The following is a 138137-nucleotide window of genomic DNA, read 5'->3' as shown; positions in this document are numbered from 1 at the left end:
GTCGGGGCTGCCGGCGCCCAGGCCGGCCCGGAGCCGGAGGCCCTGCAGAGCGAGCGTACGACCCGCAGGTAGCCAGCCATCCCGCCGAGCAGGCGAGCGAACCGACCGCGGCGGGCGAGATCCGAGCGCCGGTGCTGCTCCCGGCTGCCTGGCGGCGGGCTGCCAAGGCCCTCCAGGCGCCCGGGCGCGGGCAGGGGCGGGGCGGGGCTGCCGGGGGCCGCCACCCGATTGGGCCTCGCCGGGGAGGAGGAGGGGCCGGGGCCGAGCCGGACCCCTCGGGAGGCCCCCGCGCAGGCCCGACCCCGCCCCAGCGCGCAGCCCGCGCTGCCATTGGCGCCGCGCGCAGCCCAGCTGAACTGCCGGGGAGAGGCGGGGGAGACGCGCGCCGACCCGCGAGCGGGGGCCGGAGCTGGGGGCTTAGGGCGGCAGGTAGCGAGGCCGAGCCCCTCTCTCCGGGACGCCCTATTTAAGCCAGGGTGTCAGTTGCTGACGAATCAGCTTAAAACCCCCCAAAGTGAGCAAACTCCCGCGCCCTTGGCGTTTGCTGGGCGGAAACTCCTTCGCCTTAACCAAGCGCGGGTTCCGTGTTCCTGAACTGAGACCACGGGCACGTCGGCTCTTTTCAGGTGCGCTCTCAGATACTCCTGTCCCCTCCACGGGTTGCGTAGACTGTCCGCAGTCAAGAGCCGAACTCTCTCCTCTGCTTCTCCCCAGAAGGTCAAGCGGCTAATCCTCGAAGTCATCCGGCATAGCCAGAGTCTGTTTTTCCCCCCCGTCCGAAATGGCAATTGTAACAGCCACAGGGCTCCCAGGAGACGTGGGTGCAATAACGTAAGTAAAAAGGCTCCGAGCACACCCTGTGCTCAGCGGTTGTGGTTGATGGCTTATCACGATCCGGATGAGTCCTCGTGCAGCCTGGACTGAATGAGCGAGCTCAGCCCCCACCCTGGCAAACAGGTCCATGTTTGTCTGTTTACACGCACAAGACCATACTGATTGGTTCTGTCATCAGCGACTAAACTCTCCTCACCCATGTTCTTGAAATGGGACACCAGCCCGGGCTGGGTTTTATTTAGAAAAATCTGACCCCAGCCCCCACTGTCCCGGTCACACCATCTCACTCCGAACGTTAGCAACCACGTTCTGCCCTGTGTCCCCAGCTCTCCCGTAACATTGCCTCAACGGTCAACATTGCCAGATGGGGCTGGGCCAGGAAAGCGACCTTGAATTACCGACTTTAGTGCTGCTTCTCCCTGTCCCAGCCAGACAGAGCTACTGCTTTGGCCCTGAGATCCAGCAGACTGGGTCCAAGGGGAGGTTGCTTTTGGACCCCCTCAAAGTCTGAGGTCTCAGTCAGAGGCCTGATCTTGGGCCAGCGTGTCCCAGAATGACTCCTAATCCCTTTCACTCCGTTCCCAATTCTCTTGCTCAAAACACCATCAAAGACCTTGGAGGCCTCTGGTATTTGGATTTATGCCATCCTGATATTATCAGGCACCTGGGCCTCAGTGTCCATACCTGTCAACAGGGAGAATGGACCCCCTGAGAATCCTTCTGGCCCAAACAATGAGATTCAGTTAATGTATGTCAACTACCCATACTACCACTTCTGAAAAGGTCAGGAAGAATTTGCAGCCTGTCCCCAGGGGCTCATCTGTTCCTTTACCTGGTAGACCAGGGTGTCAGAGGCCCCAGTGAGAGGCAGCACGGAAGCCTCGGTATGTTCCAGAGTCCAGCCCTCACCTGCACAGGGATCAGGGTGGGGGCACATGTGTTTTTCGCAAACACAGTAGCAGCCCAGGGCAGTTGAGGCAAAGCCTCGAGATTAAACTGCTTCTTACTCCCTGCCTCCCAGGGCTCCAGCACCATGCCAGCCTTCCCCATACAGTGCCTGTTTGGCGAGGCAGCTGGTGTCAACTCCTTTGGCTCAGAGAGGTTAGGACACTTACTCAAAGTCACAGAGCCAGGAAGTAGCAGAACTCTAGTTCCTACCCATGTATGTGGCTCCTAGTCTGTCGCTCTTTTAAGAAAAAAGGAGAAAACAAAATCCCTATTAACTACACTTCATAGAAAGATAGTGTTTTTTTTTTAATTTTTTTTTAACGTTTTTATTCATTTTTGAGACAGAGAGAGACAGAGCATGAATGGGGGAGGGTCAGAGAGAGGGAGACACAGAATCTGAAACAGGCTCCGGGCTCTGAGCTGTCAGCACAGGGGCCCGATGCGGGGCTCGAACTCACGGACCGCGAGATCGTGACCTGAGCCGAAGTCGGCGCTCAACCGACTGAGCCACCCAGGCGCCCCGAAAGATAGTGTTTAAAGGAAAAATGCTCAGATCCTCCAGTATGGGGTCAGCAGAAGTGAAACTCCACCCTTCCATGTTTTTTTAAAATTTTTTTTAAATTGTATTTTAGAGAGGGGTAGGCAGAGGGAGAAAGAGAATCCCAAGAAGGCTCCACGTTTAGCATGGAGCCCAACTGGAGACTCAATCCCAAGACCCTGGGATCATGATCCGAGCGGAAATCAGGAGTTAGATGCTCAACTGACTGAGCCACCCAGGCACCCCATACCCTTCCATATTTTTAATCAAACCACAATTAGTTATTGAGACTAGGTCATACGCAAGTTTCCTGTGGGGGGCACAAAAATGCTCATCGCTCAATCCCTTTGGGAGCCAGACACACATGTGTGCAATCACCACAAACCAGGCACAAGAGGCAAGTGTCCCAAGAGCTTAGATGACAGTGAGGCATCTCTCAAAGCCAAAATTATTTCTGATGAGGGAGAGCCTGGTGAGCATAGGGTCAGAGCATCCAGCAAGCTGGCCCTTAAGGATATTTAAGGTCTGGGAACACCTGGGTGGCTCAGTCGGTTAAGCGTCTGACTTCCGCTCAGGTCACGATCTCACAGTCTGTGAGTCCGAGCCCCGTGTCGGGCTCTGTGCTGACAGCTCAGAGCCTGGAGCCCGCTTCGGATTCTGTGTCTCCCTCTCTCTGCCCCTCCCCCACTCATGCTTTGTCTGTCTGTCTCTCTCTCTCTCTCTCTCTGTCAAAAATAAAACATTAAAAAAAATTTTTTTTAATAAAAAAAGATTTAAGATCTGGGAGAAGGCTGGACAAGAAGGCTGGGAGAGGTGAGGGGCTTGTACTTCACCCAGGTGGACACCCCAGGGCATTAGTTTCCTGGTATGTTTGCAGGCGGGGCGTAAAGTCTGACAGTAGCCGTGAGGGGTTGTTGGGGGATAGAGGATCAGGACTGGGCAAGGGAGGCCAAGAGTCCCTGAACCGGGCGCAGGCCTGACATAACGTCCTGGCAGGACCCTTAAGACTCCAGAGACCGGGTAGAGATAGAATCAGCAGAAATTGCAGCTGGCAGGACTTGGGCAGGGAGAGGAGTCAGAGTGACTCAGACTTCCATCCCTGGGTCCCTGGGGCTAGAAGAATAGGAATGCCATTATTAGAAATGCGAAAAGAGGAGAAGGCAGGGTAAGTGTATGTGTGGGGGGGGAGGGGAGGGTGTTGATAGCAGAGCTATTTATGGTCATTTCTAAACTGATTTCCCTGCCAGCAGTCTGTTCCCTCCCCTTCCCAGTCACCTGACCACTGCTCCCACCATGCCACCCTGAAGCACAGCCCCGAGAGCTTTACCCCACAGCCAGATACCTGCACTGGCTCCCCACGCCTGATACAGTCGAGTCTGAATTAGCTTATAACATTTCCTGGCCTTTACTTTCCTCACCGTCTTTCTCTTCTACTGTTTCCTCTCCCCAAGAACCCTCAATTTAGCCATTCCCCCAAACAGTCCCTGACTCGATGCACTGCCCCTTCCTCCCATCAGGTAGACTCTTTGCACTCCCAGGTGGCCAAGCCCACCTTTTCAAGCCTGCACTGGGGGCAGGGGGCACACAGCATTCGTTTCCACCTAAGTCATCATGCAGGGTAGACAACTCCCCAGACCCCCTCCCAATAAAAGAGCACACTATGCTACTCTGATTGTAACTTTGTAAAACAAATCTATGGATAATAACAGGCAGGGTCCGGACGACACAAATTTGGAAGATGTCAGAATACTATTTAATACTTTTTTAAGTTTATTTATTTATTTACTTTGAGAAGTGGGGGGGCAGAGAGAAGAGAGAGAGAGAATCCCCAGCAGGCTCCACACCCTCAGCGCAGAGCCCGACATGGGGCTCGAACTCACAAACGGTGAGATCATGACCTGAGCTGAAGTCAGGAGTCAGATGCTTAGCCAATGGAGCCACCCACACACCCCAGAATACTATTTACCTTTATGAAATATTCTCTCAGGTTGCTTCAGTTAATCCCTAAGAAAACTGGAGATCCAAAAGATGGGGCAAAGAGAAATGATTAAAAGGGCATTAAAAAGGAACCGGAGGCATCATTACTGGAGGGTAATCATTCCTGGAGGGTAAAGGTTTCTGCCTGTTTGCGGAAGTCGACTGGCTCATTGCCTGGGCAAGCCACTCAAGTTCCCAGCCTCAGTTTCTTCATCTACCAATGGGGATAATAACAGCACCCACTCCTAGTAGTTATGAGGATTAAAGAAATTTGTGCAGATTGAATGCTTAAACTGGTGCCTGACGCACAGGCAAGAAACCTGTTGGCGGTCTTGACATTCACCTGAGTAAAATTTAAAGGTTGTATTGGCTTTATTCAGCATTTCATGAACTGGGCAGCATCCTGTCTAGCAGATAGAAAGGAGCTCCAAAGACCTGTACAAAATGAAAGGCTTTTGGAGCGCCCGGATGGCTCAGTCAGTTGGTCATCCAACTCTCAGTTTCAGCTCAGGTCACGATCCCAGGGTCGTGGGATTGAGCCCAGTGCCAGGCTCTCTCTCTCCCTCTCTTTCTGCCCCTCTCCCCCACTTCCTCTCTCCAAAATATAGTAATCATATCATATCATATCATATCATATCATATCATATCATATCATGTCATAATGGCTTTTATAGGGGACGCCTGGGGGGCTCAGTCATTTAAGCACCGACTTTGGCTCAGGTCATGAACTCACAGTTCATGAGTTTGAACCCCGTGTCAGGCTCTGTGCTGACAGCTCAGAGCCTGGAGCCTGCTTTGGATTCTGTGTTTCCCTCTCTCTCTGTTCCTCCCCTGCTCACACTCTGGCTCGTGCTCGCTCTCTCTCCCTCTCTCTCTCTCAAAAATAAATAAAGATTAAAAAAAAAAAGTAAAAAGCAAAGAAATAAAATGGCTTTAATAGGCAGAAGAGAGCAGGACAAGGAAGTTGCTAGCAAAGAGTGGATTATTTCCAGACAAGGTTACCTTCCTATGGAGGACACAAGGGGTCTATCAGGTGGATTACCTTACCAGTGCTGAACAGGTAATTCCAGATTGACTGGTTAAAGTTCACATCCCTGGGAGACGCTGAAACAGCCATTAGGTTAGGTATTAAGTGTTGGTTTACTGACACCGGATTTAGCACAAGTAACTCCATTTTTGGCATTTGGGGGGCCTGTTGTCTTTTTTCTTTTCTTTCCTTTTTTTTTTTTTTTTTTTTTTGAGAGAGAGCACAAGTGGGGGAGAAGGAGAGAGAGAGAGAGAGAGAGGGAGAGAGAGAATCTTAAGCAGGCTGCACACTCAGCATGGAGCCACATACAGCTCCATCCCAGGATCCTGGGATTATGGCCTGAACCAAAATCAAGAGTCAGACATTCAACCAACTGAGCCACATGGGTGCCCCTGTTGTCTCTCTCTCTCTCTCTCTCTCTTTTTTTTTTTTAACAGTGGTGTTGTTCATATTGTCCATTCATTCATTCACATCCATTCATTCACATGAATGAGCTCCTGTGACATGACAGTTGTGACCCAGGGATAGAAAAGAGGGCACATTCCAATTCCTGAAGGGACCTCAGCTCACTGGGGGTGAGGGTGAGGGTGTCAGGGAAATGGATGTATAAAGAGGTCATTTCAAAATACAGTGGATGTAGTTGGAGGGAGTGTTAGCTAGTATAATCCCTTTGGAGGGCAGTTGGGTAGCACACATCCTTTTATAAAACGGGCATACCCTTTCATCCAGAAATTTCACTTTGAGTGACTGGATGCCATAGAAATACTCACCGTAAGATGCTCAGGGGTATAAGAGGAGGTTTTCACTGCAGCACTGTTTATAGTCTCTTGGGGCACCAAGGTGGCTCGGTTAAGTGTCCAACTCTTGATTTTGGCTCGGGTCATGATCTCACGTGGGATCGAACCCTGCATAGGGCACCTCACTGACCACAGAACCTGCTTAGGATTCTCTCTCCCTCTCTCTCTGCTCCCCCCCCACCAAGATTAAGTAAAATAAACTTTAAAAAAATGAAGTAGATCTTTAATTTGCTGATTTTTTATTTATTATTATTTATTTGTTATTGCTGTATTACAATACATTAAGTGAACATAGAAAGTTGCAGAGAAATATCCCATTGTCATATACATACATATGTATGAAAAATACATATATGTGAAAATTTGAAGGTTCCTAAACCAGAGAGAGCATGGGGGGAGGGGGATTAGGGGAGACTCTCAATTTCTACTGTATACAATTCTGGGTGGTTTGAATATTACGCAACAAGCATCTATTACTTTTATAACCAGAAAAAGAACAATCAAGATATATACTTTTTTCATTTCTAAAAGAAACTGCCACAGTAACGTGGGTGGTCTACAGTGTCCCAAGTCCTGGCACGACTCACTCTGGCTGTGTCCTTCAATATTGAGGCTTTTCCTCTGGCTTCCTTTCCACCCTGGGGGGAGGGGGGGGAAGTGAAGGGTTAATGAGCCTGGGGGAGGGGAAGAGGGAGTGAGGTGAGGAAAGAAGGGTGAGGGGCTCTCAGGCAATCCCCACCAAGGGCAGCTGGCCACTCCCCAGTGCTGAAAGCAGCCACCTGCTGGAGCAGAGTGAGTGAGCAGGGAAGGGAAGGGGGGGCGGGGGGGGGGAAGGAAGTGGGAAGGGTGGGGGTGGAGCTGCCCTGTTCCTGGGAGCAAGAAGCACGAAAGGTAAGAACTTAATGTAAAGTCCGGTGGAGAGGAGAGGAGGATGTGGTTCGGTTTTCAAAGTGTGGCCCTCAGACCCAGAAGGGGGAAGGATGGGGTTATCCCGGAGGGCAAAACTGTTATCGTAACAATACTGAGAAGTTACTTTCTCGGTGTTAATGTTTGCGCACCTGGGGAAAACTGCTGGCAGTTGACCAGGAATCGCGACACAGGCACCAAACTCTGGTAGCAGTGATTTGACTGCACACCGCACGCATTCTTTGGGTTTAAGAGACAGTATGAAGGTATCCTTAATAAAGCAGTAAAAATTAATACCTATATTAAATATTTACTCATGGGTATACCTCTTTCAAATAGCCTAGATAATAAAAGTGGGAAGTGCGTAGAAAGTGCTGCTGGTGGAGACCCAGGTAAGATGGCTGTCTCCTGGAAAGGCATTTAAAGGCTTATTTGAGTTGCTTTTTTCATAGAACACCATTTTTTAAAAATATTTATTTATTTTTGAAAGGAGGAAGGGGCAAAGGGAGAGAGGGAGAGAGAGAATGCCAAGCAAGCTCTACAATGTCAGCACAGAGCCCCATATGGGGCTCAATCTCACGAAGCGTGAGATTATGACCTGAGCCAAAATCGAAAGTCGGAAGCTTGATGACTGAGCCACCCAGGCACCCCCATAGATCACTATTTTATTTTATTTTATTTTATTTTAAAAAATTTTTTTTTAATGTTTATTTATTTTTGAAACAGAGAGACAGAACATGAAGAGGGGAGGGTCAGAGAGAGGGAGACACAGAATCCGAAACAGGCTCCAGGCTCTGAGCTGTCAGCACAGAGCCCGACGCGGGGCTCGAACTCACGGACCGCGAGATCATGACCTGAGCCTAAGTCGGCCGCCTAACCAACTAAGCCACCCAGGCGCCCCTAGATCACTATTTTAACTGGAAAGAACAACTGATAGAGAAACTATAGTTTTTCAGACTTGAATATCTGGTAGATATTATCTCAAAAATGAATGAAATTAGTCATTTCAAGGAAGTAATGGACAGTATTTGTTGTCAATGATAACATATGAGCTTTTTTTTTTTTTTTTTTTTTTTGAGAGAGAGACAGAGCGTTAGCAGGGGAGGAGCAGAGAGAGAGAGAGACACAGAATCCAAAGCAGGCTCCAGGCTCCGAGCTGTCAGCACAGAGCCCAATGTGGGGCTCGAACCCACAACCAGCGAGATCATGACCTGAGCTGAAGTGGGGTGCTCAACTAACTGAGCCACCCAGGTGCCCAACATTTAAGCTTTCGAGGGAAACTAAAATTTTGTCAAACTTGTACATATCCCCTGAACTTGAGAGCTTCCCAGTTCTTAAGGATGTTGCTAATGAGATTGGTGGCATTTCCAAATGTGATTTTTTTCATATTGCGTAGTGAAATGTATCAGTTTTTAGAAGATTTGTATAACTCAGCAATCCAGTATTTTCCAGGTGACCAGTACTGATGTTAAAATGTTATGCACGGGTTAAAAAATCTGTCCAAGAATAAATTTGAGGGGCACCTAGGTGGCTCAGTCAGTTAAGCGCCCGACTCTTGGTTTCTGCTCAGGTCATGATCTCACGGTTCGTGAGTTCCAGCCCCACATCGGGCTCCACTCTGATAGCGCAAAGCGTGCTTGGGATTGTCTCTCTCCCTGTCTCTCTGCCCCTCCCCTGCTCGCTCTTTTTCTCTCTCTCAAAATAAATAAATAAGCTTTAAAATCTTTTTTGAATGAATGCATTTGAATGTAACAGATACGAACGTAACAGAGTAGGAGAGGCACATTGACGTTGTTCTGGAGTCTACATTACAGTTAACCTTTAAGAAACTATCACTTGTACGTTTTGTTACAATAAAAGAATCCCCAGGTGGGGTCTCACCCAGTCTCAGGAACCAGGAAACGCAGGAAACCAAGGCTGGGCAGTGGAGCGCCCAGATACGCAAAGCAGAAAGGCCACCTGGGCCTTTCTGGATCAAGGAGCCGGGTTGGCCATGCAAGTTGGGGTGACCCTGATGCTTGCCGTACCCACCCCCGGGGAAGGACCGTGGTGCAGGCCTCGCACAGAGGTGAGTCCCAGGATGACCCAGGGTGGCCTCACCGCCCAAGAGCCCGGCTGCCGGGTCAGTCTGGAGCTGCCACGCCAGCTCCGCGTCCTTTACTGGAAAGCTGCCAAATGTGTGCGTGACCCAGAATGAGAAAGGGTCCAATAAGAGAAACTACTCTTGGATGCACGTGATAACCATACGCAAAGATAAACTGGAAGAAACAAAAGATGAAGGCACGTGGTAAGGAGCCGTTGGGCTTGGGTGGAAGATTCACCGCCCCTCTGCTGTCAGTGGATACTTTGATGTAAGAGGTAAAGAGGACGAGGGGATCCAGGCTTTCATAGAAAATGACGACACTCCAGTAACTCCTCCTGCAGGAATCTATCACTGCTTCACACCGGATGAAAACAGGCATGTGACAGTCACGAGGCTCTTGGTGGGAGGACCAGTGCGGACTCTATACAACCGGCCAGTTGACTGTTTTTCACGCTCAAGGACAGTACATAAAATTTTTGGCACAGACAACATAGCGGTGCTTCTGGGAACACTTCTTAAAAAGATCCTAAACCTGATAACTGGGCAGAAAATCTATCATTTTCTCTCTGCTTTCACGTCACAGCCTTGAAGCTAGGTTATCTTTCCTCTGCAAGATTATTTGATCAGAATGTGTTCTGGGGCACCTGGATGGCTCAGGCCGCTTCGACTGAGGTCACGATCTCACAGTTCATGAGTTCGAGCCCTACATCTGGCTCTGTGCTGACGGCTCAGAGCCTGGAGCCTGCTTCAAATTCTGTGTCTCCCTCTCTCTCTGCCCCTCCCCTGCTTGCGTTCTCTCTCTCTCTCTCTCTCAAGAATAAATAAACATTTAAAAAAAAACATGTTTTAACGAAAGAAGCTATAAAGCTGATTTTTGGCACAGAAGCAACTGGAAATTTGGAAAATCGCAATCATTTTTCTCTAACCCAGTCAAAGATCAGCGGTTGAGACACGCATTCAACTTTAACTCAAGTGAAAGTCTTATGTCCTGAAATGTAACTTCTTAGATGTTCTGTTCATGATTCTTCAACTCTAAGCCAGATGTATCCATCAATGCCTTGCCTGTCTTATAAGAAAGTTGTGGTATAGAAATATTTTTGGTCTTTGTCCCCAGTCCCTGGCACAGAACTCCTAAACCCCTTGGAATTTGCTGAGTGACAGGAGTGTCCTTCATTATTTATAAACTGGGACAGAATCTCCTTTGCTCAGGACCTTCTGGACCTCACTCTAATGTACCTCTTCATCTGACTGTCCATCGGAATCCTTTAGATATCGCGTATAATAAGTCGATACATGTGAATCGATATTTCCCTGAGATTTGTGGGCTATTCCAGCAGATGATGGGACCCGAGGAGAGGGTCCTGGGAATCCCCAACTTATAGCCGATTGGTCCAAAGTGCAAGTGTCCCAGATCTGCAGCTGGCATCAGTCTGACGGGAAGGAGCCCTTCCCCTGTGGGATCTGATGCTGTCTCCAGGCAGGTGGTGTCAGAATTGAGTTAAATTGTAGGACATTCAGTCCTGCGAGGATTGGAGAATTGCTTGTGTGAAAACCAACTAGAAAGGTGTACTAGTAGATACCATAACTAACTAGGTATAGCACACTTTTTTTTTCTCCCCAAATTGTACCTTCCGGTATGGAGCGACAAGGGGGGAAGAGCTGTCATATTAGAGGCACGCTCTCGGCTGCTGATGCCTCTTGCTGCTTTCTTGTTCAATATCAAGGACCTGCAACTGACTTAATTTAAAAAAAAAAAAAAAAAAAAAAGCCACCTGTGTCTGGTCTCCTTCCTGGTGCAGGGAAACCTGGGGAGCCTCAGACGGCATGCTGGCTCCTCTGACCTGTGTGTGCATGGCCCTGCTGTCTCATCTGTTAATTTTTTCAAACTCATGTTTTGCTTTCTTCCACTCCATTGTCTGCTTTTGGTATTGCGGATCCTTAAAAATTGAATAGTTGGGGGGCACCCGGGTGGCTCAGCCGGTTGAGCGTCCGACTTCGGCTCAGGTCATGATCTCTCAGCTCCATGAGTTCGAGCCCCGCATCAGACTCTGTGCTGACAGCTGAGAGCCTGGAGCCTGCTTCAGATTCTGTGTCTCCCTCTCTCTCTGCCCCAACCCACTCACATTCTGTCTCTGCCTCTCTCAGAAATAAATAAACATTAAAAAAAAATTAAACGGTTGGGGGATAAGTCACTGGAATCTACTCCTGAAATCATTGTTGCACTATATGCTAACTAACTTGGATGTAAATTTAAAAATAAATAAAATTAATTTTTAAAAAATTAAAAATTAAATTAAAAATTAAACATTTGGGGTGCCTGGCTGGCTCAGTCGGAAGAGCGTGTGATTCTTGATCTCTCGGTCATGAGTTCAAGACCCGTGTTGGGTGCAGTTTACTTAAAAAAGTAAAATGATTTTTTAAAAATAAAGTAAGTTTAAAAAATAAAAATTAAGTGGTCTTTGATAATCGGAGGGGAGAGATTATCTGCAACGTTCGAAAGCTGTTAAAATCCTCCTTCGTGGCGTGCCTGGGTGGCTCAGTCGGTTAAGCAGGCAACTTCGGCTCAGGATATAATCTCAGGTTCATTATAATCTCAGGGCCCTGCATAGGGCTCTGTGCTGACAGCTCAGAGCCTGGAGCCTCCTTTGGATTCTGTGTCTCCCTCTCTCTCTGCCCCTCCCCTGCTGGTGCTCTTTCTCTCCAAAATAAGTAAACATTAAAAAAAAATTTTTTTAATCCTCCTTCATTTTCCTTTTTCCAAATATAAATCTGTGTGTGGCCGGATCTCCTTCGTATTCCTCAGGCAAAACAACATGCACAACAGACTGAATGCAGAAGCAGAGATGAGAATCCAGCTATTTCCATCAACTCAGCCAGGAAGAGATTTGCAAAAATGAAAACAAACAACCCTCCCCACTAAGTTTTTTTTTTTTTTTGGGGGGGGGAATGTAGTGTTTTGTTTTTGTTTTTGTTTTTTTAGGGAGAGAGCATGAGCAGGGGAGAGGGGGAGAGGAAGAGAGAGAGAGAATCTCAGACAGACTCTATGCCCAGTGTGCAGAGTCTGACACAGGGCTCAATCCCACGACCCTGAGATTATGACCTGAGCTGAAATCCAGAGTCGGACACCCAACCGGCAGCCACCCAGGTGCCCCTGAATAAATAAACCTAAAAAAAAAAAAAAAATCTGCTTTAACTTTTAACTCCGTAAATGTAGTTTTGTATAACTCCTATAAACAAAGCTTTTTGGGGTCCTCAACAACTCCCAAGAGTGTACAGGGGTCCTAAATCCCAAAAGTTTGAGAATTATGCTAGAGGAAAGCACCAGTGAGCCAGCAAAAACGGGCACCACATCATCATACACAAAAAATTTAACATTGATGCAATAATGCTATGTAACAGGTAGTCCATATTCCTTGTTCCAAGTTGTCTCAATTTCGTGAAATTTAGGGAGCAAGTCAGGGGTCCAGAATCCAATAAAGATCATGCCTTGCTGTGGTTATCATGCCTCATTAGTTTTCTCTAACCCAAAGCACTACCCTGTCCTTTTGTGTGTGGATGGGTGGGAGGTGTTTATAACCTTGCTATTTTTGAAAAAGCCATGTCAGCTGTTTGGTAGAATATCCTAACAGTTACATTGTTTCTTTTGTCTGATGGTTTCCTTATCGCTGGATTCAAGTTAAACACCTTTAACAGGAATTTTACCTAAATTGTGTCACTCCCAATGCACCCCATCAGGAAGCCCGATGTTCATGCGTCCTATTTTAGTTATGACTAACTCTATGTTTGAGAATTTTTTGATTGTGATTTTATATATTTACTTTAACAGTTAATTTTTTTGAGGTTTATTTATTTTGAGAGGAAGATCATTGGGGGAGGGGCAGAGAGAGAGCCCCAAGCAGGTTCCACACTGTCAGCACAGAGCCCAATGTGGGGCTCGAACTCACAAACCATGAGATCATGACCCTAGCTGAAGTTGGGCGCCTAGCTAACTGAGCCACCCAGGTGCCCCTTCAGATTTTATTTTTGAGAGAGAGAGTGAGAAGGGGAGAGGCAGAGAGAGAATCCCAAGCAGGCTCCACACTCAGTGCAAAGCCGGACATGGGGCTCAAACTGATGAACCATGAGATCAAGACCTAAACTGAAATCAAGAGTTGGACGCTTAACCGATTGAGCCACCCAGGTGCCCCTAAAAATTAAATTCTTTTTTTTTTAAGTTTATTATTTATTTTTGAGAGAGAGAGCATGAGCATGAGCAGGGGAGGGGCAGAGAGAGAGGGAGACACACAGAATCCGAACCAGGCTCCAGGCTCTGAGCTGTCAGCACAGAGCCCGATGTGGGGCTTGAACTCATGAACTGTGAGATCATGAACTGAGCCGTAGTCGGACGCTCAACCGACTGAGCCACCCAGACGCCCCTAGAAATTAAATTCTTAACTTGACTTTACAAAGTTTAAAACTGATAATTTTTCTTTCTGGGTCTTACAAATACGAGAAACTTCTATGATGTCTCTCCAATTTCTTCTCTGCTCTATTCCATGTTGTTATTCCCTAGTATTTTAGTTCCAGTGAGTTTTCTAAGTTCCCTCATGTTTTTCCAGTAGATTCGTCAGCATGTTTTGCCAGTTTCTTAGCTCGGGGTAGTGTCTTGTATTCCATCGTTGGACAGGCATCATTGAACGGGTCTTTCAACAAAGGTCTGTGAGTAATTAATATCACAACTCTCTCTCTATCCTCCCTCCTTTTTTTTTTTTTTTTAACTTTTTACCGGAGCATAATATATGTATTCACATATGCAGAAAAGTACACAAACTACTGATGTATAACTTATGAATGTTCCCCCAGTCACTGCCCAGCTCAGGAAACAACATCACCAGCACCCCAAAAACCCTCCTCATGCACCTCCTGGCACCGTTTGTCCCAACTTCTCCCAAAGTAACTTCCATCCTCAATCCTACTAAAATGGACTGGTTTTTGCCCATTTTTGTTTTGATGGAAATGGAATCAGACGCATGTATTCTGCTGTGTCTTACTTCTCAACATTGCGTCTGTGAAATTCATCCATGCTTTTGCTTAAAATAGTTATAATTTATTCTGTTGCTGTCTGACACTCCATTTTATGAATCTGCCACAATTTATGGATCTCTTCTACTGGGTTTTTTTAAAATTTTTTTTAATGTTTTATTTTTCACAGAGAGAGAGAGAGAGAGAGAGAGAGAGAGACAGAGCATAAGTGGGGGAGGGGCAGAGAGCGAGGGAGACACAGAATCCGAAGCAGGCTCCAGGCTCTGAGCTGTCCGCACAGAGCCCGACACGGGGCTCAAACTCACAAACCGTGAGATCGTGACCTGAGCTGAAGTCGGTTGCTCAACCGACTGAGCCACCCAGGCGCCCCGGATCTGTTCTACTGTTGATGGACATTAGGGGTTTTTCTGGTTTGGGGCTATTGTTAATGAGGCATGGTGAATGTTCTAGCCCTTGTCTTTTGCTCCATGTATGTATGAAATTCCGTTGGACGACACTTAGGAGTGAATTAATGGCTCACAAGTTACTGTGTAAGTGTTCATCTTTCACGAACACTGCCAAATGGTCTTCTAAGGGATTGGTTAATTTCTTTTCCACCAGCAGCCTATGGGACCTTCAGTCTCTCATGTCAGTCTCGCCACATTTTCGCTAACCCTCAGCACTGTCGTTCTTTTCGATTTTGGTCATTCTTCTGGGTGTGCAGTGGTAACTTATGGAAGTTTTACCTTATTTTTTTTTTTAATGTTTATTTATTTATTTTTGAGAGAGAGAGAGAGAGAGCATGAGCAGGGGAGGGACACAGAGAGACAGAATCTCGAGCAGGCCCCACACTGTCAGCACAGAGCCCCATGCAGGACTCGAACCCACAAACTGTGAGATCATGACCCGAGTCAAAATCAGGAGTTGACATTTAACAGCCTGAGTCACCCAGGCGCCCCTTGTGGTGGTTGTACATTTCATTTCCCTGGAAACTGAGGGGACTGCGCTCCTTTTCATATGCTTAATATTCATTTGATTATTCTCTTTTATGAAGTGCCTGTCTCAAGTCTTGTGCATTTTTTTTTCCCATTGGATTCTGCCCGTTTGTGACTTGTAGGAGTTTGATATATATTCTGGTATGAGTTCCCTTTTTTGGATACATACGCTGTAAAAGTTTTCTCCTATTCAGTGGCTTTACTTTAATATTTATTTATTTATTTATTTATTTACTTACTTACTTACTTACTTACTTACTTACTTATTTATTAATAGGCTTCATGCCCAGTGTGGAGTCCAGTTCAAGGCTTGAACTCTGGAACCTGAGATCAAAACCTGAGCTGAGATCAAGATATGGATGCTTAACTGAGTGAGCCACCCACATGCCCCAGGGGCTTACCTTCTTATTTTCTTAATACGCCTTTTGATGCACAAAAATTCCTTAATTTTAATGTAGTCCAACTTACTGGCCTTTTATGGGTATGCTTTGTTTCCTGTTTCATTAATCTTTTCTTACCCCAAGACTATGAAGATATTCTCCTATAGTATCTTCTAGAAGCTTTATTGTTTCACCTTTCACATGAATATCTATAATTCACCTGGAATTGGTTTTTGATGCACCCTGTTTCAGATGTTAAGAGGTGAAAAGCAACACGTATCCAAAACTGATAAAATACAGTAATGTGTTCACCTCCATTTTTTAACCAAATCCTTTATGGGCGTTTTTCTCTGTGATTAAGTATTCTTCTATAAGAATTTATTTATTTCTTTCTTTTGAGGGGCAGGGAGAGAAGGAGAGATTGAATCCCAATCAGGCTGTGCACCATCAGCACAGAGACCAGTGTGGGGCTCGATCCCATAAACCGTGAGATCATGACCTAAGCCAAAATCAAGAATCAGACACTAAACTGACCAGCCACCCAGGAGCCCCTACAAGAGTTTGCTGTGTGTGTGTGTGTGTGTGTGTTGGTTTGTGGGGTTTTTTGCCCTTTATTTATTTCTTTTTAAATTTTTTTTTAATTTATATCCAAGTTAGTTATAGTTGTTGCATATAGTGCAACAATGATTTCAGGAATAGATTTCTTGATGCCCCTTCCCCATTTAGCCCATCGGCCCTCCCACAACCCCTCCAGCAACCCTCTGTTTGTTCTCCATATTTATGAGTCTATGTTTGTCCCCCTCCCTGTTTTTATATTATTTTTGCTTCCCTTCCCTTATGTTCATCTGTTTTGTCTCTTAAAGTCCTCCTATGAGTGAAGTCCTATGATATTTGTCTTTCTCTGACTAATTTCGCTTAGCACGATACCCTCCGGTTCCATCCACGTAGTTGCAAATGGCAAGATTTCATTCTTTTCGATTGCCGAGTAATACTCCATTGTATAAATATACCACATCTTCTTTAGCCATTCATCCCTCGATGGGCATTTGGGCTCTTTCCATACTTTGGCTATTGTGGATAGTGCTGCTATAAACATTGGGGTGCGTGTGCTCCTTCGAAAAACATGCCTATATCCCGTGGATAAATGCCTAGTAGTACAATTCCTGGGTCGTAGGGTAGTTCTATTCTTAGTTTTTTGAGGAACCTCCATCCTGTTTTCCAGAGTGGCTGCGCCAGCTTGCATTCCCACCAACAATGCAAAAGAGATCTTCTTTCTCCGCATCCTCGCCAACACCTGTTGTTGCCTGAGTTGTTAATGTTATGTGTTTTTTTAATGTTTATTTATTTATTTTTGGGAGAGAGATAGAGCGTGAGTGGAGGAGGGGCAGAGAGAGAGACGGAGAGAATCCCAAGCAGGCCCCGAGCCATCAGCTCAGAGCCCGACGTGGGGCTCCAACTCATGAACCATGAAGTCATGACCTGAGCTGAAATCAAGGCTGCTTAACCCACTGAGCCACCCAGGCGCCCCAAGAGGTGTTTTTAAATAGCTGCTGAATACTCATCACATGGCTCTCCCTGGCACAGGAGCTCTGGAATCAGACAAGCGTGGTGAATATCCTGTCCTAATCTCTTCCAAACTGTGTAACTTTCAACAAGCTATTTACACGCTCTGGGCTTTAGCTCTCATGGGAAGCGTCCAGATCTTGAACTGAGTTGGATATGTAGTCAGATCTAATTAATTAATTCCTAAGTAATAATTGATTGACTTAGAAGCACACCATCAACCGAAACAATGGATCATTAACTCTAGAACAGTCTTATTTACTCATTAAAGTCTCCTAAAGACCTGGGATGGGCCGAATTTTGTAAGTCCACTGTTTTATTGGATGTGACTAAGGACAGTACAAGTACATCAGAATCAATGCCCCGTGGTAGCTGGAAACTAAAGCCAGCATTGGCAGCTGAGAAGGACTAGTAACTGAGCCACTTAATCGCATCCCCTTATCGGCTCATCGGATTATTGTTCTTTATCTGTAGAGCTAGTGGTTGTGAGAGGGTTCCAACTTTTCTTGGCTGACGGCCTCAGGAGAGAGTTGCTTAACTTCTCTGTGGCTCACTTTGTCATCTATAAAATGGGTCAAGTCAAAGTTCAATACCAACCCGGCAGTGTTGTCAGAGTCAAGTGAGCGCTTAGCTGAGGGAGGACGCAGCGAGGGCCAGGGTCCAGAGTAGAGCCACCAATGGTCACACCCCTGGTGGGGGATGGGTGAGACGCGGCCCTCTGGGGCGGCTGCCTCCAAACCTGGAGTCCGGAAACCCAAAAGGCTGGACTGTGTTTATCTGGCGCAGATCGAGAATGTTGGAACTGATGAGAAGACAGAATCCCTGACCCCGGTTTGTCCGGCGAGGTGCTGGCAGATGTTACGACCAGCGCTATGGCGGGGGCAGTGTGTGTACGTGCCCTGATTTCCTGACGTAAATACTTCAGCCCCGGCCAATTTCAAATTCTAGATATGACAGCACTGATCAGAGTCGAATAGTGTTTCTGTTACATGGTGTTTCTATCCTACAGATGCAACAGGTGTGAATGTCCTCAAGGGAATGGATACTAGTAAAATATAGGAAATTAAATAAGAAGCTATGAGTTTTGGTTTTTTTAACATAATTTTTTAAATCTTTTATGTTTATTTTTTGAGAGAGAGAGTGAGAGAGAGAGAGAGAGTGTGAGCTAGGGAGGGGCAGAGAGAGGGAGAGAGAAATCCCAAGCAGGCTTCGTGCTGTCAGCGCAGAGCCCTGATGCGGGGCTCAAACGCACAAACTGTGAGACCGTGACCGAAGCCCCAACCAAGCGTCGGACGTTTAACTGACTAAGCCACCCAGGCGCTCCCTAAATACAATTTATTTAATTATAAGTTTATATAACTTCTTTTTTTTTAATGAAGTTCTTTTTTTTTTTTTTTTTTTTGAGAGAGAGAGAAAGCACGAGTGAGCACAGGCAGAGAGAGAGAGAGAATCTCACGAAGGGCAAAGAGAGAGAGAAGGAAAGAGAGAGAATCCCACTCTGAAAGCATGGAGCCTGAATCGGGGCTCGAGCTCACCCTATGTGGGCTCAAACTCATGAACCTTGAAGTTGTCACCTAGGCTGAAGTTGGTTGCTTAACTAACTGAACCACCCAGGCACACCTATAACTTAATTTTATTTAAGTTTATTTGAGGAATCTCTACACCCAACATGGGACTCGAACCCATGACCCTGAGATCAAGAGTCTCTCACTCCTCCGACTGAACCAGCCAGGTGCCCCTGTGTAACTTAGTTTTTAACAATGGCTGTGTTTAACAACTGGCTTGCAAAATTCCTGCACATTTAATAATTGACTCTCACGGGTCCGTGTAGACTGGGTCCAGCCACCACTGAATTAGTCCCCAGGGCTGGAGCCTATAATTATGGACAAAAAACATTCATGTTTAGTTCAGAACCTGGCCCTGGACAAGTGCTGAGAACAGGCTCAGTGTACTTCTTAAATACCAGTGTTCGTTCCCCTGGGAAATGTGTTCCCTCCCCCACGACACAGCCCAGTAGGTGACCTTTTCCTTCCCTGGCTCTAAGCTGTTTATCATCCCAAACCACCAGCAGCCCCCACACACACTTCAGGACAGACCGTCTCAGGAATGCCTGGGACGTGCACATAGGGCGCGATGGCCAGCCATTCACCGAAGCCAGGTCAGGTGCTCACAAGGTCATCCGGACGGCCGGAAGGAAAACAACAGCCTGCCCCTCGGCTCTCAGCCCATGACGTGGGTTAGGAATGCCCTCGACAAATAGACCTCACCAGTCCACTGCCCTTGTACGTCCCCAAACCTGGATCTAAACTACCATTTCTCATTTGACTCCTCTTCTCTCCGTGGTGCCTCTACCCCTGCAACTCACAGAGCCCGTTGCAATGTTGACAAGTATGTGCTCTGGGCGCGTGCTCTTGAATTATCCCACGTAAGCCTCATAGCAACGCTATGAAGTAGGTACTATTCTTGTCCCAAGTCCTGTGGATGAGAAGTCAGAGCTTGGGGTGGTGTGCTAACTTGCCCACGGTAGTCTGGAAAGGACCCGGTATTTTTCCTTTCTGCCTCAAATGTCTTCCTTCACATGGTATCCTCCTCAGTTCACGCACGATTATTTTACGTTCTTTCACATATTGCTTACTACTAAGGATTCTCAGGCGTAGAGACAGTAGTAGGCGCCATGGGTCTGAAAAGATTGCTCAGGAGAGAGTGAGCTGCGGAATGGGGTGGGGGTGGGGCCGTGATGAGACCCTGGGGGCCACCAACACTTAAGAGCCTCTGAGGAAGAGAGGACCCAGAAGGGCTGTCACAGATGTCCAGGCGATGGTCCGCGGTGGGGACCTACAAAGCGGAGGAGTAAATAGGCACCAAAATTCTGGATTTAGCGATCCAGAAACCATCGCTGATCTTGGCAGGGGACTTTTCTGTATTTCCATACCAGACGGTGAAGAGGCGGGACCAGGACAAGCAAGAACCCAATCACACTGGGTTGAAGAAAGGCTGGGAGGTAGCAGTGAGGTCAGCCAGTATAGACCTCTCTTCCAGCAAGAACGCACGAGAGAGATGCTAGATGGAAGGAGGGCTTTTGGGGTGTGGCTTTTAGTTTGTTGTTTTTTAATGTTTATTTATTTTTGAGAGCAAGAGAGAACAGGGGAGGGGCAGAGAATCCCAAGCAGGTTCTGCACTGTCAGCGCAGGACCCGACACGGGGCTCAAACCCACAAACTGCGAGATCATGACCTGAGCCCAAGTCAGACGCTTAACCGACTGAGCCACCCAGGCGCCCCTGTTGTTGTTGTTGTTGTTGTTGTTGTTGTTGTTGTTGTTGTTCTAAACTGGGAATATCCTTAGCAAATTTATATGCTGAAGAAAAGGAGCTGTCAGAGGCGAGGCCGAAGATGCCAGCGAGAGAAGAGGGTGATGGCGGGAGATAGCTGAGACCTTGCACTGCGGGGTCCAGGCTGCAGATGGGGGAACATCCACCCTGGCGCCTGGGGAGGAGCAAGCTGCAGTGGGTGCTGCCTGGTGGCCTCTAGTCCTTCTGATAAGTGAGGGGGATGAATAGTTGGGGGCATCGAGGGGAGTGTTGGGGAGCATGGCGCAGGGAGGCTGCCGGGAGAGGCAGCTGAAGTAGGAAGTAATGCACATATGCAGCAGGACAGTCCCCCTAAGTGTCATCGCCCAGCAGCCCTATACCTGGACTTCCTTCTGGATGCTGTGTATGTCTATGGTCTGTAAGCTCATCAAACTCATTCTTCGCCTCCTTTCTGACTGTTTTCGCCCCCAGGAGGCGACATTTTCTCCAGGTTCTAAGGACAGCTCACCACAGCCCCTCTGCAAGAATTCTTGGGGCGCCTGGGTGGCTCAGTCAGTTGAGCATCCAACTTGCGACTTCTGCTCACGTCACGATCTCCCGGTTCATGAGTTCGAGCCCCGCGTGGGGCTCTGGGCTGTCAGCGCAAAGCCTGCTTCGGATCCTCTGTCTCCCTCTCTCTCTCTCTCTCTCTCTCTCTGCCTCTCGCCACTCATGCTCTCTCTCTCTCAAAAGTAAATAAACATTACAAAAAGTTAAAGAAGAAGTGAGGATTTCTTTCCACCATGTGAGGTTACAAGAAGTCGGTGGGAGCTACCAGTGTGCGGCCTGGAAAAGGGCCCTCACTAGACACAGGATCCGTCTGTGGACCTCCCTGCCTTCAGAACTGTGAGAAATCAGTCTGTTGTTGCCGTCACCCAGTCTACGGTGACCGGCTGCAGCAGCCTGACCTGTAGCCCCGTGTGCACAATGAGGAAGTCAGTCGTTTTGCCCAGAACAGGGCAGGACTTCCAGCTCAAGGTCAGTGATTTTTCCACTGTGTCACGGGATGGACCACAAGGTGGTACTTGATCAAACAGAAAATACGTCCTTGGAACTGGCCTCCTGGTCTCAACCTAGATTCGGGACTTCACTTCATGGCAAGCACCGGCCCTTTTCCTCTGGAACAGATTTACCGCTTCGATAATTTAGACCTGACTTTCAGGAAGAGGCCAAATAGGTTTCCCCCCCCCGATCTGTGGGGAGTGGCTACACAGGGGCCCATCTGGAAAGAGTTCTGGGATCAATTAGCCAGGTCTGCCAAGGGCAAGGCAGGGGGAGAGTTAATCCTATATGCTAAATATTTGCCCAAACTAGTAAAGAGGTGGGGTAGGTGACAAACTGTAAAGATTAGCTTTGCAGAAAAGCTTGGGAGGGGAAGAGATTCCAGAGAAGTCTGGTTTCTGTCTCCTGGCTGAGCAGTCTGGAGGAGTGTGACTGCCGATTGAGAATAGTTATGCCTATTCAGGGAGTCAAGACGGGGGTGGGGGTGGGGGGGGTCCAGAAGGGAGAAGGACATTCGGCAGCAGCTCTTGGGGTTTTATATCCCCCACCCTGTTGAGCCCAGGGCCCAGTGAGCAGGGCAGTTACCAAGATTTCTGGGCAAGGCTTACTCTTGGCACCCAGGCCTGAGGAGATCGGGGGGGGGGGGGGGGGGGCGCAAGGGTTTGTCAAAATAGCTTGGCAGGAGGAATGCTGAGTTTGTCTTCCAGCCAGAGGTAGGCACAGGGCGTCCCCAGTGCAGCCTAGTCCTTCGCTCTGGCTACAAAACGGATTTAGATTCCGTGAGACCTGAAGCTCACACAGTTGGGTCAGCCAGGCAGAGGGCTCCTTTTAAGAAAAGAATACAAAATTAGGTACTGACCCTTGGAGGGGGCCCTGAAGCTTAAGCTTCAAAAAGGGGTGTGCGTGGAAAAGAGAAAAAAATGGGATGTGGCGGGGCAGCGGGGGTGGGGGTGGGATCCCTGGGCGGCTCAGTCGGTTGAACGTCCAGTTCTTGAGTTCAGGCTCAAGTCATGATCTCACGGTTCGTGAGTTCGAGCCCCGCATCTGGCTCGGTGCTGACAGCTCGGAGCCTGGAGCCTGCTTCAGATTCTGTGTCTCCCTCTTTCTCTGCCTCTCCCCCGCTCATGCTCTCTCTCTCTCTCTCTCTCTCTCTCAAAAATAAATATTTTAAAATTTTAATAAATCAATAAACTTGAAAGAAAAAACTAGAATGAGGGGATAGAGCACAAGGGAAAGGAGAGTGCTCTAGACGGGGGTTGTCAGGGAAAGTGGACAAGCGACCAGCCATGGGGAGATCCGTGTGAAGAGCCTGCTGAGCTGAAGGAACAGCAGTGCACGGGCCTCAGAGGCTGAGACAGGCTTGGGATGCGTCCGGCGCGGGAAGGTCAGTGCACCTGGAGTGCAGTGAAGCCAGAGGAAAGGGAGACGTGGTGCCTCCGGCGGAATGGGCAGGGTTCACGCTGGGCCTCGAAGACCAGGTAAGGACACCATTACTCCAGGATCTGTAGGAAGCCCTCAAGGGCTTTTCCGTGAGGCTAACTATGAAAAGAGCAGTATGGTGGTATCTGGAGAATGGCTTGCACAAACTTCCAGAAAGAGCGGCAGGCGGAGGTGGGGGTGTGTCGGCAGAACGTGGTCCTGGATGAAGGACAGTCATCAGGGAAGGGCGGTGTCCTCCCGTGTCCCACAGAGCCTCCCTCGCATAAGCCTCCCGGCGTCACCCGCGCTCACCCCCCAGAGCACTTTGGGAACTAAAGGGCCAGTCCCTACTTGCGTCGCTGGACCCCACGCGTCTGGGCAGCTTCAGGAGCCCCAGGTCACCGGGGCGCCTGCGTGGCTCAGTTGGTTATCAGCTAAGTGTCCAATTTCGGTTCGGGTCATGATCTCATGGTTCGTGAGTTCGAGCCCCGCATCGGGCTCTCTGCTGTCAGCGCAGAGTCCCCTTTGGGTCCTAGGTCCCCCTCTCTCTGCCCCTCCCCCACCCTTGTGCGTGCCTGCTCTCTTTCTCACTCTCAAAAATAAACATTAAAAGAAGGAGGAGGAGGAGTCTTCCCAGATCAAACCAACGTAGAGGATGTAGGGAACAAAGGCAGGAGGAAATGTAGATAAAATTAAATTTCTTTACAACCTGCAGCCCATTGACAAATACTTGAGGCAGGCAGAGTAGGATTTTCCTCCAGGAACTGCCAGCTGTCTTAATGTTAATGCTTGGCCGGAGGGAAAAACCACCTCAGCTGGACCAGAGCTAGGCCTCCAGGATCCTCTTTGTCTTCTTAACATGTGGAACCTTTTGTCCCTTGTCTTGCCTCCCCAACTCCAAAGTGGATAACCAGTGTCTCTTCACAGCCCCAGGGCAGCTTGTGCCCAGGGTCCTGTCCCTGTGCTACAATAAAAACACCTTGGGGCGTGGGCATCTGGGTGCCTCAGTCCATTAAGTATCTGGCTCAGATCATGATCTCACCTTTCTGTTCCTGAGATTGAGCCCTGCGTCTCCTTGGGATTCTCTCTCTCCCTCTCTGTCTGCCTCTCCCCTGCTTGTGCATGTGCTCTCTCTCAAAACAAAACGAAACACCTGCCTTTTTGCCCCATAAACATCTCAAGAACATTTTCTTCCTTCCTTCCTTCCTTCCTTCCTTCCTTCCTTCCTTCCTTCCTTCCTTCCTTGAGAGAGTGTGTGAAGGTGAGCGGAGCAGGGTCAGAGAGAGAGGGAGAGAGAGAATCCCAAGCAGACTTCACGCCCAGCATGGAGCCCAACTTGGGGCTCGATCTCATGACCGTGACAACCGTGACCTGAGCCAAAATCAAGAGTCGGATGCTTAACCTGATGTGGGAAACAGAGGCAGAAGGAAGTGGCAGATAAGATTCCATTTCCTTATAACCTGCCGCCCATTAACAACTACTTGAGGCAGGCAGAGTAGAACGTCCCTACTGTCCCTACTGTCCAGGTTAATGCTTCGCTAGAGGGAAAAACAACCTTAGCTTGACAATAGCTGGGCCTCCAGGATCCTGGGAGTCCTCTTCAGTGTATGAAAATCTCTTTGGAAACTTCTTGCCTTTACTTCCCCCACCTCCCGAGTGTATAACCGGTCACCCCTCACAGCCCCAGCGCAGCTCTTTCTGCCCACGGGTCCTGTCCCCGTGCTTTCATAAACTCACTTTCCTGCACCAAGAATTCTTTCGTGGCCGTCAGCTCCAAACCCCCATCACCCCCCAAAAAACTCATCATTTGTGGCACCCCAGCGTGAGGCGATGAGTCTTTTCATCTGGACTCTGAGCTTCGGTGCAAACTTGGTGAGTACTTTCTCTTTTCTTCCTTAACTCTCATTTCAGGGGCCTTCTGAGAAGTATGGTCTTACAGGAACACTTTCGTGTCTATCGCTCAGGCTGCAATCCTCTAGCCCGTGCCTCCTCTTCTGGGGAGGAGAAAGCCTGCCTTTTGGCTGGAAGGTAGGACCCTGGCCAGACCGGTAATAGGACCCAGAAACTTGATGCCCTCTCTTTGTTCTGTCCTTACACCAAGCTGTCTGTCTTGGGCCTGGTAGCGGCACGGCTGCCAAATCTGACTCCCGTGTGAGGGGCGCCCAGGTGGCTCGCTCGGTTAGGGGTCACACTTGGGCTCAGGTCATGGCCTCGCGGTTCATGGGTTCAAGCCCCATGTGGCGCCTGCTTGGGGTTCTGTGTCTCCCTCTCTCTCTGTCCCTCCCCTGCTTGTGCTCTGTCTCTCTCTCAAAAATAAATAAACATTTGAAAGAAAGGAAGGAAGGAAGGAAGGAAGGAAGGAAGGAAGGAAGGAAGGAAGGAAGGAAGAGAAAGAAAGAAAGAAAGAAAGAAAGAAAGAAAGAAAGAAAGAAAGAAAGAGAAAGAAAGACAGACAGACTTGTGAGGTTTCTTCCTGATTCGTCTGCCGCGATCCCCTCCACATCTCTGGTCTAGCCACTTGTGGCCGCTCAGAGCCGCCCAAGACCAGTACCAGATTGAATTAAAACTCAACTGGGGACCGTTTCCTAGGAAGGCAGCTGTAAGGACTACATGTGTTGGAATGTTGCTTAGATCATGATGGATTTCTAGCTTTACTGTTTTCTGTCCTTGTCCTCAACTGCAGAATTGGGTAATTTTGTAAAACGTCTCCAGTGTTTTCCATGGATTAAAAACAATGGATTTTTCGTGGCCTTCTCCGCAAGGCAAGCCACGGTGTGGCACAGCGTGGCCGCCAATGGCACAGCACAGCTTCGAACCCCACCATCACCCCAAAACTTCACACCTGCTGAGCCACCCCGGGGCCCCTCAAGAATTCTTTCTTGGCCATTGGCTCCGAACCCCAACACTTCAAACCACATCAAAACCCATGGAATAGAGACAAACTCAAGATGCCCTAGCAACCCATAGGGACCTCAGGAATGAGCACTCTTGTTTCCAGAATAGCTGACAGCCACACCTGGAGTGGAAAGAAAGGTGAGTCCTCTCTGCGCCTCTCTGTGGTGTCCTTCCTCCTCAGGCTGTTAAGTCCTGGGCATCCGGAAGGCTGATCTCCGTGGGAACCTTGGAGGTGCCCAGTGAATAGGTCCGCCCTGTGAGGAAGGGGGGCAGGGCGGAGGGAGGTATGGAATGGTTAAGAGGGTCTTCAAGCCCAGGGAAAGGGGAGGAGGTGGGGGCCTGTGAGGGATGAGCCCCTCCACCACTCCCCACTCCCTATCCCCCCATCTCTTGCTGAATCTGAGGGAACTAAGGGCCTTCCCCGGGACAAGGCCAGGACAATAACTCTGTAGCCCCCTGGGATCCTGTCTAAGGCAAGAAACCAATCAATACGGTGACCCACGTTCACTTCCCTGTCTGGGACCAGGGAATGGGAAGCCGGCAGATCCAGAGCTGGGTCTCCCGACAGTGCCTCCTGGTGGAGAGTTTGAGCTTTAGCACTGAATTTGAGACATCAAAACAAAGGGCTTTGGGCCAAGTCATAGAAATTCTCAGGGAGGGGGAGGGGCAGGAGGAAAGAGCCCACAGTTGAGGTAAGAGAGAGAGAGAGGGAGGTAACGAACTGTAGAAGGGGAGGGAGAAAAACACCTTGACAAACTCCAGAGCCTGGTTAACTGGTCACGGGGATCCCAGCAAGCCTGCCTAGGAAGGAACAATAGTTGGGAGGTGCTGGGGATTTCTAGCAAAAACAACCCACCATCCAACAGAGAAACAATGGAGAAGGGCCTCAGCAGTGTTGTGACCCGGATGCCTCCCAGCCCAGCGGTCCCAGCCCCCCCACAGTGAGGCCCTGCCCCTGATCAACTGAAAATTAAGGCAGATAAACCATCTGTGGAGAGGTAGTGAGGATTGTGTTAAGCCACCGATGGGAAGAGACCAAGGGATGACGCTTGAGACCAGCCAGACTCTAACGCAGGTGACCTGGGTGCGGCCCCAGGAGAAAAGGATTGTTAGCAGGTGAAGGCAACCTCGGTCCATCTTTTGTTTCTTGTTCAGGAGAAAGCTCTTCTTGGGATGGGGTGGGGCAGTGGGTCAACAAAGAGCCAGAAGGTGGCAGTGTCTGCTCAGGGAGGGGCATGGGGGCGGGTGTACCTCACCCAACTGCAGCCAGACTCACCCGGGTACGCAGCCTCATGTGGCCTCTTGCCAAGATCCACGCTGCCCTGCCTTCCTCCCTGGGCCCGGGCCCATGTGGTAAGGCCAGCTGGGGTGGCCCTGGCCTTTTGAGATCTAAATAGAATCTCCTCCCACTCCTGTCCCACGGGCAGTGGGACTCCCAGCTTCCTCCTTGCTGTTCCCAGGGTTCAGGAGGCCTTGTTTTCCAGTACCTCTGGCCAGAGCCGTGCGCCCCTGACCCCCTAAGACCCTGCCTCTCGCGTCCAGGTCCCTTCTCCTCCTTTCGCTGTGCACCATCCGAGATTCGGCGTGAGTCTCAAGTTTGAGATCCCTCCTCACGCAAGATACAGCTTGGGGCAATAAAGGAGTACACCTAGTGGTACCAGTACAACCCGTTCGAAATGGAACCTTACAGACCCTGGCCTAAAAGTCCTGGAGTGCGGGTGCCTGGGCCCCTCAGTTGGTTAAGCATCCAACTCTTGATTTTGGCTCAGGTCATGATCTCACGGTTCATGAGCTTGAGCCTGAGGCCCACATTGGGCTCTGTGCTGACAGCATGGAACCTGCTTGGAATTCTCTCTCTCTCTCTCTCTCTCTCTCTCTCTCTCTCTCTTTCCCTTTCCCCCGCTGGCGCATGAGCTCACTCTTGCTCTCTCTCTCTCTCTCTCAAAATAAATAAACATTAAAAAAAGAAAGAAAAAAAAAGCTCATCCTGGGGGGCACCTGGCTGGCTCAGTTAGTAGAGCATGTGACTCTTGATCTCAGAGTTGTAAGTTTGAGCCCTACAATGGGTATAAAGTTTACTTAAAAAAAAATATTAAAAAAAAAGTAAATAAAAGGGCTGCCTGGGTGGTTAAGTCGGTTAAGTGTCTGACTTTTTTTTTTAATGTTTATTTATTTTGGGGGCACCTGGGTGGCTCAGTTGGTTAAGTGTCAACTTCGGTCATGGTCTCACAGTTCATGGGTTCGAGCCCCACGTCGAACAGCTGACAGCTGTTCTGTGCTGACAGCTCGGAGCCTGGAGCCTCCTTCGGATTCTGTGCCAACCTCTCTCTCTGCCCCTCCCCTGCTCATGCTCTGTCTCCCTCTCTCTCAAAAATAAGTGAACATTAAAAAAAAATAATAAATAAATAAATAAATAAATAAATGTTTATTTTTGTGAGAGAGAGAGCACACACACGTGCATGCTCAAGAGCAGGGGAGGGGCAGAGAGAGAGGGGGACGGAGGATCCAAAGTGGGCTCCATCAACTCATGAATCAGGAGATCATGACCTGAGCTGATGTTGGTAAGCATCTGACTCTTGATTTTGGCTCAGCGTTCGTGAGAATGGTTCTTTCTCTCCCTCTTTCTGTCCCTTTCCTGCTCATGCTCTCTCTCTCAGAATAAATAAAAACACTTTTAAAAAAGTAAAGAAAAGAAAAATCCATCCTAAAATTCATATGAATTCTCAAAGGACACTGCATAACCAAAATAATCTTGACAAAGAACAAAGTTGGAGTCTCACACTTCCTGATTTCAAAGTTACTACAAAGCTATAGTAATCAAAACAACGTGTTACTGGCATAAAGACAGACATGTAGGCCGATGGATTAGAATAGAAAGCCTACAAATAACCCCTTGTGTGTGTGGTCAAATGATCTTCAGCAGGGGTGCCAAGACCATGCAATGGGGAAAGGACTGGATTTTCAACAAATGGTGTCAGGAAAACTGGATATCCACATGCAAAAGAATGAAGTTGGACCCTTACCTCACACCATATACATAAATTAACTCAAAATGGATCAAAGACCTAAACATGAGAAGTAAAACTAAAAAACTCTTTTTTTTTATTTTAATGTGTATTTACTTTTTGAGAGAGAGAGAGACAGAGTGCAAGCAAGAGTGGGGCAGAGAGAGGGAGACACAGAATCCAAAGCAGGCTCCAGGCTCTGAGCTGTCAGCACAGAGCCCGATGGGGGGCTCGAACCCACGAACCCTGAGATCATGACCGGAGCCGAAGTTAGACACTTAACCAACTGAGCCGCCCAGGCACCCAAAACTACTATAAAACTCGTAAAACAAACATAGCAGAGAAGGTTCATGACATTGGATTTGGTAGTGATTTCTTGGACATGACAGGACACAAAAGGAGAAATAGATAAATCAGATCACATCACAATTAAAATCTGTGCACTAAAGGAAACAATTAACAGAATGAAAAGGCACCTCACAGAATGGAATAAAATATTTAGAGATCAGAGATCTGATATGGGGTTAATAACCAGGGAACAGAAATAACTTCTACAATTCAACAGTGGGACAACAAACAACCGGTTAAAAAATGGGCAAAGGACTTGAATAGACAGTTCTCCAAAGACGATTTTTGTTCTTTGTTGAAATTGAAGTATAGACACACAACGTAACAATATTACATTAGTTTCAGGTGTACGACATAGTGATTCAGTGGCTCCGTACATGATGTCGTGCTCACCACAAGTGTAGCTGTCGCCCGTCCCCACACAGCACTGCTACAATCCTACTGACAGTATTCCCTGTGCTGTATCTTCCCTCCCGTGACCAGCTCATCCTGTAAGTGGAAGCCTGTACCTCCCGCTCCCCTTCACCCTTTAAAGATGATCTATAAGTGGCTAATAAGCAAAGAAAAAGTTGATCAACGTAAGTAGTCCCTGGGGAAATGCCACCGTGAGATAGCACTTCACAGTCATTAGAGTGGCTGCAATTAGAAGAAGAAGACAGGGGCCCCTGGGGGGGCTCAGTCGGTTAATCGTCCAGCTCTTGATTTCAGCTCAGGTCATGATCTCAAGGTTCATGAGTTCAAGTGCCACGTCGGGCTCTGCACTGACGGTGCCTTCTTGGGATTCCCTCTCATTCTCTCTCTCTCTGCCCCTCCCCTGCCCCTGCTCACACTTGCTCTTTCTCTCTCTCTCTCTCTCTCTCTCTCAAAATAAGTAAACTTAAAAAAAAAAAGAAAATTACCAAAAAAAAAAGGAAGACAAAAAACAGAAAATAACAAAGGTTGGCAAGGATGTACAGAAACTAGAGTCTTCGTGTCCTGTTGGTGGGAATGTAAAACGGTGAATTATCAAATGATTGAGCAGTTGCACTTTTGGCTGAATACCTAAAAGAGTTGAAGCAGGGTTTCAAAGAGATGTTCGGACACTGTTCACGGTAGCATTGTTCCCAATAGCCGAAAGGTGGAAGCATCCAGTGTCTACCAACGGATGAACGGATAAACAGAAGGTGGTATAAACATACAATGGAATATTATTCAGCCTTAAAAAGGAAGGCAACGTGGGCATCTGCTACGATATAGATGAACCTTCAGGACGTTATGCTAAGTGAAATGAACCAGATACCAAGGGACAAATACCGTATGATTCCACTTACATGACGTGCCCAGAGTTGTCAAATTCATAGAGACAGAAAGTAGACAGAAAGTAGTTGTCAGCAGCTGGGGTGGGGCGGGGGGGGGGGGGGGGAATGAGGAGTTAGTGTTTAATGCATACAGAGTTTCAATTTGGGAGATGAAGAAAGTTCTAGAGAAGGATGGTGGTAATGGATGCACAATAAGGAGAATGTATCTAATGTCCCTGAAGTACACACCTAGAAATTTTTAAGATGGTAAATTTTGTTTTGTGTATTTTACCACAATTTTTTGAAGTTTATTTAGGAGAGGGAGAGAGAGAGAGCCTGAGCAGGGGAGGGATAGAGAGAGAGAAAGAGAGAGAGAGCATCCCCAGCCAACTTGGGGCTCGAACCTATGAACCATGAGATCACGACCTGAGTGGAAACTAAGAGCCAGATGCTTAACCGATTGAGCCACCCAGGTACCCCTACCACAATTAAAAAAAAAAAAAAATCCTTTGGGGATTCCCAGCTGGCTCGGTCGATGAGCATGTGACTCTTGAGCTCAGCGTCCTGAGCTCGGTCTCCACATTGGGTGTGGAACCTGCTGAAAAATAAACAAATAAGGAAGTCCATCTGTCCTTTGGTGTCCCTGCCACTGGAAATTTCTCACTGGAATTCATGCCAGGCTGTGGCTCCTGCCATCTTGTTTTGTGCCCCCACCCACTTCATTTCATTTCTCTGACCTTCCCTGTCTTCTCTCTTCTTGGGGTCCCTTTTCCCTAAGCTCCCATTATGACGCTGGTAAAGCCGTTGAGTCCCTCATGTATTTATTTAACCACGTCCCTTCAACCATGTCCCGGGCACCGCCCTCCCCTTCCTCGACCAAAGGGGCTCATCAGGATGTTTTCCTAAACAAAACTGTTCTCACCCTGCTAAATGCATTGAAAACATGCCATCTGCTGTATACGCTGGTCCCCTGAGAAATTGAGGAGTCCAAGCCCGCAGCTGAGACTCAGAGCTCCTCTCCACCAGCTGCCAGGCTGAGGCTAGACCCCGGGGTCCCAGGAGTGAATTTGTCAGAGTAAAGGCCGCTTTGGGCAGCCTCTTGGCAGCCTGCCGACAGCCCCTTCCCTCGCCACTCCGTCTGCCTGAGCATCACGTAGATCAAGCCTCAGATGTGCGGGCCCGAGGAGAAAACGGAGGATGACAGCAAGGACCGCTCGCCAAGCCGAGGTATGGTGACCTCGGTGGAACGGAGGTGCTTGGGGTCCAGAGCCACCGGGAGACAGGAGGGGATGGAGGACTGGATGTTGAGAAACTTTGCCTCTGCACAGAAACCCTGCGTGTGTGTGTGTGCACGCGTGCGTGTACGCGTAGGTGTACATGCGTGTGATGCCTCTAGAGAGGTCTCAGAGCTGGGGAAGATGAAAGGCAAGGCCAGGAGCTCTTACTGTGGGTGAATAAGAATGACAAGGCAGGCGGGGAAACAGACGGTGCTTTCTAGGCATAGATCTGCGTGCAGAGCCCAGAGAGGGCACAGCCAGGAGCCTTCGGGACAAAAACTGCCACCAGATAAGCACTTCCCGTGTGCCAGGCACTCGATGCTGATAGTAGTTAGTTACTCTTCCTACATGCCAGCACCCTCTAGTAAACACACAGTGCCAGCCACATATATAATTGTGAATGTTCTAGGAACTGCGCTGTATTTTATTTGCTTATTAAAATACAGAATATTTATTAAAATACAGATATTAACAAACCGAATGGTGCCTGGGCGCTCAGTTGGTCGACTGTCCAACTCTTGATTTCGGCTCAGGTCATGATCCCAGAGTGGTGGGATTCAGCCCCACCTCGGGCTCCGTGCTAAGCACTGAGCATGGAACCTGCTTGAGATCCTGTCTCTCTCTCTCTCTCTCTCTCTCTCTGCTCCCAACCCCACACCACACACACTCGTGTATGCTCTCTCCCAAATTAACGATGGAGGGGGAGGAGGAGGAGGAGGAGAAGAGAAAGAAGAAGGAAATAAGATACCAACAAACACAAGTACATTACATGTATACCTCATGTAACATGGGAGATAGTCCAGGGAGAAATGAGTAACTCCTGCATTTTAAAAAGTAAAAAAAATAGGGCCACCTGGGTGGCTCAGTCGGTTGAGCGTCTGACTCTTGACTTCGGTTCAGGTCATGACCTCGGGGTTCGTGAGTTCAAGCCCCGCGTCGGGCTCTGTGCTGACAGTGCAGAGCCTGCTTGGGATTTTCTGTCGCGAAATAAATAAATAAAATAAAAACCTATTAAGTAAAGTAAAAAATATACCTATGTAGTGAAATGAATTATAAAATATATTCTATTTAACCTAACAGATGCAAATTTTTATTTCAACATGTAACCCATATAATTATTGGTGAGATACTTTACATTCTCCTTCCATATTAAGACTTCACAATCTGCCGTGAATTTACCCTTAATGCACACCTCAGTTTGGATGAGCCACATTTCAGATGCACACTAGGTACATGTGCCTGATGGCAATTCTATTAGAGTAGTTTAGACACATTAATTCTACATGTAAGCACTTTAGGGGAGCCTGGGTGGTTCAGTCAGTTGAGCGTCTGACTTCAGCTCAGGTCATGATCTCACGGTCTGTGAGTTCCAGCCCCGCATCGGGCTCTCTGCCGTCAGCACAGAACCCGCTTCCGATCTTCTGTCCCCCTCTCTCTGCCCCTCCTCCACTTGTTCTCTCTCTCTCCCTCAAATATAAACATTGAAGAAAAAGGACTGAAAACAATGTTGCACTGTATGTTAACTAGAATTTGAATAAAAAATTAAAAAATAAGGTAAATATAAGCACTTTAGATATATTAATTCAATATGCTTTGGGGGTTTTTTTAATGTTTATTTTGAGAGAGAGAGAGAGAGAGCTTGTTTGCCCATGCTTCAGCAGGGGAGGGACAGAGAGAGAGAGAGAGAGAGAGAGAGAGAGAGAGAATCCCAAGCAGGGTCAGCACAACACGGGACTCAAACCCACAAACTGTAAGATCATGACCCGAGCTGAAATCAAGAGTCAGACGCCTAACCGACTGAGCCCCGCCCCACCCCCCCGGGCGCCCCATAACCATGCTTTTGTTATCCTCATTTTACAGGTGAGAAAAATTAAACACGGAAAGAAAACGTCTGAGCTGGGGTCTGAACCACCGAGCGCAGCCAAGCGTGGGTCCGGAATCTGGTCTCCTAACCACCACTCCATGCTGCCACCACTATAGGGCTCCGCTCCCTTGAAAAATTCCACCTGCTATAGCTAACCTCTGTTTGACACAAGAGACACTCAAGGTAAGAGAAGCTGAAAAGAACTTGCCCGGTAGATGGTCCCGCTGGGATTTGAACCCACGTGGAGTGAAAACTGGGTGGCCATCTCATACTTCAGTGAGTGCCAGGAAGGGCTGGGCACGGCTACCTGCATCCCACACTCAAGCTTAGGTCCCCTTTGAAGAGTTCAAAGGAACAATGACCCCAAAGCTCGAACTGGGAGGGGAAAGAGGTGTTTACACCATCTTCTACAACCAGCATCTTATTTTATTATTATTATTATTTTTTAAGTAGACTCTATGCCCAACGTGAGGCTTGAACTCACAACCCTGAGATCAAGAGTTGTGTGCTTTACCGGCTGAGCCAGCCCGGAGCCTCTATAGTCTCTGAAACAACACACCGTAATTCATTTCAGCAGTCCCAATGCAGGGACAATGTTTCGCTATTATAAATAGCCCCGCAGTGACCATTCTTGCAAATTATTGTTTCCAGTAATTCGATGTACAGCCAAGAAGTTTTCATTCTCTGCCACTTTATTGTCTGGTGTTCAAAGAGTGCAGGAGAGGGGCGCCTGGGTGGCTCAGTCGGTTGAGCGTCCGACTTCGGCTCAGGTCATGATCTCACAGTTCGTGAGTTCCAGCCCCATGTCGGCTGTGTGCTGACAGCTCGGAGCCTGGAGGCTGCTTCGGATTCTGTGTCTCCCTCTCTCTCTGCCCCTTCCCTGCTCCTTCTCTCTCTCTCTCAATAAATAAATAAACATAAAAAAAAAAAAAAAAAAAAAAAAAAAAAAAAAAAAAAAAAAAAAAAAAAAAAACCAGAGTGTAGGAGAGAGCGGGCAAATACCCCAAGCTTGACATGTTGCTATTACAACTGCAGAGAAGGGTCCCTAAACGGGTCCCCCTAAACCCTGGTGCTTTAGGTTCATATGTTCACTTTCTTGTCATACGGGCCAAGTTCATCGGCACCCAACACTCGGTTCCACCTGTCTTTCTGCCCTCTGATGAGCCTCTGCTCAGGAAGAAACACTTCTGGGGCCACACCAATTGGTTGGGGCTGACCCTCCTGGGCACGATTATGCAACAAGATTTTTTTTTTAAGTTTATTTATCTATTTGGAGAGAGAGAAGAGAGCACAGGAGGGATAGAGGGAGAGAGAGAGAGAATCCCAAGCAGCCTCAGCACTGTCAGCACAGAGCCCGATGAGGGGCTTGAACTCAAACCCTGAGGTCATGACCCGAGCCTAAACCAAGAGTCAGGTGCCCAACCGACTGAGCCACCCAGTCGCCCCAACGAGATGCTTCAGCTCCTCCGTCTGGCCTCTGCTCTCAGCAAAGTCCCGTTTATTGCCCCGTGGAGCCTTCACCCTTCTGCTTCGTGGAAATGCTTGTGCAGGTTCCTGGCTTCTTCCCAGGTTATATCTGACTGTCCTTTACCTTCCGTTCGGTCTTCTCTCTTACTGGGGGCGCCGTGTTTGCCCTGCAAGAGTCCTACCGACACAGTCCCGTAAATTAATTTTTTACGTTTTCAACTGGAGCAGAGGTTTCTAATTTAGGGTCCACAAATGTTGGGAGTGGCGAGGACACAAAGCCCCGAAGGAGCGTGCGAAACCTATGCGTGTGCATCTTTGCAGGGAGAGGTTGCTTATTTTCATTCCGTTTGCAAAAGGGCCAGGGACCCACCTAGAGCATGTGCTGGGCCCGCATGGCCACCCGATTGGACACTGCACTGTCTGCTCCCTTGCAGACGTTTCTGGCCAAGAACCACCCCTTCTGACTCCTCCCCTCGTTCTTCCCTCGTGTAAGCGGTGGCTGGTGGCAGCCTAGGGCAGAGAGGCCTGGCCTTGGCTCGTATCCTCTGCTCACCCCCTGCCCCACAGGCTGGCGCTCAAGTTCTAGCTGCAAAGAGCAGGGGGGGGGGGGTTACAAATTCCTTCCCGAACCCCTGGGTTTCTCGTGGCCAGCAAAAAGTTTCAGTGTGAAAACTTGAAATACCAAGAGCTTGTATCTGCTTGCCTTGTGTCTTTTTAATTACATGGTGTTTTAGTTTGCCAGGCTGCCTAACAAAGAACCGTAGATTGGGTGGTTTAAACAGCAGGCATTTATCTCCTTACAGTTCTGGGCTCCGGAAGTCCAAGATCAAGGTGTCCACAGGGTCCTTCTTAGCTTGCACATGGTTGTCTTCTTTCTGGGTGTCTGTGTGTCCTAATCTCCTCTTATAAGGACATCAGACATACTGGATTAGCACAGACCCTAATGTCCTCAGGGTAATCGAATCACCTCTTTAAAAACCCCATCTCCAAATACAGTCACATTGAGGTATTGGAGGTTAGAATTTCAACATATGAATTTTGGGGGCACACAGTTTATCCCATAACACATATGTTAACATTTTTGTGATTATAAAAGTAACACACGAGGGGCACCTGGGTGGCTCAGGCTGTTGAGCGACCGACTTGAGCTCGGGTCACGATCTCGCGGTTTGTGGGTTCAAGCCCCGCGTCGGGCTCTGTGCTGATGGCTCAGAGCCTGGAGTCTGCCTCGGATTCTGTGTCTCCCTCTCTCTCTGCCCCTCTGCTGTTCATGCTCTGTCTCTCTCTTTCTCTCAAAAATAAATAAACGTTAAAAAAATTTTAATAACACATTTCCTGTAGAAAATGTAGAAACTTCAGAAATGGAGAAATTAATGAACGAATCTCTGTAAAAATCATTCTCTTTCTCTAAGTGTGTACAGTAAAAAAAAAAGTGAAAACTTTCCTCTCTTTCTGCACTTCCATTGCCTCCTCCCCAAAGAACACCTGTAATGATGTTTCATAATAATAGGGTCATGTCCATTCAAACCTTTTCTGTGCTTGCACAAGCTGCTTCCGGGAACGTCCTTGTCCCCACACCCCTCTACCTGTTCATGCTGGCTTCCTAGGGAGCACACCTCTTGTGCTGTGAATTAAGTCCTTGTGCACCTTCGCACTGACTCAATTGTTTTCTTGAAGGCTCCACAAAATGTGAACAATTAGAGCTCAGATTTAAGAGGAAATTCTAGGGACGCCTGGTAGGCTTAGTCGGTTAAGCGTCCGACTTCGGCTCAGGTCATGATCTCGCGGTCCGTGAGTTCAAGCCCCGCGTCGGGCTCTGTGCTGACAGCTCTGTGCTGACTTCCGATTCTGTGTCTCCCCCTCTCTCTGCCCCTCCCCGACTTGCACTCTGTCTCTCTCTCAAAAATAGACATTAGAAAAATTTTTTTAAATAAGAGGAAATTCTATAGTGATGTATTTAATGCCATTTTGTTACTTGTTTTATGGGTGTTTTGCAGTTCTCCGTTTTTCTCTTCTTTTGCTCTCTTCTCGCACCCTTAGTTGTGTTAGGAAATTCTAAAAAGGAGGCGCTTTTAAGTAAACGAGACCCATCATTGTGGCTTCTGACACGTTAACCAGGCTTGAGCGTAGGCAATGGGGCAGAAAGTTATTTTTCTCACTTCATCTTCTTACTTAGTTGGATTTTCTACATTTTCTCTAATGAGCTTATATTACTTTTTAGAACGGGGGAAATAAAGAACTGTAATAGAACACTGCCAAAGGGGACGATCAAAAGGAACCTTGAGCTCCTTTCAGACCCAGAGGAGGAAAGAAAGAGGGAGCCAGCTGCCACAGGAGCTGAGGGAGGGACGCTGGCGGGGGCCACAGGGGAAGACAGAAGCGCTCCGGGTCTCTGGCCCTGTGCCTCTCGGACGTGGCAGAGAAGAGTGCACGCGTGACAGGGAGAAGCCAGCTCTGAGCCCGTGCAAGGTGGCTTGCGAGTGTGCAAATGAGCTCCTGGCTACTGAAAATAAAGTCCTTTGGTCTGGACTAATTATATCCCAGCTGCTGAGAAGTAGATGCTGAGTCACTGCCCGTGGTCTTTGGAAACTTGCGGTGGAAACAAGCTGGAAGGTGGACGAGGGTCAAAAGGCCATTCTCGTGTTTTTGAAGGGGAAGGACGTGGAGACTTCAGACATTGGGCCAGAGAGCTGAACAAGGATGAAGGCACGGGGGCGGGTGGTGGTGGCGGGGAGGACTGGGGACGCCCTGGAAAGAAAGTGATGACTCCTGGGAATCAGAATGGGTTCACCGGCTCCAGATGAGGGTCGGCTGTGACCCTGGAGTCGAGATGGGGAAATATGGAGCCGCCGTTAGCACAATTAGGTCAGATGGTAGCAGACTGAGTTATCGTGACCACACAGCCAGGGGATCAGTGTCAAACGGGAGGCAGGTCCGTAGGTCTGCGTGGAAAGTTTCTGTCCTGTTCAAGGTTCCTTATCAATCGCTAAGGATTAGGGATGAAGTGGAAAGCAAGAAAAATATACGCCTGCCCTCATGGAGTTGATACTCTAGTGTCATCTATTCACTCATTAAAGCAAGTTTATTTCTATCTTAAAGGGAAAAAAAAACCTATCCCCTGGACCTGATCGAGAGAGGAGTAGCTCTTGTCACCGTCCATTAGTGGTTTTGATGACCTTGTTGGCCCACAGGGTGGGCACTCGGTCACTGCGGGGCTCCCTGCTGGCTGTCTCCCCAGCAGCCATTTCTCACCTCGTCCTTTCTTTATTTTATTTTGTTATTAGTTTATTTTATCGTTTCATTAGTTTTTTAATGTTTATTTATTTGTTTTTGAGACAGAGAGATAGAGTGTGAGCAGGGGAGAGGAAGAGACAGAGGGAGACAGAGACTCCCAAGCAGGATCCGCACTGTTAGCACGGAGCCCTACGCAGGGCTGGGACTCACGATTTGTGAGATCCTGACCTGAGCCAAAATCCAGAGTTGGACGCTCAACCGACTGAGCCACCCAGGCGCCCCCCACCTTTTAAAATGTTATATAGAGAGAGAGTGCGAGTGGGGGAGAGGGGCTCTTAAGCAGGTTTCATGCACAGTGTGGAGCCCGATGTGGGGCTCAATCCCTGGGATCATGACCTGAGCCTAATTCAAGAGTCAGATGCTCAACCAACGGAGCCACTCAGGCGCCCCTCACCTCTTCCTTTCTGCACGTACCACGTCTCCCCCCTACACCGAGCACTTTTCTTCCTTGCATCCATTTGTCTCAGGGAAAGTTGACCCCCATACCTCAAGAGTCACCCCATTGGCCTGAGGGGAATTCTGTTCCCCTTGAGGGCAGTTGGTTCAGGCAAAGGCATATGACCCAGTCTGACAAATACCCTGAGAAGTCCAGGGAGGACTGGGGAGTTTTCTCCCTCCTAAGAGAAAGCCATAGTATATCAGTTAGAAATGTTTTTATCAGCAAGTAACGGAACCACCCCCATACACACACGCACGCGCATGCACACACACACACACACACACACACACACTGACAAATAACGGTTTAAGAGTGAAGATATTTAACGAGCTCAGTATAAAAGTCTGGAGGTAGGTGGTTCCTGGCATTGGTGTCTCAAATAATATTAGGATCAACATCTCTGTGATTCTCTTTTTCTTTCATTAATGGTGTTTAAAAGGCTGCCACTCCGGCCGTTATGTCCATGTTGAGGCCTGGGAAGAAAGGAACTTTGTCAGGGACTGAAACCTGTCCCTTTTCTAATCAACGATTTCCCAGAAATGCCCTGGCTTTCTTTCACTTTCATCTCATTGGACAGGACTGTCGCCTGGCCACTTCTAGCTGCAAGGCAGACTGGGAAGGTGAGTTTTTGGCTCTTCTTGTCTATAGAAGAAACGGGAAATGAAGAAGACGTTGGGTTGGGAAGTGGGACTAGGTTAGCTACACCCAGGAAGCAAGCCTCCGGTGTCTGGGACCACTGCTGCCATCTTGGTTCTGGCCGGAGCAGAGAGATAGAAGGAACCTACCTACAGCCCAGATGAAAAGTGAGAAAAGTAGATGAAGATACCATTCACGGAGAAAGGAAAAAGTAACCCTCAAGCATGTGAAAAAATGCCCAACTTCACTCATAAGAGCAATTAAAATCGAAATAACACCACGATACTACCTTTTTACCTATCAGATTGGCAAAAATCCAAATGTTTGACAACACATTCTGTTCATAAGGTTGTGGGGAAACAGGCGTTCTCCTGCGTGAAGGGCAAAATAGCACAATCTCCTGTGGTGGCGAAAGAGTGGATAAAGGAACGCATGAACTAGGGTCTTGATGTCCTCACCAAGATGCCACATCAACTGACCTGGGGCCCAGCCTCCTGTGGGACTTCCTGGTAAGTGACACAATCAGTGTCCTCACTGATTAAGCCCGTTTGAGGAGAGTTTTTGTTACCCAGAACGCACGATATCCCAAATGATGCCCCTGCCTCCCACCTGAAGCCCAGGAGCAAAGGTATTCTGGCCAGAAGCCAGATCATGGAATCTCATTGGGTCACCCGGTGACTAGCCAAACCCAAGCAGGTACGGATCCAAAAGCTGAGCTCATTGCTGACAGAAGAATTCCTCCCAGAGAATGGGCCGTGAGCCTATTCCCAAATCAGTGGGTGGGTAACTGCCTAAGGTGATATCTAACCCGTGTGGTCATGAGAGGGGGCTGCGTCTTGAGTGGTTGAAAGTCCTGTTGGAATCCAAATTGTAGGGACCGCCCTAAGGAGTTAGACCTTGAGGTGGTGAGAGGGCTGCCTCGGTCTTGCTTGACCCGATGTCCTAGCTTGCTATTTGGTTTCTTGGATTGCCTTTATTTGCATTTCTTATTCACGGGGCAACCTCCTGGTTCCTGAGTATTTCCAAATTGTGTGGCAAGTGAAGAAATTAGGCTTCTGTTTGTCTTTTGAAAAATTGCTCGTGAAGAATGGACAGGCCCAGTGGAATCCCTTCATCCTCCCATCCAACATTCCTCACTAATGACCTTCCTAGTCTGAGATGCGGTTAAAGACGGATGGCTCGTGCCCTCGGGCTACACCGCTTCATATGCTGCATTTCAAAATCCATGCCCTCTGTACTGAACACCAATGACTGGGACAAACTTCCAGGATATTCAGAGTAGCTGGTAGCCACTCGTGAAACCCTATCCATGTGTAGGCCTGCACCAATTCTGCCCAGGTGTCAGGCAGGCGAGAGCCAGGATACCTGGCTTCTGAGGATGGGAGCCTTCATGGCCCTGGGGATCCAAAGGACTTGGTTTGTTCCCTTCTAAGGCGGAGTCGAGGCCAGAACAAAGGCATAAGCAAGAAAACCTCATTGAGGTCATACTGCCAACGGACATTCTGATGCCCACAGCTAGGGGCAGTAAGAGGTGTGTAAGTGGGCCAGTGTGATCCCTGGTGGGGTTCCTGTGTGATCACGTGGCAGCCCGACAGGAGCAGGGAGGTGGGTGGGAATGCAGGGTCTTCCGCAAGGACAGAACAGAAAGCAGGTGCCAAGAGCGCCACCGTACCTTGGGGGCGTGATGGCTGTATCTCCAAAGTGGGTAGATGCTGGCCTCTTCCTTGGCATCCTTCTAGCCCCCAGAAGGGCTCAGTCTGTGGGCGTGGCAATCGTCCAGACTCCCCTCCAGCCGTATTTCGGGCAACCGTCCCGCCACCAGCGTCATACGCACTCTGATCACTGCTCTGGGCACATGTATATTTAGTTTGTCCCCTGCTGTTCATTTGTGATTGTTTGCAGGTTGTGTCATGTGTGTATGTTATGTCTACGCTGGATACAGGCCCCTGAGGCCAAGGTCTGTCTTCTAGTTTTTGTGAATCACCATCCCCCTCCTCCACAAACCACACCACCCCCCCCCCACCAGGAAGAACTAGCACCTACTACGGGGCATTGCATAACACAGACAAAAATGCTTGTAAATAAGTTACCATTACTGACAGTCCGAGGTTCACCCCCACTGTGAACCAACACTGTGGAGGGAAAAGCTGAGGTTCAGAGCCGAGGAACACGTAGAGAGGGGCTCTTTGTTAAGAACAGACCAGGCATCTATTTGCCCGAGAGGGCTGTCAGAATTACCAAAAAAAATTGGGAGGCGTGTCCCATAGCCTCATGGGACACATGCACCTGGGAAGATTCTTCACAGACCTGGCAGATAGCGGGAACGACAATTGCCAGCCATCACATCACCCTGCCATAGCAGATCAGTGCACAAGAAATTAGAATCCGAACATTTTGCTATGGCTTGGCGAAATCTAAGACAGCTTTTTTCCAGAAGTCTTTTACTATGAGATTCCTTGACGTGGCGACCCGTCCAACTTAAAGGATTTATTCGTGTTGTCAGCTTTTCAGAAAGGTATTTCTTGAAACAAAACAACGAAAAACACCGACTTCGAAGGGAGGGCGCACATTGTAGAGGTCGCGGGAAGACCAAGGTGCGGGGTGGCTCCTGGCCACCAGGGGGCGTGGTCTCCCCGGTCCTCGGCTGCAAAGCCAACCGTGGCGACCGCAGCCCATCCCCGCACTGTCACACGGCCCGCAGCCCCCTCCGCGAAGCCCGGGCCCGGGGATCCAGGTGGGCACCAGGCCTCTTCTCCCACTTGGGCATTTCCTGCAGCGGGTATGTCTGGGGTGCAGAAGGCCGGGAGCGGCCAGGCCGGGAGGAGGTCAGGTTAAATTACAGGCTGGGCGGGAGTGCTGTGCTGGCGGCTTCGCCCAGGAGCCAGGAAGGCGGTGGTGTCTGGGGCATGACCTCGGGTGGCTGTGGTGCTGGATGGGCCGCTGGGCAGAGTCCCACCGGCGAGGCCACGGAGAGCGTGGGTGTGGCAACCACAACAGAGACGCGGGGGTGGGGGTGGGGGGCATCGTGTGGTGCGACCCGGGCGAAGTCCATGCTTTGCGGCGAGGTCCGCCCTGGTCTGGTCTGGTCTCCCTTCCTCAGCATTACCTTCTCTGGGAGGAGCTCTTCTCCCCGCCCGGTGACCCGCTCCTCCCCCGGGGGACTTCCTTCCCTCTCCCATCCACGCACCCAACACTGGTGAGCGCCCGCTGTAGCCGCTAGTCTTGCGCCTCCGTGGCTTTACTCGTGCTTTTCTCCCCGCCCTTCTCAGCCCGTCCAGGTTTCACCATGCCTCAGTGAGGCCCTGGAGCCTCACCAGCTCCAGGAAGCCCCCTCTGATTACTCCAGAGTGAGGAAAAGGGTCTAGTCGGCCCCATATACGGTTATATCCCCAGCGCCTAAAACTATGCCCGGCACAAGTGGGGGCTCGGTAAGTATGTATTCGCTTGAAGGAATGAGGCGATCTTGTGTGACTTCACAGCTTTTTTTAAAAGATTTTATTTTTTTAAGTTTATTTATTTATTTTGAGAGAGAGAGAGAGAGAGAGAGAGAGAGAGAATGCATGTGCACGAGCAGGGGAGGGGCAGAGAGAGAGGAGGACACAGAAACCGAAACAGGCTCCAGGCTCTGAGCCGTCAGCACAGAGCCTGATGAGGGGCTCCAATCCATGAACCACGAGATCATGACCTGAGCCAAAGTCAGACACTTAACCGACTGAGCCACCCAGGCGCCCCATTTTATTGTTTTTTTACGTTTATTTATTTTGAGAGAGAGAGAAAGAGAGCACAAGCAGGGGAGGGGCAGAGAGAGAGGGAGAGAGAAGATCCCAAGCAGGCTCCACGACGAGAAGACTCAGGGCTCCGTCCCACAAACTGCAAAACTGTGACCTGAGCCAAAATCACGAGTCCCACACTCCACCAACTGAGCTAGCCAGGCACCCCTGATTTGACAGCTACGATTGCCCAAAACTTTCACTTGGCACATCGTCAAGTCCCGCCTGTGACATCTGTCCTACTGAACTGTTGTGTTTATTACCACTGGATGCTTGCTGGTTGGATTAGGCAGGGCTCTCGAGCTGGAAGGGCCAGAAAGGAATTTATTGGCTCATTGAACCACACCATCAGGGGATAGGCAGGAAGGGTTGAGCCTGCTTCAGGGACAACAGGAACCTGGGATTATGTCAGGACGCCCTGCCGCTCATCATGGCTTCTCTCTTTGATGTCTTTATCCCTGCTTCTGCAAACTGGCTTTCTCCACCCAAAAAATGACTGTCAGCTAGCCCAGATTCACATCCTTTGCGCTCGCCCGTCCAAGAGGAATAGGATTTTCCTCCCTGGCTCCTATTTTATTTTATTTTATTTTATTTCTTTTGTTAATGTTTGTTCATTTTTGAGACAGAGCATGAGCAGGGGAGGGGCAGAGAGAGAGGGAGACACAGAATCTGAAGCAGGCTCCGGGCTCCGCGCTGTCAGCGCAGAGCCTGACCCGGGGCTTGAACTCACGAACCGTGAGATCATGACCAGAGCCGAAGTCGGACGCTCAACTCACTGAGCCACCCAGGCACCCCTCCAGCTCCGATTTTAAAATCCTGACAAAAACTTCAATAGGGCTTGGTTTTTCTGGATCTCATGCCTTTTTCTTGCACCAACCACCGTGGCCCGAGGCAGACACGGCGAATAATCGGCAGCTCGTACCTGAATGGCAGAGTTGGACGAGAGAAGGAGCAGTTGAGCCCCAAAATGTGGATGAGAGAAACAGACGTGGCCACTCAGAAGAGCTGGGGCCACCACCCTGATGTGTGTTGATGACAGTGGCTGCACATACGTTTTGTGATTATTCCCTGTTATTGAGGACAAGGACGGTACCTGCCCATGGTGCCCTTGCTGAAGACAAGAACTCGATGAATACAGGCTGATTTATAGGAGAGGAAGGTGTGTGTGTGTGTGTGTGTGTGTGTGTGTGTGTGTGTGTGTGTCTGGGTGGTGGAATCTCGGGTGGATCTCCCCTGCACTTTGCATGAACCTGCAACTGTCCTTCTTGTCCCGGCTGCTGTGGGTGAGGCCGTCTGTTCAGGGTGTGGATCTAGAGAGAATTATGGCTTAAGCTGTCGCTTCTGGATTTCCTCCTGAGAAAATCTTCTGAGCCTAGCAGCGTAATACTGGCTTTTTGTTTCACAGGGGGAATGGCTCTATGGCTGGTTTTTCTATTTGTGTTGTTGTTGTTTATTTCGGTAGAGAGCAAGAGGGAAGTTTTGGACGATGGCGTCTTCCTCGGACGGTCCCAGGAGTGTGGCTGTTTTGAAAAATCAGGCGTTCCTGCCAGAGGCGCTTCAGGCTTTCAACAGCCCTCTTAGGTAACACTATTCACCTAGTTTCTCTGATGAGGAAACTGAGGCTCAGCAGTACACGCCCAGGTCACGGAGCTATAGGAAGTAGGGAGGACAGAAAGACGAGTCTGGATTAGGAAGCGTGCACCAGCGGCTTTGCCTGCCTCCGATCACTTCATCTACACAGCAGGTGATAGGCTTGCTGAAGTGTAAATGCCTTGCTCAAGGTCATAGAGGCCAGTGAGCCCTGGGATTTGTTGATTCCAAGTCCCTACTATTTTTTTTTTTTTTTTTTTAGTGTTTATTTATATTTGAGAGAGAGAGGGAGACAGAGTGTGAGCAGGGGAGGGGCAGAGAGAGACAGAGACACGGAATCCTAAACGGGCTCCAGGCTCCGAGCTGTTAGCGCAGCGCCCGACTCGGGGCTCGAACTCACAAGCCGTGAGATCGTGACCTGAGCTGAAGCCGGACGCTCAACTGACTGAGCCACCCCAGCGTCCCTCTACTATTTTCACTTCCTTACACTTGTGGCTTTGGTCTCTGTCGTGCCTCCATTGGCGAATCTGTAAAATGGGGGTGATGACAGTCCGTACCTCATGGTGTTGGGGGGGGGGTGGGTAAGTAAAATGACACCCGGCCTGCAGTAAGAGCTCTGTAAGTGGACGCTATTGTCACTGTTTTTGTTATCGCACTGCAAGACCTCCCTCAGGATCACGAGTCGGACCACTCCCTGTGGCGGGAGAACCAGATCCCGTGGGAGCCCCCTCCGGGCCCAGGTGCTCCTGAGGCCCAGCCGCAGGTGCCTGGGAAAGTCTGCGACAGGAATAAAGGGAACAAAGGCTCCAGGTGCTCGGCTGAAGCTTTGTCTGGCTCAAGGCCTGTTTCCTGCTCGATCAGGTTGCTCTTGGCTGGCTGGGCTCCGGGAGCTGACCCCTCCCCCCTGCCCCTGCCCCTGCCGCTGCCCCTGCCAGCCGAGGGCTGAGGGCCGGGCCTGGTGATGCGGGACGGGGCCCAGCTGGGCAAAGCACTTCCTTTTTAGAGCCCAGCCTTGGAGTTTGGCTGGCTGAAGCAGGAAGCCTTGAGACACCAGGCCCTCCCTCCAGCTCTGTGGTTTCAGTGAGCCCCCCTCCCATCCTCCTTAGGTGGGGTGGCCCTGGGGGGTAGAGCCCGGGGCTTGAATGCCAGCCCAAGAATGGAGCCGCAACCCGAGGCAAACTGTCTTTCTCTCTGCCTCTCGGTTTTCCTGGCAAGGATGTTCAGAAGGTTGTGCTGGTTCATGGAGAAAGCCCTTGCAAGCCCTAACGATTCCCTGGGGCCCCCAACACTGCCTGTAGGAGACGGAGCTTCAGACGCGGTGGAGGGTGATCCTAGTATAACACAAACTGGGGCCTGTCTCCCTCTGCTTCACCCCTACAGCAACCCCGGGCTGCCCACCCCCCTCCCTGCGCGGCAGCTCTCGGTCAGGACCTTAAAGAAAGGTCCTTGACCGGGAGTTTATTCCTGCCTCAGGGCTTTTGCACTTGCTGTCCTGTTGCCCCGGAACACAGTGTGCTCCGTGTGGCTGTCCTTGTCGCTCAGGTTTGAGCCCTTAGATGTTGCCTCCTTAGAGAGGCCTTCTTTGTCACCCTCTGAACTAGCCCCTGCCTTGTCCCTCACTTTCAACCTCATCCTGTTTTCTAACCCTCAGAGGACTCACCTCCGTCCCTCAGAGTTTCTTTTTTCTTTTTTTAATGTTTATTTATTTGAGAGAGAGAGAGCACACGATGAGAGAGGGGCAGAGAGAGAGGGAGACACAGAATCTGAAGCAGGTTCCAGGCTCTGAGCTGTCAGCTCAGAGCCCGACGCGAGGCTCGAGCCCATGAACCATGAGATCATGACCTGAGCCAAAGTGAGACGCTCAACTGACTGAGCCACCCAAGCGCCCTTCTCAAAGTTTCTTGTTCTGATTTATCTCCCTTTTTTTTTTTTTGTATTTTCTTTAACTTATTTTTTTAATTTACATCCAAGTTAGTTAGCATATAGTGCAACGATGATTTTAGGAGTAGATTCCTTGGTGCCCCTTTACCCATTTAGCCCATCCCCCCTCCCACAACCCCTCCAGTAACCCTCTGTTTGTTCTCTGTATTTAAAAATCTCTCATGTTTTGTCCCACTCCCTGTTTTTATATGATTTTTGCTTCCCTTCCCTTATGTTCATCTGTTTTGTCTCTTAAAGTCCTCATATGAGTGAAGTCATATGACACTTGTCTTTCTCTGACTAATGTCACTTAGCATAATACCCTCCAGTTCCATCCACGTAGTTGCAAATGGCCTCTTTTTTTTTTTTTAATTTTTTAATGTTTGTTTTATTTTTGAGAGAGAGAACGTGTGTGCACAAGCAGGGGAGGGGCAGAGAAAGGGAGACAGGATCCGAAGCAGGCTCCGTGCTGACAGCAGAGGAGCCCAACACAGGGCTCGAACTCATGGACCGCGAGATCATGACCTGAGCCCAAGCTGGGTGCTTAACCCCGACTGAGCCACCCGGGCGCCCCAATCTCCCTTTTTCTCGTCTGCCTCTCCGCTGGAATCTACGCCCCCTGAGGGGAGGGCCTCTCTGTCTTTCCTTCCACCGTCTCCCCAGCCCCAGAGCTGGGCCTAGCACTGGACAGTCGGGTACTCCCTGTAGCTGTCACCAACCGTGAGGCCCGCCTCGGGATGAAGGTCTTGGTGTCTGTTCCCGTCCGCACTTCTCTGGAGGCAGCTTTGCGGGTATGAGCGCACTTCAGATTCCCAAAGCACTTTCAAATAAATGCACTGCCTCGTTGGTACCTCATCTCACAACTCAAACCCATTGTTCCACTGGGTCATGTTACAGATGTGCGTATATTCAGACTCACTGCATTGGGGTGTGGGGCGGTAGCACTCTAATCTCCGAGACTCTCGTAGGCTCTGGGTTGTTCTAGGACTCTGTTGATGCAGGTGTTACCTTTAGGTCTCAGCCAGGGAAACTCTAAAACGCCTGCTCTCTTCCATGGCTGGGACATCCCACTTTGTCTTCTGCTCTCGGGCCTTGGAATTAGAGCAGGACCTCTAAATAGCACAGAGTACTTAGTACTTAGCATTCTGCCCTCTCAGGTGCACAGAGCACTTAGTACTTAGCATTCTGCCCTCTCAGGTGCACAGAGTACTTAGTACTTAGCATTCTGCCCTCTCAGGTTCACGGATATTCGGCGGCAAGTGAGGCTTGGAGGCGAAGGGACCCAGCCTCCAGGAGAGTGGCGAAGGCGGGTCTAGAACTCCACTGCAGAACCCTCCGGTCGGACTCCAAGCCGAGGGCCCGGCTCACCACGCGCATCTGTATGCGGATTCACTTCCAGCTGCCTGGGGGGTGGAGCTCTTCATGGTCTAAATTGTTAAAATCGTAATGGCATCTTTAGGTGCCTTTATTAAGCTCATTAAGGGCTTATGAGGTCTTGCCCTGGCTTTCCGCTGGATCCTGCAGCGGGAGAGGGAGGCGAGGCTCCCAGCTGTGCCCATGTGATGGCGTGCATGGAAACTCCTCAAAGGACAGCAGAGATCCATACTGACTGGGAACTCGGCAAAGATAAGCCCGCGTGGGTGTGCAGGGACACATAGGCACCGTCTGGAAGGATGTGCTTCAGAATGCCAGCAGGGCCATGGGGCGCCTGGGTGGCTCAGGAGGTTAAGCATCTGACCCTTGGTTTCGGCTCGGGTCATGATCTCACGGCTTCGTGGGTTCGAGCCCCACATCGGGTTCCTCCGCGCTGAGGGTGCAGAGCCTGCCCGGGAGTCTCTGCCTCCTTCTCTCTCTGCCCCTCCCCCACTCACATTGTCTCTGTCTCTCTCAAAATAAATAAATAAACTTAAAAAAAAAAAGAAGAAGCATGCCAACAGTGGCGTCCCTGGGGATGGCCTTCTGAGTGATCTTTCAGTCTCTTCTTTATGTTTTTTGGAACTGTCTGATTTTTTTTTTTTTTTTTATAATGAGCAAGCATTTCCTTTATAATCAGAAAAAGAAATAAATAGAGTCATTTTCATCTTGAAAAGGAATTGAAGACAGCCCCTGAATAGAAATAAAGGAAGGGGAAGAGTGCTTATGAAGTGCGTGATCGGTGTTTTCAGTCGGATCACTCAGGGGGACGTCCCGCAGGTACAATCGGAGTCAGCAGCTCTGGGCGGGGGCGGGGGGGGGGGGGGTGCGTTCAAAATATTAACGTAACAAGGGCTGATTGGACTTCTTCTATGAATGAGGCCCATCATTATCATCCCCTCGGCCCCCTCTCTCTGGGCAGCGCTCCTCTTTCTCAGGATCCCGGTGATTAACGTCACAAGCCCTTCCCGGAGACGGTGCAGCGAGACGCTGGAGGAGAACCGAGAAGTGAGACGTCAGTGAGTCAGAACTCATTCAAAGCCCCGGAGTTTCCCGGCCGTTACCTTCCACGCCTGGGCCTATGAGTCAGGGTCATCTCGCCCCCGTGGTGTGTGGTGCCTACATGCTTCCCTGCCCTGCTCTTCCGGGGGCCCCATGCCAGCCTTCACGCGTGCACACACACCGGCCCCGGCCGGCCCTGCGTCCCCTGCCGCGTGTCCCGGCGAGGGTGCGGGTGCAGGCGCGCCCGGCTTATTCACTCACCCCCGGGGGGTGTGCACGGGCCCCTTGGGTGCTGAGCTCAGGCTCCGCACGGCCAGAGACGAACCGAAAAAAGAAAAATAAATATCAGTACTTCCTTTCCCATAAATGTTGCAACAGTCTAGCTGTAGCTTAGAGCGTATATTTTTTTAAGTCCATTTATTTATTTGGGGGGTGGGAGGGGCAGAGCAGGAGAGAGGAAGAATCCTAAGCAGGCTCCATGCTCAGTGTGGAGCCCGAGGGGGGGCTCCTATCCCACCACCCTGGGATCGTGACCTGGGCCCGAAGCAAGAGTTGGACACTCAACTGACTGAGCCACCCAAGTGCCCCTTATGGCAGGTATTTTGTGAATAATCAGAATTAACCCACATGTCTGGCGTTAGTGGTCTGTATCCAGAGAACAGAATACTATGGAGGTACTAAAAAGAGTGAAGTAGATTATGTAAAGTGACATAGAAAATGGGCATTTTGGGGGTGTCTGGCTGGCTCAGTCGGGAGAGCATGCGACTCTTGATCTCGGGGTTGTGAGTTTGAGCCTCATGTTGGGTGGAGAGATTAGAGATTACTTAAAAGTAAAATTAGACATTCTTTTTTTTTTTTTTTTTTTTTTTTAATGTTCTTATTTATCTTTGAGAGAGCCCAAGCAGAAGAGGGGCAGAGAGAGGACAGAGGATCCAAAGCGGGCTCCACACCGACAGCAGCAAGTCCGATGGGCTCGAACTCATGAAGCGTGAGATCAGAACCTGAGCCAAAGTCTGATGCTCAACCGACTGAGCCACCCAGGCACCCCTCACAAGTGTTTTTAAAGAAATACATAGTCATTTCACAAAAATGAAATGTCATATATGGTAGGACAAAATTAAATATTATAAACCAGAAAAATTGTTTATGGTTCTGCATAGATATAAAAATATTATCAAAACATTCATATTATCCCTTCAAATAAAAAAATAAAATTAAACATTCTTTAAAAAATAATTTAAGAAAAAGAAAATGGTCAGTTTAATGGTCAGTTTTAAGAACATCATGTGTACATGACGTTCTTGTTCATGTGAATCTGTATTATGACTTTTTAAAAAAAAAATTGTAAATGTTTTTATTTATTTTTGAGACAGAGAGAGAAAGAGCATGAGCGGGGGAGGGGCAGAGAGAGAGGGAGGCACAGAATCCAAAGCAGGCTCCAGGCTCCGAACTGTCAGTGCAGAGCCTGACGCGGGGCTCGAACTCACAGACCATGAGATCATGACCTGAACTGAAGTCAGACGCTTCACCGACTGAGCCACCCAGGCGCCCCGTATTATGACTCATTTTAAAAAGTGGATATCTGGGGCACCTGGGTGGCTCAGTCGGTTGGGCGTCCGACTTCACCTCAGGTCACGATCTTGCGGTCCGCGAGTTCGAGCCCCGAATCGGGCTCTGGGCTGATGTCTCAGAGCCTGGAGCCTGCTTCCGATTCTGTGTCTCCCTCTCTCTCTGACCCTCCCCCGTTCATGCTGTGTCTCTCTCTGTCTCAAAAATAAATAAAATTAAAAAAATAAAATAAAATAAAAAAGTGGATATCTTCCCATTGTAAAAAGATAAAACCTCCAGAAAAATTTAGGCAAAGACCTGAAATTTAGACAAAGACCTGAAAAGCCCCCATCAGGACCCGCATCCATCAGGACAGGCCAGGTTATGCTCTAGTAACGAATACCTCTGAACATCTCAGTGACTTAAAATAACAAAGATTTATTTCTTGCCCACGCTTCATTCCCAGCAAGGCTCTCAAAGGCTCGTCTCTTTGTAGTCATCAGAGCCCCACTGTCATTGTATGATGTCACTGTCCCCATGTGAGACTTCAGGGTTCACCACTGCAGGGGAAGAAAGCCTAAGAACCACACACGGGTTCTCCAATGCCTCCCCCAGAAGGGGCACATGTCACCCTTCCTCACATTTCATTGGCCAAAGCAAGTCACATGGCCACCTAACTTCCGGAGGAAGTATGATCCTCGGAAGTATACTCGGAAGGGAAGAGAGCTGGCGGAGTCCGTGAGCCCTGGTGACGTCTACCGCCCATGCCAAACCAACTGCACCCTTCCAGGCCTTGTTCACACTGATACACAGAGTAGTTTTGCAATAATTTCAAAATATAACCCAGATTCTGTAGTCAGACAGACCTAGGTTTGAATCCTAAGTAAGCTATCTACCTGCTGTGTTCCCTGAGATAAGATGCTTGATCCACCCAAAACTCAGGTTTCTCATTGGCACCTGCTTCCTGGATGAATGTAGCAATGAAATGCCCTAGTGTGAATCAAACCCTTAATCAGCGGTGGCTTACAAAAGTAGTCATGTCTAACGAAGCACTAAGGAGTGCTGCAGGGTGGTTGTTTAGAAGACTGGAGATATCAATATGCACAAATCAATATGGAAAAAAAAAAAAAAAGCCCTTATCCCTCCATCAGAGTTTTCTAGGGCGGTATCTGGAGGTTCTCTTGTATCCACAGCCCCAGCTGTGGATATGAGTAGTAGTTATTAACTCTAGGGAATGCAGACTGAGGGGGGGGGGGGGGGCATCTTTATAGCCGGGCAGAGGCTGCCAGTGAGAGAGCCGTGGGTCAGGTGCAAAACAGCCGCCCTGCGTCAACTGATCTGGGCTCTGCTCCTTTCTACTCTGTCTTTCCGAGCTGAGTGTCCTGTTAAAGAGAACGGTTTTCTTTTCTTTTCTTTTTTTAAATTTTTTAAATTTATGTTTATTTATTTTTGAGAGACAGAGAGAGACAGAGCGTGAGCGAGGGAGGTGCAGAGAGAAAAGGAGACACAGAATCCGAAGCAGGCTCCAGGCTCTGAGCTGTCAGCACAGAGCCTGACGTGGGGCTCGAACCCATGAACCGTGAGATCATGACCTGAGCTGAAGTCGAATGCTTAACTGACTGAGCCGCCCAGGCCCCCTAAAGAGAACAGTTTTCTAGTGAAAAGAGCAGTCTTCATATATAAATATGTTGTTTTAAGATAGAACAATCGTGACATTTCTAGAGGACAATCTGGCAGCAATGCATCAGAAGCCTTAAAAATAGGGGCGCCTGGTGGCTCACTGGGTTAAGCGTCCGACTTTGGCTCAGATCACAATCTCGTGGTCTGTGAGTCTGAGCCCCGCGTCAGGTTCTGTGCTGACAGCTCGGAGCCTGGAGCCTGCTTTGGATTCTGTGTCTCCCTCTCTCTCTGCCTCTCCCCTGTTTGCACTCTCTCGCTCTAAAAATAAAAACATTAAAAAAATTTTTTTAAAGAAACAAAAAAGAAAATCTTGGGGCACCTGGGTGGCTCAGTCAGTTAAGCATCCGATTTCAGCACAGTCATGATCTCACGGTTCGTGGGTTCGAGCCCCATCAGGCTCTGTGCTGACAGCTCAGAGCCTGGAGCCTGCTTTGGATTCTGTGCCTCCCTCTATCTCTGCTCCTCCCCTGCTCATGCTCTGTCTCTCTTTCAAAAATAAATAAACATTAAAAAAATAAAAATATATAGATCTTTCAGGGGCACCTGGCCAGCTCAGTTGGAGGTGCATGGGGCTCATGATGTTGGGGTCTTGAGTTCAAGCCCCACACTGGGGGTAGAGATTACTTTTTTTTTAAGTTTATTTATTTATTGGGGGGAGGGGCAGAGAGAGAGAGAGGGAGGGAGAGAGAATTTCCAGCAGGCTTTGCACTGTCAGCAGAGCCTGACTCAGGGCTCAAATCCACAAACCGTGAGATCATGACCTGAGCCCAAATCAAGAGTCAGACACTTAACCAACTGAGCCACCCAGGTGTCCCAGGGGTGGAGATGACTTAAAGAAAAAAAAAAAAAAATAGACCTTTTGATTCCACTGTCCACTGAGACGAATTTATCTTGAGAAAATAAAACAAGTGAATAAAGGTAGAATTTTGTTGCTCATGACGAAAAATTAAAAACAGCCTACATGTCTAGCTAGAGGGAATTAAACAAATCATAGAATGCTTTGTTTATCTCACTATGTCTAGACAAAAGATGGTATAAATTGTCCAATGAAATGTTGTATAGAAAAGAGCGATGCGTATATAAAAATCTATATATTCTATGATCTTGTTGTTGGAAAAAGCCTGAAAGTATATACTCTATACATTGAAAATATGAACAAACAAATGCCAGAATATGAGTAGTAGTCATTAACTCTAGGGAATGGAGATATGAATTTTTGTATGCTAATTTTTCTACAAAGGATATGATTAAGTAACAAAAGCCAAAGGTTATTTAGATGTGTCTTTAGCTACTTTTTATGTTCTATCAATGCTCAAAGTAATCTGCTCAACTCTAGAGGGACCTGGGACCGGTGGCCAGGAGTCAGGAAACCTTTGTTGTATTGTGTGTGACCTTTAGCAAGCTATCAGGAGTGAGAGGGTATTTGTACCCACTTTTTACTAATGGACACAGACACATAGAAGGGACCCACTCTGTGTCCAAGAGACCACAGCTCATGGTCCCAGAACTGGATTGGGATTTTGAACACAGATTTCATTCCTTCCTTCTTTCCCTCCTCCCTCCCTCCCTCTCTCCCTCTTCCTTCCTTCCTTCCTTCCTTCCTTCCTTCCTTCCTTCCTTCATCCCTCCCCTTCCCCTCTCTCTTTCTTTTTAAGTAGGCTTCATGCCCTACTTGGAGACAAATACAGGGCTTGAACCCACAAACCGTGAGATTATGACCTGAGCCAAAACTGAGTTGGATGCTTAACCAACTGAGCCATCCAGGCGCCCATAAAGTATTTTTAAGCAATCTCTACACCCATTGTGGGGGCTTGAACTCCTGACCCCGAGATCAAGAGTCGCATGCTCCACGGACTGAGCCAGCCAGGCTCCCCTGAACACAGGTTTTCTGATTCCCGGTCCAGGATCTTCTATACTACGTGACAGCCACCACTGCCCGAGCCTCGTCGCTAAATGACAGGGTCAGAATACAGTCCTTCCCACCGAAAATATTCAATGTCCACAGGAAATTGCCTCCCTGCCCCCATCATGCCCGATGCATCACAGGCCCAAGCAGTTGGTGTGTGTGCCCTGTTGGTCGGATGCCAGCCTTCGGCAGGCTGGCGGGACTCCAGGCCGGGGTTTGGAGAACTCTGGTCTGCCCATGGCCATCTCGAGGGGGAGGAAGGGCTTTCTGGCTGGCTGCCTTGCAGAACCGGGCAAGAACTGCCCGCGAAGGCTGGCGGAGGGCCGGGAACTCGTTGTCTTCCCTTTAAACAGACACAGGCTGTCTGTTGAGATGCTGGAAACATCTGACCTTTTGCAGAGCATCTCAAGAGTTGTCAGGGAGGGCCAGAGGGAGGTCCCTCCCTTTCTGTAAATGCTTTAACCCTTTGAACACGGCACTGAACAACAACAGAGAAACAGAGGAACTAGAAGGGTTTGTTGCACCTGTTTTCCTTTTGGGGGGTCAGTAATGGGCAGATCACCCCTGGAGACGTAGACATGTAGCCCATTTTCTCTGGGCTCGGGGACAAGAGGCCCAGAGGGAGGAGAGGTGTTGAAAGGGGGAACAGGCAGCCCCACAAGCTCAGGGCAAAAAGCCCCCTGGAGGCTCCCACACCCCACGTGAGAACAGGAGCAGTTCTGCACTTTTTTTTTTTAATTAAAAAAAAATTTTTTAACGTTTATTTATTTTTGTGGGGGGGGGGGGAAGGGCAGAGAGAGAGGGCTGAGCCGTTTGCACAGAGCCCGACATGGGGCTTGAATGCACGAACCGTGAGATCATGACCTGAGCCAAAGTCGGATGCTTAACCAACTGAGACACCCAGGCACCCCAGTTCTGTCCCCCCTTTGACTGACTGGTTAATGTATTCCTTCACTCATCCTACAGAGGTTTGTAGGGGGCCCGCCATGTGCCAGGCACTGTATGAGGCTCTGGTGACACCAGCATACCCAGATCGGTATGTCCCATGCTCGTTTCATGGGGGAGTAGACTGTGAACAAACAATGCCAAGCACAATTACCAAACGCAGTAGGTAAGTGCTGGGAGAAACAGATCAGCAGAGGGGGACGGGGGAGGGGGGCGGGGGGGAGCGGATTTAATCCCATCTGATGGGCAGATTTAATTTAGGGAGGTCTGGGGAGCTTTTCCGGAGGAGAAGTTGTGAGCAGGGGTCGAAGCTTTGCCACTTGAAGTTGAGCACAATGAAGAGCCTTCCCACCCCAGACCTGCAGTACCTAAACCCGCGTTTTAACATGAATTCTCCCACATGATCTGTGCACACACTAAAGCAGTGCTAAGGGTTGAACGAGGAGTTACCAGTCTAGGTCCAGCTGGAGACCAGAAGAGAACCTTCTAGGTAAGAGCCCTGGGGTGGGAAGGGGCTCACAGCGCAATGTGGAAGTCAAGGAGTATTTTTGTGTGTGTGTGTGTGTGTGTGTGTGTGTGTAATTTATTTTTTTTAATGGGAGAGATTTGAGCATATTGAAAAGCTTTTAGGAACAAACCAGTGGAGAGAGTGGGCGTGGGACACAAAGAACAGGGGAGGGGATGCCGGGAGGAGGAGTATTTCCTATAGGGCAGCTTGTCAATCTCAGCTGTCAGCTGGGGTCACCCAGGAGCTTGAGACAAGACTGATGTGGGCCTGCCCCCAAGGAGTCATATTTAAATGGTCTGCAGGTGGGGTGCCTGGCTGGCTCAGTGGGTAAAGCATATGACTCTTGATCTTGGGGTCTTGAGTTTAAGCTCTTATGTTGCCCATAAAGCTTACTTCAGATAGATAGATAGATAATAGAAATATAGATAGATGATAGACAAACACACAGACAGATAGATAGATAGATAGATAGAAGGATAGATGAAAGAAAGAAAGAAAGAAAGAAAGAAAGAAAGAAAGAAAGAAAGAAAGGTTATAGATAGATAGATAGATAGCAGATAGATAGGCAGACTGCAGGTGTAGCCAGCTTTCCAATGATGGCAAAGTGCAGCCAAGGTAGAGCTCCTCCGCAGTGGTGGGGTAAAGGCCAGGAGAGAAAGTCCTGAAGAAGGTTGGAGGAAGAGGGAGCCTACCCAGCGTCCAGGAGGGCCCTTCAGCTGGTTCTCCCATTCAGGAAGGGCCTCAGCTTTAGACTTTGGATATTACGGTCGAGTGTATCTGTACCTATAGCCATTGGATTTGCGTGGTCGTGTTGAAAAGCACTGACTGTTGTGCCTGAACATTTAAAATAGCTGCAGTTTTCGTAACCTGGCTTTGGCATGCTCTCTGTCCCAAGACCATCACCCTCTTCGTGAAAGTGGTCTGGGTCTCGCTCTCTGCAAATAGGAAAGAGATAAGGGAGACCCCCTCTGCTGACTTCTGTTTTGCACGTTGGAAGCAGGGGGAGGAGGGGGAGGTGTCGTTGTAGATGGCGGCACAGAGAAGTGAGCAGAGAACCCAGTAGGACAGCGGGCAGCGTGCACTTGCCCCTGGACTGGCAGCGGAGCCTCCCCTGTGAATGAAGCTCCTGGCTACCGCTCAGGAAGAGGTAGCAGGAAGGTAGGGTCCACAGCCGATGCAGGGCTTTGGCCCAGCAGTGAAAATACGGCAGCAAGGGAGCTCGGGGAAGGTCGTTACAATGGTGAATCTGAGTTGGGTAGGGAGGGAATGGAAAAAGGGAAAGGCTAATGGGTCGGGAGAAGGCAGAGATGCTGGTGAGGTCCCAAAAAGGTGAGAGGGAGCGTGTTGAAGCAGAAAGTTGGAAGCAACAGAGATTGTGGCCAGGGAGAGAGATGCCTGACTTTGGGATCTTGGTGATGGAGCTGTTATTGATGGTAAAAGGGAGGTGGTGTTGGGGTGAGGTGGGGGAGGTCCCTGGAGACCTGAGAAACCAGACGTAGGACGTAATTTCCGTGTGGACGCCGAAGTCACCCAAGACAGAGACAGGCCTTTAGTTGGAAGCAAGGATGGGGAGCCATGTGCCGAAGTGTCCAGCGACTACAAGGGAGGAGCACGGGGATGCGGTCGTAACATGTGTGGATGGAGTCCCACGTCCGGGGAGACCTGGGGAAGGTAGGGGAGGAGTGCAGCACGGAACATAGTCAAGAAGCAGGCCACTATGGGGATGCCAGTGAGCTGGAGAACAAAACCCATGAGGTTCAAGGTTTTTTGTCGAGGGCAGTTGTTGTTCTCCAAGTGTGTTTCCTCTGCCTCCACCGGTGGCGTCACCTCATCACCTAGGAACTTATTAGATATGCAGATTTTCAGGTCCCACCCCAGGTCTACTGAATCAGCTGGGTGGGGCCCAGCAATCTGTGCTTCAACAAGCTTTCTCCTGATTTCGATAGAGGCTCAAGTTTGAGGCCCACGGGACTCTAGCTTTGGGAAAAGTGGTTCCCTTGGCAGAAAAAAAACAAAACTGAATTCCAAACCTAGCATCGCATGAAAAAAGCGGACCTCATCTGGATTAAAAACCTAAATGTGTCCAGGAAATTCTGAAGTTAACAATGTAAAATGTTGAAGAATATGTTTGTGACCTTGGGGCAGGAATGAACTGCTTGAAATTTCAAAAGCACAAACTGCAAAGAGAAAAGACGGATCAGTTCGATTAATCCCAATTAAAGATTTCTGCCCAATGATGGATACACTGACAAGGTTAACAGGTGGCAAGTTTGGGAGAATATATTTGTGACATCTAAAGCTGACCAGAGGGGGCGCCTGGCTGGCTCAGTCAGTAGAGGTGCAACTCTTGAACTTGGGGCTGTGGGTTCGAGCCCCATGTGGGGGTTAGAGATTACTTAAAAATAAAATCTGTAAAGCTGACAAGGGACTAATGTCTAGATTCAGAATATGCCACAAACTTCTGCAAGTCAATAAGAAAAAGATGGGACCCAAATGGGGGAAAACAAAGATGTAAATAGGTGATTTACACAAGGAGAAATATAAAAGGCAATACACATGGGAGATGTTAAGATGTATTAGAAATCCAAGAAACACAGGGCCGCCTGGGTGGCTCAGTCGGTTAAGCGTCTGACTTTGGCTCAGGCTGTGATCTAAAGGTTTGTGAGTTCAACTCCTGTGTTAGGCTTTCCTGCTGTCAGTACAGAGCCTGCTTCAGATCCTCTGTCCCCCTCTCTCTGTCCTCCCTTGCTTGTGCTCTCTATCTCTCTCTCAAAAAACAAATAAATGTTAAAAATAAATAAGCGAGTAAATACACATTAAAAAAAAGAAATCCAAGAAATACAAATTAAAACAGTTGTTAGCAATGTTAGTCATAGGAGCCCATACCTCCTAAACTAAGAAACAACCCAAATACTCATCAATAGATGAAACAAATTAGTATTCATACAATAAATACTACTTAATGATATAAAAGAATGAATTACTGATACAACCCTGGACCTCTCGAAAATATTATGCTGAGTAGAAGCAGTCCCACACAAATGAGGACATACTGTATAGGTCTCAGGGGTCCTCAGCTGGTGAGCTTGTGGAGAGGGTGGCCTGTGACCCCAGAGCAAGTCATACCCTATGAATGATGTCAAAGAGATTCTTGTCAGGTAGAGAAGCAAGAAGACATTCACCGTAGAGCTATTTTCAGGGTTGGGGAGTTGTAGACAATTTGGGTGTCCGTTCCTGGGGACCTATACAGATAAAAGGTGGATGGATACTTTGGGGTACCCTGCAGCAGCCAGGAGCAGTCGATTAGATGTACCCACAGCAGCATGGATGGGTCTGAGAAATAAAAAAACTAAGAAACTGAATGAGGTATATAACAAAATGTCATTTATGTAAATTAAAAATGCAAAACAATCCAAGTGGAAAGGAGCCAAAGACATGAATAGACATTTCGCCAAAGACATGAATAGACATTTCACCAAAGAAGAGATATGGATAGCAAATTAGTAATGAAAAGACATTCAACATCATCAGCCATCGGGGAAATGTAAATTAAAACCACAACGAGCTGTCACCATACACCCATTAAAATGGCTGAAAAATAAAACAGTGATAACACCAAATGCTGGCAAGGATGTAGAAAAACTGGAACCTTTATACATTCCTGATGGGAATGTAACATGGTACAGCCACTCTGGAAAATAACGTGGTAATTTTTTATAAAACTAAACATGCACTTACCACAAGACAGTGGCAGCCTTGGAGCATATAGCCCAAAGAAATGAAGTGTTCATACAAAACCTGTACGTGAACGTTCAAATCAGCCTTATTTGTAATAGCCCCAAACTGGAAGCAACCCAACTAGCCTTCGGGGGGGTGGATAGTTGCACCCTGGTATACCCATGCCATGGACCACTACCCAGCAAGAAAAAGGAAAGAACTACCAATATATAAAACAACCTGAATGTATTGTGAGGGCATTATGGTTGGTAAGAAAAGCCATTCTTAAAAGGTTTCATTCATATAACATTCTTGAAATGACAAAACTATACAGGTGGTGAAGAGATTAGTGGTTGCCAGGGCTCAGGGACCAAGTGGGGGAAGGCATGTGACCGTGAAGGGTGCTACGAAAGGAGATCCTCTGTGGTGCTGGAACAGTTCTGTATCTTGACTGTGGCGGTGACTACACAAAGGCATTCGTGGGGTCGAATAGTGTAAAACTATGCACACGTACGCACACACACACAAATAAGATCATTATAATAATTGGTGAGAACTGAATGGTAAGGTCTGTCCTCTATTTAACAGTATTATAAGGATGTCAGTTTCTTTGGTTTGGATGTTGTACTACAGCTGTGTAACACCACCATCGGGGGAAGTTGGGGGAAGTGTTCACAGGACACTGTGTACTATTTTTGTCACTTTCTGTGAGTCTATGATTATTTCAAAATACGAAAGTTTCTTAAAAAGCATATGCACACCATTCTACAATACATTTTGCAAGAATGCATAGGAACAAAGGCATGTATATTAAACACCTTAGTAGCCTGCGGGGTGGGGAGGGGAGGGAGGGGGAGGAGGAGTGCAGCGGATAAAAGGAAATGAACAGCTACATTAATCAAGGGACCATGTGCTGACCAATGGGGACCTTGTGCTGGGAACCGAGGTGATTAACTCGGGGCTTTCTGCACCTGAGGTCCCACGGCCAGGAAAGGGAGTGGGAGCGGGGCAGGCGGATCACTAACATTAAAGGTAAGGTCTTTTCTCGATGCATTAAAGATGTTTCCCTTTTTTTCATTAGAAGGCTGGAAGAAGGTTGGAGATGAGGAGGCGGGGAAGGGGGATGGGGAGAAGGGGCAGAAAAAGGAGGAGGGAGAGGAAGTTAGAAGGGATGGTAGAGACAGAAAAGGAAGGGAGGGGAGGTGGTGGGGAGCATCCCTTTCCTGAGGGCTCAGGGCTGGTCTGGGGACCAAATGGGTCACCGTTGCCTAAGCCCTCTGGAGCTCTGAGGCCCCATGGGGGAGGCCTAGACTCCAGGAACTCCTCTGCGCGGCCCTGGCTCAGCAGGATGCAAAGTGCTCTTGGTGCCGGTGGTGGGATTTTAGCACCTCCTCCTGCCCCGCCCCCCACCTTGTTGGGAAGGCAGCGCTCCTAAGACTAATAAACACGGTTTAGGGTCTTGCACAAATGAACTGCACTACCTTCGCTATCAATGCAGCACGTTTTACTACTAAGTGGAGACTATGAGGAGGAAGGAAGAATACAAGACAAAAGGAAATTATTGGGGAAGTATATAGAGGTTTATTGATAAGGATGCTCATAGCACATTACTTACCAAAATGAACAAATTGGAAAGGAGATAGATACCCAGTAGTAGACCTGGTTAAAAATGTATGCTACATTCACATGATAGAATACATTAAAAATAAAGCTATGTCAGGGCGCCTGGGTGGCTCAGTCGGTTAAGCGTCCACTTCGGCTCAGGTCATGATTTCACGGTTCGAGGGTTCGTGCCCCGCATCGGGCTCTGTGCTGACAGCTCGGAGCCTGGAGCCTGCTTCAGATTCTGTGTCTCCCTCTCTCTCTGCCCCTCCCCCACTCACACTCTGTCTCTCTCTCCTTCAAAAATAGATAAACATTTAAAAAATAAATTAAAATATGCAAGGATTTTTTTTTTTTTTTTAATGTCAGAGAAAAGTGTCTGTGATATACTGTCATCCTAGGAGAAATCACAGAAGAGTATGCACGGAATAATCCTTTTACTAAAAGTTTTAAATGTAAACTATGCATAGAAAAGAGCTAGGACAGTCACCAAAATAGGAACACCAGTAGACTTAAGATTTGTGCACTTTATTACATACAAATTAAATCTTTATTACATAGAAATTAAATCTGAGCCTGGGTGGCTCAGTCGATTGAGCGACCAACTCTTGATTCCGGTTCAGGTCATGATCCCAAGGTCATGGGGTTGAACCCCGGGTCTGGCTCCCGCAGGGCTGAGCGGCAAGCCTGCTTGGTATTCCCTCTCTGTCTCCCTCTGCCCCTCTCCCCCACTTACACTCTCACTCTAAAACTTAAAAAAAAAAAAAAAACTTTAGAAAATATTAACCCTGGTGGTCTCCGGGCAGGTGAAATTATGGGTATTTTTCATTGTGTTTCTGTTTTCCATCATTTTTGCAGTAAATATGTGTTCACTTTTGTAGACAGACAACAAAATAACCACTCTATCTTTTTATGGGGGGGCACTGTCGGCGGGAGTCCGGCCGTCCTTTTGAGGGAAGACAAGGGAAGAGGTCAGAGGAGCAGTGCGCAGGCACTTAGGCCTGGCCTGGCCTCACCTGAAGGGGGAAAGGCTGGCACTTGTCTTCCTGTTTCCCCATCCCCTTGACCAGCCAGCTCTGGCCGGCTCAGCCACTTACACTCCCAGAACTGGTTATTTCAGGAACCGCCCTGAGAACTGCTGTTACTTTCCTGGAAGACAGGACAGCCAGGATGCAAGGGCTGGAGAGGGACGAGCCAAGGTCACTTGATAAATGCTGGGTATTTATAACCGTGTCTCTCACCCCTCCTGCAGATCTCGTTTCTTTTCGTTTCCCTTTCACAGCGTGGCCCAAGGCAGGTCAAGGGACGCTGCGAGCAGTATTTACCGCGGGCAGAGACGTGGGTGGTTTCGTGGAGGGTGGCTCTGCGCTGGGCTCTCACTTGCCTCTCGTTGGAAACAATACTGCCATTATTGAGAGCTGACCATGCGCCAGGTGTGTGCCTACATAAATGCACTTCTCACCACAACCCTGTGAGGTCTCCACGGTACTGATGCCCACTCAGAGAGGTTAAGGATCCCGTCCTAGGTAACACAGCCAGTTAGCTGGTAGTAGATCTAGGACCCCAACTCCCGCCTGTCGGTTTAGCTAGTGAGCCCGTCCCCGGCGGGGCCCAGGACAAGCGAGGCCTGGCTTCCCAAGGTCAGGGAGGGCGCAATTCCGCGGCCCCCGAAGCCCCCGCGGCCTCCTTGGGCTGACGAGCTGTAAGTGGAGGCATCCCGACCGGGGGAGACGGGTACAGCGGCGAGTCTAGAGTGACCGTCCCCGCCCGGGGGCGCGTGGCAGTGGCAGGGCCCCGCTGGGCAGCGGGCGATCCCCGAGGGCGCCTCCGGACAGTTCCCATAAACAGGGGCGGGGCGGGGCGGGGCGGGGCTTGGCCGCGGCCCCGCATTTCCGGGGACGCCGCGCGGGACGGAGGTGTTCGGGGGGTCACTCCGCGTCCGCGGGCAGTGCGTCGGCCCGGCCGGGCAGGCGGGGCGAGCCTGAGGGCGACTGGGGAAGAGGAGCCGCGGCCCAGAGGTGGCCCTGCCGTGGGCGGTGGTCGCGCGGGGGCCGTGACCCTCGCAGGTAGGCGCAGGGGGCGGGGCGGCGGGGAGCCGCGGGCCCGGGAGGGGGCGGGCCCGGGCGAGACCGGGAGGCCGCCGCCGCCCCCGCTTCCCGCCGGGCCCCTCTCCCGAGAGGGCGCCACCTGCACGCTCTGATGGGCACTGGCGCCGGCCACTGGGGGAGCGCGTTGCCATGGCAGCGCCGGAGGCTGGGCCCTCGTTCCCATGGCCACCCGGGGCCTTTGCGCGGAGGCCTTTTAATCGGTGTCTTACTCCTGCTCCCCTGCTCCCTGCTCCCAAATCTGGAGTGGAAAGAGAGGCAGGAGCGCTGGCGGGAGGGAAGTCGTTTGGGATTTGGAAAAAGCCCGGGTCCCTCCTCAGAATGGAAGTCGTGGGGCCTTTGAGTTAGGGTTTTTGTCATGGCTGTTTCTGAGTGACACGTGGATGTGGGGGTTAGGAAGGAAAGACGGTTGGTTGGGATCCTGGAAATGAGGCGGCTCTGGTGGCCACTGTGCCGTCATTCTGGTCTGGCAAAAAGACCCCGGGAGCTCTGGATCACCTGGGGAAGGTCGTGAGCCCACTGCTCACGTTTCCTAACACGAATGTGAGTAGGTAATTTGATTTATGAGTCACAGGATTCTTGTAAGCGTCCAATGCCACAAGAGCGGCGAAGCTCGTGATTCAAAAAAAGTTATGTTTCCGATTGATGCTTTATTTTTATGTTTTTACGTTTTATTTATTTAAGTAATGTCTATACCCAACATGGGGCTCCAACTCATGACCCTGAGATCAGGAGTCACATGCTCCACCGACTGAGCCAGCCAGGCGCCCCCCTCCCCGTTGATGCTTTAGAACTGGAAGAGGTTTAGGAATCCATCTGATTCCATCTTCTCATCTTCATAAAAGAAACTGGACCCAGAGAAGTTAAACTACTTCCCAGGATGACAGTGGGTTGGGAAGGTCACCGTTTGAACCCTGTATCCTGACTTGCAGGCCCGTGGTTGTCGCCTTTGGTGGTTATTTTACTGAAGCTCGGGGAAATCTGGGATATGTGTCTTTGCAAGCCAGGGCTCAAGCTTTTGTTGACAGGTGGTCCAAAGACGGACCACGGAGGCTGGAGCCTTGGGGAGAGTGGAAAGAGCTGCTCTCTACCTCGTGCATGTAGGTCCTGTGCCTTGGGCTCTTGTTTTAATGCGATATCTGACATGATTGCCTGAAATAAACCTCCAGGAGCCAAGCATTCAGCAGCTCTCCAAAATACCATGTCTTTTGAAGCCAACAAATCTGTTCAGACAGATGAGGAAGAAACCCTTTGGCTGCCCTAAAGCAGGGAAGTAAGACTTCCCACATCAGTGAAGTGCTTTTTCCTTTGAAAAGGCTGAGAGGAGGGTGGGAAAAGAGATCCAGGAAGGAACACTTGAATGAATCATTTGGAAGTGATTCGAGGCAGTCAGCTAGAGCAGAAAACTCATTTGTTCATTTATTAAACATTTACTGGGTACCCGCTGCTTCTCAGCTCTGCGCTGGGGCTCGAGATTAAAAACCTGAGTTAGGCAGGCCTGGCCCCTACATTCAAAAAGCTTGTAGAAGAGATGGCGAGAGAGGGATGCAATGTGTCGGTGAGCGTTTCACTACAGCACAGCGAGTGCCTTTTTGGAAAAGTGAGCACAGTGCAGCAGGAGCCCAGAGGGGCAGCTCCGGAAATCAGCTGAAAATATCCAGGAGTCTAGCCTGCGCCTCCTGGGAGCACTTCTGGGGTTCTGCCGAGGGGGCCCTGGCTGATACCTTTGTTGGGAGACAAAGGAAGGAGTGAGTGAAAGTGTCTGGACAAATGTGGACCAGGATGGGTATTCCCTGGAAAGAACAGTTTAAGGGATCCTGGTAAACTGTAAGCAATAGGAAGGCAGCAACCATGTCAGTTTCCTTCAGTCTCATCAGCGCTGACAAGTAGCACGTGCGCAAGAAATACTTTGTTGAGTGAATGAAAGAAGGAGGGAAGGGAAGAGGGAAGGAAAATGGGAGAGAGGAGGAAGGGAAGGGACAGTGGCTTATATTATCAAGAGGAGGATGGCTGTACCTTGAGACAAAACCCTGGTTGCAATTCTAACTATAGGTAGAACTTGGCTTCACGTGAGAATAGTTTGCCAAACAGTTCGTGTCAAGGTTATAAAACTACTTCAAAATGGGATATAATTTCTTCTTACCTGATAAAGGCTGATTTTAGAAGGTCCCTGTGTCTGCAGATTAGCACATCTCGTGGAAATGGTTCTTTTTTGTGTGCGGGGAGGGGGATTTTTTATTATTATATTTTGTTTTATTTTAGAGAGAATATAAGCAGGGGATAGGGACAGAGAGAGAGAGAGAGAGAGAGAGAGAGAGAGAGAACCTCAAGCAGGCTCCATGCTCTGGGCAGAGCCCAGCACCGAGCTCGATCCCACGACCCTGGGATCATGACCTGAGTCAAAATCAAGAGTCAGAGGCTCAACCAGCTGAGCCACACAGGTGCCCCAAGGGAATAGCGATCTTTTTAAAATCAGAGGAAAGCTCTGATCCCTCTCACCAGAAACGACGTTTCATTGTTGGGGTTCTCAGCTCCCTGAAGCCCACCCTTGGGGTTAAGGGGCCCCCCGCTCTGCTTTGCTGCTCATAGGCTGTAATGAAAGAACTAAGGCAACACTTATAGAACAAGCTCCTGGGAAGATCAAGGTGAGTCTGCTCTCATTCAGGGGGTTTATGGGGTCCTTGTGGAAAGCACAGCTGGGGGAGCTGGGGCAATGCCTACGCAGCTGGGTGGTCCAGGCCCCAGGCCCGGGGCCCTCAGAAGCCCTCCTCTGCTTGGGACAAGCTGGGCCCCCTGGGAGCCTCATAGCGTACTCTAGCCCAGGGCTTACTCACAATGCATCAGTGGTTTTGCCGGGGTCATGGGCTGGGTGACTGGTATGCAAGATAACTGTCCAAGCACGGATCTTTGCTTTCTGTGATGTTGTCTCCTGACACCACTGCTTTAGGGTGTGGTGGGTGGGTCCACCTCCCTCCCCCCGGGCAAAGCAGGGCAATGGTGCGGCCTTTGGAACTGCAGGTAATCAGTGGAAGCCACCGGTCCCTCCCGCATCACCCTGGTGGGCTTGCCTGCCTCGGTCCACCCTGCAGGAAGCACGGGAACCAAGAACAAGGTCGTCTCTCTGGGGGATAACTGGGTGACCTGAGGCGACCGGGAGACCACAGGGGTCAAAGAGCCCCTCATCTTTGGGAAGGGAGAGCCTTAGGCTTCTGGAAAGGAGGTTAGTTCCCTGGGGTGGAGGAAGGGCGCTGGCCTGGGCCTTCTCTCCCTTTGTGGGCCGGTGGCCAGGAGTCTGGAGCCCAGAGTGGGATTCAAGGAGGAAGAACTTGGTTGCAAATGGGGAAATGGATTCCTGACTTCTTGGGATCTGGGGAAGGGAGGGGCCCCAGGCCTGACAAGTCAAACTGGAAACCAGACTTCCCTAGATCTTTAGAACATCTACCTCCCACCTATGAGTGGCCACAGTGGTTTCAGAGAAGGAGGGTCCCTGTGCCCCTTCCGGGTGGCAGGTACCAAGCATCCCCCAGGCCCTCCGGGCCCCCTGTGTGAGCAGGCCCGCAGGCACAGGCACACAGCCCCTCCTGAACTTGTCGGGGGCAGGGCGGTGACAGTGGCAACTTCATGTTCTACCGTGTCAGGACTGGGACAGGTTGAGCCCTGCTGGTTGCACCACAGCCCCGTGGGGCAGGGGATCCCCTCCCAGGGAGTGGCCGACTCAGGCCCCAACAGGCCCCAGCGGGGCTGGCACCGGAGCAGGTGGCAGGCTTTTTGCCACAGCCGGCGCGGCCTGGGCTGGGCGGGCCAGCTCCTTCCCCCTCCGAGAGGTGCAGCCTCGGCTCTGGGCTTGCAGGAGGCAGCTGAGCCCCATGGGAGAGGCCAGAAAGGGGGTCCTCGGGCCTGCGCACATAAGGTGGTTAAAAGTGACCGAGGTCGTGCCAACTTTCAGGTAGACCGAGGCGAGCTGCCCCCATAAGAGGCCTGGCTGTGTTCACAGATTATTCACCGAGTGCCGCGCTGCCGGTCACTTCGTGTGCTCGCTCTCCCGCGAGCCCCGTGAGGTTCTGCTAGTGCTCCCGTCTCACAGCGGAGGAAGCCGAGGTGCATAGACGTCGGCGTGGGGTGTGGCCGTGCCCACAGCCCACAGGGTAATGGGTGGGGCCGAGATTCTCCTTGGGACAGAAGAGCTGGCGTGCTTGGCCACTGGGTTCTAGCACTTAACCGGAGCCAGAGAGACCCAGGCACTGGTGGAGGGGTCCGACTAGAGCAGGGAACGGCCACGGGCCCACCGGCATTTTTTGCCAGACTCTGGTTAAAGGCTGCCTAGGGGATCCGAAGGCAGTGTTGGCGCCCACCCTGTGAGTGGCCTCAGCCGCAGAGGCTGCGGCCCCCCGGAGGATGCTCCCAGCCCCCAGGAGCTGGAGTCGTTGGCAGATTTGAAAGCACACGCAGGGTGTGCCGGCTGGTGTCGCTTCCTCATCCAAAGGTATTGATGCCGCAGCTGAACCGCTGCCCAGCCCCCAGGGAGGTGCCCAGCCCCGGCAGGGGTGGGGGGTGGGGAAGCTGCAGCTGCAGGTTGGCACGAGAGGAGGGCCCAGGGCTACGAGGGGCTGGTGGCGGGGGGCCAAGGCCCCGGGGAGCTGGGCCGCAGCCAGTGCGTGTCTGTGAGGCCTGGCCGGGCAGCCTGCCAGCGGAACCCAGGACGGGGCGGAGCGCGGTGCCGCTCCGGGAGGGGCGGATGGGACCTCTGGGTTCAGGCTCCACTGGGCTTGGCGGGAGGCCCCTCCCCGTGGCCAGCAAACAAAGCAGTGACTCCCGGGGTAGAATTGTGGGAGCTGGAAAGCAAGGTTGCCCTGGGTGGGAATGAGAGCAGGAGGGCCTGGCCGCGGTGGGGGCGGGGGTGGGGGGCCCCAGCGGGAGCCGTCGGTGCCCGAGGTCGTGGATCGCCTGCACCCGCGCAGGGGCCGTACCGATAGATGATTAATGAGCAGTGATTGCTGGGGAAGTCGGCTGTGCCCTGGGCTGACCACCCCACTGCCAGCGCTTGCCCTGTGCCTGCGTCCCCTGCCGTTTCCCTCTGTGCTGAGCGGGTTAGAGAGGCGGTGGGCACGTGGGTTCGTTCGCTTTGTGTTTTTACCCGGGCTTCCCTTTATTTCCTCCTTCTCTTGTAGCCTTTCTTATTTCTCTTCATTTTCTCCCTCTTCTGTCGCTCTTCTCACTTTGTTCTTCCCCCACTTGATCCTACAGGTGACTTGGGGTTTTTCTGAGAGAGAGGGAGAGAGAGAGAGAGAGAGAAGGAGAGAGAGAGGCTCTTAAGCAGGCTCTATGCCCAGTGTGGAGCCCAGCTCGGGGCTTGATCTCATGACTGTGAGATGATGACCTAAGCCAGAATCAAGAGTTGGACGCTTAACCCGACTGAGCCACCCAGGTGCCCCCCCCCCCCCAAGTTGTTTTGTTTAACCTTTTGGCCTCTTTGTGATTTTTTTCCCCCATGAGAACAGGTGTAAGATATGAACTTACCTACAGGAAAACACACATCTTTTTTTTTTTTTTTTTTTTTTTTTTTTTTTGCGACAGAGAGAGACAGAGCATGAGCAGGGGAGGGGCAGAGAGAGAGGGAGACACAGAATCGGAAGCAGGCTCCAGGCTCTGAGCTGTCAGCACAGAGCCCGATGCGGGGCACGAACCCACAGACTGCGAGATCATGACCTGAGCTGAAGTCGGACGCTTAACCGACTGAGCCACCCAGGCGCCCCGAAAACACACATCTTAAGTGTACAACTCAAAACATTTTAACATTTGTATACACTTGGGATACCGGCACCCAGCTTGAGACAGAGAATATTTGGGTCATCCCTAAAGTTTCCTCGTCTGCCTATACTAGGCACGTGCCCCCTTGTTCGAACATCTCTCACCATAGAGGAGTTTTGTTTGGCCCCTTTGTGTGTATTCCCACGCACAGTTTACCTTTCATTTGTGCGTTTTTGTCCTTCTCGTGTATGTGTGTGTGTGTCTGTGTGCTAGAGAGTGGGCGAGAAAGGGAGAGGTTGAGAGGGAGGGAGAAACACAGAAGCAGAGAGAAGGGACCAGGGTCAGGATGGGAAGAGGAAGGGCCAGGGCTGTGTGAATGCGGATGGGGAAAGAGAGGTCCAGGCTTGACGACTTCATCTTGCTGGCAGTGGGCGGGGGTAGGGGGGGGCCTACACAGAAGCATTGCTTTTCTCTTCTCTCTTTTTATGCTGTCTTTCCAAGCCGCCCCTGAGCTCTTTATAAACACCGATGTACTGGCCGAGAAAGACTTGCCTACGTCCAAGAGTGGCATAGGGGAGCAGGAGACACAGCGTTGGCTTGGGAACCACTCTTGAGCCCACAGGAAGTCAGCTCAAATGAGGTTTTTCTCAGTCCATCGTCCTCCTGTTTTTTCCAGCCTGGGGAGAACAAATTAGCACGCTGACGGAAGACAGGGAAGCCCACGAGGGCCGAGGGTGGGGTGTGGATTGGAGGGCACTTCTCCGGGCCAAAGTTGGGCCCCGCATTTTGTCAGCCCTACCAGAGCGCCGTGCTAGGCGGTGGGGGTTCCAAAGACAAGACTGGTCACTCTCCCCAAGAGGCTTGCCACCCAGTTGGCATAAGACGTACTTGAAGCATTTCGGCAGCCGTGAGCAGGGCATAATTAACCACCCGGCGAGGCCTCGTTAGCCCCTGCCTCCTCTCCTCGGGGATGAGCAGAACAGGCAGACAACCCTTGTGTTGCCAAGACACTAGGGCAAACCAGCCTTGCTGCCATTTGGGGAGCTAGGTGACACGGGGATTTGGGCACTCAGCAAATACCAACTGAGCGCGTGCCGCTGCCCAGGCCCTGTTCTGGGTTAGAATGGTAGGCAGACGGTAGAAGGAAATGCTGCACCGAGGTAGTTGGTACCTTGATGTCAACATTTCTTGCAATTTTTTTTCATAATACTCTTGTGGATACTACGGAGAAGTGTGGGCTAAGGAGGGCACTTAGGACACAGCTCTTTGTTCAGCCCTCAAAGGATGTTGATCAGTTTCACCCTGATAGAGGTCTCTAGTGGCGCCGGGCTCTGCTTTTGGCCCCATCTTACCAGTCCCCCCCCCCCCCAAACTTCCAAAACACTAATACAAAAACACCTGTAACCTTTCTTTTCTTTTCTTTTTTTTTAATTTATTTATTTTGAGAGAGAGAGTGAGAGAGCGAGCATGGGTGGGAGCACTCCGGGGGGAAGGACAGAGAGAGACGGAGAGAGAGAATCCCAAACAAGCTCTGGACTGTCAGCACAGAGTCTGACATGGGGCTCGACCTCCCGAACTGTGAGATCATGACCTGAGCTGAAATCAAGAGTCAGATGCTTGACTGACTGAGCCGCCCAGGCGCCCCACACCTGTGACTTTTCTATGTTAATTAATGGTTAAAACTTTGTGACAGTTGCATTCACACCGTTTCTAACACCCACCCATACACACACAGCACACTTATTTTTGCTGAATCATGTGAAAGTAGGTTGCAGACATCATGACACTTTACCTCTACAAAACCTCAGCAGGCATTTCTGGAGGATGATAATATTCTCCTGAAACCACAATGCCTTTATCAATCCCTAAGAAAGTGACCACTAGTGCCATAATATCTGACACACGGTGCTTCGTAACATTTTCCCAATTTTGTTTGGCGTTCTGTTTTTCTCTTTCAAGATCCCATCAGTTTCACATATTTCATGTGATTATCATGCCTTGTTAGTTTCTTTTTTTATTATTTCATTTTTTATTTGTCTTAATGTACATCCAAATTAGTGAGCCTATAGTACAACAGTGATTCCAGGAGTAGATTCCTTAGTGCCCCTTCCTCATTTAGCCCATCCCCCCTCCCAGGACCCCTCCAGTAACCCTCAGTTTGTTCTTCGTATTGATGAGTCTCTTCTGTTTTGTCCCCCTCCCTGTTTGTATATTATTTTTGCTGCCCTTCCCTTATGTTCATCTGTTTTGTCTCTTAAAGTCCTCATATGAGTGATTTTTGTCTTTCTCTGACTGACTAATTTCACTTAGCATTATAGCCTCCAGTTCCATCCATGTTGTCGCAGATGGCAGGATCTCATTCTTTTTCATCGCCGAGTAGTGTTCCATTGTATATATACCACGTCTTTATCCGTCCATCAGTTGTTGGACATTTGGGCTCTTTCCATACTTTGGATATTGTTGATAGCACTGCTATAAACATTGGGGTGCATGTGCCCCTTTGAATCGGCATTTTTTTATCCTTTGGATAAATTCCTAGTAGTGCAATTGCTGGGTCGTAGAGTAGTTCTATTTTTAATGTTTTGAGGAACCTCCATACTGTTTTCCAGAGGGGCTGCACCAGTTTGCATTCCCATGTCTTGTTAGTTTCTTAATCTAAAATAGTCCCCTTGTCTTTTTTGTCTTTCACCAGATTGACGTTATTTTTAAAAACTTTTTAAGTTTATTTTGAGAGAGACAGAGCACAAGCAAGGGAGGGGCAGAGAGAGGGGGGAAAGAGGATCTGAAACAGGCTTCAGGCTCTGAGCTGTCAGCACAGAGTCCGACGCGGGGCTCGAACCCACGAACCATGAGATCATGACCTGAGCCGAAGTTGGACGCTTAACCGACTGAGCCACCTAGGTGCCCCTAAAAATTTTTTTAAGGTTTATTTTTGAGAGAGAGAGTGCGCGTGTGTGTGAGCGAGCATGAGCGGGGGAGGGGCAGAGAGAGAAGGGGACAGGGGATCTGAAGCAGGCCCTGAACTAACTGACAGCCGCAGGGCTGGAACTCATGAACCATGGGATCATGACCTGAGCCAAAGTCGGAAGCTCAACCAACTGAGCCCCCCAGGTGTCCCCAGACTGACCTTTTGGAAGAGTCCAACCTAGAATGTAGATGCTGGATGTATCAGCAATGTATCAGCATTGACAGATGTGCTCCGAGGACTGCTAATGTTTTGCATGTCTTACCGCATCATGCTGGAGGGGAAACTCTGTCAGCTAGTCGCCTTACTGGTGATGCTACTTTAGACCTCTTGGTTAGGATGGTGGCAGCCAGTGCTGTCCCTCAGAGTTCCGATTTCCCTTCCGTAATTAGTAAAGTTGCTGTTACGACAGACTTTGAGACCTTGTTAACCCAGGGTTTCCTAACAGTCTTCCACCCGATGGCTTAGCATCCACTGATTACCTTTGCTTGAATCAAGATTTTTCTGAAGTCTATTCTTCTTCATCAGCTAACATTCCTTTGTAAAGAAAAGCTTCCTTTCTTTTTCTCTCTGTGTGTTTTCCTCAGTTTCACTGTGGACTAATGGATTGGGTTTTTTTGATGCATTAGAACCCATTACTTTAGTATGCTTTTTGATTTTCAAATTATCTCAAGTTTAGTCATCAAGCGGGGTCAAAGTTTTTTTGATGCCATCCCATTAATCTTTAATAACTTCCTTGCTTTCTAGCCCAACGAAATGTCCCAGGCTCGCCTTGTACTTTCCCATTCATTTCCCCAAGGAGTCCCGGTACCTTTTATAAATGAGTGTTATTTAGGAACCAGGAGCTGGGTGCTAGGATTGCTCACCCAATAGATTTTTTTAAGATTTTATTTTTAAGTAATGTCTACACCCAGCATGGGGGTTGAACTTACAACCCCAAGATCAAGAACCTCATGTTCCACCAAATGAGCCAGCCAGGCATCACGACACCCAATATTTTTTATCAATGACTTGAATAAAGGCTAAGAAGTTATTATCAAATTTACAGATGATTCCGAACTGAAAAGAGAAGCCAAATGTGTGATAACAGGATTAATGCTCAAGATGACCTCAATAGGATGAAATCTGGACCAGAACCAGTAGATTCAAAGAGATCAATGTGGGTCGCCTGGGTGGCTCGGTCATCTGGCTCAGCGTCTGGCTCAGGTCGTGATCTTGCACTTCCTGAGTTCCAGCCCTCCATCAGGCTCTGCCCTAACAGTGTAGAGACTGCTTGGGATTCTCTTTCTCTCTCCTTCTCTCTCGGTCCCTCCCCTGCTCGTGCTCTCTCTCTAAATAAATAAATAAACAAACTTAAAAAAAAAAATTAAAGGGGGGGCGCCTGGGTGACTCAGTCGGTTAAGCATCCAACTTCAGCTCAGGTCATGATCTCCCGGTTCATGAGTTTGAGCCCCACGTCGGGCTCTGTGCTGACAGCTCGGAGCCTGGAGCCCGCTTCAGATTCTGTGTCTCCCCCTTTTTCTCTGCCCCTGCCCTGTTCACACTCTTGTCTCTCTCTCTCTCTCTCTCTCAAAAATAAATAAACCTTAAAAAAATTTTTTTAAACAATTAAAGGAGATCCATATGAAGTCCTGTGCTTAGGTTGAAAATGTTAAATTGCGTAATTTGAGGTTTTGGGGGAACTCTTTACTAGAGCAAAGTTGATATCAAAAAAGTAGCTCTGGTGGTTCGTTGACATGAGCCAGCAGTATTCCGTGACTCTTAGGTCATATTCATTCATTCATTCATTCATGTAGCCACGACTTACTGAGGGTCTCCCATATGCCCGGCACTGCTTGGGCGGTGTTAGTCAATAACTAGCTCAATAAGCAACATTGTTCCTCAATGTCCCTCAGGCAATATTCTTGGTGCTGGGGAGTGGGGGCAGCTGAGGATTCCAGACAATGAGGAAACACTAAACAAGAGTGATGAGCGCTTTGGAAAAAAAAAAATCTCAGGGTCAGGGGAATTTGGGGAGAAGTTCACATTCTTCCAAGAAGGTGATCTTTGAACAAAGATGTGAAGGAAGCAAGGGACTCAGTCACTGGCTATCTGGGGGAAGAGTGTTCCTGGCAGAGGGAGTAGCCAGGGCCAAGGTCCTACCCCGAGTGCTTGGCCTGGGGGCGGGCCTGGCGTGCTTGGCCTGGGGGCGGGCCTGGCGTAGATGGTGGAGAGGTGGGGGTAAGGGTGACACACAGCCTTGGAGACCACTGTTAAGTCTTGGGCTTTTAGTCTGAGCGAGACGGGGACTCACTGGAGGGTGTCGAGCAGAGGAGTGCCATGACCTGACTGTGGTTTCGAAAGACTCACTCTCGTTGCTGAGTTGAGAACAGGTTGCAGGGGAACCAGGGTAGAAGCAGAGGCAGCCATTAGGAGGACCTCAGAGTAACCAAGAGAAAGAGGGTGCTGACTGCAACCCCCCCCACCCCCTGGGGAGGTGGTAAATGGTCAGATTATGGACTTGCTAGGGGGTCAAGTGTGAGAAACCAGAGGAAAGAAAGTAGTTTAAGGTTTTTAACCTGAGCAGCTTGAAGATGGAGTTCCTTTAAATGAGATGGAGAGGGGTGCCTGGATGGCTCAGTCGGCTGAGCGTCCGACTTCAGCTCAGGTCATGATTTTACGGTTCGTGAGTTCGAGCCCTGCGTTGGGCTCTTTGCTGATGGCTCAGAGCCTGGAGCCTGCTTGGGATTCTATGTCTCCCTCTCTCTCCACCCCTTCCCCACTTGTGCTCTGTCTCTGTCTCTCAAAAATAAATAAATATAAAACAATTTTAAATGAGATGGAGAAAGCTCATACAGGAGGGGCCCGTTTGGGAAGGGGGAGGGGAGAGGTCAGGAGCTTAGGGTAGGACATGCTGGATATGAGATGCCTGTCAGACAAGACAGCCCCGTAGAAATGTTGAGGCCATCTAGAGTTCGGGACAGAGGTCGTGGCTGCAGATAGAAGCTTGGACATAACATAACTGGCTGCAGACAGACTGACACCATTAATAGAGGTGAAGTGTCCAAGGCTTGGGCAATGCTAGAGCCCCGAGTGGTGGGTGCTGTCCACGCCCCGTGTGGAATTCTGTGTCCAGTGCTGGAAGCCCCTTCACAAAGGGGTGCTGTTAGCCTGGACCATGTCCACAGAAGGGTGTCGGGATGATGGGAGGTACAGAAATCACGGAGCGTGAGGAAGGCTGCCTTTGAGAGGAGACCTGGTGCTGTGTGAGTACTGTGCCCATCTCCTGACAGCCACCCTGTGGGAGAGGGTGCGGTGAGCCCTGGGGGTGGGCTGAGAGCAAAAGCTGGTGGCTCTGAGGAAGCTAGTTTTGGCAGGGGGTGAAGAGGAACTTTCCAGCTAATTCCTGGAGAAACCTGCACCACTGCCCTGGAAATGACCAGCCTAGTGGAGGTTTTCAAACTCCCTTTGACCTGAAGTACAGGAAGAATTCCATTTTACTGTGATCCTGTGCACATTTAGGAAAAGGTGAAACACGTTTCCCCACACCTTCTTATCCCTTCCGTCATCATTGCACTTCCATATTTGCTTTTCTTCTCTCCCCTCCCCCCCCCCCCCCCCCCCCCCCCCCGCCCCAGCCCAAAAGAGGGCTGGAACTCAGGACCCTGAGATCAAAACCTGAGCTGAGATCAAGAGTCAGAAGTTAAAGCTGAGCCACCTAGGTGCCCCGTCCGCTTCTTTTTTAATGCTAATAGGGACCCCTTAAATTGATTCCAGGACCCACTGGGAGGTCCAGTCTGCAGCTTGACAGCCCTGGTCCCGGCAGAACTAAGCTCCATCCCTGAGGATGTTAGGAGCCAGGAGGATTGCGGGTGGGTGGACCTTGCCTCTTCCAAGTGGGTGCCTGTAGGATTCCACTCCAGTCTGAGGGAGTCTATTCCCCTCCCAGGCAACGTGCAGGCTGTGGAGGAGCTCAGACGCCCCTGGCACTACCTTATACCCCGTTACCCCCACTTAGGCTAATCTTGCCTCGCCCCCCCCCCCCCATCCGAGATGCGGCTTCGTGTGGGCAGAATCCTAGGCGTGGATGGCCGCGCAGGGTGCCTAGAGCGGGCGCTGAGCCTGTAGTGACCGCCCTGCCAAGACCCCAGGTGGGTTGACCGGTGCAGAAATTAGACTCGGAAGCAACCGGCCCGGTCGTCAGCACGAGCTCGGCCGATTCCTTTGGTCACGGGCAAGTGGGTGCTAGGAGCACTAGCGCGGGGGTGGGGGGGGTGAGGAGAGACCAAGGCTCGACCCTCGGGAGGCGCCCAGGGAGAGACCCACGCGTTTTCCCAACCCCACGCGCTCAGGGGGTCGTGGAAAAGCCGGAAGGGGGTGGGGCGGCGGCGGCAGGGCCCGCGGGGCGGGGGCCGGGTGGGACCGCGGGGTCCGCTCTGCTCCGCGCGCGCGCGCGGAGCACGCTCCCGGGGCGCACAGAGCAGGGCGCAGCACGCGGCCGCCGCTCGGGCCTCCCGCGCCGGGAGGGAGGAGGGAACGGGGAGGTGGGAGGTGAGAGGTGGGAGGAGGGAGGCGAGAGGTGGGAGGAGGGAGGCGGGGCGGGTTGGGCCGGGAGCGGAGCGGGAGAGGCCGGGCTGGGCGCCCGACTTCCTCCTTCGGCCCCTCCCCTCCGCTCGTGGGCCGGCTCCGTCCGGGAGGGGCCGGGGGGGGGGGGGGAGGGGGCTGGCGGCCCACGTGACCGCAGCTCCCCGCCCAGGTCGAGAGACCAGGGCAGTTACGGCGGGGCGGGGCCGCCACCCGCGAGTCAAGTCGAGCCACCTGAGCCGGAGCCCCGAGGACGCCGTTGCTCCCCCGCTGTCCGGAGCGCCGCGATGGGCCGGGGGAGCCGACCGCCCGCCCAGCGGAGAGCGCTGCCGCCCTGGCCGCCGCTGCTGCTTCTGCTGCTGTTGCTGCTGCTGCCGCCGCCGCCGCCGACTCGGGCGCTCGCCCCTCGGATCAGCCTGCCGCTGGGTGAGCGCTGGGGCGACCCCACGGGGGCGCGGGCTGGGGTCGGAGGGAGGGGAGGCGGCCGGGAGGTGCCCGTGCGGAGGCTGCCGTGACAAAGGAGGGAGGGAGGAGGGGGCCTGTCGGAGGCTCGGGGTCCTTTACGACCCCTCCTCCTTTCGGAGCGCTGCGGGGAGGGAGAGAGCAGAGAGGGCAGCTGTGGGGCCGCGGGCCCCTTTCTTCCCTTTTGGTGGGCGGGGAGGGGGTCTTTCTCCAGCTCTGTTGTCCCAGCTCGCCCCTTGGTAGGGCGCCCTTTTCGGCGGTGGCGCCCCCCACCCCCCGCCAACCCTTTCGCTCCCCGCCCCCCCCTCGCCCGGTGCTGGCTACCCGCTGGTCCGCCTGCCCATCTGCTTGTCTTTGATGCTGACCAGAGCCAGCCGCTGGGCCGCCCCCGAGGGTGTCGCGGGGTGGAGGGGGCCGTACTTGCCGCCCCATAAACACTGGGGTTCTGGTATTCCCAGCAAGTCGCAGCAGGACTCCTGAGCTGCGGCGGGACGGGAGTCCCGTCCCCACTCCCAGCCTTTCACCCTGGCCTACCCGCGCAGTGCCGGGCCCAACAGGGTGGGAACCCTTCCGGGGGCCTGGGAGCGACCCCAGGGATGGGGTCAGCTCTGAGATACCCAAACCCAGGGAGAGACTCCTCCTTGGAGTGCTCTGGGAGTACCATCCTCATTGGTGGGGTCCCACACCTGGTGCTCACGCCTGCTTCAGTGGCCCCCTCCCTTTCCAGCCATGGCTGTTCCCTCTTCTTGCCCCCTTGGATCTTGCCAACTCCTCTTTGAAATCAGAGGGACCTGGATTCTAAGTTCATTTCTACTATTGGCCAAATAATTCCCTTATTCCTGTGCTCGGGTTATGTCATCTGCAAAATGGGCACAGTCGTAGGTACCTTGCAAGGTTATCTTGGAGATTTCATAATATTAGGTGAGTTCTGTGGGCACGAGGTTTATAGGGGCTCAGTAAATGTTGTTTCTCTAAGCCCTTTAACTTGTTGTCACATTGGAAGAATTTGAATAAAAGGCATATAAATTAGAGGTTACAGATTGGAAGCGTACCAGACTTTCTTCTCTTTATGGCATCCCCACCCCTGAAAACATTCTGTGTACAAAAGGGAAGAGTAGCAGAGTCAGCACTTAGGTTAAGTCAGGGTCTCCTGGCCTTCAGTAACCCTGTCTGAAACATTGCAAGACGGTATCCAGGAGATAGCTTGGGTTCAAATTCTTCTCGGCCATTTAGTAACCATATGACCTTGAGCAAGCTACTGAACCTTTCTGGGCCTTGATTTCCTCATCTTTAAAATGGGATAATAATAAAGCACGTACCTCACAGTCGTGAGGTTTAAATACGTTTATGTTTGAAAAGTCCTCAGGACAGGGCTTGGTACATAGAAACCGCTCAGTAAGTGTTAGTCGTTGTTATTGTCAAGTGTTAAGCACAGGTTTCATTCTTGTGCACGCTGCACAGAGGCAGGTGACTGCCTGCGGTGGGGGCGGCGCTGGTTTGTTAGTTTGACCACAGTCCCTTGGGTGCTCTGTCTCGTTAAGTGAGGATAAACAGGTGTATCCGGACCCCGGCCTACGGCCTTGCCACTTTGGGTTATGGCCACAATTGCCTTTGCCCTTAGAACAAATACTCTGATGGACTCCGCTTATGGCCCTGAGCTGGCTCACAGAGTCATATCAACTGCAGCAGGTCTGGTGTCCAGCTCTGGAACTGGACGGGGACCGCTCAGAGGATAACTGAGAGGCAGAATCGGTGAGCTCTGAGTGGGAACCGAGAGAATCTGCGTCTTAAGAGCTGCTAGAACACTTGGTGGTTATTACCCACGTAGCTCCCAGCCCTGAGCCACTTCCACAAATCTGACTGTTGCCAGGCTCCTGTCCCACACCAGCACCCCCTACACAGGTCACTCGGTGCTCCGGTCTGGAATGTCTGTGTCACCACCACCCCCCCCCCCCCCCCCCACACACCCACCCGTATGTTAAAGTCCGAACTCCCAGGGGACTGAGACGCAGGTTCACCTGTTAGGACTGGCACAGACGCACCGCACAAAGGTGCCCCCGTGAGAAGTTCCGAGGGCCTAGATATGCAGTCGATACTCTGCTCTCCAAGTTGCGGATCCTAGAGAAAAAGACGTCCTGCTGTGTTCTTGAGGCTGGGTCTGCCCGAGGGGACCTCTTTTTCTAGCCCCCCTCCAAAGCCCTGGAATAGGTTAGCAGCGCCTCTACACCTGAATTTGTGAGCACACATCCACACTTCACGATGTGCACCACAGCTCGGAGCGCTGGCCTCCCTAGACGTCCTCCTGGCCCCTGATACCCCACCCGGGATGGAAGCCCCAGAGAGGAATGCCCCCGTGACTGAACGGACCCCCCCTCTGAGCATGGCCGTAGGCAGTTTCCTGCCTCATCCCCGGGGGCTTGTTAGATGTTCCTGGGGATGTGCCTATCCTGGGTAGGCCCATGGTGACCATGGGGACTCCTTCACGGAACCGGGAGACAGGCATGGAAGTAGAGACCGCACCCCCCTCCCCTGCTACCTGCCCTCTCCTGCTGAATTCCCACCCAAGCTCCCGAGGGCCCAGATGCCTAGAGACGGTGGGCTATGTCTGTGGTTCGGAACAAAATCTCTAGAAGTGGAGCATCCAGTTGATGACGGAACCCTCGTTACTGTTGATCTACAGCGGATTCCTGGGACTGTCAAGGAGGGGATCCCCCATTTGTGGTCTCATCCAGGGGTCGGGAGGGGGAGGAGGACCGGGGGCTCCAGGGCCAGCTGGACGAGCAGAGAGGCCTTAAGAGGAAGTTACTTGTCTCTGTGGAAGGAATGCTTCAGAGGAGGGTGTGGAATTTTGGTTCTCTTGCGCTGGAAACTGCGGTTTGGAGTTCCAAGACCGAAGGCTCGGAGGAGGAGAGATGCTGAGTGGAAATGATGGCCCCGGTGTGTGAGCTGCAAGGCCATGTGGAAAGGAACAAAGCAAACCTTCTCCTTTGGCTCACACGAGTCTTATTGGGTTCCCTTCTTTGGGCAATTAAAAGGAGTTATTAATTTCCTCCTGCCCCAGAAGTGCCTGTCTGGAAAGCTCTGGACGCAGTGTTTCCAAACCAGATTGGAAATAAATAAGGCCACAGGCCTGCAGACGGCGCTCAACAAAACGCCATTGAGCTGAGGAACTGGGCATTGGCACAGATCAGTCGTTTGCCCTCTGACCCTGGAGCGGACCCCCAGGGGCATGGCCGCCCCGAGAAGCCCCCGGTGCGGGCTGCTATCAGAGTCCTGCCAGCCGGTTACCGGCCTCCCTCCTCGATGTGGCCTCAGCTCCACATGAGCGTTTGTCTTCAGCTGTGGCCTGCGGCCTGGCGTGTTCATGGCCCTTCAGAGCCAAGTGGAAAGAGCTGCAACTGTGGGCGCTTATGGCCCGGCCTTGAAGCCTGGCCTGCCTCCTCGCCGCACCACCTGGGGCAGGCTGGGAGTAACGGCAGGACCCTCCTCACGGGGCTCTGGGAGGATTCCGTGAAATAACGTGTGGAAAGCGCTTGGCGCCGTGCCTGGCACGTGCTGTGTCCCCGGTAAGAAGGTAGCGGCCTCTCTTCTCTGGTGGAAATTCCCTGCCTGCCTTGCTTGGTGAGGTTATTTGCATCAATTTGGTTGACCCCGAGCTCGGCCTACACGCAGATCCTCGCCAGGGGATGGGATAGTGCAGATCCTACCCTCCGGTGTGGGGCCGGGGGGGTTCCTGCTGAATTGGGTGCACTTTTCAAGTGTCTTGGTTCAGCTCTTTGAAATTCTTCTTTGCCCCAAGCACCTCCCCTGCCTGGGGCCGGACCGCACCTTTCCCTGCCCCCTGCCCGTCACCGCTTCCACGCTGCCCTGTGCATAACCCACATTCAGCAGAGTGTTGCAATGCCTGTATGCCAGCCCAGCAAAACTCTAAGCTTGCACAACTTTGGGGGCACATCTGGAGACACCTGCACGTTCATCCTCCACACAAGGGAGGCAGGATGACGCGGAGCCTGGAGAAAAGGCTGGACTCGGGTTAGGTAGTCCATCACTCTTTTCCTTTGTCCCCTTCTTAGAGGCCGTGGCCCGACCCCCACACCGCCATGGGTGCCCAGGATCTCAGGATTGGCCGAGAGGCCTCTGATGGGGCCCTCCCTGGGGTTGGTGGGTAGAGGAGCTTCTTCCGGACCCTCCCCAGCCCTCCCCACCCCTCCTCCTTGCATTCTGTCCTCCCGGCCGGGCCCCCCTCTGTCCAGGGTGGAGCGTGGCTTACACTGTGGTAGCTGTCTTGGGACAGACGCCCGAGGTCCCATAAAGGCTCCGCTCCATCTCCAGCCATTCTCAAAGCCACAGGCAAGCGTTTTCTCTGCCTTGCCCTGTGCAGTCTCCCTGGTCATTTTCTAGCTGCCACTCCTATGTGACCATCTCCACAGGATGGGGCAGGACCACCCCCCACCCTCAGGTGGCACAGCTGGCGTCCTCGTGTGTATGCTGCAGAGTTTAGTGCCTAGAAGAAGGTGGAAGGTAAGGTAATAAGTATAGAGCTACTGTGGGCACCGGGCTTTTAGTTTTCTTGTGTCACCTACACAATAGGTGATGTTATCCCTATTTATAACATAAGACAGCTGAGGTTCCGAGAGGTGAAGTATTTTGTCCAAGGCATGTGGCTCTGCCCCCCTGGAATCTGACCTGTTCTCCATGGGATCTCTCTGGTCTGACTCATGGGTCCTCTGAAAAGACCATTTTGACATTTAGTAGGGTCCGGAGAGGTTGGTGGCCCGTGGTGAGGGCTTTTCAGTGGGGGTGGTAGACAGAAACCCCTCATGTTATCATAACTCTTGAACAGGGGCCAAATGAGCCCCCCTCTTTCTTGGCCTGCCTTGTTCATCCTCTGATGAACGCTCCCAGGACAGAGCACCCGCTGTGTGCCGGGCTCTGGGGTGGTAATGTTCCATCTTGCACGTATGAGGGGATTGAGGCCTGGAGAAGCCAACTCACGTCGTCAGGGTCACGCATCTAGAAAGGTTTGGGGTCAAGCCTTGGGCCACAGCTCTCTGACTCGAGAACCACATTCTCTCCATTAGAACAGCGCCTCGTACTTCAGTTGTGAAGTGTACAAAAGCAGCAGAATGGCCCAGGCTCAGCCCTGGAATAATTGGTAGGTTATGTGTTTCCATCTGGTAAAGAGATATATTGAGGTCACTCCCTGGATGGGAGCAAGGGGCCGGGCTGAGCCCCTGACGGCATGGCCACAGTTGCAAGTACAGCCTGCTTAGCACACCTGGCCAGGAATGTTGTGTGCAGGAGACGGGGGGGCAAACATCTGAGACACAGGTTTGCAAACTGGTGGGGGGCGGGGGGCAGCAGGCCAGAGCCAGCCTGGAGATAGATTTTCTTTGGCCTCCAAGTGTTGTAGGAAATTTTAATTAGTTGCTGATCTTTAAAGCTCAGGACATTTTAAGTAAAAATTCAATTTTCCAGCTCTTCTGAAGATCTGGCAAGGCTGGGCCCGCATTCCAGTTAGCGAAATGCACCCGGGGCTGAGCTGGAGCCACCTGGTCAGAGGGACTCCTGCCTCCAGGCGGCTGCAGCCCCACCTGCCCTCGTCCCCTCTTTCCTGCATCAGTGGGCGTCTGAAGTGGCCAGAGTGCTGGGTGTTTAGTCAGAGCAGGGGTGGGGAGGAGGGAAGACAGTAGGAAGAGCTGGGGGCACGGGTAGGGTCAGTCCCGACTGTGACCCCCTAACCTGGGAGCAGGGCTTGGCACTTCTACGTGCTGCATTTATGTGGTCTTTGCAGCAGCTGCGGTGAGGGCTCCCTGTCAGAGACGGCGGGTCCCTGTTCGGATGGCACAGCTGGTCAGTGATGAAAGTCAGAGCTCCCACGTGGGCATCGAGGCTCCCTATGCAGCCCTTGTGACCTCTCTCTTGTCTCCCTGTGGCACTTTTCAGCTGCCACACTTCTGTCCGGGCCCTGAGCTTGCAGGACTGAGTGGTCAGTGCTTTGGGGAGGGGGCAGAGCCAGGGGCAAGTGCTTCGCAGGCAGCACTCCTGTGAGCGAGAGGCTTCAGGACCTCTAGGCTGCCCTCTTTGAATCTAGGGCCTTTCCCTGGACCAGAGTACCCTGAATCGGATCTTAGCATTCTGTCAGTCATTCGTTCAGTCGCATGTTCATTGAGCAGCTTGGGCCTTACCTGCCTGGACAGATGATACAAATATGACTAAGACCGTCCTGAGCCTCGGGAAGCTCTCAACTTGGTGGAGGAGACCGGCACAGAAAGCCCATCGGCAAACGATGTGACCGGTGGAGCCTTGAGAGGTGGGAAGAGGAAATGATGGGCACAGAGAAGGGGCTCTCGCCCAGCGGGGGATTCAGGAAGGCCTCCCGGAGGAGGTGAAACCCGGCTGAGTCTCACAGGAAGAGAAGGAGTTGGTGAGAAGGAAGGGCATTCCAGGCGGTGGGGCTGGCTGAGAGAGGAGACACAGGACCTTGAGTTGCAGCAGGGGAAGGAGACGTGGTGAGGGCTGGTGATTAGGGGCTTGGACAGTGGGGCACAGCTGAGGGTTTTATACGGGACAGTGACAGTTCCCAGAGAGACCTCTGGCTGCAGCGTGGAGGCTGGGCTGCTGTGTCCTGGGTGGGAAAGGGTGGTGGCCTGGTCCAGGACCATGGGAGCAAGGATCATAAGGGGGATAGATTTGGAAAATATTGAGGAGTCAAAATGGGCAGGATTTCATTATGGATCAGATGTCCATGGGAGAGGGAGGAAGGAACCTGCCCGGGTGTCCCCTGGGTGAGTGATGCCCACAGAGATACAAGATGCCAGGCCCAAGTGTGCGTCTGGAAGGGGGCAGTGGTGGACGGTGCCCACGGCGGGGCTCCCGCACAGCGGGCTCCGGCGTGTTGGAGGAAGATCTGCCCTGGGTGGAGAGATTTGGGGGTTGCCAGCGTCCGGGTTGTTGAAGCGATGGGTGTGGGTGTGTGACCTAGAGGCCAAGGGCAGACCCCAGGGAACAGGAACATTCAAGAGGAAACCCTGGAGGGGCTGAAGGGAGGTTAAGAACACAAACGCTAGAGCTGCTAGCCCAGGTTCAAATCCCAGCTCCACACTCTTTGTGACCGGCTGACCGCGGGCCAGTCACCTCACTTGTAACCCTCATCTGAAAGCCACAGGTGGTGAGACCGACGTCACAACAGCCTTGCCAGGATCTCATGCACTGATCCATCTGAAATGCTTAGTAGGTGCTCCAGGAAATTAGCTCTTGGACGCCCAGAAGGAGTGTGAGAGAGACAGGAAGTGACCCTTGAGGCCGGTGTGGCTGACACCAGGGAAACAGGGGACCTCCGTGAGGCCGGGGGGCTGCGGAGGCCGTGCCCCCTCAGTGTCTGAGGTTTGGCAGTGAGGTGATGACCGGGCGCTGGCGAGCGTGGAGCTGGTTGAGGCCTGGCTCCCAGTCAAGGGGTGAGTGGGAGGTGAGCACTGGGTGGCTCTTCCCTTCAGGAGTTTGGCCGCGACAGGGAGGAGGGAGGCACAAAGATTTTTAGAAGGGATATTGAAGGAAAAAAATCTGCTTTCTGAGAGGCAGAGAGGTTGATGACACAGGACTTGGCCTCTGAGGAGATGGGGCGGCAGTGGGAGATTGAGGCTGTCTATATCTGGTGGTCCCAGCTTCTTCAGAAGGAGGAAGGCGGACCCTGGAGCAGTCAGGAGAGAGGGGTGTTCCAGAAGAGCCAGTCCCTGAGCCCAGGCCTGGAGGAGCTGACCTTGGTCCTGGCGGAGGTCAGGCTCCCCAGGTGATGGCAGCTCAGACAGGTCCTGGGTGAGGGCTCTGGTGGCTAGATGGGTCCAAGGAGGGTGCGGGGGGGGGGGGGGGGGTCGACTGTGAGGGGCTAGGGGCCACCTGGTGATTCTGGCAGGAGCTCTTGGCTTACTCGCTTGAAGCCACAGCAGTGGCCATCTGGGAAGTGGGCTTCCCTAAGTGCCTGCCCCAGGGACATGGGATGCTTCTAGGCTGGGTTCCCTTGACTTCTTACCTCTTTCTTAGTTCCTCAGCATGGGGAGAACTTTTGGCACACAACGCCTCTTCCCCTGCTGAGAGGAATCCTTCCCTGGTTGGGGACTCTGCCCTGGCACTGGCCTGGTGACAGTGGTTGGGCCCTCCATTTCCAGTCCATCAGGCAGCCCTGGCACAGCACCGGGTGGTGTGGAGGGAGGGAGGGAGGATGTGCTTCCAGGGCGTTGGACGTGCCCCAGTTTGCTGCAGAGTCAGCGCTCCCGCCCTAGGGGTGGTGCCCCCGCGGGTACAACTGGAACCGGGTCCAAGGGTCCAGTGTGACGTCTTGGGGAGGAGATGCTCCAGCAGAGCCTCTTAGGAGGCTCTCGGAGACTTGCCCGGGGCCCGGACCCCTTTCTGGGGACTTTGTGACTCGAGCTGAGGGGCAGCCAGCCACCTCCCTGCACTGGGGGTGGGGGGGCGCCTTCCCGGCTCTTGACTCTGCAGAGAAGCTGGTGTCCCCTGGCCTGATCCTGCCGGGGCCTGTGGAGGGCAGGATGTTAGGGCCAGGTCAGCGTCAGCTGTGGTGCCAGGAGCCACCGTGGAGAGAAAGACAGGGTGGTGCTCTGAGTCATGGCCTTGCTGCAGCTCGCTGGCTGGACTGGGTGGGGAGGTGGGGACGGGGCCGAACCCTGTTCCCGTCTCACCTCAGAGAGCTCCAGGCTTCCGGCTGAGTCACAGGGAAGGGAAGAAACTCTAGCTGAGGCTGGGGGCTGAGTCGTTCCAGCATCACTTCCTGCTGAGGGCCCCAGGGGTAGGGGAGCGGGGCCCTGCAGGTAGTTCCCTCAGGCCCCGTCCAGCGTGCCCTCTCCAGCATCCTACCTTCCCGGAGTCCTGGAGAAGCCACCAGCTCGGGCCTGCCCGGGGTGGATGGAGAGGTTTCACCCCGTCCAGGGAGACCGGCCGCAGCCTCAGGCAGCCCAGCTTTCTCCGTCCTGTGCTAACCCGCTGGGTAGAGGACGCAGAGGATGTCTGAGCAGCACAGGCTTCCGAGGAGAGCACACGGGACACTCTCTTTGCCACACAGAGAGCAGCCTGGAAGCTAAGGCTGACCCTGAGGTATGGTTAAGGCTTCCAGGGAAAGGAGAACACAAACACCCTGCCAGTCACCTCTACACCAAAAGCAGCCCGGAGCGAACACACAAGCACGGACAAGCCTTGTGGTCGGGTGCGCAGACACACGCACACACACATGCACACAGGCAAGCCCAGGCAGGGCCCACACAGACAGACGTCTGTGCGGTGACTCTGGAGGTGACCCCAGGCACCTGGGCGGGAACCAGCTCATGCATGCAACACGTACACCGGTCCGGTTACAGAGCCCTTGGTCCCTGGTGAGACCCCCAAGTGACCGCGACAGACCTAGGTTAGAAACCACCCCGTGTGAGTTGTTTTTACCCTCGAGGACGAGGGAGGCCCAACTCTTCCAAACAGCCCTGCTCCTCTGGCAGCTCTTGCTGGGCTGGATTTTCCTGCAGGGCTTTTGGATTCTGGTTTTGACCCACTCAGGTGTTGATCGCGTGCCAGACGCCGTGCCAGCACTCAGCTAACGTGTGCAGGGCTGTTCTGAGTAAAGCTCTCGGTAGATGTGGGTTATTATGTCTGTTATTTACACACACGGTCTCATTTCTTTTTGTAACAACCCTATGAGGAGAGGGGTTATTATCCCCATTTTCCAGATAAGGAAAGTGAGGCTCCAAGACGTTAAGTGGCTTGTCCTGGTGGCAGGTGGCTCCTATGTGACAGGGGCAGTATTGGCACCCAGGTCTCTGAGTCCTGAGTCTGTACTCTTTTTTTTTTTTCTTTTTTCAATTAAAAAAAATTTTTTTTCTTTATTTTTGAGAGCGACAGAGTGTGAGCGGGGGAGGGGCAGAGAGAGAGGGAGACACAGAATCCGAAGGAGGCTCCAGGCTCTGAGCTGTCAGCACAGAGCCCGACGTGGGGCTCAAACCCACGAACCGTGAGATCGTGACCTGAGCCGAAGTCGGACGCTCAACTGACTGAGCCGCCCAGGCGCCCCAGAAATGTTTTATTTATTTATTTTTCTCTTTTTAATTTTTTTTCCTAAATTAAAATAATATCCCTTACTAATACTAGAGCAGACTTTAGTCTGTAGCTAAAACTACACTATTTGTGGCGAGAATCTGGCCTTAATAATATAACCGGCCCCCCAGCGTTTTATTTATTTTCAAGAGAGAGAGAAAGAGCACAAGCAGGGGAGGGGCAGAGAGAGGGAGACCCAGAATCGGAAGCAGACTCCAGGCTCCGAGCTGTAAGTACAGGGCCTGACGTGGGGCTTAAAACCACAAACCGTGAGATCATGACCTGAGCCGAAGTTGGGCGCTTAACTGACTGAGACACCCAGGCGCCCCTGAGTCTGTCCTCTTCATCTCTGTCTCGTCGAGGCTCCCAGTTGGGGAGGCAGCCCCACTGACTAGCCCTGGCGAAGTCCACAGGGCAAGTGGGAGGTCGTCAGAAAGCAAGGCCTTCAGGACGCCATGGCTTTGAGTGTGAGAGGCTCAGGGCGGGGGACGAAGGAGGAGAATGCCCAGAAGGGGAATGGATAGTATAGGGGGCCCCTCACCCACACGTCAAGGCATTTTCTGTCTGCCATTTCCATGACCGTGTTCCCCACATGACTGGAGGTGCAGCCCGGCGGGTCCTTGAGCAGCTGGCGCCCTGGCTGTCCTTCCAACCTGGCTGCGCTCTGTCTACGTGACCCTTGGCAGATTTCCTCTCCCTTCCAGGCCGGAGCGGGGCCGAGCTGCCACCTGGACGGCAACCTTATCTCTGACCTTTGGTGTTTCTGTTTCTGGACGGATTCCGAGCACAACCTCCTGCCTAGACTTCCAGGCCCCGCCCGCGGGAAACGGGCCTCCTGGGAGGGCAGATAAGCGTTGGCAAATTTGAGCCAGCCCTTGCTTTCAGAAAACCATGAAGGGGATGTGGAAGATGTTTGCCCTCGACTCTCTGACTCCTCGTGAGACCGCTGGGGGCTGTATTTTCTTTGTTATCCCCATGAAATGTAGGGGACCGCTAAAGGTCAGGCCGCCTGTGCCTCCTGACAGGGGACTTATGTGGTATCCTTCGTGGTCTTTGGGAGTCAATTCGTAAATGCACATTCTCAGGCCATCCCAGGTCAGCGGCGGCAGCACCTCTGGGGCAGGCCTGGACCTGGAGGTCAGACCTGGGCGACTTTGCACCCTCCCGGGAGTGGGAGCAGACCTCTGCTGGCCAGTGGGAGGGGTCCCTTTACCGGCGTGACTTCCTAGGAGCAGAGCGTGGAAATGTCAGGCTCCTAAAGGCTCATCACCGCACAATACAAGCCACATGATTGGACCCTGTTGCGTTTGGAAATTTCACGGTTGGGAGAACTGGGGGATTAGGACTAGAAACTTTCTTTGGGTCTCCCAGTGTGTAGAGTGCTGGTAAGTGATGAGGAGTTGGGCGTTTGAGGCAAAAAACCTAGAGTCTCAGGCGATTCTGGACTTAAGAGTTCAAAGAGAGGCCCTGACCTCTCCGGACCATAGCTGTCCTCCGGTCTCAGTGCCAGTTTGGACACCAGACGTGAGGCAGGACTTACCCCATGAATTCCCAGTGCCGCCCCAGTTTAGACTCTGCTGTATGACAAGACTCTAGCTGCAGAGCCACACACGTTCCTGCACTGGCCACCTTGTGTCATCACCTTCCCTCACCAGGAGCCATTGTGAGGAGCAGCCTTGGGAACTCCGTCATCCTGTCTGCTGGCGGGCTGCTGTCCATCCCATGTCCCATGAGCTTTGCTGGAACGTCCCACCTGAGGGTTTCCTTTAGCGTTAGTGGTGAGGCAAAAAGCTTAGTTTCTCCAGAAAGGCTGCTATGTGTACCTCCTCTTGGATAGTGAGAACAAGGTAACTTCATTTCCCTTTTCTTCCTGGCTACCAGGAGGCTCAGCCTTAAATGGGCACCCCATCCCTAGTAGCTGTTGTGAAGATCTCTCGGGACCTGCTTATGTGACTGCGCCCTTACTTTCTGGCTTAGATGTTTTCTTCAGATGTGTGTGTTCTCCCTACTCCTGATTTCAGTGTTTCTGTTTCACTGTGTCCTTTTCTTTATTTTCTTGCCCTTTGTGGAGCCAGGCCGGGGGTATGTAAAAACACTCACCACGTGAAAGCACGTGAAGCCATCTTCACAACTGCTTTGTTGGCATGTTGCATTTTTTGCTTCCTCAGCTTCACGAGACGATATTTGCGTGCGTGGTCATAACCGACTGGTCAGTTAGGAGATACCTGAGCTTGGGCAGGGTGGCTGAGTTCTGCCTGTTTTTCTTTTCTTATCAGCTGCTTAGAATTTTTAGAATAATTTCTCTTCAAATCCATGAATCACTCAAAGTACAAACGGTACCCTGGTTGGATAGGTATGTGTGTTTCTTTCTTCTTCTTCTTCTATTTCTTTCCCATTACACAAGAGGAGCCAGCTTGTTGTAGAATCCAAAAAAATGAGAAGGAAAAAGGAGAAGAAAATTACCTATACTCCCACCAGGGATACCAGTTTTCAGCACCCTGTGTGGTTCATCCTTCTGGATTTTTTTTTTTTTTCGGTTTATATTTTTCCCACAAAAAAAAAAATAGGATCTAACTAGGCATACTGTTCTACAACCTTCATCTTCACTTGGTGGGAGATCATTAGAATCTTTCCTTGTGTTGCATACTTTATAACAATGAAAAAGAGTTAAAGTTTATATCCAGGACATGTGCACATAATTTGTTTTTAAGTATGGGAAGAACTTACCGTGAAAAGCAGCAGATGCCTCTGTCCTCCCCAGCCCCAGGCCTGGAGAAAGGGACACCTTTTCGTCATTTAGACCTTTGTTAATACAGTGGTTTCCTCCACGTGGTGAAGTGCCTTACACCACTATTTCTTGGCTTGTCTAATTTACTGATTGGCTGCTGAGAAAAATAAGGCCTTCTCTATCCCATTACCCTTCTCCACCTCCTCTGTGTTTCTACCCCCGTATCGGGTTACTTCTGTAATTTAAAATATCATACCTCGGGGTGTCCGGCTGGCTCAGTCGGCTCTTGATCTCAGGGCCGTGAGTTCGAGCCCCACATTGGGGGTAGAGGTTACTAAAAAAGTAATAAAATAAACTTAAAGAAAAATTTTATATTAAAAAATTGTTTAATGTTTTTTATATTTGAGAGACGGACAGACAGTGCATGAGTGGGGGAGGGGCAGAGAGAGACAGAGACAGAATCCGAAGCAGGCTCCAGGCTCTGGAGCTGTCTGCACAGAGCCCCCACGTGGGGGCTTGAACTCATGAGCCACGAGATCATGACCTGAGCCAAAGTCGGACACTCAACCGACTGAGCCACCCAGGCGCCCCGAAAAATTGTATACTTGAGCCTCAGTTTCTTGTTGCATTAACCACTGGCATTATCTTGCGGCCCTCTTCGCTCTCAGAAGATAGAGACTCCACTTTTCCCTTAACTCCCCTGGCAGCCAGCATCACCGTGTGTCTGTTGTTCACTCAAGTTCCCGAGGTCAGGGTCAGTGACAATTTACGTTCTATTTAAAATCCCGAATCTTCCACGAGTGACTGAGTGGGAGCAAAGAGGTCAAGACCGGTGCCCCGTGTTTGCCTCCCTCTGCCGTTTTAAATGAGGCTCGCTGCAGGGGCAGGGGGCAGGTTCGCTGCAGGGGTAGGGGTGGGCTGTGCCCTGTAGATCCTTCTCCTTGGGTCTGATGCCACTCAAAGGCGGGTGTTCAACCTCCTTCCCTCTCTTTTGTTCTGTTACGTGCTCTATCTTCGTTTGCTTCATATCTGACCATGACTTTCTTGTATGCTTCTGTTTGCTTGTTTTCCTGGTGTTTCTAACACTACATCATTTTTTTCCCCAGCTGCATAATACTCCATTGAGTGAAGTATTAATAGTGATGTGTTTTCATCTAGTCCCCTGTGGTTGGACACTTAGGTTGTTTCCAATTTTTCATTCATAGGGACGGTGCCATGATAAATGTTCTTTTACATTCATCTCCGTGCCTTTGTTTCTTACATGATGTTGGAGAGTCCAGGAATGCTGTTCCCCCTTAAGCCTGACCCCCTGTCCCCAGCCCCTTGCCGTGCGCTGCCCAGATCGGCCCGTCCTAGAGGTTGGCAGAAGAGGTTTCTCGTGGGAGGTGTGGCCCCCAGGTTTATGTCTGTCTTCCTCTCCCAGGCTCTGAAAAGCGACCATTCCTCAGATTTGAAGCTGAAAACATTTCCAACTACACAGCCCTTCTGCTGAGCAGGGATGGCAGGACTCTGTACGTGGGTGCCCGAGAGGCTCTCTTTGCTCTCAACAGTAGTTCCAGCTTCCTGCCAGGCGGGGAGTACCAGGAGGTGAGATGATGCCGGGGGCTGGCCAGGCTGGGCAGAGGATGGCAGAGGGGAAAACAGAAAAACTGACCCTCTGGGTGTGAAGACGATGCAGACGGGTGGGGGGGTGGTGGTGGTGCTGGGCACGTACATCCTCCACTCCCCCTCCCACACTCCCCTTCTTTCTTCCTGCAGCTGCTGTGGAGCGCAGATGCAGACAGGAAACAGCAGTGCAGCTTCAAGGGCAAGGACCCACAGGTGAGCTTGTACCTGGAGGCCACCTGGGCTGAAGGAAGGCTGGAGAGGTGCCCTGGACCCGGCACGGAGGGAGGATGTGGGAGCCGCTGCGATAGAAAGAGCGTAGGCTTCCGAGGTGGCCGCACCTGGGTTTGGCCCTGTCCTTGTTATCTCTGTGACCTTGAATGAGGAGATTTGCCTCTCTGAGCCTTAGTGTCTCCACCTGTAAAGTGGGGCTAGTGATGCCTACCTATCTCAGGTCTTGCTGTGAGGATTCAGCGAGCTGATACATACGAGGCACCTGGCACCTACTCAGTGCCAAATAAATGTCAGCTTCCAGCAAGAGCAACGATTGGGTGGGGTGGGAGTCCTGTCCCCCCACAGGTGGTGTGATGGAGCAGAGCTGACAGATCCTGGTGGGGTTTTGGCCAGACCACTGCGTATGGGGTGTGGTCCAGCCTGGGAGTTCTCCTGGAGGGTTCCCCACTATTCCCAGAGACCTCCCTACCCTGCGTGCAGCAGAGGGTGGCTAAGGTGAAGGGGAGAGAGCACCAGAGTGGAGTTCAGACACAAGTTCAAGTCCTGACTGCCCGTGACTTCTTTTATTTGACAAACGTTTACTTATTAAGCACTTGGTCCATGCCCGAGTACTTTTTTTTGTTCAAAAAAAAGTTTTTTTAATGTTTATTTTTATTTTTGAGGGAGAGAGAGAGAGAGGGAGACACAGAATCCGAAGCAGGCTCCAGGCTCTGAGCTGTCAGCACAGAGCCCCACACGGGGCTCAAACTGGAGAATGGCAAGATCATGACCTGGGCCCAAGTCGGATGTTCAGCCGACTGAGCCACGCCGGTGGCCCCCCCCCCTTTTTTTCTTGTTTAAATTTATTTATTTATTTCGAGAAAGAGTGAGCATGAGCCGGGGAGTGGCAGAGAGAGAGAGGGAGAGAGAGAGAATCAGAATCAGGTCCCGTGCTGTCAGCACAGAGCCCGATGTGGGACTCGAACTCGCGAACTGATCACAACCTGAGCCGAAATCAAGAGTCGGACGTTTAACAGACTGAACCACCCAGACGCCCCTGTGCCCAAGTACTTTTAGACACTGGCAGTGTAACAGTGAAAAAGAAGAAAGAACAACAGGCAAAACTGAGCCGCTTGAACAGGTAGTCAGGCCACAGCTCATTAAGAAAGGGACATTTGCATCAGGACTGGACAGTGCTGAGGGAGTTAGCTGTGGGATTCCTGGAGAAGGGGCAGGACTGGACTTACTCTGAGCGAGGTGTTTGGGGAGCCACCAAAGGGCTGGGCAGGGGAGTGACATGGTGGCATCTGTTTTGAAAGGGTTGCTCTGGGGGCACCTGAGCGGCTCAGTTGGTTAAGCATCCGACTCTTGGTTTCGGCTCAGGTCATGATCTCACGGTTCATGGGACCGAACCCCGTGTCACGCTCCGCATGGTCAGTGCAGAGCCTGCTTGGGACTCTCTCTCCCTTCCTGTGCCCCTCCCCTGCTCTCTCTCCCTCTCTCTCAAAGTAAATAAACTTTAAAAAAAAAAGGAAGAGTCCCTCTGGCTGCCATGGTGGAGAGTGGTCTCCTCGGGGCAGCGGCAGAGGGAGGGAGACCAGACCGGGGTGGTACCAGTAAAGGGAGTGAAAAATGGTCAAATTTTGGATGTATTTTGAAGATGGACCCACCAGGATTTCCTGGTGGGGAAATGGGAGGTGTGAGGGATGAGTTGGGGCTGACGGCCGTGAGCTTTGGTGCCTGAACAGCTGAGGGGGAGAGGTCTGAGAGGAGGAAGTTTTGGGGGAACGACAGGATGCTTGGTCGGAGACACCCATCAGACACCCTTACAGAGGCGATCCATGAGTTTGGGGTCCAGGGTCCTGCTCTGGGCTGTGGCTTCCTCACGAGGTGGTGGGGAGGACCAGAGGTTTTCCCCGAGTTTCCAAAGAAGACCCTCAGGGAACAAGACAGCGCAAGAGGGAGGGATCCTGTGCCTTCACTCTCAGGCTGGAGAGAAGTTTCCAGAACACAGATCTAGTGGAGCCCCTGGGTTCCCCTCCAGTGCACACTGTCCGTGGTCCTCAGTCTACCCTGCCCTGGGAGGCTGCTGGGTTCTCTTTTGCTCTGGGATTTGAGGCGCACCAGAGAGCAGAGGCTTTACCCACCACGCCCCCGCCCCCACCAACTGGTGGTGAGGGCCTGGCTGTGCCCCCTGGTGGCATGCTTGGGCCTGACAACCTCCTCCCTCCTCCCCCAGCGCGACTGTCAAAACTACGTCAAGATCCTCCTTCCGCTCAACAGCAGCCACCTGTTCACCTGCGGCACAGCAGCCTTTAGCCCCGTGTGCACCTACATCGTGAGTGTCCCCCTCCGCGCCAGGAGCCGTTCTCCAGCACCGATCCGTGGTCAAGGGCAGGACCCAGGGCCGAGCTTCTAGGGAACAGTGGGCTCTGAGAGCCCTGAGGCCCCGCCCCCATCTGGTGGCCGGGTTGGCCTGCAGGGGGAAGGAGGGGTGCCTGTGAGCACCCTGGCCGACCCAGGACACCACCCCTTGCTTCCTCTAGCTGTCCCCTGCCCTCACTCAGCTCCGGAGCCCACCTCGCGCACCCCCCCTCGCACACACTCTTGCGTTTCTGCTTTTCACCCGCCTGTGGCAGACGGCGGCACTTTGAGGCAGCGGGTTGCAGCACGGGAGTCAGACACGCCTGGGTGTGAATCGCATTGCTGCCCCTTCGAGTCCCGTCTAGTCTCCTCTGTGGCCCCTGGGGCCAGTAGGGCCCACCACACAGGGCCACTGCCAGGCGGTGCCAGCACTGTGCCCCTGGTGCAGAGATGAGGATGGTCTGCCTCCCGCCTCTCCCCCCACAGAGCTGCCTTGTGGGGCACACCTCCCTCCTTTCCCTCCAGGCCCGCGGGCTCCTTGGTGAGCCCCTGAGCTCTCCTGTCTGCTTCCCCGCAGAGTGTGGAGAACTTCACTCTGGCACAGGACGAGGCGGGGAACATCCTCCTGGAAGATGGCAAGGGCCGATGTCCCTTTGACCCCAATTTCAAGTCTACGGCCCTGGTGGTTGGTGAGTGTTGGGAGCAGAGTGGCAGGATGGGCTCACTGAGGCTCCATGTGCGGGGCGGGGCGGGGAGGTGGGGGGGTGGGGGGGGTGGGCGGGGGGCGGGACCCCAGGCCTGAGCTGGTGGGTTCACGCCATGCTGATTCCCAGGGGGCACGGGGCGACCCTTGGCTGCCCTTGCTTTGGCTGTTCCCAGTTGCCGCTCTCTTCCCTGTCCACCTCAGGCGTGGTGGGCAGTGCTGGGGTCACTCCGGGCCCTGAGCGGGCAGAAGGGGCCGTGCCGAGGGGCCATTCCCATGGGAACGTTCTCTTGGCAGACGGTGAGCTGTACACCGGAACAGTCAGCAGCTTCCAAGGCAATGACCCCGCCATCTCCCGGAGCCAGAGCCTCCGCCCGACCAAGACCGAGAGCTCCCTCAACTGGCTCCAAGGTGAAGTCCTCCCCACGCACCCGGTGGGCAGTCCCCGGAGCCCAGGGAGGGGCGCGCTCTCCCTGCAGGGCCGAGAACACTCTCCCGCCTGTCCGCGATGCCCGGGCTGACTCCGTGCTCCCCGTCGGCCCCCAGACCCAGCGTTTGTGGCCTCAGCCTACGTTCCCGAGAGCCTGGGCAGTTTGCAAGGGGACGATGACAAGATCTACTTCTTCTTCAGCGAGACTGGCCAGGAGTTTGAGTTTTTTGAGAACACCATCGTGTCCCGCATCGCCCGCATCTGCAAGGTGAGGGACGGGCCGCCCCGGAGACCCCAAAGGCTCCTCGGGTACAGGATCAGGAAACGCCAGGAGATGGTATCTCCTGTCCTCCAGGAGGAACAGCTTGGCTAACTGCTTTCCTCTCTCTCCTTTTAAATGAGAATAGCTCTTAATGTTTTTTTTCCTATTTAAGAAAACGTGGAAATACAGAAAAGTGTGCACAACAGTCACTTACAAGGTGAAGAGGCAGTGGACCATCGCGATCCAGAGCATAGTCTCAAACCAGGCTGCCTCGGTTCAAACCCCACTGGGTCCTGTGACCTTGGGCAAGTCCCGTGCCCTCTCAGTCAGCATCCTCGTCTGTTCAGTGATGTTGCGTGGGTAAAATCCATCCACAGAAAGCTCTCAGGAGCGTGGTACGCAACAACTAGATGTGGACTGGGTTAGTGTTAGAACCCTGCTGCCTCACCACAAGCGACCACGCTGTTAACGTTTTAGAACGCCCCTTGGGAATCTTTTTTTGTATATGCGTAAATATATACATATTTGCATTATTAAAACACCGCTTACAAAGCAAGAGTTCTGTAATGCGGGTATTTAGGTGTTTGCTGGGAATCGTGACCTCTTTCCCTGCGTGTAGGCAGACCCCTCTCTGTTTCTGGCTGTTCCACAGTGAGGGAACTGTCCTTTACTCGGCCGGCCTCCTGGACATTGCCGTCAAGTCCTCTTGATTTGATTTATTTATTTTGTATATTTAAAGTTTCTTTATTTGAGACAGAGAGACAGCACGAGTGGGGGAGGGAGAGAGGGAGAATCCTAAGCAGACTCCGCACTTGTCAGCGCAGAGCCCCTGTGCGTTGCTCGAACTCACGAACCTCAGGATCACGCCCTGAGCCGAAGTCGGACGCTCAACCGACTGAGTCCCCCGGGCGCCCCGCTTCTTGCTTTTAAATGGAACTCGGCCCCAGCCGTCGCTTGCCCTTCCCAGGGTCTGGGTCAGCTACCACCACCAGTGGGGAGGGGCCGCAAGGGGCACCAGCCTCCTCCTGCCTCCCAGCCCCCGCCCAGGCTGAGCCCAGTGTCTCTCCCCCTCCCCCAGGGTGACGAGGGCGGCGAGCGGGTCCTGCAGCAACGCTGGACGTCCTTCCTCAAGGCCCAGCTCCTCTGCTCGCGGCCCGACGACGGCTTCCCGTTCAACGTGCTGCAGGACGTCTTCACGCTGAGCCCCAGCCCCCAGGACTGGCGGGACACCCTCTTCTATGGGGTCTTCACATCCCAGTGGTGCGGCCCCCGGGGACCTAACCAGAGATGGGACGGCTGGGGGGTGACGGGACTGGGGCCCCAAGCCGGCCTTGGGGCTAAGCCGGCCTCATGCGGAGCCCCGGGGCTCCTGGGTGAACCCAGCCATTTCCACGGTAGGCACAGGGGGACCACGGAGGGCTCCGCCATCTGTGTCTTCACCATGAAAGACGTGCAGAAGGCCTTCAACGGCCTGTACAAGGAGGTGAACCGGGAGACACAGCAGTGGTACACTGTGACCCACCCAGTGCCCACACCCCGGCCCGGAGCGGTAAGTGCTGCTCTCTGCACCCGGGTGGGGTGCGGATGACAAAGGTCCCCACACCGTGCTGGGCTCCTTGGGCTTCCCTGAGCCTGTTTTCTCTTCTTGAACGTGGGGACAAAAGCCAGGCCTGCTTGTCTTACTGGGTTACACGTGGCTACGAATGCTGGAATGCCGTAGCCCTATCTAGGGTGAGCAGGTGTGTGCCCATCGGGACACTTAGTGCACGCTTCTGCCATTGTCCCTGCACCCGCGTCTCTCCCCTGCCCAGCTGTGAGCTCCTCCTCTGGCTGTTGAGTGACGAGCGGCCCGGCCGTGGGGATATCGTCCTTCTTTGCATCCAGCTTAATAGGCTGCCCATAATGGCAGCCTATTGCCATTGGACCTTGAAACAGGGATTTGAGTGCCGGGGGTTCATAAGGGAGGTGATTCAGGAAGCACCGTGAGGGAATAGGAAAGCTAGAGGAGGAAGCGGAGCCAAGGGAGGGCGTCCCCGAGCTGTCACCGTCGTGGGCACCTGGGGCCCTGGGAGGGCACCTTCATGCCCCCCGCACTAGGAGACCCTGGTTAGCCTAGGCTTCCTTCCGGCACCGGTGAAAGGTTGCTGAAGCAGCAGAAGCGTGGCATGCTTCCTGAGGCCTGGGGGAGGGCGAGGGGCCTGGGCAGGGAGGGGAACCCTGCCGGCCAGGGCCCCTGGGTGCCCCACACCCAGGCTTCGCCCCGGGGCCTCCCGATCGGTGTGCTGGCTCCCTGCGGCACCGCGGGTGACGTGCAGTGGCGTCTGCGGGGCGGGCGGGTGGCCCTGCCGTCCACCGCGGGGGCAGGGCCCGGCAATCCTGGCGGCGGCCACGCGGTTCCCGCCCTGCTGGCCGCTCTAAGCGGCACCGGCCTCACGCCGCCGCCTTCTCCTTCAGTGCATCACCGACAGTGCCCGGGAGAGGAAGATCAGCTCGTCCCTGCAACTCCCAGACCGTGTGCTGAACTTCCTCAAGGACCACTTCCTGATGGACGGGCAGGTCCGCAGCCGCCTGCTGCTGCTGCAGCCCCGCGCCCGCTACCAGCGCGTGGCCGTGCACCGCGTGTCCGGCCTGCACCACACCTACGACGTGCTCTTCCTGGGCACCGGTAAGTGCCCGCGGCGGGGCGGGCTCGGGCTCGGGGGACGCGGCTGTGGGGCTGTGGGCCTGAGCACTGTCCGTGTTCCAGGCGATGGCCGGCTGCACAAAGCGGTGGGCGTGGGCCCCAGGGTGCACATCGTCGAGGAGCTCCAGATCTTCTCGCCAGGACAGCCCGTGCAGAACCTGCTGCTGGACGCCAGCAGGGTGAGCTGGTGGAGGAGCCCGGGGAGCACGCCCGGGTGCCCCTCGTTACCGATAAGCGGGCCCCAGCCAGCTTCTCCCTGGCGCCCGCAGGATGGAAAGTTCCAGTCTCGTGGCATGAGCCAACGGAAAGTGGGGTGCCCGGGGGCGTAAGAGGAGGCCCCCTGGGGAGTGGCTCTGGTGGGCACGCGAGCCAGGTGCGGCCGTGCGAGGTGGCCCCGGCCGCCCGCGCCCGCCTCTCACCCCCCGGCCCGTGTCTGTGCAGGGACTGCTCTACGCTGCCTCCCACTCAGGCGTTGTCCAGGTGCCCGTGGCCAACTGCAGCCTGTACCAGAGCTGTGGGGACTGTGTCCTCGCCCGGGACCCCTACTGTGCTTGGAGCGGTTCCAGCTGCAGACGCGTCAGCCTCTACCACCCTGAGGCGGCCTCCAGGTGAGAGCGTCTGCAGGCCCTTCCCATTGTCCCACTTGCCCGTCCTGTGCCCTTGGCCTCAGAGCACCTTCCACGGGCCCTTCTTTTTTTTTCTTTTTTTTTAAACATTTCCCTTCTGACTCTCAAAAGGGTTCTGGCTCAGGCAAGAAATTACGTTTGCCTTACCCATTCGGTAGCGTGAAGTGTCGCAGCAATGAAAAATTAGCGTGCGAATTTTTCTTTAACAAAAAATAAGGGCTACGCGACAATCCGTTAACAAAACCCATTAAAAATGGCTTTCAAGAGAACTCAGTCAGGTTGTAAAATGTTCATACAGAAAACCTAAAAGTGGAGAGAAGCGTAAACAAAATAAAAACTGTCGCTAATCCCACCACCTAGAGAGAAGCCCAGTGAGATTTTGATGGAAATCTAGCCTCCCAGACTTTTCTATATATATGTAAAATACAAATACATGTGTTTTATTTATTTTAATGTTTTTAATGTTTTTTTAAGAGCAAGGGGGAGAGAGAGAGAGAGCGAGGGCAAGAGAGAGCGCTAGTGGGGGAGGGGCAGAGAGAGAGAGGAAGATAGAATCCGAAGCAGGCCCCAGACTCCGAGCTGTCAGCACAGAGCCCCCAACGTGGGCCTCAACCTCAACAAACTGTGAGATCATGATCTGAGCCGCAGTCAGACACCCAACCAACCGAGTCACCCAGGCGCTCCAAAATACATGTATTTTATTTTATTTTATTTTATTTTATTTTATTTTATTTTATTTTATTTTATTTTATTTTAATTTAATTTTATATTTTATTTTATTTTACTTATTTTATTTTTTATTTATTTTTATTTTTATTTTTATTTTATTTTATTATTTTATTTTATTTTATTTTTTATTATTTTTTTAATGTTTTAATGTTTATCTTTGAGAGAGACAGAGACAGAGCATGAGTGAGGGAGGGGCAGAGAGAGAGGGAGACACAGAATCCGAAGCAGGCTCCGGACTCCGAGCTGTCAGCACAGACCCCAACATGGGACTCGAACCCACGAACCTGAGATCATGACCTGAGCCAAAGTCTGGCTCTTAACCGACTGAGCCACCCAGGTGCCCCTACATGTATTTTAAATAAAGATGGAATCTGTCCCCCTTGTAGTGACCTTGCTTCACACACATGGAGACCCGGTGCCGGTTTTATATTTCAGAGAATCACGTACAAGTACACATACGTCCACCTGGAAGGATGCACCACAAATACTCCCCATCACGGTTACCAGATGGTGGATTGTGTGTGACTTCCGTAGTGTTTTCAGCCTTTGTACTTGGTTGAGTTTTAGGTTTTCTGAGTGTATCAAGAATGACTTTTAAGGGGCTTCTGGGTGGCTCAGTCGGCTAAGCGTCCAACTTCGGCTCAGGTCATGATTTCAAGGTTTGCGAGTTCAAGCCCCGTGTCGGGCTCTGTGCTGACGGCTCGGAGCCTGGAGCCTGTTTCAGATTCTGTGTCTCCCTCTCCCTCTGCCCCTCCCCCACTCATGCTCTGTCTCTGTCTCTCAAAAATAAATAAAACCATTAAAAATTTTTGTAACAGGTTAGAAAAAAGGACTTTTATTTTTTATTACGTTTTATTAAACAAGTCAGTGCATGTGCATTAAGACAGATCCATGCATATAGATCCGGCTGTCCTTCCAGATGTTTTCTAAAAGCTCACATTGCTTTTGTAATTCAGGGAAGTGTGACAGTAACTTGTATTTAGAATAAATAATGTATAAACAGAGGAGGTGCTGGCTCAGAACCTGCAGGTGGGGAATCAGCATGGGGAAGCTGCCTTTTTACTCCTGCTTTGGTCCTGGTGGTCCCTGAGCCCCCCTAGGCCCTTGGCCAGGCCTGGGTCTGCAGGGCCACGTGACGGCCTGGCTGCACTGAGGGGGGAGGGGGGAGGCGATGCAGGCTCACAGTGGTTTCCTGGCTTATCCCAGACTGTCTCTTGGTCCCCAGGCCGTGGATCCAGGACATTGAGGGGGCGAACGCCAGGGGCCTCTGCAACACATCCTCAGCCCGGTTTCCGGCTCCTGTACTAACAGGTAAACTGCCCTGTCTGAACTGGAGAGGTGGGGGCCAAGTCCGCTGAGAAGCCTTTTGCAGGCAACGGTGGGTATAAATGCCCTTCCTTCAGTCCACGTCCCAGACTCAGAGTCCCCCGAGTTTTCCATCATGGTACAAGGATCACAGTCCAGGGAGAGGCGGGTGAGCTCGGGGCCACCGTGGATGCCGGGCCCCCCCTCACGCCGTGCGTCTTCTGTCTGTAGGTGAGAAGCCGTGTGAGCGGGTCCAGTTTCAGCCCAACACGGTGAACACGTTGGCCTGCCCCCTCCTCTCCAACCTGGCCACCCGGCTCTGGCTCCACGACGGGGCCCCTGTCAATGCCTCGGCCTCCTGCCGCGTGTTGCCTACTGGGGACCTGCTGCTGGTGGGCAGCCAGCAGGAACTGGGGGTGTTCCAGTGCTGGTCGCTGGAGGAGGGCTTCTGGCAGCTGGTGGCCAATTACTGCCCAAAGGTAGTAGAGGACCTGATCGCGGACCGAGCAGACCGGAGCGGCGGCGTGCCTGTCGTCATCAGCACGTCGCGGGTGAGCGCGCCGGCCGGTGGCAAGGCCAGCTGGGGTGCGGACAAGTCCTACTGGACCGAGTTCCTGGTGATGTGCGCGCTCTTCGTGTTCGCTGTGGTGCTCCTGATTTTATTCTTCCTCTACCGGCACCGGGGTGGCATGAAAGTCTTCCTGAAGCAGGGGGAGTGTGCCAGTGTGCACCCCAAGACCCGCCCTACGGCGCTGCCACCTGAGACCCGGCCGCTTAACGGCGTAGGCCCCCCTAGCACCCCTCTCGACCACCGAGGTTACCAGGCCCTGTCAGACAGCCCCCCGGGGCCCCGCGTCTTCACGGAGTCCGAGAAGAGGCCGCTCAGCATCCAGGACAGCTTTGTGGAGGTGTCCCCGGTGTGCCCCCGGCCCCGGGTCCGCCTGGGCTCTGAGATCCGGGACTCCGTGGTGTGAGAGCTGACTTCTAGAGGAGTCCACCTTGGCTTCAGAGGCCGTGAGTGCTCAGAGGGGGTCAGCCGGGCCTCCGCTTCTCGCGGAACACAACTGTGGCGCCCGAGCCTCGGGAGCGATGGAGCGGGCCACGTAGCGAGGCCCCCTCCGACCCACAGCCGCGGCCCTGGAGGTCCCAGCTGAAGATGGGGGCCTGCCTCGATGGACAGAAGAGCGCTCCCTGTGTAAACTGAGCCCTTTGTTTAAACAACGGAAAATGTGAAACAGGAGTGAGGAGGAGACAGCCCGGAGCCCCAGGCGCGCACGCAGCCCCTCCGCGCAGCCTCAGCCTCGGAGGCGTGGGAATTCGCCCAAAGTGGTTGTCTGAGACAGAGCTGGGCACCCCCACCGGCTGCCTCTTCCACCTTCTGCCTTAGCCTGCCGCCACCGGCTGCCCCTGGTCTCTGCCGAGGCAAGGGCCGGCTCGGGCTCCGTGCGTCCCGCCTCGACGGCTGGCCGGCCCATTACAGCCATCATCCCATCACCTCAGGGACCGGGGGGGCCACACCGCCCCCGCAGCCCTCCCAAGGCCCTGGGCTCCGGCTCACCTGCTGGACCTTTCCAGCCTGTATCAGGCTGTGGCCACGTGTGAGAGGGGGCAGCGCGAGCCCGGGAGAGAGTTTGTGACGATGGACGCCTTTCTCTCGGAAGCCTGCCTTCCTCCACCCCAGCCTGCAAACCTGTGTCCCTTTTCCCCACATCCACCCCAGACTCCCCCCTAAACCTAGTCCTCCCCAGAGTCCATCCCCTGTACTTGCCTGCCCCCATTCTAAGGTATATGGACACTGCCCAACACGGGGGCCCTGAGTTTATGTGGGTTTTATATTTTTTTTTAATGAGATGCACTTTACTTTTTTTTTTCTTTTTTTAAATAAAATCTAAAGAATAGAAACAATCATGGCCTTTCCTCTTAAAGGACTGTGACTTAAAAACATTTTTTTTAATGTTTATTATTTATTTTTTGAGAGCGACAAGAGTGTGAGGGGAGAGGGGCAGAGAGAGAGGGAGACACAGAATCCAAAACAGGCTCCAGGCTCTGAGCTGTCAGCACAGAGCACGACTCGGGCTCAAACTCATGAACGGTGAGATCATGACCTGGCTCATGACCTGAGCCACCCAGGGGATCCTACTTTTTTTTTTTTTTTTAAATGTTTGTTTATTTTGAGAGAGAGGGAGAGAGAGAGCATGCACACATGCACACAAGAAGGAGAGGGACAGAGAGAGAATCCTAAGCAGGTTCTGCCCTGTCAGTGCAGAGCCTGATGCAGGGCTCGAACTCACGAACTGCAAGATCATAACCTGAGCCAAAATGGAGAGTTGGGACACTCCACCCAGGCACCCCAAAGGACTGTTATTTTTTGAGGTTGGTCTAGTTCTCTGAGTTCTGAGAGGTTCTGAACCTCCTCGTTCCAGGGGCTAGTGGGCCAGAACCAGCCTGGCCTGGCTAACTCCATCTCTCAGTGGAGTGTGGTCCTTAAGGTGGGAAGTGTAATGCCCTGATGGGTTGGGGGCAAGGAACTCATTTGCTTTCCCTCAGCCCCTTTACTCTGCACCTTCCCCAGTCCATTCAGGGTGACAGCACAGGGGATCAGGGGTTTTGTCATTTTCTTAGTTTTCAAAATTTTTTTATGATTTTTTTTTTGTGTAAAAAAATTTTTTTTAACATTTTATTTTTGAGAGAGAAAGAGTGCGAGTGGGGGAAGGGCAGAGAGAGAGAGAATCGCAGAATCCGAAGCAGGCTCCAGGCTCCAAGCTGCCAGCACAGAGCCCGATGCGGGGCTGGAACTCATGAACCGTGAGATCATGACCTGAGCCGAAGTCGGACGCTTAACCGATGGAGCCACCCAGGCGCCCCAAAATTTTATTTTTTGAACGATCATACAGCAAAACTGATGTTTTTTTTTCTTTTGGCACACAGTTGTGTAAATTCTCACACGTGTAGAAATTCATGTAACCACCACCACCATGAGGACATAGAGGGGTCCCATCTGTCCTGCTACCCTTTATACTCACACCCTCAGTGGGGGGTGGGCCAGGTGAGCTACAGTCTCACTTCCTCCTGCCCCTTTAAAAAACTTTTTTTTCATGTCTGTTTATTTTTGAGAGAGAGAGCAGAGGAGGGGCAGAGAGAGAGGGAGACAAAATCTGAAGCAGGCTCCAGGCTCTGCACAGAGCCCGATGTGGGGCTTGAACCCATGAAATGCGAGATCATGACCTGAGCTGAAGTCGAAAGCTCAACCGACTGAGCCACCCAGCCCCGCCCTCCCCCCCCCCCCACTGGCCCTTTAAATCCTGTTGTTCCCAGTATGACCAAAGGTTCCTGGAAGTCCAGTTCTGTCCCATACCTGTGTTTCTAGTATCACGCAAAGGGTCAAAACATCTACACCTTTATTATAGATTAGTAGAACACAAATAGAGCGATGACAGTGACAGGAGAGGCCCCGCCATGGAGGGCCTTCCCCTGCCTGGAGCAGGACTGCACAGTGCCAGCTCTGGGCTAGGCCAGCTCGGCCGGCCCTGGCAACACAGGCATGACCTTGGCCATAGCTCAGCAGTGGAAAGGCTCTTGGGCAGGGTGCTTGCTGGGACACATGGCTGTGGTTCCTGTCACAGGACAATCTTAAAGGAGCTGAACAAGAAAAGAGTGGCTCAGGTTTTCTGCTGGAAGAGGAGGGGAGACACTAACCCCAAACTTACCCACATCTTCCCTAAGACCCTTTGGAACGGGCTGACCCACGTCTGTCCGTCCCCTTTGGAAGAGCTGCCCTGAGACGCTGAGAGGAACTGGGGCCTTCTCAGCCTGGCTGCCACCTCCCATCCCAACATCCCAGGCCCAGCTGCAGCAGGCGGGGACCCAGGGGTAACTAGAACGCAGGGGGACCGTGACCCTCATACCTGGCGAAGTCTGGTGAGCGGGAGATGACGTGCTGGAACTCTGAGAGGTTGATGGTGCCATCCCGATCGATGTCGGACTCTTCCAGGATCTGGGAAAGGACAGCTTCAGGCCAAGTCCTAGCCCTCCCCTCCCGCTCCCTGGCCCGGCCCGGCCTGGCTACTCACGTTGTCAATGAGTTGTTTCATCTCTGAAGCACTAAGCCGCGTGTCGTCGCCCGGGCCCGTGAGGCAGTTCACGAGCTGGCTCAGGTCTTCTCGGTTCAGGGTTCCATCATCATCGAAGTCTATGGACGGACGCAGGAAGCCAGAAAGAATGTGGTCAGCGTGAGCTCCAAGGCTCCACAGAGACCCCCGGCTCCCGAGCAGGAACACCCCCACCAGGACCATGTGGGAGCAGGCCGTGTCCCGCCAGGCTGCTCCTGGCCCTCACCGAAGATGCGGAAGGCATAGTGGGACTTGAGGTCTGGAGTCGCTGTGTCACTGAACACACTGAGGAGGTCCAGGAAGTCCTCGAAGCTCAGGCTGTCCCTCGCTGGCGATGTGGAGAAGACTCTGCAGATTCGCTCCTTGAAGGGGTTGGCCTAGGCAAGAGAGCCTTCTGTGAACGCCATGGGATGTAGCCCAGGTCACACACTCCTCAAACCCTGCCAGGAACTGGAGGGAGCAGGTCACGGTACCATGAGCTTGGGCTCACGGGAGAGCATGCTCAGTGTTTTGGGGCCAGCATGGAGGGTGGGAGAGCCAAGTGACTGAGGAAGGGACAGGGACGGCTCTGTAACCGAGTCAGTTTGACCCAACAGCAGGCCTAGGGGCAGAGAAGGAAGATGAAAGCATCCTAAGCAGAGAACAAGATGGGCTGGTTACTATAAAACACGTTTACTTGAACACTCACTGTGTTACAGGCACCAGGCCAGGCCCTTTGCCTAAAAATTTTCACAGCAACCCTGTGGAGAGGCATTTGGCCTCTGGAATAGAGCTTCTCAAACTTTAATACAGTAACTTAACTCCTTTTATTTATTTATTATTATTTTTAGGCTTATTTATTTTGAGAGAGAGAGACAGACAAAGCTAGAACAGGGGAGGGACAGAGAGAGAGAGGGAGAGAGAGAGAATCCCAAGCAGGCTCTGCACTGTCAGGACAGAGCCCGATGCAGGGCTTGAACTCACAAATTGTGAGATGACCTGAGCCAAAATCAAGAGCGGACACTAAACCAACCGAGCCACCCAGGCGCCTCTCAACTCCTTTTAAAGGACAAAACTTAGGGGTGCCTGGGTGGCTGAGTTGGTTAAGCGGCCAACTTCGGCCCAGGTCATGATCTCACAGTCCATGGGTTCGAGCCCCGCATCAGGTTCTGTGCTGACAGCTCAGAGCCTGGAGCCTGCTTTGGATTCCGTGACTTGCTCTCCCTCTGCCCCCCCGCCCCCCTGCCCCGCTCATACTCTATCTGTCTCTCTCTCAAAAATGAATAAACATTAAAAAATAATAAAATTAAAAAATATAATAAAGGACAAAACTTACTTGACTCTCCAATAATATGTCCAAGAATCCCAGTTTGAAAAACACCATTCTAGTGAATTCCACTGGGTGATTTTGATAAAGCCCTTGTCCCCAGGAAATTGGGACTAAATGGAGGAAAGACCAGAATGGGGACTAGTGACCACATGATCTCAAGATGAATAGCAGAGGCAGGGTGGGGGACTGGCACCTTGAGCTCTGGAAGGCTGAGGATCTGCTCCAAGGACACTCGTGTCTGCAGTGACTCCTCCGTGCTCCGGTGCTCCGGGGGAAGCAGCTCACAAAACCGCCTGTGGGCTCTGGCAGAAGGAGAGGAACCTGTTGGCAAACCTGCCTGTGTATCACATCCCTACTCCTTGCCTTGCTACCCATTGTAAACCAGGTGACAAGCTAAGCCACATACACAGAGCTTCTCAGCCATCAGGCATAAGCCAAAGGGAGATATGTCACAAGACTACAGGCTGGGAGTCCATTCATGCAATGGGTATTTACTGAGGGCCTACTGTGTGCCAGGCACTGTACTGGGACTGGCTCTAGAGCTCCCAGAGGGATGGAGAGGGTGCAGAAGGAGCCAGCAGTTGGCCCTGAAAAACAGTGAGAAAAGAGTAAAGTCGAAACCTCACTTTCATTTCACTCCAGGGATCTCCAGCTCCTCAAAGCCTTCCATTTTAGCAGCTACCTAAACGATCTCTTCCTCCGCCCCCAGCTCCTTCCCACTGGGATTATTTTTGCCAAGAGAAGCCAAGGAATCGCCTCACTCAAGCGCCTTCACCACAAAAAGCCGGCACACGGCTAGGAAGGGGTTTCCAGCCCGAATTCAAATCCTCTCACTTGGAGCGTACTCTTAGGCAAGTAAACAAACTTTTCGGAAACCCGATTCATTGTCCCCGCACCTCCCTCCTAAGGATTGAATTAGGTAATATAGGCAAGCACTTCGCACAGTTGCTGGCGCACGACGAGTGCTCAGTAAGCGTTAACGGTTACTGTGTACATTCAGGTCGAGTTACGAGGGGCCGGGCTCCCGGTAGGCGAAGTCCGCCGAGCCCCCGCCGGGCTGGGGCAGGAAGTTCGATAACACAGGAGCCAGCAGAGCGCAGGCCCCGGAGCGCCCAGCCCGGGCGGAGGCTTCGAGGTGGCTCCGCGGTGCGCATCGGGGGCCCCCGAGCCGGCGGGGACGGCTCGCGGCCGGGGCGCGGGCACCTGCTCGGCCGCGGGCCCCGTCCCTCCCCCTGGGGGACCCTTGGTTAAACTCGTCTGTGGACAGAGCTCTAGAAGATCCGGGAGCTGAGGTTCGAGACGGCACTTACAGGAGGATCTCCTGCTTGGTCAGGAACGTCAAGTCCTGGAAAGCAAAACGAGAGGGGTTCAGCGGGCCTCCCGGAGGCCGCGCCCGCCCTACCGCCCGCCCCGGGACCCCGCTCCGCAGCGCAGGCCCGCGCGCAAACTCCCCGGGGACCGGCGTCCCGCGCACCTGGTACTCAGCCAGCAGCTCCTTGGACAGGCGACTGCCCGAGCCCCCCATTGCCGCGCCGCACGCAGAACTCCGCCAACTCGTCTCGGGGCGCCGGCAACTTTTTCACTTCCGCCCTCGGGCCGCGTCACCGCCCCGTTCCCGCGGCAACCGCTCCTGGGGCCACCGCCCCCGGGTCCGCCCCCTCCTTAAAGCGCCCAGGCGCTCCCGGCCGGGCTCAGCGGGCCCGGTTCGGGAGGTCCGCGGCTAGGTGGAGGCGGGGCCCGGAGCGGGGGCCGGAGGCTCCGGGGGCGGAACCCAGCCCGCACGGCCCCGCCTCTGAAGCGGACGGGGCGGGGCCCGCCGCGCGCGGGCGTGCGGACTGCGCATGCGTTCGGCACGCCACGGCTTCGCCATGGCTAGGATAGGAGTTTGCGGCGAGTGTCGCGTTGCGTCCGGTTCGACTGCAGTCGGTGATGGCGGAGGCTTTGGGCGCGGTCCGGTAGGGGCATCAGGGAAGTACCTGGTGCCTGGATATCCGGGAAACCTCGAGAATCGCTACGTGGCCGAAGGCTGCCGGCCAAGCATCCGCTCGGCGAGGGCTCTTTCATTCAGCTCGTACCGCTGTGCCCTCGCCGCACGTGTTGCAGCCCGCATGCCACCTCCAGAAATCACAGAACCTTGCGGCCCACTGAGGCTGTACGCAGAGTGCCGGGAGCCGTGCTTAGTGATCTTCGATTTTCACAAGGGCCCTGCAGGGTAGGTTCCCATTTTACAAATGGGGAGAACAGGTCCGGTGCGGGGGAGGGGGGGGGGGGGGTCCGTGACTTGTCTAAGCTCCATTTTGAAAGAGGTCACCCCAGTCTAAGTCTCTTTTCACGGCTCTCCATGGCCATACTGCTTACTCCAGCCGACGTGCTCTCTTCTGACCCACGTCGCTTCCAGAGGCGGTAAGGACCGAGGGTGACCTGTTTGCTCTTGTCCCCTCTCAATCTCTAGGAAAACGCTTGGCACGTAGAAGGCTTCAACGAATTGGATGCATGCATGCATGAACGAACCTACACTAGTCCAGAAGGTGAGGATTACAGGTTCCTGAGAGGAGGAGGTGGGAGTTTTCAGCTTTATTGAGGTATAATTGACACACTTGTTGGAATTCGTTCTTGCCTCTCCTGATTTATTCTGCTTGCTGATCTTTGTGAAGTCTAAGCCTGATCATGTTGATTTCAGCTTAAAACTAATGATTAAAAACCAGTCTAGGACCCTCTGAAATCTGACTTCAGCCTCTGTCCCTTTCTCTTGGCTTTCTGGGCTCTCAGTTCCTCTTCCGTCTTAGCCTCAGGGAAGCCTTTCCTGCTTCCCTAGACTAGGTTAGGAATCTTATACTTACAGAATCCCCAGGGCAGTTTACGTTGACTTGGCTTACTTGTCTGTAAGCCGCGTGAAGAGCTAGGAGAATTGCGATCTGCAGGATCTGAGAGGTGGCAGTTGTTGAGTAAATGTTGCTGAGTGATGACTTCCCCAGCACTGAATAAGGGCTTCATCTATCTGAGAGTGACTTTAGTAAGACTCACTATATCAGCATGTGAGTCCCACCGTTGTGGAAATGTTTTCTTCCAAGAAGCGGGGGGCTGCAGAGCAGTGAGAACACCAAAACCAGTCGAGGTGAGTGGAGTGTAGCCCAGTCCCAACCTGATCATCCTGACAGTAGGCTGGCTCTTCCTGTGCAAGAAAGGATTTTTCGGGCACCTAGGTGGCTCCGTCCATTAAGCGTCCCGACTTCAATTCAGGTCATGGTCTCGCAGTCTGTGAGTTCGAGCCCTGCATTGGGCTCTGTGCTGACAGCTCAGAACCTGGAGTGCTCTTCGGATTCTGTGTCTCCCTCCATCTCTGCCCCTCTCCCACTCATGCTCTGTCTCTCTCTCTTTCTCTCTCTCTCTCTCTGTATCTCAAAAATGAATAAACGTTGAAAAAAAATTAAAAAAAAAAAAAAAGGATTCATCTTTGGGTAGTAAAAGGATAGACAGGAAACAGGAAGCTGTCATAGTGTCTCCTGTACTAGACTGAGGGGAGGGAGCACTGGCCAGCCAAGGCCAGTCCCTGGACTTCATGGTGAGACTATCTCTTCACAGTGAAGATGTGGAAATAGGCCCTGTGCCGTGGTGACCATCAGTGACATAGATCTCCCAGCCACCTCACTTGGTGCTAAGCCCTTCCTTGAACAGCCTTCTGATTATAATATTGCTTCCTGGTACATTTTTATACAGAGGAGGGACTATACTGATTAGCCAATATGAACATTTTGTGCCGTTTGGCACGTTTCTCATTGTAAGTTATTAAATAGGCATTCTGAGCCTGGTTAGCATACCGTCCTGCCTTGCCTGATCAACTCTTGAAACAGTGTAAAACCTGAGTTGCTGATATGCTTTTAACAATAGCTTCTAGGGGCGCCTGGGTGGCTCGGTTGAAAGTCCGACTTCTTGGCTCAGCTCATGATCTCGTGGTTCGTGAGTTCAAGCCCCACATTGGGCTTTCTACCATCAGCCTGTCAGTGAGGAACCCAGTTTGGATCCTCGTCCCCCCATCTCTCTGCCCTTCCCCTGCTTGCACGCGCGTACGTGCTCTCTCTCTCTCTCTCTCTCTCTCTCTCTGTCTCTCTCAAAATATAAATTTTTTAAAAAGTAGCTTCTAGTGTTTCCTGTGAAATTATTTTATTTATTTACTTATTTATGAGAGAGAAAGAATCTTTTTTTAAACAATTTTTTATATGCTTTATTTATTTTTGAGAGAAAGAGAGACAGAGCACAAGTGGGGGAGGGGCAGAGGGAGAGGGAGACACAGAATCCGAAGCAGGCTCCAGGCTCGGAGCTGTCAGCACAGAGCCCGACATGGGGCTCGAACTCACAAACCGTGAGATCGTGACCTGAGCCCAAGTCAGATGCTTAACTGACTGAGCCACCCAGGCTCCCCAAGAAAGAGACAATCTTAAGCTCCACACCCAGCACAGAGCCCGATGCAGGGCTGGGTCTCATGACCTTGGGATCATGACCTGAGCTGAACCACCAGGCTCCCCTTAGTTGAATCTTTTTTTTTTTTTTTTTTAAGTTATGTTCAGGGGCACCTGGGTGGCTCAGTCGGTTGGGCATCCGACTTCAGCTCAGGTCATGATCTCACAGTCTGTGCGTTCTGGCCCCACATCGGGCTCCGTGCTGACAGCTCGGAGCCTGGAGCCTGCTTCAGATTCTGTGTCTCCCTCTGTCTCTGTCCCTACCCTGCTCATGCTCTGTCTCTAAATTTTAAAAAAATTAAAAAAATTTTTTAAAGTTATGTTCATAACTACTAACTCATGGATTTGGATTCCATTTTTTTGTTGTTGTTGTTGTGGTTGTTTTCCAGGACATTTGTTTCCCTGCTTATAATACTATTTCTTTCTTCCTATTTCCCTTGGGACATTAGATAGGATGGCCACACAAGCTTTCTCTGAGGCAGTGACATTTGATCTGAGACCTGAAAAAGCCAGCCATGTGAAGAAAATCTGGGAAAAGGGTGTTGTAGGCAGGAAGCACAGAAGACACCAAGGCCCTGAGCAGGAACAAGTCCAGTAAGAGTGAGGAGCAGAGAGAGGTGTGAGCGAGAGAGGCACAGCTGAGGCTTGAGAGCCCAGAGCCCGCGGTGAGGAAATGGACTTCATTCTCGGGGCTCAAGGTCACATTCCTAGTGAATGCTAGGGCTGGAATTCAAGCACCTCGTCAGCCTGTAAAACCTAATCTGTCACCTTTGTCCCAGGATGATACCCACCTCACAGACTCGTCCAGGTCACTAGAGAAAACTTAGAACGTGCCTGGCGCAAGATAGACGTGCACCCGGTGTCCCCTTTCTCCTGGTTTTCCTGTAAAGGTTTGATCCTGTCACACGCTCACTACTGACTGATCACTCTAAATTATTCTTCTTTATTCGTCCATAATGCTTTTTGCCTACTGGTTCACTTTAGTATAAATATGACCAAACGCCTTTTCTATTGATTCAACTGATCAGTATATCTTTACTTGTATTTTTAGCCCTCTGGTGTCATCTTAGCCCTGGGTCCTTTGTCCTAGCCCCTGGCTTTACATGTTATTCCAAATTTGTATCTCGTCCACACCTTACCCTTGACCTCCAGGTTTGACTGTCAGCTGTCTACACCATGTCTCGGATGCCCAGGTTCCTCCTGGGCTCCTCCCAGGAGCCCTCCTGGGCTCCTCCTCTTCAGTCCTCCCGCTTTCTAATCAGCCTGTGCCCACCCCCCACCCCACCATCAGCTCCACCAGCTCTGTAAATGCCACTGCAGTGTACCTTGTCCCTGAAGCTAGGTCCCTCCTACGTCTTCCCCGTGCCTCAGTGCCCCTAGCCAGCCTGTCCTCGGGCCCTGTTGGTTGGGCCCTGCAGGCAGGGCCATATCCCCTGCTCCTCTCCTTCTGTTGCCACCTGTGCCAGCCAGTCTGCCTCTTCGCCCACCTGGCCGTCAGAGTCGCCTCCCGAATGGTCCCCTTCCGCTTTGCTCCCCTGCATCCACTTCCCCCACAGCATTTGGGAAAAAGGTTTATAAAGTATCGGATGGTCCTTCTGCCTAGAACCTCCCAGGGATTTCTTTTTCCATTTAGAATAAAACCCAAGCTCCTGACCATGATGCATAAGGCCCTACAGCTAATCTGGCCCCTGCCTTCCTCTCCAGCCTCATTCTACCACCACCACCACCACCACCACCTGTTGGCCATGCTCTAGTTAATAGTGGCTTCCTTTCTGCTCTTGAATAGACCAAGTACCTGCCTGACTCAGGACCTTGGACTTGCTATTGTCCTTTCCTAGAATACACTTTCCTCCTGTCGGCCATGTGCTAGTTAACCTGTTAGCCATGTTCTAGTTAATAGTGGCTTCCTTTCTGCTCTTGAATAGACCAAGCACCTGCCTGACTCAGGACCTTGGACTTGCTATTTCCTTTCCTAGAATACACTTTCCTCGACTCTTCATTGCAGGGTTTTTCTCATTCTGCGTGTCTTCACTCTGCTGTCACCTCCAAGAGCTGAGCCCTGCCCTATTATTGAAGTCCGATGCCCTGATCCCACCTTTTGGTTACTGTCTCTTGTATCATGTTTATTTCCCACAGAATACTATCACCGTGTTCATTGTGCTTGTTGTCTGACTCTACCACAGGATATAAATTCTATGACAATAGGGACCCTTTGTACCTTATTTGCTCCTATGTCCTCATTGCCTCATATGTAGCAGTTACTTTTTTTTTTTTTTTTTAGGTAGGCTTCGTGCCCAGCGTGCAGCCCAACACTGGGCTTGAACTCAGGACCCTGAGATCAAGACCTGAGCTGAGATCAAGAGTTGGACACTTAACCAGCTGAGCCGCTCAGGTGCCCCTGTAGTGGTTACTTTAAATAGTTGGATTTTGTGGCTCAGCTGAACATGGAGCAGGTGCGTGGAAGAGGTGCCCCCAGAATATCGGGAGTGGGTGTGAGGTGGCCGTTGACCCTGAATAAATGACTGAAGGAGAGAGTAAGCGAATAGTCTTAAGTATAGCTCAAACAAATAGCAAAGTATTGGATTTCTTAAATCTCTTCTGAGACTCACTTAAGATTATTTTTAATTGTGGCAAAATATGCATAAAATTTCACATCTTGACTATTTTTTTAATGTTTGGGTTTTTTTTATTTCTATTTTTGAGAGAGAGAGACAGAGTGCAAGCAAGGGAGGGGCAGAGAGAGAGGGAGACAGGATCCGAAGCAGACTCTAGGCTCTGAGCTGTCAGCACAGAGCCTGATGCGGGGCTCTAACCCATGAACCCTGAGATCATGACCTGAGCCAAAGTCAGACACTCAACCGACTGAGCCCCACAGGTGCCCCGATGTCTTAACTGTTTCTAAGTGTATCGTACGGTAGTGTTAAATATACCACATTATTGACTCTTTTCATCTTGCAACAGTGAAACTCTGTACCATTAAACAACAAAAAACCTCCCTCTTCCCTCTCCCGGCCCCTGACAGCCACCATTCTACTTTCTGTCTCTATGAATTTGACTGCTCTCAGTACTTAATATACATGGGATCATATGGTAGTGTTCATCCTTTTATTCCTGGCTTATTTCACTGACCGTGACGTCCTCCAGGTTCATCCATGTTGTGACGTGTGCCAGCATCTCCTTCCTTTGTAAGACTCAATAATCCTCCACTGTGTGAATGTACCACGTTTTGTTTAGCCTTTCATCTGTCAGCGGACCCTTGGGTGGTTTCTGCCTTTGGCTGCTGTGAAAAATGCTGCTGTGAACACAGGTGTACAAATACCTGTTTGAGCCTCTACTTTGAGTTGTAATCTCTACACTCCACGTGGGGCTCAAACTTACAACCCCAGGATCAAGAATCACATGCTCCAGGGGCACCTGGGTGGCGTTTGACTTGGGCTCAGGTCGTGATCTCATGGTTCGTGAATTGGAGGCCCACTTAGGGTCCTTTGTCCCCCTCTCTCTCTGCCCCTCCCCCGCTCATTCTCTCTTTCAAAAATAAATTAAAACGGGGGCGCCTGGGTGGCTCAGTCGGTTGAGTGTCCGACTTCGGCTCAGGTCATGATCTTGTGGTCCATGAGTTTGAACCCCTCATCGGGCTCTGCGCTGACAGGTCAGAGCCTGGAGCCTGCTTCAAACTGTGTCTCCCTCTCTCTCTCTGCCCCTTCCCTGCTCATGCGCTCTCTCTCTCTCTCTTGCTCTCTCTCTCTCTCTCTCTCCTTCTCTCAAATAAATAAACATTAAAGAAAAAAATTTTAATGGAAATTACTTTTTAAAATTAAAAAAAAAGATTTGTTATTGTGGTGGGAGGCCTGGGGGGCTCAGTTGGTTAACCTTCTGCCTCTTAATTTCACCTCAGGTCATGATCTCACAGTTCATGGGTTCTAGCCTCATTTCAGGCTCTGCTATGTTTCTCTCTCTCAAAGTAAAGAAATCAACTTAAAAAAAAAAAAGACTTGTTATTGTGGTAACGGCATAAGATTTACCATCTTAGCCATTTCTTTTTTTTAATTGTCAAATTGCCTAACATACAGTGTGTGAAGTATGCTCTTGGTTTCTGGGGTAGATTTCAACTTTCTCATCTACAAAATTGAAATTCTAGACCTATTAAGCTTGACTTTTTTTTTAAGTCTATTTATTTATTTTGAGAGAGAGAGAGAGAGAGAGAGTGCACGTGTGCATCTGTGAGCGGGAGAAGGGCAGAGAGAGAATCCCAAGCAGGTTCTCTGGATCAGCTCAGAGCCCTTGAACTGTGAGATCATGACCTGAGCCGCAATCAGGAGTCAGACACCTGACTGAGCCACCCTGGCGCCCCTGAACTAGACCTTTGGTATGTGATTTTGTATGTTTTTTAATGTTTCCTTTCTGTTTCATTAATATGAAGTTTCTGGACCGGAAGAGCTGAGGAAGCCCAAACTTGAGCTGAAGCAACTCTACTGAGGTAAGCCTCCTTGTGAGGTCCTGTCTGAGCCAACAGCAGGCCCTTCTCCCGGACACCTGGGTCCACAGGGCTCCAAGGGCCACGTGGGAGATGGGAGACAACCATGCATTCCCCCCTTGAAGGATCGACCCTGGTGCTTACGCACGTCCACACCCAATGGCTCTCTGCGTGGCCATTTGGAATCACTACTGAACGGTGGAAAGGCTGTTCTCGTCAAAGGAGTGGTCAGCTTTGAAACCTTGGCCATTCTTATACAAAAGAACGCTGTTTGAGTTTTCTGTTGGGCCCTTTGATAGAGTATGTGTCAAAAGCCTGAGCCATGCACGGGCCTACTCTGACCTGGTAGTTTATTGTGATTTTATCTTAAAGGAAAATAAAAACATGTCTGGAAACAGATACACAGGATGTTCATTGCAACAGGTATGAAATTAGCAACAACCTATATGTATAATTAAGATTGGTTAAAAATCGAAGTTCATCTATATATGAAAATAGGGCTGAATGTAAATGGTGATTTTTCCCCCCAGGTGTTGGAATCAAGTGTTGTATTTTAGCTCTGTTTGCTTCTCTACTCAAGAAAGTTGACAAGACGCTTGGGTGGCTGAGTCAGTTAACATCTGACTCTTGATCTCAGGGTCGTGAGTCCAACCCCCACATTGGGACTTGAAAGAGAGAAAGAGAGGGGCACCTGGCTGGCTCGGTTGGTTAAGCCTCCTACATGGGGTCAGGTCATGATCTCGCAGTTTGTGAGTTAGAGCCCCACGTCAGGCTCTGTGCTCAGAGCCTGGAGCCTGCTTCAGGTTCTGTGTCTCCCTCTCTCTCTTGGCCCGTCCCTTGCTCATACTCTGTCTCTCTCTCTCAAAAATAAAAAACAAAAGAAACATAAAAAAGGGGGGGGGAGGGAGAAAGTTTATTCAATATACATAACTTTTAGAAAGAACATGTATATTTTAATGCAGCAAAAATGAATGCTAACGTGTAGCCGATGGAATCATGAGTGATTTCGTGTTTTCAACATCTTTTCCCAAAGGCATCTATTAGTTTTGTATTCAGAACAAAAAGTGAAATTTCTTTGAAAATAAAAATACAATCTCTGGAGATGGGTTAGCATCATGTATCTTTCACCTCTTATGACTGTTACAGGTCAGCCCCATGGCTGTTCCACACGATTCACACGAGACTTCCTATTTGCTGCCTCCGAACAGTAAGGACTGGGAAGGGCGTGGCATTCCTGACTTTGTCTACGGGCAGGAGGAGCTGGTGCTGGAAGGGATTCAGTGGCCGAGGGTCGCGCCCGGCCTCCCGGAGGACTCCCTACCACCTTCTCGCTTCGATTCTGTGCTCTGCTCCGCCTGGAGGCAGCGGGTGGAGCTGGGGCTGTTCCGCTACCCGCCTGGGGGAGCTGCAGACCCAAACCCTCCCCGGTGCCGTGGGTTTTGTGGCTCAGCTGAACGTGGAGCGAGGTGCGCAGAGGAGGCGCCCCCAGAGCATCAGTAGTGTGAAGCAGGCGTTTGACCCTGCACTGTTTAACTTCACCAAGATCCGGCCGGGAGAAGTCCTCTTCCGTCTGCTCCGGGAGCCCCATCTGCCAGGCGCTCTCCAGCAAGAGGACATCCTCGTAATGATCAACGTCAGCCCCTTGGAGTGGGGCCACGTGCTGCTGGTGCCCGAGCCCACCCGTGGGCTCCCCCAGCGCCTGCTGCCCGGTGCGCTGCGGGCCGGGGTCGAGGCCGTGCTGCTGAGCTCCCACCCAGGCTTCCGCGTCGGCTTCAACAGCCTGGGTGGCTTGGCCTCAGTGAACCACCTCCACCTGCACGGGTATTACCTGGCCCACAGACTGCCTGTGGAGGGAGCACCCGAGCGAGCCCCTGGACCCCGGGGGGCATCTGCACCTCCTCCAGGCCGTCCCAGCGCCCGGCTTCCTCTTTTACACTAGCGGGCCGGGGCCTGACTTGGAAGCCTTGATAGGCAGGGTATGTCGGGCCACCGACTATCTGACTGACCGCGAGATCGCCCATAATTTGTTTGTGACCCGGGGGGCCCCACCCGGAAAGACATCACCCTCCTCGGCTCTCACGGGGGTCCGAGTGATTCTGTGGGCCCGGAAGTCCAGTTTTGGGGTAAAGGAAGGCGAGGCGTTCAATGTTGCCCTCTGTGAGCTGGCCGGGCACCTCCCTGTCAAGACGTCCCAGGATTTCAGCAGTCTGACAGAGGCGGCTGCTCTGGCCCTCATTCAAGACTGTCTGCTGCCCCCCGCCCAGGCAGAAGAGGTCCAGGCAGCGCTAGTGGCCTTGATAGCCCAGGACGAGCAGTAATCCTTCCGGAAGTATTTATCTTCTACCCGGTCTAAGTCCCTTTCCAGAAAGCCATCCACAGGGTCCACAGGGGTCGTTTGGGCATTTCTGTGACTGCCTCCTTACCTGTCTCAGCCTAAGGGGACGGGTAAAGAATTGACAAGTGGCCTCTTTAAAGAGAAGAAACGTTAGAATAGATCGAACAAATGAGCCTTCGTGCATGGATCTGCTTCTCACCTTCCGTCTTGGACAAGCCGCAGGGATGTCAAACCTGTCACTGAGAAGGGAGTATGCGCAAGAGTTCCGTACTCCTGACTTTGTATCTGGACTTTTCCCTTCCGGTCACGTCTTGGCAGAGTGATAGTTCATGTGCCTCTGGCACTGTGCCCCCGTTTCCTCTGCTCTCGCCTCTCTGCTTATTCTCCCGTCGCCCGCCCCCCACTGGTTATCATTTCTTCATCCCTCCCGTCTGTTCGGCCCTGCTTACAGCACCTTCCCCTCCCAGGCCACCCTTGAATTTTCCTCCAGCCCTCAGCCCTGAGTTGAATATTCCTCATCTACATCACAAGTTGTCCTCACTACTTGAGAACAGCCATTTAACACTTAACAGATGAGGAGCTGGAGGCTGACAGGTTTTGCAACTTGCCCAAGGCCAGATAGCTCTCAAGTAACTAGAGTGGGGACTGTAGCACGGGCGGTCAGGTGCCAGAAGCCCAGGTTGTGCCCTTGTGACTCCCTCTCTAGGCAACTGCTCCCTTAATGGTGTCATCCTTAACAGTTGACAGGCGCTGAGCTGAGGTTCACGTCCCTGGATAGTTGGCTTCCTCTGTTCAGGCCTGTATGAAATTTTTACGTAGAACTTTAGGTGTTTTATATCCCAAAAGATGTTATGAAGTCTCATTGAGATAAGGCAGAATATGTACAAGTAAAAGTTCGTAAGAAGAACAGTTTAGGGGCGCCTAGGGGGCTCAGTCAGTTAAGCGTCTGACTTCAGCTCAAGTCATGATCTCACAGTTCGTGAGTTCGAGCCCCGCGTAGAGCTATGTGCTGACAGCTGGGAGCCTAGACCCTGCTTCAGATTTTGTGTCTCCCACTCTCCCTCCCCTGCTCATTCTCTCTCTCTCAAAAATAAATAAACATTAAAAAAAATTTTTTTAGGGGCGCCTGGGTGGCCCAGTTGGTTAAGCATCTGACTTCAGCTCGGGTCATGATCTCACAGTTCGTGAGTTTGAGCCACACGTCGGGCTGTCTGTTGTCAGCACAGAGCACCTTTCGGGTCCTCTGTCCCCCCTTCTCTCTCTGCCTCTCCCCTGCTCACTCACTGTCTCTAAATAAATAAATATATATATATTTTTAATTTTGTGAAAGAACCGTTTAACATTTAAATTTAAATATTACATGTTTAACATTTAAATTCCTATAGAATTTGGGTCGGCTTCCTCTTTTTAGCACCTTGCCGTAATTTTAGCTTCTGCTTCTTTCTGCAAGCCTTTGCCTGTGCAAACTCCAAGAGCGCCACCTTGCTTTGCTTGCCCAGTCTGAAGGAAGTACAGATGACCGTTAGCGCAGTGGATTTTGTGTCCCAGGTGATGTGCCCAAATACCAGGGTTTTCCCCCAGGACTGCTGTTCGGAGGAATGCCTCCTCAGGCCAAACCAAGTTTTTCCTTGAGAAGGGGGGAGAAAGTCAAACAGGTTTCTTTATGGCGGTACTTCTCAGCTGTTTTATGGAGTTCATGAATTGTCAGGGAAGGGACTTAGAAGCTTTTTCTCAGCTTAAGTGTGGAACACTTAGGGGCCACTTTGTACTCGGCCCTGGGCTTTGTGCGCACCATAGATAGGAAGGGATGGTCCAGCCCAGGACTTCCACCTCTGCTTGTTTTTTGATGACCTGTGTAATGAAGGGGTTGGGGATTTGATCTAATGGGAAACCTTGAAGAGTTTTAAACTGGGGGGTAACAAATTTGCATTTTAGCAAGAACACTTAAGCTGGAACGATGGATGTGGGGGTGGCGGCGGGGGGGGGGGGGGAGAACAATTGGGAGTCCGATTATCCGATTAAAAGGTTGCTGGGTGGTTGGTCAGTCCGTTGAGCATGGATTCTTGATCTCCCCCTCAGGTCATGATCTCAGTTCATGAGTTTGAGCCCCGCGTGGGGCTCTGCACTGGCAGTGAGAAGCCGTTTGGGATTTGTGTCTCCCTCTCTCTGTCCTTTCTCTGATTCTTTCTCAAAGAAAAGAAAAGGTGCTGCCTGGTGGCAATTCAGGCAAGACACGTTCAAGTCCTAGAATAGTGCCTGGAACGCTAAATATTTGGAAAGAATGAGAAAAAATGATAGTCCTGGAAGCCAAGAGCCTCCAAATCATTTCAAGAAGGGAGTAATAGAATATTCTGTGCTGAAGGAACAGCAAGAAATGTGTCATTCAGAAAATGACCACGTCTCTCTAAGGGAAGGAGACTGAAGTGTCCCCCAGATTTAGGCACACGGGACAGCCTTACAGTGACAAGTTGGACTGGGTTCGGTGGGGGTGGCGAGCAGAAGTCAGCGTGAGGACGCCAGGAAGAGCAGGGAAGGAGCGCCTCGAGGAGGAGGCCGTTCTGTCACTCGGCGGAGCTGGCTCAGCCCGCCAGGGTGGGCACTAAGCACGGCCGCCCCTCCGGAGGGCGGGGACGGCGCGACACACGCTTACTAAAGCTCAGGGAAGGCCAGCAGGTACTTTTCCCGAGCACAGAGTTGTTAAACCAAGCTCCGGGCTCGGCCCGCGGGCTCGAGATAGCCTGGGGTGGGGCGCGCGTCAATCGGCGCGGAAGCGGAAGGACTCCACGTCCCAGCCGATGCGCCCCGTCGGCGGCCGCGGAGGCCGGGCCCCCCCGAGGCCGCAGGCGGCCCGCACCTCGCCCGCCAGCGCCGGCGACAGGGCTTCAGCGCGCGGGAGCAAGATGGCCTCGGCGGGCGCCCAAGTGGGTGTGGTTCCCGGGAAGGCCCCGCCCCCAGAACGCCGCTCCAATGGGGACCGCCCCCGTGTCCATGGCGACGGCGGCGGCGGCCGCCGGCTAGCTCCAGGAGGCGCCGCCGCCGCCGCCGCCGGGATCTCCCAGCTAGGAGCGAACCCCGGGGTGGGAGGGGAGCGGGCTCCCCCTCGCGATCGGCGGAGGCTGCCAGTCCCGTGGAGCAAGGAGGCGGTCCCGGAGGCCCAGCGACGCCCGGGAAGGAGCAGGTGTCGCGCGAAGGGCTGACATGAGCGACCAGCTGAGTCCAGCCTCGGGCAGCTAGGGGTGGACCCGGCAGCCCCTCCGCTGTCCTCGAAACCCCGGGTGGGCGGTGTCCGCCAGGGGCTCCCGCTCCGCCGTCAGAGCCCAAGGGAGGGGACTTAGCCACCGAGGGCCTGGCCCCAGTGTGTACACATGGAGAAACCGAGTCACGGAACATGGAAAGGGCCGGCTTAGGGGACCTTTGGTTTTTAGCTCTATTTTAAAATTGAAGGTCCGCTCCAGGGCCCAGCCATCCCCCTTCCCAGAAATAAAAAAGCCATGGTCATGATCCCTGCCAGCTCTGTCCAGCTTCTACTTGCAACCCAACGTGTTGTATGGAGTAGTGGTCTTGGATGATCAGGGCTTGTCGGGGAATCCAACATCTCACAGGCATTCCCCCATCCCCACCCCCACCCCAAGCCTCCATTACCTACTAGCAACACATCGCATTCTGCACTGGGATTGTCCTGTTCTCCAGGGGCAGCAATGTTCCCTTATAACACGAAGGGGCTTTTTGTGACTCCTGCACGGCCTGGAGGAAGGAAGTTCTGACATGTATTTCACTCTCACCCCCTCCCCTCAGAATCTAAGAGGATGGAGCCAGATACCTGTAAGACCAGTGAATCAGAGGAAGACTACGTTGAAGAAGAGGACTCTGGGGAGGAGTGTGTTAAAGAGGAAGCTACCATCCCCTCGAACTCTTCTCAGCAGGAACTTCCAAAGGCTGACTATAAGGAATTTGGGGATGGAGTTCCCTTATCTGTTGTAGCCAAGAAGATTCCAAAGAAAATCATAGCCCCAACTGACTCAGATGACTTAGAAGTTAGGAGGAGAAAGAGAAGGCGGAAACACAGGTAACGGGTCCCTGGACCACACCCCCCTCCACCCCCCCGCCACCTGCCTGGCTCCAGAAGAGAGTCACCCCCAGCCTCCCTTCAGCAGTCGGGGTCTTCCCTTTAATCTGCGAAAGAGGACAGGGAATACAGGAACATCATTAACCTTCTGGAACGAGAAAAACACAAAATCCAGAACCATTTGAGCTGGCTGGGTTTGCAGACTTAACATGTCTCTATCATCCTGGTCTTCTGTGGCTTTTAGAGAAAACGAACTGCATTGTAGATGTGCTGGGTGTCTCTTCCTCCGGGTGCCTGGCAGCCCAGGGTCTGTCCTTCATCCCACTCTGCCTGATTTCTACTGTTCCTTCATTCCAGACCCCTGGCCATCAACCTGACCAACTGCAAGTACGAGAGCGGTAAGCACCCGGTTCACTCACTCACAACACTGCGCATAAGAGGGCACCTGCAGCTTCGACTCTGGGAACGGTCCCCCAGTCGGGCTCCCAGCCCCTGGATCTCGTTAGGCTGGCCTACAGCCTGGGCTGAGCTACTAGCAGCTGAGACATCTCTGTTCCAGTTCGTCTTGGGGTTAGGGTGGGAATCTCCACAGTTAGCTAACAAAAAAAAGTGACCGGAAGTCACCATTGCCCCCACCCTTCCCAGATTTTACCAGAGTTGAGATGAGAACAGGCTAATAGAGTTTTTTTCCAAGGAAGATTCGGGGGGGGGGGGGGAATTAAAAGAAAAAAATCACCAGCTGGGTCAGCCATCTCTCTATCTCCTCTTATCTCCACCGTCATCTATGCAAGGGGCCACCCACAGTGTGAGATGTGACCCCTACGGAGAGAGGGTCAGCTCTGCAGGTCAGAAGCCATCCTAATTGAGAGAGAGGGTTGATGGGAGTAGAGAGCCAGGCTCTAGTTTTCTCCGTCACAGATTTTGGAAGGGCCTTGACAGCTTCATGAACTTGGAATTGTCACATGGTAATTAAACGGCGGAGCGGAGGTAAGAACCACCTCATCTCCCGTCCACCCTCTGGTCAAGTTACCCGAGCCAGCTGCCCTCCCGAGGCTCACTGCCAGTGGCCAGGCTGGCCCCGCTGACCTCCGTCTCTCCACAGTGCGTCGGGCAGCTCAAATGTGTGGCCTAAAGGAGGTGGGGGAGGATGAAGAGTGGACTGTGTACTGGACGGACTGCTCTGTCTCACTTGAACGAGTCATGGACATGAAGAGGTTTCAGGTACGATCTCCTGACCCAAGAGCCCCAAGGGGCTGCGGCCCTGAGTGGTTACTCCCGCCCTTCTGCTCAGACGCCCAACCCCACACCCTTTGTAGTTGTCCCTCTGGGCAGAGCAGGAAAGGCCGCGGCTAGGGGCTTCTGTTCCACTGGAAAAACTCTCCTCTTGGGTTCCTGGAACTTCTATCATAGGAAGGAGGTATATGCTGGGCACTGCTCGCCTGGAAGCATCTGTGCCCAGCTGACCCCCTCCAGGGCCGGTGAGCCCACCTGAGGGGAAGGCTGGAAGGCAGCTTCAGCACTAACCCCAGGGGCAGCTGAGTGAGCCGGCTTCTAAACAGCTTGGTCCCGCATCCGCATCCATTGAGAGTCTGCGTGGGGCGTCTGGGTGGCTCAGTCACTTGAGCATCCAACCCTTGATTTTGGCCCAGGTCGTGATCTCCTCGTTCGTGGGGTTGAGCCCCGTGTTGGGCTCTGTGCTTGGGATTTTCTCTCTTCCTCTCTCTCTCTCTCTGCCCCTCCCCATTCTCACTCTCTTTCTCTCTCAAAATAAATAAATAAACATTAAAAAAAAAGAGGGGTGCCTGGGTGACTCAGTCGGTGAAGCGTCCGACTTAGGCTCAGGTCATGATCTCGTGGTCCCTGAGTTCAAACCCCGCCTCGGGCTCTGTGCCGACAGCTCAGAGCCTGGAGCCTACTTCAGATTCTATGTTCTCCCCCTCTCTCTTTGCACCCCCACCCCACTCGTCTCTGTCTCTCTCTTAAAAATAAATATTAAAAAAAAAAAAAGGGACATGCAGGTGGCGGCTGTAAAACAGGCACAGTTAACAGCGTTCATTGAGGGCTTACTGTACGTCAGACCCTGTGTTATCTGCTTTTATGTTCTTACCGCAATTAAATCCTCAAAAAGAACACCGAGTGGCAGATACTCTCTTGTTAAGAGGACACCAAGGCTCAGAAGTACTAAGTTCATGCAGCTAGGGTGTGGTAAAGCCAGTGAGAGAGCCCAGAACCTATGGGAGATTCTGCCTCCCAGCACCGGAGTTCCCGCAGGTCACCCCGGAGACGTCATACCCTGGGGGCGCCATGACCCAGCGCTCCCTGGGACTCATTCTCGATTTCCTTTTCTCTCTTGGAAAATGGTTTCTCGTTGGCTTATGCTCCCATGCCCCAGTTATCCTTACAGGACTAGTTGCTGGTGGCCTGGGGCATGTTAGAAGGTGGCTAGAAGACCCGAAGTCCTGGCGAGTCCTTCTCACTGCCCCTCGTCTCCTGACCTCAGTGTGGACATGTGTTTTGGGAGAGGCCAAGGAGGAGGTTCTCACCTGCCTTAGGGAACCTTCCTTTTCTCCCTTAGGGTATTAGGTATAGTGTTTTCCTCCTCTGTGACTTCTGCCTTGACCTTCCCGGTCCTCCTGGTGTGCCCCAGACCCCAGGGGCTGCCACTCACTCTGCTCGTGGGGGTAGGTCACCACCTGGCTCTGTTACAGAAAATCAACCACTTCCCTGGCATGACGGAAATCTGCCGCAAAGATCTGCTGGCTCGGAACCTCAACCGCATGCAGAAACTCTATCCCACGGAGTACAACATCTTCCCCCGCACCTGGTGCCTCCCTGCAGAGTGAGCGAGCCCGGCCCCCGGGGCTGATGTGCTGGGGGAGGAAAGGTTTCGCCATCTCACTTCCCTCCAGGCTCTGGCCTTGTCACCTAGAAGGTTTCAGCTGGTCACAGAAAAGTAGGTGGGAGACTGACGCTCCAGGAAGAGCACGGACAGGAGAGCAGAACCCCACTGGGGCCCTGGGACAGCTGCCACGCGCAGAAACCTTCTGACCAGCCCCCCTCTGCACACAGCTACGGGGACTTCCAGTCCTACGGTCGTCAGCGAAAAACCCGCACTTACATCTGCAAGCCGGACAGCGGCTGTCAGGGACGCGGCATCTTCATCACCCGAAGTCCCCGGGAGATCAAGCCAGGAGAGCACATGATCTGCCAGCAGTACATCTCCAAGGTGAAGGGCGCCTCCGGACCGCCAGGGCCCTGCCCCGGCCTCATCTCTCCCACTGCCAGAGGGGGAAGCCAGGCTTTGGCTCCTACCTCCTATTTCCTCTTATCAGAGCCGTGGTTCAGAGCCAGCCTGCCTCGGTCTGAATCTGAGTTTTTCCACTTCTTACATATGTGATCTTGGACAATTTTTTTTTTTTAATTTCTTTAATGTTTGTTTATTTTTGAGAGAGAGACAGAGAGAGACAGAGCGCGAGGGGCGGGGGCAGAGAGGGAGACACAGAATCTGAAGCAGGCTCCAGGCTCCGAGCCAACTGCACAGAGCTAGATGCGGGGCTCGAACCCATGAACCGTGAAATCATGACCTGAGCTGAAGTTGGATGCTCAATGGACTGAGCCATCCAGGCGCCCCTCTATTTTTTTTTTTTTTTAAGTTTACTTTTTTTGAGGGAGAGGGAGGGAGAGAGTGAGCGTGAGTGGGGGAGGAGCAGAGACAGAGACAGAGACAGAGGTCCCAAGCAGGCTCTCTGCCCCCAGTGCAGAGCCGATTTGGGGCTCGAACTCACAAACCGCGAGATCATGACCTGAGCCCAAACCAGGAGTCAGTCGCTTAAAGGACTGAGCCACCCAGGTGCCCCAAATCTTGGGCAATTTCTTACCCTTTCCGTGACTCAATGTCATCATTTGTTGAATGGGAAAAATAACAGTGACTACTTTATGCTGTATGTGGTTATTACGACAATCAAACCGGTTGTGCATCCGAAACACTTCAAACAACGTGTGGTATAGAATGAGCGCTTCAGAAGTATTCTTCCCCGGCGGGTTTGCGTGCTTTCAGCCCTTCCTCATTGACGGCTTCAAGTTCGATATGCGAATCTATGTCCTCATCACCTCCTGCGACCCTCTTCGGATTTTCATGTACGAGGAGGGCCTGGCCCGCTTTGCCACGATGCCCTACGCGGAGCCCAACAACAGCAACCTGGTAAGGGGCCAGACGGTGGCCCTGGGAGGGGACAGGGCGGCGCCCTCTTCTCCTGAGTGCTGAGGTTCTGTGGCGGACCAGGTAGAAAGGCTTGTTGTCGTCACCCATGAACAAGCAATGGAACCAGCGAGCACCCTAACCCCGTGGCTGGGAGGAGAGCATTCGGTGGGTGGTGACCGCTGAAAGGTCCTCCCTGGAGGACGCCAGCCCACCCCCTTCCCCAGGAGCTCACAGGACAGTTCTTAGGTGAAGAGGGCCTGCCGAGGAGCCCTTGTCCCGGGGAGGGGAAGGTCGTAGAAAAGGCAAAGAAGGGCTGGAGAGGAGTGCTTCGGGGAAGCAGTCTGAGCACCACGGGGCCGCTCTCTTCCCAGGATGATGTCTGCATGCATCTGACCAACTATGCCATCAACAAACACAACGAGAACTTTGTCCGAGACGACGCTGCGGGCAGTAAAAGGTACTCCCGGCTCTGGTTGTGCCTTAGCCTTATAGTCTCAGCAGCCCCTGAAACTGAGGTGGCTCTTGGGAGGCCGATCGCTCAGGAAAACCACCTTCACAGACCCCTGTCCTGTGCTTGACCTCTAAATGCAGCCCTGCCCCCACCCTGAGGACCAAGCCGGGCTCCAAGCTGCCAGAAGCCCTTTGAAGTGTAAGAAATCTAGGCACAGAATTAGGGTTAGCCATAGGGAGCCTCTTGCCCTCGGCCTGGCCCCAGTGGTGTAGAAACTGGTCCTCCTCTGAGCACTGGGCTTCACAGGAAGCTGTCGACGCTCAATGCCTGGCTGCAAGAACACGGCTACGACCCCCGAGAGCTGTGGGGGCACATCGAGGACATCATCATCAAAACCATCATCTCAGCCCATTCTGTTCTTCGCCACAACTACCGAACCTGTTTCCCCCACTATCTGAACGGAGGTACATGTGCCTGTTTTGAGATCCTTGGTTTTGACATCTTGCTGGACCACAAGCTGAAACCCTGGCTGCTGGAGGTGAGGATGATCTTCCGGACTTTGCAAAACCCGGGGCCTGAGGCCTCCCTGAGCAGGACGCCTGGGCTAGGAGTGCAGTCAGGTGGTGGAACAGAGAATGGGGGACATGGCGGCCCTGGGGTGGGTAGGAATGGCAGAAGGCAGTAGGTGTCTACACTCTTGACCTGCTGAGTCCAAGCCTAGTGATCTCTGGCCTCCACCATAGGGATCCAGGATTTGGATCCCAAGTGTTCCCCCATGGAATCTTTTTGTCTTTAGGGACACTGTATCTGTAGAGTCAGGCTGTCTGGTTTGCTCTCAGCAGCCTGTGTACTGGAGGGATCTCTGTGGCGGGGTCCCGTGGCCTTGGAAGTCAGAACATCCAGCCTCCTCGGCCGAGGCCTCTGGAGGGGGATGTCTTGCCTGGACTGTCCAGTCCGGCCTGCCCGAGGCCACACGTGCTCAGGCAGTGTAGGAAGGGTGGGATGATGACTCCTCCTGGCAGGTAAACCACTCCCCGAGCTTCACCACTGACTCCCACCTTGATCGCGAAGTGAAGGACGCACTTCTGTGTGATGCCATGACCCTTGTCAACCTCCGGGGCTGTGACAAAAGGAAGGTGATAGAGGAGGACAAGCGGCGAGTCAAGGAGCGGCTTTTCCAGTGCCACCAGCAGCCACGAGAAGCCAGGTGGGCCACGTGTCTGTCTTCTTTGTCATTACTTTCCTGATGGGAAAAGTGCTCCTGTAGGTGGCGAAGAGAGTCTGGGGGTAATGATTAGCTGTGAAGCACAATTGTGGGTTTTTTGGCGTAGATGACGCATTACGGATCATAGATAGCATGTTGGAAATTCAAAAGATCCTGTGAAGAATCCCTTCCTGTTCTCCGGCTACTCAGTTTCCCCCGGAGGAGCCAACCTATGCCATGTGTATGCTTTAGCAGTTAATGCACACATACATACATAGGTGTGCGTATAATATATACCTGTAGAAATAACTTATACAGATGTTTTTCTCCCTTTACCTACCTAGACAGTAGTGTAACTTTCACACTCTCTCTACCACATGTAGCAACATGGCTTAGAGCTATTTTCTACTAGCTCATAAGAAGCTCTTTGCGGTTTGATTGGCTGTTTGTTTTTGGTTTTGTTTTTTAATGTTTATTTCTGAGAGCGAGAGAGACAGAGGATCCAAAGCGGGCTCGCTGCTGTCAGCAAGGATGTGAGGCTCTAACCCACGAACCACGAGATCACGACCTCCGTGGAAGTCGGGCACTCGACCAGCTGAACCACCCAGGGGCCCCTTGTTTTTGTTTTTAACAAAGGTCCTCTAGACAGGTTATAATAATGAAACAGGAAACAGTCTAGTCATGCAACAATAAGAGGTTATTTAAATCAGCATTTTTCACCCACTGTTGTTTTAATTATAAGATGGGTTACCAACACGGTGATTTGCTGCCGATACTAAATTAATGTTAATAACACATACAAATGGAGTGGAATTGGAAGCATTCCTATTCCAGTGCTCTTCCCCACCTGGGTTGCGATATGCAGGCCCGTGTGTATTTGGTTTGCTAGGATATCCTGAGGGCCTGGCACATAGTAGGCGCTCTCATGTGTGAATGGAGGGGAAGCAGGACTGTTACTGGAAATACGCCGGCTCTTCCCACAGTGGGGCTGCACATGTGCCTATTATATCATGAGTGATGTCTTTCAGTGGGGAAAAGGGTTCACAACTACTGGACTTAATAAATGAAAGTACAATCACAGAACCACGTGACTACTAGGAAGCCATTTAGCAAGGTTGTATGATCCCATTTTTGTCAGAAACAAGAAAGGAAGGTAGTCGGTGGCAAAGCCAGGGTTCAGACTCGGGGGTCCCGCCCCTGAGTCCATGCTCATGACCAATATGCTAATTGCACAGTAAGATTATGGGAGGTTTTATCTTCTTTTTGCTCTTCTACATTTTTCTGTAATTAACATAGATTACTCTATGATCAGAAACCTAAAAGACCGTGAGAACTTGGAGTGCTAGCTTGCACTTAAGATGAAAACCAGATTTCTGGACGTCAAGCCCAGATTTCCGTGGCTACACACAAGCGGGATTGGCCAGAGGGCCTTCGCAGCCCTCACTACATGGGCAGAGGCCAGAAAGGCCGTGAAGCAAGCAGAAGGTTCTCAAAGCCTTGGCCGGCCTTCTTTTCCCCACTGAACATTCTCAGAGCCCTCCCGACTCACTCTGGAGCTTGGTTTCCCTAGGCGAGAACAAACTGAACTGTCGCACGCAGCGATACTGGACCAGGAGCGCCATGAGGACTCCCACCTCGGGGGGTACCGGCGGATCTATCCCGGGCCTAACACGGACAAGTACGCACCCTTCTTCAAGCACAACGGCTCCCTCTTCCAGGAGACTGCTGCTTCCAAGGCTAGAGAGGAGTGTGCCAGGTACTTTGCCTTGCCTTGTCCTCTGTCCACTTGGGGGGGGGGGGGGGGAGCGCACATATCCTGAAGCTGAACTGCTTACCAGCAGGGTAGAGAGGAAGCCAGACACTTGAGCCAAGAGGAATGGAGTCATAAATTCTTTCGGACTCAGTAACTCCATATAGGAGGTTTCCCATTTCCCCCCTCATTCTTCTCTTGTCTGCCTCCCAGACAGATCTGATTTCCCACTCCCCCATCCCCACTTCCCCTCACCCTGCCTCCCCCCAACATAATCTCTCCAGTGTCTGAATTTGCTGTGTCTTGTCAGACAGCAACTGGAAGAGATCCGCCTTAAGCAGGAACAGCAGGAGACCTCAGGAAGTAAGAGGCGGAAGGAGAGCCGGGACCAGAACCAGGGTGAATCAGCGGGAGAGAAGAGCCGATGCAGGGCCGGGCTCCGGGGACTTCCCGCCCACTTGGCTTACAGGAACCGGAACCGGGAGAAAGAGGTGTCCGGGGTTTGGTAGCTCTTGCCTTTCAACAGGAAATAGGTTGGGTCTAGAGAAGGGAGGGAGAGGGAGAGGAGTTCCTAATGAATACGTTGGATCTGACCTCGCAGAACGGGGGCTGGGGGTGGGGGTGGGGAGGAGAATGGACAGCAAAGGGGACCTTCCACTAGGGTCAGGGAATGCACAGAGGCAGAGCAGGCAGGAGTCCCGCAGCCATCGTCGTCGATGGTTTGGGACTCGCTCTCGGAGATCTTGCGTTCAGCCCTCATGTACCTCACAGCTGCTCCCCGTACACGTGGATACCATGCATCCTCAAGAAATCGTGGAAGAGGAGGAGCTGGAGCGGATGAAGGCCCTGCTACAAAGGGAGAATCTCATCCGAAGCCTCGGTATCATAGAGCAACTCAGCCACATGCTGCACCCCAGCCACCGGGGCCACAGAAGGCTTCACGAGTATCGGGTGAGGGTCCCTGCGCAGCATCTCGCAGAACCAGGGAACAAGGGCTGCACTGGCACACAGGGGTGGCCGCGGCCCAGAACGCTAACGTGATGGTGTCTGGCAGGCACGGAGCCTGGGAGAGCATCTCCTGCTGGGCGCTGGGAAGGGGTCTCTTGGTTGCTTTTGCATTTGCTCCCACGCTCCCTGGTGTTTAGTAATGACATCCGGCAAAGTGCAGCTCCTGACCTATTCGCAAGAGATGTGTTCTCTTTATTCCAGCCTTGCAATAACCCCAAACTCATGCCTGACGAATAAGAAGGCCACCACCCTCAGTGGCTTCTGTGTAATCTCTCTCTAGCCCTGCCAGTGCCGTGGCTCTAACGGGAGATAAGCAAACAGACTTGGGCCAAGAGAACAGCTGCCGCATTCACTGTTCCCTGGGCAGGTGTCAAGCCTGTTGGGTCTTGTTTTTGCTGAGCCCCCAAGGAGTAATTGGTTAAATAGCGGCCACGGCCTAGAAGAGACGTTTCGGTTACCTATTTTCTTCCTCCAGTCCATCCAGCCTCACAAGAAGTGTGGTAAGGGGCTGCTCTTCTCCTCTAGCCTAGATTTCACCAGGACGGGCTGGGCAATCAAGAACTGCAATCTGTGAGTCTGGTCCCACTGGTCCTCCTGAGAGGGGCCACCAAAGAGCAGGGCCCTCCTCACTTCCTGCATCCAGTTCGGCCCCACGAATTGATCCCCAAGATCTTAGGGCCACAGCCAAGCATGAATGCTGCAATTCCACATCATTCCTGGTGCCATCTACAGCCCAAGAACTTCAGCTGGATAAGAGATCGAGCAGCCAACGGCCCCTCTTCGTTGTCAATGAAAGCACCGGGAAGGCACTGTTTTCCCAGTGCCAGAGTCAGGCTCAGTAGCCGTAAGTACGCAAAACTAGCTCTGGTCACTCTGACTTGTGTAAATCCCCACTGGCAAACATTACAGCTGGGACAGTCCCAAAACACCACAGGGCACTTCCACCACTGTGGGAATGGGATGGGTAGTGGACCCATTACCTCCTCTACATACTGGACCCTGGGAGAAATGGCAGTACAGTCCTAGCACTCAACAAACACAACAGGGAAACAGACAAGTAAACAATTACGATACAGTGTGGCAAAGATGCTGGAGGGAAGCAAGGGATGCCATTCTTCTGTGTTGGTAATTGGGTGACAGTTGGTAAAGAGGGAGTGAATCTCCTGTGAATACCAACTCAGGGGGACCCATGTTTCCACTGCAGAAGGCCAAGCCAGCAGAAGGCTAGAAGCCATAAACACAGCCCTGGCAGGATCAGTGCCATCTTCTTTAACCCCAAAGCAGGGCTATCTTCTGCAACCGGAAAGAGTGGCAAGTAGCTCATGGACTCACTGCACCTTGCCCTCGGTGGTAGACACCCAACACAGTGCACCCAAGGCCCAGGATCTCACTCTCTGCCCTGCCTCTACGCCCCTGATGCAGCATACCACTCCACTCCTTGACATCAGCCACCACCGGTAAATGCAGGACGGAAGCCCAGCACTCCACCTCTCCTGGAGAACCCCCTCAAGTTTCCGAAGGCGCAGAGGGCCTTCAATCTTCGCTAAATGAAAGACTGCCACCAGGCTTCAGTTTGAAAAGTCCTGGCCAGGAACCCTGCTTGAACAAGGCAAAACACAAAGACATCAAGAATTCCTCAATACCCTAAGACTATTTCCAGATCGGTAAAGACTAAAAGATGAAGAGGAGCCAGGGCCGGCATCTCCGCCCTTCAAACCTTAGCCTGGATTTATCGCTAGGAGATGGGTCTGAACGCTGGGTGCAGCCCGGGGCTGGAGGTCATCCTGGCGACAAGGGGCCCCCTTCCCAGAGGAGCCGAGTGCCCAAGCCACGGGGCAGTCGCCATCGGACGACCGCCAAGGAGACGCCCTTCCCCCTGCCGTGGCGGAGACAGGCCGGCCTGGGCAGCCATGGGGGCGGAGGGGTGGCTCTTGGCAGAGGACTCCGACTTTTTATTAAAGTTTATGGCGTTTTCCAGGAGCGTTCTCTAGCTCATTCCGGCCCTTGCGTTCCAGGGTAAACGCTCGCCACTATTCCTCTCCGGAAGGGTGAACCGCAAGCAGGTTCAATCCCAGCTAACGCACCCTCAGCCGGAAGCGGAAACCACGCACGACCATCCCGGCTTTCGCCGCGCCCTTCCACTTCCGGCCCCGCCCCCAGATTTCCGGTCTCTCTGCCCCTCTCGGACTGTCCCGTGCTGTTTTTGTCGACATGGCGGTCGCTCTGAACCTTTTGCTGGGCTTGCGTGCTCGTGCTGCCGTGGCTCGCTGTGGTTTCGCGACCCGGGGGATGGTAGACCCGGGCACGCTCGGCCGGGAGCCAGACCCCGATTCCGACTGGGAGCCGGAGGAGCGGGAGCTGCAGGAGGTGGAGAGGTACCGGCTGCTTCCCGGGCCCTCAGCCTGAAGCAGGGCTTCGCGCCCCCTTGGAGCCGGGCGTTGTAGCGCCGCATCCTTCGCAGCCCTTGTTTCTCACCCGTTGTCAGGGGGCGCAGGGGCAGGTGTGCGGCTCCTTTGGGACGGCAGGTTTCTTCACCAATGACGTGTTTCATCATCCGTTTAGAAAGTTCGGCATGCTTACGGGCTGTTTTAGGGATTAGATTTCTGGGGAGGTTACAGACGTGGCCTGGTTTCCCTTGCAAACAAAGAGAAGAGGGCTGGGCCTGTGATTTAGCGCGAGGCTCTTCAGCTACCCGTTTTGCTCCCACGCTTGGCTTCTGCCATTGGTTCTCTCCCCCAGCACCCTGAAACAACAGAAAAAAGCCGCCCGATTCCAGAAAATTCGGAGGCAAATGGAGGCGCCGGGTGCCCCGCCCAGGACCCTGACGAGGGAAGCGATGGAGCAGATCCGGTGAGAATCATTGTCATAGTTTACTTTTTATCATTTTAAGTTTTCTAAATGAAAAGGAGAATAGATGAATTTCCATAAGCCCGTCATCTAAATTTAGTAGTTTTTAACATGAGGACACGGTTCGTTTTTGCTGAAATTTTAGAATAGTAAGCTGTAGACCTCACAGCCTTTAACTTCAAAATAGTTGTCATGACGTTCTTAAGCTAATGTCAGGGATGGGGACTTACAAGGTTATGTACGTTTTTCGGAAGAGTAAACCCATATCATTAAAATCTTAGATCCCTTTTTAAGTTTTAAGTTTGTTTTGAATAACAATGCGTGGCATATAGTTCAAAATTAGAACATTATTTGTACACATTGAGAAGTTTTAATCCCTGCCAGTCTTCAGTGAGACTATTTTTAATGAAATTTTGTGCCTTTTTCCAGGTTTCCTTAAGCAAATACAAGCGACTATGAATGTAGATTGTTAACTTTTCTTTTTTTTTTTTTTTTGCATGTTTAAAAAAAAAATTTTTTTTAACGTTTATTTATTATTGAGAGACAGAGAGGCACAGAGTGTGAACAGGGGAGGGGACAGAGAGAGGGGGAGACACAGAATCCGAAGCAGGCTCCAGGCTCTGAGCTGTCAGCACAGAGCCCAACATGGGGCTCGAACTCACAAACCATGAGATCACGACCTGAGCCAAAGTCGGTCGCCTAACCAACTGAGCCACCCAGGCGCCCCTACTTTTATTTTCTTAAGCACAAACAGTATAATACTGTAAATACTCTTCTACACGTTTCTTTTTTCATATAGTTTTTGTTTTTTGTTTTTTTTTTTAAGATCTTATTTTCACATAATTTTTACACTCAACACGGCACTTTAACTCACAACCCAGAGCTTAAGAGTCTCATGATCCATTGGCCCAGCCAGCCAGGTGCCCCTTTTCACATATTTCATAGATCTTTCCTCTTCAGAAGACAAAGCTCTTTTTTGAAGAAGTTATAGTAAATCGTAATTTTTGTTTTTAATTTTAAGTAATCTTTGTGCCCAACGTAGGGCTCACACTCGGGACCCTGAGACCAAGAGTTGCATGCCCTACTGGCTGAGGCATCCAGGCGCCCCAGCAGATCATAATTCAGTTAACCAGTCTTTTATGAAGTGTGCTTCGGTTGTTTGCATTCACTTGCTATCACAGATAGTACTCTGATGAGTAACTTCGTGTACACCTCGTTCCACATACCTTCCATGTGTATTTGTTGTGTACGTTCCCAGAAGTAGAGTTGCCGCGTGGAAGGACACGTGGATTTGCCTTTTGATGAATATTGCTAAGTTGCCTTCTGTAAGCTGTGTGTCATTTCCCATTCCCATCAGAGTGACTCTGAAACAGACACTTAGAATGAAGGGGATTCTATAGAGCAAGGAGATTTTGTGAGCCTGTAGCACTTCTCTCATGTCCACTTCCTTTCCTTTCTGGAACAACTGCTCTTCCAAATCTTCCTGTCACCTCCCCTTCTGTGGCCAATAAACGTCCTTTTACTTCAGAGAAAAAATTGGCCATTAATTAAGAGCTCTTTAAATGTTTCTTTATTTTTGAGAGAGAGAGAGAGAGCTTGAAGGGGGAGGTGGCGGGCAACAGAGGATCTGTGCTGACAGCAGAGAGCCAGCCCGATGTGGGGCTCGAACTCAGGTCATACCTGAGGTGAAGTCGGGTGCCTAATCGAGTGAGCCACCCGGGCACCTCTAGAGCCCTTTAAAGCTTCTTAGTCTTCCTCCTTATTTTCTTTGCTCAATGTTAATACCCTTATTTACATCCCAGGGGAAGTGGTAGCCCTTCATTTGTCTAGGACCCATCCTCTGTGTGCACTAAGTCTTAGATGTATCTAATTCCCCAGAGACCTACCGTCAACTTCAGGTTCTCCCTCACCGTTTGTTCCTTGGCTGCCTACCCTTTCTTGTTTTGTTACAACAATGAAACTATTGTCCACAAGTCTTATCAGTGACTTCCTCAATGCTAGGCATTCCTGCCATTCCAGTCTCTAGCCTCCCTAACGTTTTTTGCAGCGTGTGACCCTGTAGTCTGCTTTCTTGAGATTCTTTCTTCCCTTGACCCATGGTACTACTCACTTCTCTTTCTAGGACTCCTTTTCTCAGTTTCCTTCCTGGGGTACCCTTAGAGTTGTGTCCTTGGTCATTTTATCTCCACACATTTCCCTGCCTAAAGCCAGCCACTCGCGTGGCTTCAGCCACCATTGGTCTTGGCTTGTGACTTCCAAGTCTGTCGTCTCCCATCTGTGTTTATCTTTTGACTTGTATATATTCAACTGTGCGCTAGCCCATCTCTGTTTGAGTGTCACGTAGGTTCTTCAAACTGAACATAATCGCAAACTCAACAAGAGAGAATTTATTGTTGTTCCCTGGCAATTTCACTTTGTTCCTGTTTTCCCCGTACCCCTGAATGTTCCCACCAAACACTCGAACTGAAATCTGGAATCTTTGCCTACTTCTACCTCCAGTTATTTAGTCCTTACCAAGTTCTTCCGTTTGGCCTTCCTAAAATATTCCTCAACTCTCTTCCTTCTCTGCTTTCATTGCGGCTGCCTCAGTTCAGACTGCCTAGATTACCATGAAAGCCTCTGGGCTGATCCTTCCATTTCTAGTGTTGCCACTGAAAACTACCCCCTAGATTGAGCTGAAAAAGGAAAAGCTGCTCATGGCATTCCACTGCTTAAACTCCTTCCTGGATCTGCTTGTGGTTTGCCATAGCTTGGATGTCCTGAATGGCAATTCTTTTGCTGTTTTTTTTAATTCTTTTTTTTTTTAATGTTCATTTATTTATTTTTGAGAGAACATGTGCGTAAACGGGGGAGGGGCAGAGACAGGGACAGAGAGAATTCCAAGTAGGCTCCGCACTGTCAGCACAGAGCCTGCCATGGGGTTCGAACCCATGAACCACAAGATCATGACCTGAACTGAAATCAGGAGTCGGACGCTTAACCGACTGAGCCACCCGGGTGCCCCCGCCTTCTGCTATTTTTGAATATACCCACTTAAAAAAAAAAATCCTCCTTTGATTCACTGTTGATTTGGGGATAAACTTCAGAGTCGGAAGCATGACATCATCTTGCTTCTGGCCTCACTGTTAGACAAGTTGAGCTGTTGCCAACAATGGTGATGTGCTGTTTTGCATTTTACATGCTGCTCTCGAGACCTACCATCAATACCTTTGAGGGGCGCCTGGCTGGCTTGGTCAGAAAAGAGTACGACTCTTGATTTCAGGGTTTGTGAGTTCAAGCAGCACATTGGGTGTAGAGGTTACTTAAATAAATAAGACTTAAAAAAAAAAATACTTTTGAGGGGGCACCTGGGTGGCTCAGTCGGTTAAGCGTCTGATTTCAGCTCAGGTCATGATTTCATGGTTCATGAGTTCAAGCGCTGTGCTAGGCTCTGTGCTGACAGCTCAGAGCATGGAGCCTGCTTTGGATTCTGTGTCTCTCTCTCTGCCCCTTCCCCACTCGTTCCCTGCTCGTGCTCTGTCTTTCTCTCTCAAAAAGAAACGTTTAAAAAAATTAAAAAAAAAATACCTTTGATGTTTTCTTTCTGCCAGCTTATTACTCCTCTTCATCCTTTTAGGCCTCATAGAGGGACTTCTGAAGCAATTCCTGAGCCACCCGGCAAATGTTGTGATAGCCTGTTCCTGGGTCCTCTGGGTGCTCTCACAGCATTCTCTGCTATGCCTTACCACAGTAGTGTTGTATGTTAATATGTCTCCACCACTAGATTGTATGTACTCTGAAAGGAAGGACAGTATTCATGCATCCCCAGGATCTAGCTGGGGCCTGGTACACACTGGGAGTTTAGTTCTTGTGAAATAAAAGTGACCTAAGAGTGGTTGGGTGTTGCTGTCGGTGTATGGGAACGGAACATAGCCATTTGGTGGCACAAGATAGAGACCGTGTTCGTGCTTTTTCCAAGCCCTCTTCTTTTCACACAAATATAACTAGTATTATCAGTTAGGTACTCTGATAGCAGACTTTTTCACAACTTGAAAACCTGCTTCTTTTTCCCATAGATATTTGCGTAAAGAATTTGCAGAGTCCTGGTCAGTTCCCAGATTAGCTGAAGGCTTTGGTGTCAGCACTCATGTGATCCGGAGGGTTTTAAAGAGCAAGTTCGTACCCACATTGGAGCAGAAACTGAAGCAGGATCAAAAAGTCCTTAAGAAACCTGGGCTCGCCCTCTCGTTCAGACAGCTCCCAGGTTCTCAGGATTCCTTGAAGCCGCTCTCCACGAGCCACTCTGGGTCAGGCTCTTCGTTGATGCCAGCAGATGAAACGTCATTCAAAGGCTGGGGTCACAGCACAGCTTTGAAAGTGATAGAATCGAACACTCACAGTACACCAAGGAGACAGAAGGGAGGGGATAAAGGAATCCAGGATCCGCAGCGGGAGCACTCTGTGCCTGTTGCAGATCTAGGTCACGGGCAAGAGCTGCAGAAGTGCCCCACCAGCGATCGTGCGGGTTCTAGACGAGCTGACGGTGATGGATTGCCAACTGCCAAGAAGCTGGAAGAGTTGAAGGCGCAGGACCCAGGTGACCAGAACTTCAGCAGCAAAGTAGTCCAGAGGGGGCGAGAGTTCTTTGACAGTAACGGGAACTTCTTGTACAGAATTTGAGCTGGAGCCTGGTTTGTGGAGATGCCACCTGAAACGCAGCTGGGAGAGTAGGTTTGGAGCTGCCTGGACTTTTGTGTGTGGATCATCCACCTTGGGATGGGAGGAAACAGCTGCTCAGATATGAATCTGACCAGAGGGCAGTGAACTTCACAGGGCCAATGTGTATGGCAGGGCAGGGTTAATGACTGGCTGGGTAGACTCCAGTGTCCTGGAGCTCTGCTCCTGATCTGACCCATGTGGATCTTCAGTACTCCCCATTTTTGCCCGTGTTGCATGCGTTGTTAGAACTTTTCTGTGAAATTTGCAGTATATGTTTGGGAAAAAATGAAAAGTTTGCCTTCTGATCTCATTTACTTCTTGATTAATGAACACTAATAGTTCTGGAACTGCTTTATCAGTAGAATGTTTTCATTATGTGCAAAAGAAAATAAAATGTAGCAGTTTGTGTTGATTGGTGCTCTCTGGGGTGGGAAAAGTGAGGGTTCGAAGAGACCAGAGGTCCTTTGTCATTAAACATTAGAAGAGAGATGGGGCCAGAGGAGTTCCCAACAAAGGACACTTTGTAGATCACCCTGCTTAGTAATTGATGTTGACAGCTAAAAATTAGGACATCATACCTTCGCTGGATCACCTGGTCTAAAGGAGCTCCTCTTTCCTTCTGTTGGTGGGGCTCTGAAAGAGATTAGGGTATGGGGGGTTTGATCCATGGGGGGAAAAAAAAAGGCGAAGGCTTTCGGGCCTCCGGCATCATCTCTAGCTACTT

General features: G+C 51.7%; 6 protein-coding genes and 2 long non-coding RNA genes across 18 annotated transcripts in view; 6 read left to right on the top strand and 2 right to left on the bottom strand.

Moving 5' to 3' along the window:
• The window catches only part of IDH2 (isocitrate dehydrogenase (NADP(+)) 2), an 18233-nt gene extending 18063 nt beyond the window's left edge, over window positions 1–170 (bottom strand). The window contains exon 1 of the mRNA XM_019460267.2: window positions 1–170. This exon is cut by the window's left edge and continues 35 nt beyond it. Within this exon, the coding sequence (XP_019315812.1) occupies window positions 1–80 (80 nt within the window). The 5' untranslated portion in view covers window positions 81–170.
• Window positions 171–270: 100 nt separating this feature from the next.
• LOC109273453 (uncharacterized) lies at window positions 271–21074 on the top strand. Of its 3 annotated transcripts, none has more exons than XR_008416886.1 (4): window positions 271–626; window positions 715–831; window positions 15384–15477; window positions 20830–21074. It is a non-coding gene; the product is annotated as an uncharacterized LOC109273453 (long non-coding RNA). The 3 variants fall into 3 exon arrangements; XR_008416885.1 differs by lacking the exon at window positions 20830–21074 and adding an exon at window positions 16709–18415; XR_008416884.1 differs by lacking the exon at window positions 20830–21074 and having other exon boundaries at window positions 15384–15607.
• A 9377-nt stretch (window positions 21075–30451) lies between these two features.
• On the top strand, window positions 30452–50271 carry LOC109273455 (uncharacterized). 6 transcript variants are annotated; one of them, XR_002083063.2, is made up of 6 exons: window positions 30452–31570; window positions 33481–33667; window positions 42590–42748; window positions 44553–44671; window positions 48691–48793; window positions 48936–49888. It is a non-coding gene; the product is annotated as an uncharacterized LOC109273455 (long non-coding RNA). The 6 variants fall into 6 exon arrangements; XR_008416882.1 differs by lacking the exons at window positions 30452–31570; window positions 33481–33667 and adding exons at window positions 41978–42099; window positions 49908–50271 and having other exon boundaries at window positions 48936–49032; XR_008416883.1 differs by lacking the exons at window positions 30452–31570; window positions 33481–33667 and adding an exon at window positions 41978–42099 and having other exon boundaries at window positions 48952–49888.
• Window positions 50272–62898: 12627 nt separating this feature from the next.
• On the top strand, window positions 62899–102409 carry SEMA4B (semaphorin 4B). Its single transcript, XM_019460269.2, has 15 exons — window positions 62899–62987; window positions 76475–76728; window positions 91008–91171; window positions 91343–91405; window positions 93642–93740; window positions 94344–94455; window positions 94767–94880; window positions 95016–95167; window positions 96240–96421; window positions 96560–96710; window positions 97616–97826; window positions 97908–98023; window positions 98286–98452; window positions 100425–100510; window positions 100736–102409. Exons 2-15 carry the CDS (start codon window positions 76590–76592, stop codon window positions 101476–101478), a joined length of 2499 nt encoding a protein of 832 aa, XP_019315814.1. The 5' UTR covers window positions 62899–62987; window positions 76475–76589; the 3' UTR covers window positions 101479–102409.
• Window positions 102410–103885: 1476 nt separating this feature from the next.
• Window positions 103886–107628, bottom strand: CIB1 (calcium and integrin binding 1). The gene is made up of 7 exons (XM_019460284.2): window positions 107397–107628; window positions 107233–107267; window positions 106116–106224; window positions 104840–104990; window positions 104575–104693; window positions 104410–104498; window positions 103886–104143 (listed from the first exon to the last, which is right to left on the bottom strand). Exons 1-7 carry the CDS (start codon window positions 107445–107447, stop codon window positions 104122–104124), a joined length of 576 nt encoding a protein of 191 aa, XP_019315829.1. The 5' UTR covers window positions 107448–107628; the 3' UTR covers window positions 103886–104121.
• Window positions 107629–107765: 137 nt separating this feature from the next.
• Window positions 107766–117361, top strand: GDPGP1 (GDP-D-glucose phosphorylase 1). The gene is given in 8 exon segments (XM_019460272.2): window positions 107766–108134; window positions 108375–108504; window positions 110829–111269; window positions 114800–114856; window positions 115226–115276; window positions 116000–116245; window positions 116247–116711; window positions 116713–117361. Coding segments are annotated over 4 exon segments (1209 nt in total). The 5' UTR covers window positions 107766–108134; window positions 108375–108504; window positions 110829–111269; window positions 114800–114856; window positions 115226–115237; the 3' UTR covers window positions 117172–117361.
• A 2068-nt stretch (window positions 117362–119429) lies between these two features.
• Window positions 119430–131848, top strand: TTLL13 (tubulin tyrosine ligase like 13). Of its 4 annotated transcripts, none has more exons than XM_019460291.2 (15): window positions 119430–119861; window positions 120984–121254; window positions 121612–121652; window positions 122357–122475; window positions 123963–124093; window positions 124324–124480; window positions 125312–125455; window positions 125827–125912; window positions 126213–126444; window positions 126929–127113; window positions 128681–128866; window positions 129171–129351; window positions 129632–129811; window positions 130394–130712; window positions 131073–131848. In XM_019460291.2, the coding sequence occupies exons 2-15, from the start codon at window positions 120995–120997 to the stop codon at window positions 131327–131329; spliced, it is 2478 nt and encodes an 825-aa protein (XP_019315836.2). In that variant the 5' UTR covers window positions 119430–119861; window positions 120984–120994; the 3' UTR covers window positions 131330–131848. The 4 variants fall into 4 exon arrangements, with proteins under 4 accessions (XP_019315836.2, XP_019315837.2, XP_019315832.2 ...); XM_019460292.2 differs by lacking the exon at window positions 119430–119861 and adding an exon at window positions 120263–120366 and having other exon boundaries at window positions 130601–130712; XM_019460287.2 differs by lacking the exon at window positions 119430–119861 and adding an exon at window positions 120263–120366.
• Window positions 131849–132026: 178 nt separating this feature from the next.
• NGRN (neugrin, neurite outgrowth associated) lies at window positions 132027–137819 on the top strand. The gene is made up of 3 exons (XM_019460298.2): window positions 132027–132243; window positions 132608–132718; window positions 136771–137819. Exons 1-3 carry the CDS (start codon window positions 132080–132082, stop codon window positions 137372–137374), a joined length of 879 nt encoding a protein of 292 aa, XP_019315843.1. The 5' UTR covers window positions 132027–132079; the 3' UTR covers window positions 137375–137819.
• The last annotated feature ends 318 nt before the right edge of the window (window positions 137820–138137 follow it).

The sequence above is a fragment of the Panthera pardus genome, unplaced genomic scaffold, assembly GCF_024362965.1.
Source record: "Panthera pardus isolate Hobbes unplaced genomic scaffold, ASM2436296v1 HiC_scaffold_23, whole genome shotgun sequence".
Classification (NCBI taxonomy): Eukaryota; Metazoa; Chordata; class Mammalia; order Carnivora; family Felidae; genus Panthera; species Panthera pardus.
Note: the sequence above shows the minus strand (reverse complement) of the source record. Positions and strands in the feature narration are given on the sequence as shown.

Coding starts and splice junctions, on each gene's coding strand:
- SEMA4B (XM_019460269.2), top strand. CDS start 76,590: ATGGGCCGGGGGAGCCGACCGCCCGCCCAGCGGAGAGCGCTGCCGCCC. Junction 94,881..95,015: donor CTCCCTCAACTGGCTCCAAG/GTGAAGTCCTCC, acceptor GTCGGCCCCCAG/ACCCAGCGTTTGTGGCCTCA. Junction 96,711..97,615: donor CCACACCCCGGCCCGGAGCG/GTAAGTGCTGCT, acceptor CTTCTCCTTCAG/TGCATCACCGACAGTGCCCG.
- TTLL13 (XM_019460291.2), top strand. CDS start 120,995: ATGGAGCCAGATACCTGTAAGACCAGTGAATCAGAGGAAGACTACGTT. Junction 125,913..126,212: donor GACGCTGCGGGCAGTAAAAG/GTACTCCCGGCT, acceptor TGGGCTTCACAG/GAAGCTGTCGACGCTCAATG. Junction 126,445..126,928: donor TGAAACCCTGGCTGCTGGAG/GTGAGGATGATC, acceptor TCCTCCTGGCAG/GTAAACCACTCCCCGAGCTT.
- CIB1 (XM_019460284.2), bottom strand. CDS start 107,447: ATGGGGGGCTCGGGCAGTCGCCTGTCCAAGGAGCTGCTGGCTGAGTAC. Junction 104,694..104,839: donor CTATGCCTTCCGCATCTTCG/GTGAGGGCCAGG, acceptor GTCCGTCCATAG/ACTTCGATGATGATGGAACC. Junction 104,499..104,574: donor TGAAACAACTCATTGACAAC/GTGAGTAGCCAG, acceptor GTCCTTTCCCAG/ATCCTGGAAGAGTCCGACAT.
- NGRN (XM_019460298.2), top strand. CDS start 132,080: ATGGCGGTCGCTCTGAACCTTTTGCTGGGCTTGCGTGCTCGTGCTGCC. Junction 132,244..132,607: donor GAGCTGCAGGAGGTGGAGAG/GTACCGGCTGCT, acceptor TCTCTCCCCCAG/CACCCTGAAACAACAGAAAA. Junction 132,719..136,770: donor GAAGCGATGGAGCAGATCCG/GTGAGAATCATT, acceptor TTTTTCCCATAG/ATATTTGCGTAAAGAATTTG.